This window comes from Labrus bergylta, chromosome 5 (assembly GCF_963930695.1).
Source record: "Labrus bergylta chromosome 5, fLabBer1.1, whole genome shotgun sequence".
Classification (NCBI taxonomy): domain Eukaryota; kingdom Metazoa; phylum Chordata; class Actinopteri; order Labriformes; family Labridae; genus Labrus; species Labrus bergylta.
In genome coordinates, this window is record NC_089199.1 from 25,830,384 (window position 1) to 25,952,279 (window position 121,896).

The 121,896-nt window shown below is 40.0% G+C and overlaps 1 protein-coding gene across 7 annotated transcripts; it reads left to right on the forward strand.

The window, feature by feature from the left end:
- Positions 1 to 57,393: 57,393 nt before the first annotated feature.
- On the forward strand, positions 57,394 to 117,105 carry chl1b (cell adhesion molecule L1-like b). 7 transcript variants are annotated; one of them, XM_065955312.1, is made up of 29 exons: positions 57,394 to 57,529; positions 91,282 to 91,471; positions 92,607 to 92,624; positions 93,477 to 93,585; positions 93,787 to 93,977; positions 94,564 to 94,686; positions 94,915 to 95,085; positions 95,290 to 95,316; positions 95,434 to 95,548; positions 95,721 to 95,905; positions 96,825 to 96,956; positions 97,502 to 97,642; positions 98,573 to 98,684; positions 98,939 to 99,105; positions 99,185 to 99,350; positions 99,469 to 99,593; positions 99,863 to 99,964; positions 100,296 to 100,493; positions 100,691 to 100,761; positions 101,500 to 101,722; positions 102,431 to 102,546; positions 102,802 to 103,006; positions 103,137 to 103,259; positions 107,375 to 107,554; positions 108,671 to 108,700; positions 109,557 to 109,628; positions 112,288 to 112,419; positions 113,287 to 113,359; positions 114,499 to 117,105. In XM_065955312.1, the coding sequence occupies exons 2-29, from the start codon at positions 91,372 to 91,374 to the stop codon at positions 114,701 to 114,703; spliced, it is 3,612 nt and encodes a 1,203-aa protein (XP_065811384.1). In that variant the 5' UTR covers positions 57,394 to 57,529; positions 91,282 to 91,371; the 3' UTR covers positions 114,704 to 117,105. The 7 variants fall into 7 exon arrangements, with proteins under 7 accessions (XP_065811384.1, XP_065811390.1, XP_065811388.1 ...); XM_065955318.1 differs by lacking the exon at positions 114,499 to 117,105 and adding an exon at positions 113,501 to 114,469; XM_065955313.1 differs by lacking the exon at positions 57,394 to 57,529 and adding an exon at positions 83,811 to 84,113.
- Positions 117,106 to 121,896: the final 4,791 nt, after the last annotated feature.

The following is a 121,896-nucleotide window of genomic DNA, read 5'->3' on the forward strand; positions in this document are numbered from 1 at the left end:
AGATGACTTCAGCCTGCTGCCAAAGTTATTAAGAGCTGATGCAGGCGACAATCTGTGGAAATGGGATCGACTCCAATCTCCCTGTTTAAAGTTATTGTGCCATTAGACCGACCTTTGCAACTACTATTTTAAGCTGGAAAAGTTACTGTATTGCTGTATAGCTTAATAAATAGTAGAATAACTAGTGGCTTTGTTTAGGACATTTTACAAGTACATTGCCAAACACTGGTTGGAATGTCACTCAGGGTCGAGTTGAGTCTTTCAGTTAGGAGGCAGCTCCTGCGGTCCACATGTCGAAGTGTCTACTACTTACAGCTAGCTGGATACAGCTCTTTTTTTGAAGCTACTGAAAATTGTAAATAATTATCAGTTCAAATGTATGCAATATATTGAATCATTTCACCACTTCACCTTGCACCTTGACAGTCCTTTACCTTTTGTACGCTACCACACTTATAAACAAACAGCCTCACTATTCCTATGCATGTCATTATTTATAAGGCATCACCTGTTGTTATGGTACAAGTATAAGATACAACTAGCATATTTAAAAGTTTAGTTTAACCAACCTTTCTTAATTTCTTTTGTGGAGAAGCGTGGTGAAATGATTTAGTCTGTTGAGTTTTATGTTATTTTTATTTCAGAGTTTAGATTTCCTTTATTGTTTTGTTTTGTCTCATTATTCCCTGGTTTTTTTTTTTTTTCTTTATTTAAATGTTTTCTAGTTTTGTCTTTAGTGTTCCCTGTTTTATTTTGTCATTTTTTATCCTTGTGTTTCTCTATGTCCTAGTGTGTATTGTTACTGTTACATTCTTGATTTCTCTGTATTTCTTTAGTGTAACCTGTTTTATTTTTATAGTTCTTGTCCCGTGTTTCTTGTCTCGTCTAACTTTCTCCCTTTGTCTGGTTTCCCTCCATTTTGATTTCCCTGATTATCTTCACCTGTGTCATTAGTCTCACCTGTGTCTTATTAACCCTTTCTATTTAGTCTCAGGGTGCATTTGGATTGCCCCTCCAATCCCCTTTTACTATCTACTTTACCTTAACCCCGGGGAACACGTCATGAGGCTAAGGAAAGATGTTAGGGGAATTCATAAGGGACGAAGGGAAAGGCAATCGCGTTGCTCTGACAGTCTGACTGCATTTCCACTAGGCAAAGTAATTATGCAACGGCAGAGGTTAATGACGTTGGTATGCTGAGGTGAAACTACAATTTTCCAAAAATGGACTAAAAGCCCATCTGAACTTTCCCCTGTGCCTTCTTACCGGTGAATTAGTCCTAATTACCACAAGGAAATGAAATAAACGGAATATAGGCTACCAGGCTACGAGTTACAAAACTGAAACAATCACCTCCCTGACCACTAATAAATCAACATTAATCCAAAATAAGTACAATTGTATGAAATGAATTGTTACATTTATGCAAGATATACATAATGTTTTAGGCATACAAATGTAAAACAGCAAAAAGCATTCTTAAGTGAATGAAATATGTTGAATAAAACATCATCTGGCTAAAAATGTCTCTTATCCCTTCATCGGTCGTCATTAGTTTTCATGAATGGTAGAACGAGTGAGTCGCTTTAAATATTGCGGCCGCAAGGAAGTGTTGGACGGCATGTCTCATCTCCTTTTGTAAAGGATGGTCCAGTGTACCCTATGCTAAAGGAGGTTATAAAGGAAACATTGACCCACCTTTCATAAGCTTTCAGAGAATTCAAACCGCTCTTATCGTGGCCGCCACTTTGATGCTTCCAGGTCATTTCACTCAGTTAGGAACAGTTGGTAGGAAGTAAAACATTTGAATGCACCCTAAGTGTTCCTTCCCTCCCTTACCTCCCAGGGACTTTATTTTTTTATTTTCTCATTAAAAGGGTGCAATAATTGATCAACATCACTTTGGTACAGCATCAGTTTAGTTGTCACAACATGTTCCAGAGGTTCATGAACAGGTCAGTGAAAGCTTTGATATTACTGGATCAGAGTTGAAAATGAGTATAGTTTAGCCTCGAGGAGAGAGAAAACACTTATTGTCTTTGCTGTACTGGATAAGCAATAATAATGTTGAACCAACCTTTCTGAAGGATTGTGGATTGAGATTGAGTTATTTCATTAATCTTGTGTCATAATGTTCAAATAAAAACAAAAAACGGTGGTGTCTGACAATGAATTGACAACAAGAGGTAAGGGAGGCATAAAGAGGGAGAAAAATGTGAATGAATTAGTCCATCCGGAAAACACAAGCCATTATCCACCTCAAATAGTTTCACAAAATGCTGTGGAAGACAGTGGAATTAGAGGCTATAATGTAAAGACTAAGGGCGCGGTCACACTGGCCATCTGTACCGTGCCCAAGCACGCTTCAAGCCTAAAGTCCAGTTCTTTTGACCAGTGTGACCGCTCCATATCGTGCTCAGGCACGGTACACTTCCTTGGCTTTGGCACACTTCAGAGAGGTGTGCTGCGGCACGGTACACTTCATGCACGAGCACAAGCACGCGGGTACACAACGCTGACAGCCTTCATTATGGAGAAATCCAGAGTTTCATGGCTGTATCTGATTAAAATTACACAATATAAGCCACAAAGTAGCTGTCATGTTCTCTGTGTTGTTCTGCGATGTGCAGCCGCAGATTCGGCCACGGACTGTGTGACCGCAGGCCGTGCTGGCCAGCGTGGGGAATGGCGCAGCGGGGGGCCAAACGTGCTTGAGTACGGCACGGTACAGATGGCCAGTGTGACCGTGCCCTAAAAGCAGAGTACAGTTAAAGATTTAAAATAACTCCTTTGAGGAGGTGGGGACATTGTAAGGAATAAATAAAACAGGCTTTGTGTTGGGAGGCTGTGACTCTAAACAAGAAGTTCTGGGGTTTTGATCCACAGGCTCCTGAATCACATGTCGAAGTGTCCTTGTGCAATACACTGAACCCCAAATTACTCCAACTGCTATGAATGGATACTGTTAAGCAGTTGGGCACTTATAGCAGCCTCTGCCATCAGTGTCTGTGTGTGAATGGGTGAATGTGACATGCAGTGTAAAAGGCACCTTAATAGTCAGAAGACAATAAAAGCTCTGTGCAAGTCCAATTACCATTTATACATTTCAGTCTGTTTTATAACCAGTTAAAAACTTCCCTCTGTACGTTTGAATGTTGTTGACTTGCATTTTGTTCATGATTTATTATTTATATAACTTGCTTTTCTCTGCTTTTGGGCTGTCTGTGAAAGCAATGAACTTGAAATGAATTGAACTGAAATGAATCACAGATCTTGTCATACATCCACAGTGTTTTCATATGTTAATGAATCAGTCTTTCACTAGCAGTGATAGGACATTTAAAATGATGGTTACATCACACAGTAACATAATAGTTTGAATTGGATGTTTATTTCAATGAATATTAAGGAAGAGCAAGGACTCCTTAGGGAGCAACATAAAAAGTTATATGAAGCTAAGAGCCTCTGAGTGATCACACATGGCCTTTTCTGCAGTTGTTGATGATGAACGAATATTCAGAGTTGAACTGTTAGTAATTTCCAAGAAAGAACCGATGGAGGCATTTATCCAAATTTGCCAGGAAGGAAGGATCATGAGGACATTAATTGATATGATTAACTCCAGCACCGAACACAATAAGCAGCTGTGTTTCCACATCTGAGTGAGACTGCGATCTTCTGGGGTTATGACTGTGCACAGCTGTTTTTCTTTACCTGTACAAATTTGAACGTTGTGCTGGGGCTATGAAGATGTTTCTGTTGTTCTGTCACATGGTCCTGCCAAGCTATGGCCTTTGTTCCTTGGCAGCATGCCACCCCACAAACCGCTGCCAGAGGAAGTGTGTCATGGCCCGCTCGGTTTGTAGACAGGGAACACAGGGAATAATCCATTCCATTTGATAGCTCTCTGGCATGAATTTGAGTGGCTGTCACGGCAACTTAAGAACAGATTTGCTGTCAAATCGGAAATATTATGTATATCACTACCCATCTATTAAGGCATGTTCAGCCCCAGGCCATACTCTGCTCTAGAAGCTGAGAATTGCTATTTATCCATGATCTCTGCTCAGTATGTGTACTTCAGCAAAAAAGTTTGAAAAAAAAAAAAAAACTTGCAAGAACTCAAAGCATCACTCTCCTGTTGAGGGAAACAGTGGGCTGCTTGTAACAAAGTGGAAATTAAATGTTCTTCCTTCTGATCAGTTGATGAAAAGAATCCTAATTAGTACGATTTTGGTGTCCAACTGAAGAAGCAGCAAAAAAGCCAAACGTAATATTAGGAATTTCACCTCAAAAATGTTCTTGTATCAAAGCTGACTGATTTAGGGCAAAGTCAGCCAAGACATTATTTCACAGCTGGGTGCAAAGGACCAATCTGGATAATAATTAACGATACCACAGGGTTTCCAGAGATGTGGAAATGTAAAAACAATGGCTTGCATGTTGGAGGATGCAGGGTGTGTGACAGGGTCAGAAATCTGGGTTAACAAATTAACAGTGCCAGTCTTACAACACCTACTGCTGGCTAAGCAGAGAATGTTTGCATTGTTTCCTTACTGCCCCTTTAACCTGTTCTATTCTCAGCCTGTAACACAGTGACAACATAATCGCTAACATAACAACTGTGATTTAAAGGCCAGTTTGACAATGCAAAAATAACTAACACCGAACTAAAGAATCGTTTTCTTGTATTCAAACTACTTAACAGTATTTGAAAAACATGTAAAGTTCTACCAAAATATTAACACATTTAGCTGGCTTTCACAGAGATCTGCAACTCTGTGGTTGGATGAGCACCTAGCTTTGATAGCATCCCACTCAGAGGCCTTTGAAGGTCCACTGGTATTAATTAAAACCAGAACGATCTTCTCAACACAGCTCTGGCACAACTTCAGAGCTTCTAAATTTGCTGCCAAACAACCCGGCTTCTTGTTGGTTTCCAAGGTTACATCATTTCAGAAAAATTAAGCCTCTCATGAGACCTTTGGTCTTTGAAAGAACTCCTACAAAGTCAAAGTGTTCTCATCGTTCACTTTCTTGTAGAACAGCTTGTTTTGTACTCTGTTGGCCGTGTTTTTCTGCCTTTACTGATAGTAATGTACAGGTAACTGATGGAAGTTGTGCTGAAAGAACATCATTGAATGATATCTAAAAGTGGTGATGATAGCCCTTAGAACCACCAAAATGGTTGTTTTTATAAAAAGTACAGCCACAAGGCATATGTAATATAATTCAACATGTGAAGCGCTATCAGCAAAAACACTCAACTTCACTATAAATGTATTGCTGAACACACACATGCTCTTCTGACAAATATGTGGTCGATCAATTAAAATGTGACAGAGCTGTAAATGAGCAGTTGTGAGACAATGAAATCAAATCACAGACAGTATCTCACTTCTATGAGCCTTCTGAATCAAGTTATATAGCGTTTGGAATTTTTTGAATGATTGTCATGAAATTGTCATTACACAGGGCGCCGGATAGCCTAGCGGTTATGTTCTGCGCCCCATGGAAAGAGGCTATGGTCCTCGTTGCAGTGGCCGTGGGTTTGAATCAGACGTCAGCTCTTTGTTGCATGTTCCCACCCTCCTCGACAACATTTCCTCTCTTCAGCTGTTCTACCTAATAAAGGCAAAAAAGAACTTGTTTTTCCAGCTGCTTTTTCCTTTCACACGTTTTCTCAAAATGTCCTGCTTTCACTGCCTGAGGCTGTCAATCAAGCAATCAGCAGTTCTCGTCATTACAACTTAAAATGCTACAATGTTATAATTTCATTTAGCAGACATCCATCCAAAAGCCCTGTAAAATACCTCTATTGTTAACCTTTTTCTGTCTGTTTGAATAGGCTATGATTCTTTCTATGTCTTTATCTTCACAGAGATTCACTGGTTTCTTAATTTCTTAAGCTCTGGCAGCGGTCATTTAGACAGCACCACCACCAGAGTCTCAAATTCATGAGCGTACTTATCTTGCTGCCACTCAGGGCAGATGCCCCATGATTGAAAAAGAGTTGAAGTGTCAAAGACGTACTAACGATACTTAATTATCACATTTTATCAGTTATAATAGATAATAGTCTTTACACCATTCACTTCTCTCTTCTCTTTAAAGTTTCCACGTGCACAACTAATTAAAGTCAGATTATATCCTGCTAATGAAAATCTAATCCACTACTTGAAATGCCTTTAACAAGGAAGATTGAGCCATGTTGCACAGTGTCTATGAAAAAGGACACTGTCCTCCAGGGAAGCACAATCACTCTGACTGGCCAATGCCCTGAAATGAAATGTGATTGTGTATGTGTGTTATAAGTTACAGAAGTGCAAAGCAAACCTTGTCACTATGAGCATTATGAATCAAACTATTCCGTTTATTTAATAAAACAGAGAGAAGGGCTTTTTAGATTAAATATATGAAAAATTTAAAATAAAACCAGTTCTATATTTTTTTAGGAGTGATTACTTACTTCTTAAGATCTACTTTAGTAATTATATTGTGTACTCCATACTCACATTTGACCACAAGGGAGTATGTCAAAAGAGAATGAATTAGCTGGAATAATATGTTTTTCTAATAAAAGGGGTCTCAAGGTTGGTGTACATGTGTTGTGAGGGGCAATTTCAGCGAACATCTGTGAATTCCTATCATACAGAACACTGAATTGATCTTTTAAATCTTAGTGTATTGTTCAGTGGCCCACACTATACTTTCAGATAACATAAGCGTCCATAGGTCAGGCATGACGAATCAATCAAAGTTGCTCTAATTGCTTTGTTTAGTTCCTGCGTAAAATGAAGGTGCTCCCAATTTCTACTAATCTTGCTTTCAATATGCATTTGACATCTATCTCAGTACAAAAAGTCTCAGAATTGAAACATTATATGAAACGGAGTGCTTATGCCTAGAGCATGCTGAGAGGGTGCTGGGTAGGTAGACCGGCATGGCTGGTGAGGTGGGAACACATGTGTCTTGGGTTGAGAATCCTGTCAGACTCAGAACTTCTGGCATTTCCTGCAAAGAATTCTGTTGCTGCATTGGCCACAAGCAAACCCTTCAAATCTCAGCCAAAGACAATCGCACCCATCCCATCCTTTAAATGCCAACATGGTAGCAGAGCACCATTAGTCCGAAGAGAGAAGGTGGCTACAACTTATCATCACTACACCATGAACACATTAAATGTACTGGTGCTACATTTTAAGACGAAGCTCTTAAACTCCCCCCGCAGAAGGTCATTTTCATCTGGCTGTCCAAGTCAACAAGAATTGTGTCTAAGGGAGCACCAGTAAAGTAGTTGAAGAGCTGCTTTTAGTTATAGAAAGAAAATCAACCTGATGTTACAGCGTTTCATTTGTAGGATAAGTGTTTTTTTTCTGTCTCTCTCAGAAACAGGAGGGCAATTTAAGCCTCAGTGGGGATTGTACTGTTCTTTACTGTGTGCTCTGCTTGGCTGCACTCATTAATAGAGGCATATCTTCATGTTGTGATAGCTGTTGCGGATGAGATGTTATTTTGCACATGAAAAAGAACCCAATTCTGACTTCTTTTTTTTTTTTAGTGCTAATTTTGGCTCATTTTTTGATGTCTTTGTCACAGTTGGTCAGCTTCTCTCACAGTGCCACTGTTAAAGAAGAACCTGAGTCTTTTGTATCCAGCTGGGCCCCGCACAGCACGAGCTGACCCATACTTTAAGTTCACCACAGGGATGATGAAAAAAAAAAACACATTTATGCTGTTATGGTCTTATTGCAATGCTTTGAAGGCAAAAACAAGTCCTATTTATTATGAATAACAGTAAACAATGTCACCGCTGCTGTTGTACTTGAAAGAGTTTTACAATTTTTTAAAGTCATTATTATTAGAAACCGCGAATAACTCACTAACCTGTACATTATGAAATGCTGGGTTATTTTATCAACCAAACATTTGATTGAGTAGGTTCGGTCATTTCTCTGAATTATATTTTCAGGTAATTTGGTTGTTTAAGGCTAACCCAGTTGCTGGGCAGTTGTTTGGGTCAGGCCTGGTTAATATCCCACATAGCCTGTACTTTTTCCAAATCCATGTTTTCACATGATTTAGGGATTACATATTTGTTACAGACTTTATTGAATTGTTTCTTTCATATTTAAGCATTGGATTTACATTCATTTTAAATATTTGTTGACTCAGTTAGCTGCTGAGGGTTACTAAGACACAAATAGGGATCAGGATTTAAGAATAAATTAAGCTTCCTTTAAAGATGTGTTACCGTGTAAAAAGCTATCCTTTAAATACCACAACAATCTGGTCTTAATTTACTAATATGAGCTTTTACAAACTAGTTATTTAAACTATATTGTGAATAAGGCTTCTATATGAATTGTAAGAGCCCTTTCTAGGAAAAGCAACATGATACAAATTACTTCAAGGTTGATATTTATGGGACTCTTGTTGTGTCCATTTACTTCAATTACTAGATTTTCAGTCAACATGACTGAGCGTCCAAAACCAGCTTGATTGGTAGATTAAGGTAGATGAAGGAAGATGTTGATAAAAATCATATTCCAGAACATTTACTCGTTCAGGGGAGCCATTTGTTTCTGTACAGCTGTTCATGCAGTGGCATACAGCAGCATCAGGTCAGGCACAGAGCTGTTTTTGTCTGTTGCAGTCCCCTCAGTAGCGACAGCACACTGGTTAAGCCGAGGCTGATTTCAGTCTCTGAGTATGAGTAGATAGGGAGGTGAGTCTCATATCTCCATCCTGACAGGCTCAACACACCCCCGCCTCTTGGGATTCCACACCAACCATCCGTGATAGCAAACTACTCACTTCTTCTCTCATGCACTCTGACACCCGCACACACACACACACACACACACACACACACACACTCCCATTCGGCCAGACTCGGCACTAGCCTTTTTATTTAAATGCAATAAATATTTAATTTGTGAACGCGTTGTGAAAGATCACACGAGCACGCACAAAGGACCCTCAGCTGAATATGCAACGTGCTGATAAATATTTCACTACTCCATTTCCCCAACCCCCAGTTGACTCACCAGGAACCTGGAGCTGATCCTGGCAAAAAAATTAAACAAGTTTTCCCTTTAATATTTATTCTTTAAAACAGATATTTCCTTGTGGATTTGTTGGCTTTAAGAGGTTACTGTCACTGGGAATGATCTAGTGTCCATTTAAAGACGTGCACTTTAATAACATAATTCATCTTCCTAGCGCTCTCTCTCATGTACGTTAACGCAGTAGCAAAGGAATCCTCCAACAGCGGAGAGTCAGGAGTGCCAGGACATTTCCCAGTGGCCCGAGGATCTATTGTAAATGGTCAATGTAAACAGCCAGAATTAGTGAATAGTCCTCTCTGAATGCTTGTATCATCGTACGAGTGAGATTCTCAGGATTTGTATTGTTTTGCTCAAGGAGTTGTCGTAGCGACCCGACCGCAGTCTGCAAAAAACATCATAGTGTCCCTCGCGACGCAGATATACCAACCATCTACCTACTGCTTCTCCACGGACTTTGACAACATTGTCAACAGGAGAAATGGACATTCACAAGAACAGGAAAGGTGGCGCAGAGAGAAAGAGAAAGAGAAAGGCCAATGACAAAGATTCAGTGAAATGAGACAAAATAAGTGACAGTTCTCCAGTAAGGGACCAAAGTTTTATTCCTGGGCCCTCCATGACCCAACTTTTAGAGACAGGACAGCAGACGGAGCCAGAACTCAAGGAGAGAGAGAGAGAGAGTGGGGAATGACACGAGGGAAAGGAGACACAAGCTGGACCTGGTGATGACGCTGCTGCTTTTTTGTTTCTGTTAGTAGTTTAACCCACCATAAACTTCGCCCCTACTTTCTGACACGCTAACAACACTCACATAGCCGTGGCACTACTCCTTGTAACTTGTTTATGCGTCCAACAGAGTTATGCATAAGATCAAGTGTTACTTTTATCATTTTCTTCATCTAAGATTGCTTCTGTTTATTCTTTAATTCATTATTAATCCATCCATAAAGACGACAATGAAACACAATCGACCTTTCATACGACAGAGATCATGATTTTATCTCGTCATAAAAAGGCACGTTTAAGTGGTAGGTGGACTTGAGCTTGTATAGCGCATGTCACACCTTCACATTCACAGAGGTTGCTCTGTAGTGAGACCAACAGAAGTAACTTAAACCATTCATACCCCGCCGCCGAGTCAGTGGGAGCCATTTGGGGTTAGGTGTCTTGCCCAAGGACACATCGGACATGTTTGCTGAAGGATCTGAGGATCGAACCGTCGACCTTCCGGTTGAGAGACAACTGAGCCTCAGCTGCCTACGATTAACATTTTAGGGATTTGAAAAAAAAAAGGAAATAAAAAAAAAACTGCAACATTTTACGAGTGCTCTCTTAACAGAACCAATGCGGGCCAGATCCGGATCATACATAAAAGAAAAAATACATTCATTCAATATTCATTCCATTGTGGTGAGAAGCCCTATGCCAGCCTGGTGTTGTGCTCCTCCTTGTATGAGCAAAATTCATCAATAAAGCAATTGTTTAAGCCCCCAGTAGATTCCTGCACGGGCTGTAAAATTTATGAGGAGTACTACAAACAGACAGTGGATGGATCGAAAAGGGTCCCAGAGGCGGCCGGAAGAGAGTCCTTAGCAATAACAACACAATCAATCACATCCAGTGCATGTCAAATCCAACCCCAGGCTCCCCAGCAGTGCATTCAAAACATATTCCCACGTTCACAGGATCACGGCTCTGTCATCATATCTTACTGTGGTAGTGGCTGGTTTTATTATGTGACAGGGTATGCGCAACCATGCAATCTTTGTATGCTAATCTATCTATCTTCAGTCTGCTTTCTGCAGGGCCCCTGATGAACAAGCTGTCACAGTTACATAATTACATTTTGTATGGAACCAGTTAATGGTGTTTATTATATTATTTATTTCACTGTTCAATCAGGGATTTTTTAAAACTCATTTGTTATGTAATCCTGCGTGTGCTGTGCCTGTACCTTTTCTCAAGGCCTTGGATTCAAATTGTTCATATTTCTCGACAATATTAAAAGAGCAGCCAGGAAACTCAAGGGCACGAAATAAAATGAGCATATATACTTTATTAGTAAAAACAGGGCTATGTTTTTTTTGTTTTATCTTTGATTGACAGTGCAATGCAACATAGTGAAAGTGTCTATATTTAAACATCAAGGTAGTGAGAAGAATACAGACAGGAGTGTCTCCTGTGAATTCTTCTTTCCATCCATCCATGATCTATACCACTTCTCCTGCTCAGTGTCTCAGGGTGCTGGAGCTGATCCAAGCTGTCATTGGACGAGAGGTAGGGTACAGCCTGGACTGGTCGTCAGTTAATCAAAGGGCTTCACTTGAAATCTCCCACTGTTCAACTTTTTGTGTGTTGTATGTGCAACCGTAGATCTGAGAAAAAAGCTAAAGGAGTGTCTCTAAATTTTTTTTTATCTCAGGTTGACATTCTATTTCCCATTATTATGCTTTGTATTATTGAGATCTACACAGTAAGACAAAAGACTGTCCATACCAGAAAAACTGTAGCTTTTACACTACACTTACGTTTAAGCCAATCTTTAGCCTATACAGACCATCACTGTTCGATGTTTTATGATCTGTTTAAATTAGGACACCTTAACTTTTAGTTTGCATCTTACATCCTCCTCACAACAACAACAAAAGTGATAAATGGAATCTTGTTTTAACAATTCATGGTCGCCCTTAACTGTTCATTGAGGTGCTTTCATTCTACTATTCTACACTTCTCCAATTAATTTAGTGGACGCTTTTGTCGAAAGCAACATACACAAGAGCAAGTACAACACAAGCAATGATGTGGAGAGGAGAAAACAATGTCAGTAAGTGCAAACTAACAGCTTTACGTCCGATTGGACACAGATGCTGACAGGAAGTGCAGAGGCAAAGCAGTTTAAAAAAAAAAATATATATCACAATATACAACAACATGGAAAGCTGCGCTTGGGAGTTCTGATTAGCTTTAAAACCATTCGAAATATCATCATTGTCCTCATCAATACCATCATAATTATCAACATCACTGAAACAGACGCCTTTCATTGGCAGAGCGTAGTGGGTGTGAGGGACCTGAGAGAGTGTAGGTAATGAGGAGTCGTTTTTGTCGCTGTTTTGTAAGCGAGCAGCAGGGTTGTAAATTTAATGCGAGCAGTAACTGGGAGCCAGTGGAGGGAGATGAACAGCGGAGTGACATGTGCTGTGATCCTGGGGAAACATCATTTTTGACCCTTAGATTAAGGGGAGTATACAGAACCTTAAAACTACACATCCTTGCAAGAACCTCCAGTATATAACCATATAAATATACCGCCTCTCCCCCCATATAGTGCATTTAGTTGCTGTCTTTTCAGAATCAATCTCTCCTCTCCTTCCCCTAAGAGAAAATAGCACATAAAACTTTGCCGGAGGTATTAAAATGTGAAACTCTTTTAGTTCCTCAGTCAGGTTTTCTTTTAAGTACGTAAATCTCTTTTTGGCAGCTGGAGGATAAAAGATGATGACTCCTCCATCCATCTGTGCTCTTTGCGAAGATGAACTGGCATAGCCTTGAAGTGAAATGTATAAGGGAGACATAACCGTACTCTTGTCTCCGCTTCCTCTTCCATGTAAAACTTATCCTGACAAAGGTCCCATGTGCTGAAACGCTCAGCCACATGCAGAGACTCAAGCATATCATGCATTAAGAAGATCTGGCATATAAAACTCTGATATTACAAAATCTTGGGGTCCAGTCAGCTTCGTCCAACAAGATCACTGGGGCTCTGTGTGTGATTTCTAACCATCAGAATGGAGAAATCCCATCCAGAACAAAAAATCCAGTAAGCTGTTTTCAGAACAAGGACCTTGATATTCTTTCTTCCTGTACAAGACTCAACAGTAATAGTAAACTGACTATTTTGTTAACAGCTTGTTGCACTGCCCTAAAGTGACGAAGCATGATAAAAGATGTTTCCTACAACAAGACATTCAATAAGGCTCTGCCAGTTTTAATGCCCTATGATGGTCTGTATTTCAATACAGCATTGGAGAAAACAATAGATTGTGAAGATTTAAGAATAGGAATCATGACATTTTTTAACCTTTTTATGTTAGAATTAAGATTGTTTTTAAATGTGCTGTTGATCTGTTGGTAGAGTTGGTCCTCTCTCAACCAGAAGATCAGGGGTTTGATCCCCAGCTCCTGCAGCAACATGTCCGAAGTGTCCTTGGGCAAAAGACCCCTCACTCAGAGTAGCTGATTCATCAGCAGCGTGTATGAATGGGATGAATTAATACTTATGGACACTTTATACAGCAGTTCTTGCCATCCGTGTGTGAATGGGTAGGTGTGACCTGTGATGGAAAAACGTTTGGAGTACTCAGAAGACTAGAAAACCATTTAACATCTAACAAAATGAAAAATATGTCCCAACCTTGGTGTGCTGTCAACTGGTCTGGAGATACACCAGATATGTTTTTTACTAATCAATACAGGAATCTAAGAACACTGCAATGTACAAATTGAAAATACCTCTGCATTCAAATATGTCTCAAACTGTGTCTAATCACATTCACTTGAACTTAAAATCCTTCTGTTAATAGGTGAATTTTTGGGATCTCCCTGTTCGCAGTGTTCATACTTGTAGTAACACATGCAGGGCAGATTTGCCTCTGGCATGCTCACAGCACCAGCCAAGAATTTGCTCATTATTCCTCCCATACAGCAAGTAGTGTGGCCCGAATTAGATCGGCAGACAACAATCTTTGCCCTCGGAGCTGGGGCAAGATTGCCTTCCGGTCAATGCACATGAATTTACAGTGAAAGCTAGAATAGAGAAACAGCTCTGCAATTTCATCTGGATGGCAGGAAAATAAGTATTGCCACTGTAAAAAATTGCATTTGCTGCAGAGCTGTCTTTCCTTTCAAAGCAAACATGTCTTGACTGAGGTAGAAGACAACACAGAATGATAGATCTACATAAGCATTTGTCATGAAACCAATGCCATGCCTACTTGCATATACGTGGCTTTGCCATTATTCATGGCTTTTTGTGAAAGATGTGCATGGTACTATTCCTCATATCTTTCACAAAGCCGACAAATCACAACTGACTCTGCTGACGTGAATTTTATTGCCAAGCACAGCCCCTGCAACGAAGAAACTCTCGACCTGACATGATTCCTGAAAAATTAAACACCTGTGATTCTTTTTCCTGGAGGCAGATCTCTCTTACTGAAATGGTCCTGATGGTTACATGCTGTTTTATGTTATCAAGGAAGATTTGTTTTAGCCTCTGAATATGTCTGCCTCAATAGGCATATTTGAATAAAAAGTACCTGACTGGAATTATTCTCAAGCACAAGGCAAAACTCTTTTGGCAGTGGGGATTTTTAAATATTACACCCACATAAAACTTCAAATAAACATTCAATAGCCTCCGCTTTCCTGATCGAATGTAGTTTTCTCACATCTCAGTGTTGCTAATGTTGTCAACTCTTTCATTGCAAGATGTTTTTTTCAGAAATAAATCACAGGGTACAATGGTGCTGTTAACATTTTGAAGTTGAACAAAAACATAGCCCACACAAAATGGTATTCACAGCACAGATTTTTAGTCTTCACCCCGGAAGTCATATGAACAGCTGGTTGAAGACCAGCTTTCCTCGTTGAATTTATACATTTTCTTGCTAGTTATGCTTTGGAAATAAATATATCATTTAATACACACAGAAAAAGTAGGAAGTTTGAGGAGTCCACGTTTTCTTTTTCTATCAGATCACACACTTCCCTTTGCAGTAGTTGATCATAGTTAGGCTGGTAGGTTGAATTCCCCTTCTTCTTTGCTAGTTAAAGTTTGCATTCATGTTTATTCTTCACCTTGGTATTGTAATGTGTCTAATTCCTGCCTCACAGGACATTAAGTCCACAGTACTGAAAAGGGAAGGATGCCAACTCTAATGCTCGAGTGTGTTGTTAGAGGTGAACAGAGAGGTCATTACTGCTACATGTCATGTATGCACCAATCAGGATGGTACCTCTGTCTTTATTTCCCCTTTCTCTCAGACAGTCAGGCTGTCTCTGTCACTCTTTGCCCTGCATTACAACACTGTAAGCGTAGTGTGGAGTCTGGCATTGCTCGAATCGACTGACCTTGAAAGGTGATACTCACATGTGAGTTCCTGGTGTGGATAAGTAGCGTTAGCTCTACCTAATCCTTTGAATTGTTCTGATTAACAGAATAAACAATTTGACTGATTTAAGGTACAACAAATATTCAACGTTAAATTGCATTTGGGTCATATTTTACATTGGTATGGCCTTAGTTGCTATACATATTCAATGTTTTTATGATTCAAGTTATTCAAAAGGACTGTGTTTGTTTTGGGAATTTAGAAGCCTGATTACCTCCTCTGCTGGAACTCCTACCTTTTGTCTATTTCAGGACTATTGTTTGAAGTTGGCCCCATGTGCAGAGCACCTGTCTGTCAACTTCTCCTGCACAGGGAACAAAACCTTTGTGCTCTGAATGGAAGCCATTCAGACATTGTCTCTCTTCTAACATGACTGGCACTGTTGATATGAGCATACACCCATCTTTTGCCATCCTTGCTGCTGAGCAGGCCGACACCTGGCCTCTTCTCTACTGTTTCAATCATCAGCAGCAGGAGAAAAAAGGAAAGCGATTGACCGACCAGCATCAAAATTGTCAAATGGACACAAATGACAAAAGTGCTTTTCTTCCATTAGGAGACAGTTGTAATTTAGCTTTATGCATTTTGAATGACATAGATAGTACTCCAAAACAATTTGTATGCCATAATGCTAACTCTTGTTTTAAAAACATATTGTTGCAACTAGTCAGCATATTTTCCTGTTTTAAATTTCATTTGGAATTACAAAAAAAGGCAATCTGCTGGAAAGCTTTTTGTTCCATTGCTTTCAAACCATTAATGGATTCCACCAAAAGCTCTCATGAAAAATGTATTGCCCATGGGGAACAACAACACTTTGAACTGCAAAAAAAAAAAAAAAAAGCTGAAAAGTAGCCAGTCTGTTAACTCAGTTTTAAAAAAAACATTTTTCATCTTAAAGAAGGCTGATAGAAAATGACACCTGAATTCAAGCTGTCACAGTTGTTGTTCCTCCCTGATCCAACAAAAGAGGCGTTCAGGGATTGATAACATGTTGCCCAACAGAATATATATTGGGGTTGTTGTTTCTTAGGGAAGGGAGAAATCCTTGATACATTTTAATCAATTCTTTTCTCTGAGTAATTATTTAGCTGAAATAAATAATGAGTGGTGGGAATTGGAGCTCTCTATTGCAATTAGTCATTTCATTTCTAAATATGATTTGGCTTAGTTGAAATGCCATGGCTGTGATTTCACAGTGTCTGTCTCCGAAGGTCAATCTTAAGGTCATTCTCCTTTATCCTCTCTTGCTTTCTCTTCTCTTCACTCAAGTATACATGCTTTTTTGAGAAAGGCACCATATTGCTTGAGATCGTAGACGTCTATCTGCTGCAGTGTTACACAAGCTAACACAGGAAAGCACTGTTATGGTTTAGAAGACCATGTATACTGAAATTCTCAAATGTTATAGAAAAGACATGACAGCTACAGAGAGCTGACTAGTAAAATAGTTATGATACATGTTGGGCGGGGGGAACTGAAATATTGGATTCCTAAAGTAATTGCAGGTTTTACAATCTCAATAAAAGCAGATTTTTGGTGGCAATTGAGGATGAAATAAGGCATTGCAGTGTTATCTGAATCATAGACAATGAAAAAGCTGAAAGTTTGAATTTTGTTTTCCAGAGATATTTCAGTAGATTTTTTTTGTTTGCAAACTTTATACATCCTGTCCTTGTGAATGTTCACTCTGGCATGTGTTACCTACGTTAACCTAAGCAATCCTGACAGGCATCCTTATAAGAAGCAAGCTAACAATGAACCCTTTAGAGTTTCAAGCAGTCCCCTGCCATGGAGCACCACCAGAGCAGCCTGGGGGAGTGCATGGTTTTCCAGTCTCAAATGGTTGCTCGGAGAAACAATTATCTGAATGCAACTTGAGGTGAGGGGGGAAAAAAAGCAATGCTCAATCTCTACAGAGGCCTGTAAAGAAATACCAAGAACAAACTCCCTATTATAGAGGCAAAGTACAACACAAGAACATCCGTACTGTTAGTGAGCATGACTAATAAACACTGTCGAAAATGAACGGTAATTTGTGGTACACAGCTAATGGCTGCTGGAGGCTGGCTGCAAAAGGACTAAAGGGAGGTCATTTGGAAAGGCTCCAAATCCATTCTCAAGGTACAATGTCTTATTTATGCTTTTATATATATATATATAAATAAAGAACAAGTTACAATATTTTAATTCATAACATGTCAATGCTGGTTGGTTGCTTAAAAGTTAATATTCCAACAAAGGACATTTAAGTGGCACTTCACACGTATTTGAACCTGAAGATCTGGGTCCATTCTCACAAATGAGTTCGAGTCCTCCTGAATGGCACTAAAATACCTTTTTAGCAACATTTGTTCATGTTGCAAAAATAGGACACAAGCAAGACCAACACTTTCCACTTTTTAAATGCTTTGTAAACTACATTGACTGAGTTTGCACCGGCTGATTGTTGACATTTTAGGTGGGAGCTTGGTGCTTGAACTTGATGTGTGAGCGATAGCTGCATGAAATTTGAGCAGGATGGAACAGGAGATAAGAGGCACCAAACCTTTAAAAACCACTGCTCTGCATTCCATCCAGTTGTTTTTTGCTTGTGCTCCACCCAGGCTTTGATCCCATTTGGTTTGCACCATGGCAGATGATTTATATACACTATGTACAAAAAATGTGGTTCTTAAGAGCCAGTGAATTATTTATATATATGAAGCCGGACGTAATTGGCTTAATGTCCTCTGCATCCTTACAGGATGTCAGAGGAAAAAAAGACATAACCTCATGAAAGATGATTATGACAGCTGATAAGACACTTCATATTCTTTTTTCCACTTCATATTCTTTATTGGCTGTTTGAAATGAGATCACCCTCAGGCATTCAGGTTCTGTAATGCTGACCTCAGCAGACACACTGCCAAGAAATCAATCGATAAATAACTGAGAAAAAAAATACAAAGAACACAGCAAATATTAAAATCTAGTTGGAGGGACAGTGCAGGGGGAATATCATTATATTAACAAAAGCCTACCCTATATGTACCATCTGGGACATTAGTGTGTTGGAGGTGCTGTGATTCTGCCTTGAGTCATCTAATCTCAATGCACCACTGAGCTGCAACCTGCTATTACTCCATCGTAGTCATAATCATTTTCAATTACGGTCTCATTTGGAGCCATATATTTGTTTACTTATGAACAAGTGATTACTAAGAAATCAATTGCAACAGTCCAGAGACTCCAAAAGTGTACGGCTTGAAAACAGTTTGATAACAGGCACGCGAGTACAAATAGCAATTACTAGGCTCACTGAATTGTGACAGACTTTAACAGGATTCAGGACAGAAAAGGACAGATCCAGCACTATTGTGATTTTGCAAGGCCGAGCGATTTCAACAAAAATAGCACAAAAGGGACAGACACCTTGTGAATAAAGAGTTTAAGATATTTGAACAGCTAAAAACGGTTTACAGAGTTTTTGTTACACCTTCAGTTTTCTTTTATCATAATACTGCTGCCGTCAGTCATGTTGATATATGTTAAAGGCAGCAATCAACCACTATAACCTTGTTCTATAATTATTAATTACTATTTGGTAATTAATTGACACCGACATTTTAATTATTTGGACCTCTCAAAGTTTATAGTCACATTCATCATGGCAGCCAGAGAGCGATCACTCTCCTGGCAGTGTTAATTGTTGCACAGTAATGAAGCTAACATGGTCTTGTGAGAATAGCAGGAGGTTTTGATTGATTAACAGTTAAAGGATCATTGATTTACTGCTCTCTTGGAGCTAAATAAGTCCTGTCATTCCATGTCAATTCCATTATTATAATAGAAAATTACAGCAAAAGGTATGACATTGTATGAATAGAGCAGCTCTAAACCATACTCTTTATCTACAAGACCCAAAATTCAGCCATCGGACAAACACTTGGTGAGAGGCAATGACATTTTGTTTTGATAGGCAAAAATCTCGAACAGAATCCTACTTTGGGTGGATATCTTTCTTGGCTGGTTCTGTTGAGCCCCACTGACACTGTCGTAAATAAATTGGATGTCCTGGGTCTAGCTTTTAACCCCTTAGTATTAGGAGGCTTAGAAGAAGCATTAATACTGTCATTGGGTTCACTGACAATAGAGTCATTGACTGTAAAAAAAAATCCCAAACAACATTGGATTCAGCGAATGCAGGTATAATTGATGTGGGAAAGGCGGAGATACCGAAAGTATCAAAACCCGTTTTCACATATCCACTCCTGAAAATATCTAGATAATTTAAGAAGTACTGCTACGGATATTGACCTGACCTGGCTGTTCACATATGCACCTCACAGCAGGAGACAATAACAATATCAGCAGAATCACAATATCAACTGAAGAGCGGAAAACAATATGCTGGCAAACAGAAAACATAATGCAGCCGTTAAATCATGTGCGCGGAGATCGTAGCGGCCGCATGCATCCACTCTATACACAATGCAGCAGTCACTGTATATCAACGTCACCACCCACTTCCATTGGCTCGAGGTGAATACTCTGGAGAATATCCTGCTGCATTCTCACATCAGCCCACTCTGACTTGTTGGGAAAAAATACCAGGGGTCTGGCAGGAGAAACTCCGGTTGAAGTCCAAGTGAAAAATGTGGCTGTTTGCATTCACACTTAGAGCTCCTCCTGGAAATATCAGGATTTGTCAGTCGTTTTCTGCAATTGTTAAAACCCTAAATGTAGTTAAATAAACAAAAAACATTGTCATATACATAATTCATATTTTTTTATGTTCACCCAAAGGGTCAAATGTGTGATGCTTGCCATGGCAATTAAAAAAAATATACCTTGTTGCAAAGGACTTTAGTTGAAACGGGAAAGGATTATTGATTGTGTTTTTTTTTACTTTTAGTGAAGGCATTTTTGATTAAAGCAAAATGATCCCCATATGGAGCATTATTACAGGTAAACTGTTATTAGTACTGCCAACACACTGTCCAAATGGAGAACATTGTGTAATTAAAACATATAAACGTTAGCGAGATGGGATGGGAGCCATTCTACTAGGATTTGGACATGAACAGATTTGTTATATATATATTCTGGCCTTGGATTCGGATGGGAGGGATTCTTAATTTTGTGGGAGTGGGATGGGGCGTGTCATCCTCTAACGTGGATAGGGAAAAAATAATTAACATCAAAAATGTCCTGAGGAGCAAAAGTGTGGCTCAGCGGTTTGCACTAATGCCTTCCAGCATAAAGACCCTGGGTTCAGCTGCCAGCCACACGCCCTTTGTGTGTGTGTGTGTGCGTGTGTGTGTGTGCGAATCCACTGAGTACATACTTGGAGAAACTCTCACATGATCCCTTAAAGGATTTTTTATCTAAAGGATAAGGCTCCTGATAGCTGCCTGTGATCTACAGCTAATTAGTGGTAGCTGATAGGAGCTCTGAAGGTGAGACAAAACAATGTCCGTGCAATCAAGCTGCTCTACTAGCTTGTGCCAAGACATGTTAATAAACCTGCTCAAAAGGCAATTGACAAGAGATTATACCACAGTAATTTAACTCACTGTGACTCATTGCCCTATGCTGCAAGTTGCAGTGTGTAATATTGGAAGCATCAAAGGACATGCCAATAACTGCATCCAATGCAATTATACCAGTGTCCAAGTAAATTCACTTTTCAGGGCTATAAATTGATATTTCAGTGCTTTTTTGCAAGTTATATTCAATTTCTATGCAAATGTGTTTGCAAGTTGGTTTGTTGACGATACGTCTGTCAGGGTAACCATTTTAATGCCTTCTCCTGTTCAGAACTATGGCAGTTAGATTGACACTACACAGTTTCAATCAATATGAAGAATCCATAGTTACTGTACAGCCCTTTGATACATCCACCTTCTTTGCAGCAGGAACAAAGAGCAAAGCAAAGGAAATGAACATTTAAACTGGTATGTGGCAGTATGCAATGCATCAAATTCTACATTGAGCCCAGAGGATTATAACTCTATGAAATGCTAGTGTGATGCCACAGCTCTGTTTTTCCTCATCAGGCAATTATGGTCACAAGGGCAAGAGCCTAATCTCCATCCACATCAATTTAGGCTTGCCTGAAATATTAACCTGTCAAAGTGTGTATACATAACTGTGAAGGGCCTTTCAGATAGGACGCGGTGCGCGCTGAGCTCGCCGTGGAGTTTGGCGCAGAGCAAAAGGGGGGAGTGCACACGAGCAAAAAGCAACAGCGCGCGTTGCTAGGTGACAGAAACGATACTCTGGATAATAGCTCGGGAAAGTAGCTTCTGCCAAAGCACTATGTAGGCCTATGGGTTTTCTGTTTCGGAGGGGGAGACGAGCAGCAAAGAAAAAGAGGGTTTGTGTTCATGTAATCATCAGAGCACGTCGGGATGTGGGATAGTTTAGGCTCGTTCAGGAGCACAGGACCCGCGCGCTGCACTCAACTCGGCGGCAAGGAGATACGCGCTTGTGCGGAGCAACCCAATACACAATGAATGGGCTTGACAGCGACGCGCACCCCCCGGCCACGTCCTATCTGAAGGGCCCTTTAAAGATAAAATACATTTCAGACACTACACACTACTGTTTGAAGTGACCAAAGGAAAAGTTAACGTCCATTGGGTTTTATCGTTGCTATCTTAACACAAGAGCTTGGTTTGTTAATTTGAGAATATAACTAATAGATTTGTGATTTTACAATGCTTCATCTCAAACTATGCATTAGCCCTCAAACAGGCCCTCTTGAGCTCAGATTTGCTCTCAATGCTTTCAGTCAGACATATTGTTGCAGCCCAGATTGTATGCAACCAGCTTCAGCCCTTCTTCTCACGTTCAGGACAACTTCGACTGCTCTTGGAAGGTATACTATTTGGCTCTGCCTGTAGGTTTTTGTGCAACAACACTGTTAAATCTAAAACCTGTAGCATGTCGTATATGTAGAGTTAACCAATGAAATGATTCCAGCAATGGTTGAGGTGGCAACCCCATCTGCTTTTTTTTAATAAATACACTCTTTGATCCCTCCCTTCATATTAAGGGAAGGTTTACAAGGCCAGACATTTATTAAGCTCCTTTCAGGCACAAGGGAACTCAAAGTGCTTGAAGGCATTTCATGTTTGCTATACCTGTGTATGTTACAATAATCTAGCCTACTAACGATAATTCAATCAGGAGAGACGTGTGAATAAAGACAATTACTTATCACAATAGATAGCATGTACATGTCCTGACAGAAGGTCTTTGGCGCTATCGGACTCTATGGGGTGGTTATGTTTGGAGAATATCATTTCTGGACGGCAACAGAAGAAATCCCATGGAGTCCAGATACTGGTGGTGGAAATGTGAGTGTTTGTTGGTCAGGGTATGAATTAGAAACTCACCCGATTTAGCCTTCCTGACTTACCTTAGAGCTTCATAAGCATGCACAAGCATTTCCTGTGTCGTGTCTAGATAGATAGCTCTTTGATTCTTGCAATGTAATTAGATGATTGAAGGCAGATTTTGTAAATATTTCAGTAAATAAAATCAGGTGTGCGGGACAATTCAAAACTTACTTCTGTGCATACCAGCATAACTCTGCCAAAATTGAACAAGGGTATAGGTATTAAGGATATAAAAAAAAAAAAACCTTACATGTCTTTCCAAGGTCCTTAATCTCAAATCTTTCTTAAAGGAGCAGTTTAAGATTAGTGACATCTGGTAGTTAGTTTTGCAGATTTTAGTACATAAATAACCTACAGTGGCTGCCAGACTTGTGAGAAAATCGAAGTTAGAGCCAGTGCTCTGTTTGTCCATTCTGGACTACTGTGAAACATGACAGTTTAACTTGGCGGACTCTATGGATGGAGTCATGCTGTTGTTGTCCATGCTGTCACACAGTATATTTCAAAGATTGTTTGGTGATGGCTGAATAAATGACCTCGTTTATCACAATCTCAAGTCATTGTGCTGCCGTCTGTGTGTTTTGATAACCTGCTGCTTACTTTCACATGACTCCTGGATCGAGCAGGTCCACATAACTACGTGTACACATTACAGCTCAGAGTATAGTTCTTTATGATAATCCAGAACATTACAGTATACCTTTGAATGTGTTATGGACGGAAATACATAACTAACTGAACATCCGTAACAGAATATGCATCAGCATGTGCTCAAAGGAAACATCTTCACACTTTGAGGTTACAGAGAACATTAGGAGCTGTAAGGATGTCGTCTTTCCTTTCACACAAAAACACAATAATCACACCTTTTATAAATCTCCCTGCAGCCTCTCAAGTCTTAAAAAATGTTGTGAAGTTACACTTCCGTTATTGCCACAAGCGCTGCAGTGAATGTGACATAAAACATATTCACACCCACATGCCCAGATGATTTGCTGCAGATCAGAATCTCAATGTGGACAGTGTTGTTTTGTTATGAACCTTTATTTATCTTTGGTTATGCTGTTCTCAAAGAGGAAGGTACCAAAGCAGGACACTTAAACGTATGTTCAGGTATTTGAAGAATATGGCCTTCAGGATGTTTTCTCTAGCTTTATACATTTCCCCTCCCCGTGAATAAACATCAAGAGTTTATGTATAATTTAAAAAGACTTGTAATTGTCACTACAATGCGAAGTAAACATTGCCCCTAAAATATGGTTTTAGATTTATTCAGGTATTCCTTTGAATAAGTGTTGGGGCAATGCTATAAGATCTGTCTTGTGATGAACCAATTGGAGCGTCAACACTAAATGGTAAATGGACTTGAGCATGTATAGCGCTTTTCTAGTCTTCTAACTACTCTGAGCACTTTCACACTGCATGTCACACCTTCACATTCACACACTGATGGTAGAGGATGCTCTGTAGTGAGACTATCAGAAGTAACTAATCCCATTCATACACATTCATACACCGTCGACGAAGCAGCGGGTGCAATTCGGGGTAAAGTGTCTTGCCCAAGGACACATTGGACGTGTTGATGCAGGAGTTGGGGATCGAACCCTCGGCTTTCTGGTTGAGATACAACGACCCTACCAACACAGCCGCCACTCGTAACCAGTAGGACTGAAATAAAGGTTAGTGTGAAAGTTTTCCCCATTATTGCTTTGTTCATAAAATTACACCAGTGATGTTTTCTGCGAATTGTTAATCAAGCCCAACCCAGGAATGAAATCGTGTGTTAGGGTTTTTGTGTTACTTGAGCAAAGACATGCATGATTCACTGAAAAAAAGGGGCGTACATTGGAAGAGGAGGCAAACACATACTGTACAGTATGCCACTCAATCACAAGACAAAACCTGACTTGTTTCAAAGGGACACAATTTGTATTATACCGTGTTGTTATATGAATATATAACATATGAGTGTGTACATGCCTTCACACTAAATATAAAGCTATTTTAGCAAAAGATAAAGCTACTTGAAATAATGCACCGGTTTGTAAAAAATGTCTTTTTTTGGGGGGTTCCAGAGGGAACAAAGTTTTAAACTGTCGTCCTGCAAGACAACTTCCATGGTGTTCAGCAAAGGCCACAGTGTGCATTTTGGGTGTGGCTGTGTAGCTCTTTCTGGAAACCATCTGTTTTTGTCCTGATGTGCGCCTCTGCTGGTCACTTGTTGTCTTTAGGAGTCCTCTTGGGACATGTATTTCAACTAAAATTACTATTCCAGAGTAGCTCATTTTATACTGCTCATCATTTTATAATGGTATGTAGCAGAAGTATATGGAATGCATCCCTCTTCTTATTAGTAAAAAAGGTGTTAAAAGTGCACCTTTTGCACCAGATTTTGTTGGTAAGAGTGGCTTCTTTCAACAGTAATGAAAACTATATTGAGAGCCTCTTTTTCAAGAATTTATTGTTACATCTTCTGATTAAGTATTATAAAAAGCATGTAAAACCAACGTTTGGTTTTCACCAGAAAGGAATTACCAAATCAAGGCAGGGAGCCACGACTTCCGTGCTCCGAGTAACAAACATAGTCTTTGCACATTTTCACCCAGTGAGTCATGATACCTTTTAATATGCACATGCTTACATTCATGAGGTCACCAATCTTATTTCCACTGGGCAAAAGAAAAAATCAAAAAAAAAAAAAATCCAAGAACTTTAATCTTCCAAAGACATTTTCTTCATGCTATCTGTATTTTCTAAAGAACTTTAATTTAGCATTAAATGAATCACTATCCTTTGTGCTCACTGCTGGAACAATGAAGACTTCACTCCTTTTGTTTTAAATAAATGTGAGGTTTTTATGCATTATGCAGCAGTGCTGTATCGCTACATCTGTTCAACATAACCCTGGACACTGAGACCCCCCCCCCCCCCCCTCCTTATTAATATTAAGTCTGTATTTTATTATGGATGAGGACCAGGTGTTCCCGATTAAATCTGGGGCCTAAGTTGACACAAAACACCCACACCCACACCCACACAGACACACAGCATGTCAGGTATGGTGTGAAGTCGCCCTTTACTAGCTGGCTACTGAGAGAGGCACGGGGTAGGACTCAAAGGAATTCATAACCGGAGCTCACGCTTTTTTTCTCACAGTGGAGGATTCATTTTTGCACATTAATTATTACTGTTGGCTAACTGCTTGCTTAAAGAGGCCAAGTTTAATTCCAATGTGACTGTAGAGCGATATTTGAAGACACGCTGTCAAATAAATCATGCCATCCGTACTGACACATGACAGTCGAGTAATTACTGTGTTTGATGCCATCAGAGTAAAAATCACTACCTCACTCTCTTATGTTCTGTATCTGAAGTCTCCTCCTCCTGCTTTATTGCTGTCAGGCACGAGTTGTCACACAAAGAGCGCCGTGCCATATTGTGCCGTGTCTGTCTTTCCATCTGGAGGAGTGCGTTTTGATTTCACTGGTGGGAACCGCGGTGACAGAAGCCAGATGATTTGGGAAGAGGCAAAGCCTAGCTGGTTTCTTCCTCTGGAAGCGGCTAACTGAAGTGAGGGGATGCAGCTCCAGTTCACATAGCCCTCCATCTGCCGTCCTGGAGGAATTCCTTAAGAGAGCTGTCCAAGGCGCAGTGCAAGCTAGGCACCCTGCCCTGCCCGTCCCGCTTGCCTCAGGGGCTCATCCAAGTCTATAGGCCTACACCTCCCTGGAACCGAGCCAGTTTTTCGCTTCACAGCTGAAATTAGTCCACCAATTCCTCATGGTAGCTTGCCAACTGTGTTAGTACTTATAAACACTCTCTCTTAAATCTGGTATCTGTTTTCAGAGTGACTCAGAGAGACAGCTGACAGTTTGAGTATTACAGGTGATTGAAGCAAGGGCGACGCCAGGCAGGGGCTAGGGGGCACTGTAGCTATTCCTAGGATAACCATAGTATCCCCCAAGGTTTATTTAGAATGTGTGACTACTAGGATTTGGCCAATGGGCGCAGCAGGCCAGAGCACAATTGTGTACCTCTGCAGCCTATTATGAATTTAATGCAATTTGGTGATTGAGTTGCAAATTCTGACTCCTTTTAGTTATCTCCATGCGATGCTCATTAATCTAATATTACATCTACGTTGTTAGTCCAGGTGCTGTTAACTGGCAGCATCAGTTTGTGATCTTTAAATCCGAGGCTGAAATGTGCACAAAGTAAACTTGTTTCTGTTGCTGTGTAACGACCGAATTGCCCTTCTGGGATTAATAAAGTATTTCTGATTCTGATTCATACTGAGGTGTGTTTACATAGGTAGACATGTGAGCATACATCTATATCTCATAGCCTTGTGTTTGCCACAGAAGGTTGTGGATTAGGTACCTATGTGGGCGCACGCATGTGTGTCACTGACTCACGGATGTTGCAGTAGAAATTAAACTGGTGATCGGCATGGGGAACTCTGAATCTGAAAAACCTGAGCAACCCCATAGCACTAGCAAAATATGAAGCAATATCCATAGACCTCCATAAGAGTGTTAAAAGGTATCATCATCAGTCGATACTGGTGGGCTATATCAAATTTAAGGCATTAGCATATTCAAGCTGGATAATGGATAACATCTAATCAGGGTGAGGTCTTAGTTGAAGGTCGGGGCTTCAGGACTGTGCATAATCACAACAGGCAGACTTTTCAGACGTCTTAGACTCCATCAGATGAACCCCAGTCGGTGGGCTGCAGCTGTTGCTCCTCTTGCTCCACTTAACCAGAGAAGCAGACTGCCAAGCATCATCAGTAACTCATCAAGGTTTTCTGGTAGCCTGATTAAAGCCCTGCCCAGACATCATGTACCCCCAGTTGCAGAGTTGAAGGTAATCACAGCTCCGAGGGAATGTGCCAGACGGAAAATCAGAGGAAATATCAAAAGAAGGGAGGAAAAAAAAAGGTTTGTTTTTAGTTTTATGGTTTTTACCAATGATGCAGCTGAAAAAAGCTGTTCAAAAATGATTTTGTTTGATAAACCAGCACATCCCAAATGAATCAACTTCTAATGTTGCTGTTGACATTTTTTGACACAAAACAAGAGGGTCCTTCCAGTCTCATCTCCTCAGCCCAGCTGTGCCTGATTTTTGCCCTTAATGTTGACTGCAGATACTGGTTCTCTGTTTATAAGTATCACTGGACAATGACGATGTAATGGATTACTCATCAGGATGTGGAAACAAGTTTTCCACTCCGTGAGCTCTCCTGCTGCGGATTCTTCGGTTGTGGGTTATTAGACTCAAAAGCATACATAATGACAAAATGTGGAGGCAAATGTACAAACTCGAACACATACAGGCATCCGTACTGCATCTATCTTACAACTGGAGGAAACACAGAAGGTGGTGGGATTTAACAGTGTTGTTTCCAACAGCATCAGAGGCTGTGATGTTCAGTTGTCAAACCTGCAGGGCCCAGTTCAATCCTTGAATACTGAAACTTTGCAGTACAGAGATGGAAGCTGTGTTTGTGGTTTCCCCAAACTTGGTTGTATCCTGGAGAGCCATTCAGTGCCATTTAAACACAAGGACATAAACATAACTGTAACCTTTGAAATCATCAAGAAACAGAGGAGCTCGTGACAATCAACTTCCCTTTCCTGTCCTCTTCAGCTGCAGGATTCTGTTTGAAGGCAGCTCATCGATGTCAGTATGGAGCAGGAACCTGGACACTTAATTTCCTGTTTCTCTGAGAGCAGTCTTGATGATGTGATGTTGGTCTAACATTTACAACAATTTCATCAACAAATGTTTTAAATGTATTTATCTAATGTTATGATTGAAATACAGTTACAATGAAATATCAGCCTATCAGGAAAAATAACATACAGTGTAAAGAATCAGAGTAACTCTGTTAAACCTTCAAAAACAAAGCCCTATGACTGTCTGACTACAGCTACGTCATATTATTTACATTAAAAAAAAAAAATTGATCTCCCAATAATTTCTGAAAGGACTGACCGAGACTGACTTTATTGGATTCTTTACATATTTATTTAAAAAAACTTGACTTTATTTTGAAAGGAATAATCAAAACATTGACCTGCTTTATAAAGGTGACCCTTAAGGAAAAACAAAATTAAGAAAGAAGTGTAAAATAGTAAGAGACAGAAAGTTTTGAATTTTCTTTGGAAATATTTGAAAGCAAAGTAAGCATTCAAACAATAACTAAGTCATCCAGTACCCTCAATCATTTTAATTGAGGTGTCAGGAGGAATGATAACTCAGTCTTCACAGTTATGTCCTCTGTGACAACCCTGCCACCGGGGGTGGGGGGGGGGGGGGGGGGGCTCTGTCTGGCTCTGCTGTGTGTGTGTGTGTGTGTGTGTGTGTGTGTGTGTGTGTGTGTGTGTGTGTGTTGCAGGGGGTGTGTCCTCACTGGAAGGTCATCAGCAGGAGCGGGTATTTAAACAGACCGTAAACATCTGTCAGTTTGTAAAAAAGTCGGTCTGTTTTGACCTGGGATTAAATAAGTTTGTTTGACATCAGGACTAACTATGAAATATTTCTATAAAATCAATATAACTGAGTGTAGGCTGATCACTCCCGACTTTATATTTGATTTTTTACTGATTCACCATCAAACAAAAGTCTGTTAGTATGAAGTGTTGAAATGAAAAGATCATAAACGACCCTTCATTATTTTTTCATGATCATCCTTACATCATTGTATTCGGCTTTCCCTATAATTAAGAATCTAGTATAACATTTTCAGTATTCCTAGGACATCATAAAGAATCTGTGTTTATAAAATACAGAGTTCATTATCGGATTATCAGTCAAAACAAATACAAATAATAAATACTTAATTCCATATTAAAGCTTTTTGCCAGTAAAAAGGTTCCTTGTGGTTTTAAGCAGATGGCAGGTTGTTCTTCATGTGCACGTGTTTGTTGTCAGGTAACATACAGATACTGCTTACTGTGTATTTTATTAGAAGTAATACTGAGCCTATTTGTGTGAATATAAACAGCTGTTAAAGCCGACTGACGGCTGACCGGTGATCAGCTGATGTCATCATCACAAGCGGAGGACGTTTTTCCTCGTTTCCTCTCTCCTGTGCTTCGTTTCCTTGCATCTCTCCATTTATCTCTGGTGGGCGGGACTAAGAGGCGAGTGAGGGATGCATAGGTGCAATTAAGTGAACTGAGACTTAGCCACCGACTCTCTGACTCCGATTCTGGTTCTCTGATCTGGTGGCTCTGTCTCTGGTTTTCTGGCTCTGAATATGGTACTGGGATTGCAACTCCCACGGCAGGCCTGACTACAGAACACAGTCTTTGTCCCCTTCTGTTTAGAATATAGATCTACACTTATCCATACATTCACTACATTACTGAAACTAATAACATATTATATTGAGTTGAGTTTTTATAATTTAATTTCCAGCTTGAGTCTGTCTCCTTTTTTGTGACACCTATAGAATATAAACACTCATGATGTGATTGATTAGCCTAATTCTTTCTTCAAATGGTGAAGGGTAAAGGTGTGGAGATTAAATTATGGTTAAACTACATTAAGGTACATCATTGCTCTTTTACATTTCATATTCCCCATTGCAAATAATGTTAACTGACATGAGAAAAAAGGAGAGTAAGGACTCCAGAATACATCTTAAAAAAAAATTATGCTTTCATATCTGACTCTTTCATGCCTGCCTGCTGTATTTAGCCAAGCAGCAAGTACGCAGCGGTATATTTAGAGTATTTTTCACTAAAAACAGCTTCCTGCTGCACCACTACAGATAAAAACAATATGAGAGATTGTGCCATAAATAAATAAAACAATAAATCCTTTGGGGTAGGACAGCTAAGCTAACAGAGGTAGCAGTGGATTTAGATGAGTCTAACATTGTTTTCACATGGTCATTTCATACAAAATATCAAATACATTTGATATCTTTTTTTTAATTTTTTGTCAAGTCTGTACCTGTAGTCACCCACGCCAGATAATGATGAACATACACATTCAATTCTCTAAGCACTTAGTTAATCTCAACACACTAATGTCCTCTTCTTTTCTTGAAGTTCTTGTTTGGGCCTTTCTGCCTTTAGTGGTAAAGAAAAGAGAAAAGAGACATGAAATGTTGAAAGCAAAGAGCCAGGGGGATGACATGTGGCAAATGGCCGAGGCCGGATTCCAACCCTGCGATGAGGACGATAGTCTCTGTACATGTTTTTTCATAGATGGCACTTTAAGCTTATAGACAGGATAAACGCTGCTTTTTATTTCATAGAGCAAATCTCTCCTGTGAAAATGGATCATTAGCTTGTATGGAACCGGCCAGTGTCTTTGTATTCATGCCTAATTTGTATCAAATAGAGCCGGCTCATAATAACACAGAGACCAAAGCACTGTATGGTCCTCCACAAAAAAACCAGACAGGTGTGTGGATGATACATTGCATGCTTGGAGGGAAAGGTCAACTAAGCTTTATTAAGATGTCATCCAGACTGTATCAGGATTGAGAGCTCTAGGGGCGCCCACTCTGGAAAGATTCAGGTGGGTGGTCGAGGGGTCATCAATAGAGCATAGAGGAGCTGGATGAAAAATTGCACAATAGACGCACCTCTCGTTAAAAGGGTGATCATGGTCAAAGCTGCAGTAAAGAGACTTCCAATTTGGTGCTAGTAATGAAATGTTCCGATAATGAGTGCTTTATATTACTATCCATTGAATGTGCGGCCTTTGATCTTTCTCCACATCGCTCATCTATGCAAACAAAAAGTCTGTTTTTTTCATACATATTCTATAACTGAAGAATATAAACCAACCGATGCATCGCTAGTCACTCTCAATCAAGGACATTCATCCTCTTAAGACATGAACTTGCGCTTCTGAAACTGCTCCACTGTGAAGGATGACAGCTGTTTTTATTCTCTGTGAAGCGGAGATAGCACAACACAAAACAGGTGGCGGAAAATGTGTCATCTGTAACAAGAAGCTGAGATACCGATCACATAGATAAAAATACAACAAAAGAGAACATTGTGGAATGGTGAAGCTGAATGAATTCAAATCATCGCTGAGCTTTCAGTCTTTTGCCCTACAACAAGTGCTTTTTGTTGCACTGTGGCTTTTACTTTCTTCTTTTAAAGAGAAAAGCACGTAACACAGACACCAAAAGAGCTTCTGCCAATAACAAAACATTATAATGAGAGATGTTAAACACTGGAATCATTTACCAATAAAAAGCCCAGTAATCACAATGTAGGTTCAATCGTAACTCTATGTTGTATACACAGGTTCAATCTTGATGTTTCCAGTTTTCCAGTCAGAGTTATACGCACTGTAACCTTTGTGTAACCTATGGGGAGAAAATGAAACTTCTTCTATTTGTACTGTAAATGTGTGTTGAGATGTGTTGAGACTTTTTTTTCCTGTTATCATTTATGAGCTGTTGACCTCTGGGGCTGCAGGTTGTGTTTTTTTTTTTTTTTTTGTCTGTACAAACGTTGAGTAAACTACCAACTTCACAGAATTTGTGTTTGTGCTTTGTGCCTCAAACACCAGATACAAACGTACCAGTACCTACACTGTCCTTATTTTCTACAGTATAATCTATATGAAATAATTGACAGGAACAACCTTTATTTGGTAAAATAAATTATAACAATTAGGGCTGTCAAACGATGGAATAGTCAACGCGAACTTCAAAATGTTATTTCAAAATAAAAGCGGGTTTGTATTCAAACAGGAAGTTAAGTACTCTCATCTTAAGACAGTGCAAACATTCTAACAAAAGCCTACACAATCTCCCTCATCAGGAGCATGATATCAATGAATGGATGCGACGTCACTCGTTGCACACTGTACAGTATGTATGTCCTGCACCAACACACTCTTCCTCTTTCTATTGATGGGGAAGTAAAGGACAAGGGCAACTTCCACCATCGAGTGACATGGAATAGTTACAGGTTCACTTTCATTTAGAAGACTGTGTTTACATACGTAAAAAAACATGAGTTTTTTTGTTTTCTTTTTTGTTTTTAAAGATTTGTTGTTGTTGTTTTTGGTATTTATTAGAGAAAGGACATCTGATAGAGTCAGAAATCGGAGAGAGGGAGCGGGGAATGACATGAGGGAAAGGAGCCACAGGTCAGATTTGAACTATAGGCCGACCGCTTTTGAGGACTTTAGCCTCTGTACATGGTGCGTGCACACTAACCACTAGGCTACCAGTACACAACAAAAACAGTTTTTAAATCCGAAACAATGGAATTTCAAACATGCAATAAAAAAGCAATTAATCGCGACCTCCTATTGAAACTCAGTTGTTAATCGTAATTTGAAAAATGTAATTGTTCTACAGCCAGATATTTATAAGATGTGATCGCAAATACAGATACACATGATTCAGGGTTTTTTTTTACACTATAGGTGTTTATATATTGTGGTACAATTCACTTTTACTTCTTTCACATTTAAAATATCTATAGCGACCCTCGCTTGGCAGAACACGTTTAAGACTTGTTCCATTTTTCATTTGTATTAACTAATCAATGTATTTATCCAAACCATGCAATATTCATTACAGTTATTTACTGTCTGTTAATTTCAGTGTATTAGCAGTTAGACTCTGTTTACCCTCATAAACAGCTCGTCTCTGCAAAGGTCCATTTTATAAATGCCATTTAGTGATGTGCTAGCTATTAATGGAAATATTGTGATGTGGTATTCAAGCTCTGTGAGGAAGGACTAAACCTCCATGGGGTTGGTTTTTTCGGCTCTTATAGGCATGTGATCTGACCTTATGGCTCAGGATTGATCCGCGGTAAAAGGGTTTTTATAGTGATCTCGAATTTGACTGAGTCAGGCAGTCTGGATCATATTTTCAAAATGACATTGCTGTGCTTCTCCACATTTATACATATTCTGTTGCTGCTTCATTTCATTATGTCAACATCCTATTGACTGAATGATATTTAAAGCTTGTGAGTGGCTCAGCCATCGACATACTGTATTCGAGATGGGAGTCAATCACAGCTATCAAAGGGATATCAGGTTTGTCTTCAATCTTTTTTCCTTCTCTTTGCACAAATGATGTTGTTAATCTCTCTGCCTCCCGATGTCTTCTCCTCTTTGGTTCTCATTTGATACTAAAAAACATGGAGTTAAATTTCGAAAGGCAAATTCATGTATATAATTAAATATTAATTCAAACCTACAAGAATGTATTTCAATTAATTTGTGGTAAACCTAAAGTTAGATTAAATATGTATGATGTTATAATAGGCCAGAAATAGACTGTAACACCAAAGTATATACATATACATATGGGATAATCATTCTGTGCATCACACTCGGGCAGGCCTTAGGAGTATTTTATAACCATGCTCCAGGAATGTAGCACAACAATAAATCAAAACATGTTGGACAGTAATTATTGCTCTGCTCTCTCAGGGGTTGAGGGGTTTCACTCGTGAACTTTCTCTCATTGGGTATTGGAGCAATAGCCCTTGTGTGTTTTGAAAGACAAGTAAGCAGAACGCCGAATGTCAGTTTAATTGGTGTGTTTGCAGCTCTGGTTGCATGCTCTTCACCAGCTGCAAATTAGTTCCATGGTGAAACTCAGGGACAAAGGGCTTGACACATTGATATGTGCACACAACCCTGAAGAACATTGAGTTCTGCTGTGAAAAGAAAGCTGTCTTGTGAGGCTGTTATGATACGACACCATTCACACTCCTGCGCTGCATGCTTTCTACATCATAGTGCAGCTGTGTTGCACATTGTGCATTCTCATTATGTATATACAATATGGAGATTGGTAGATAAGTAATATAAATGATGCTATAAAATGTTAGCAGTGCTGCAGCAACATGAAGGGCTGATGTTGCTCCAGTTCATCATACCCCTGGTACGATGAAGCCTGTGCAGCACAGCCTCATACCTCAGTCTCTTTCTTCAGAGTTGTGCAATGCTCTGATGTTGGTCGACTTTCCTTCTTCTGACTTTGACAGCCAAAGGTGGAAAACTTGGTTCAAATATTGATGTGCAGTCTCCAGGAGAGCCCCATCCTTGTCTATTTTCTTTGTGTTTCCTGCACTGGTGGAACACAGCGAGGTGCAAAAGGCCGCTGGACATGAAGAGACTCGAAACAAAGAGCACATATCTACTGGAAGTGTAAAATAAATCCTGTTTTGCTGGAGTTTTCTCAAATTCTTTCAACAATAAAACAGCCTTTCATTCTCAACATGAAGAGGAATTATATCTGGAGTTCATGTTAGTCACAAATCGAATCTGTTCACACACATCTTCTCCCATTTCCCTGCAAGCAATCAATACATGACATGTGTGTCTCTCTGTCTTTTAGGACTTTATCTCGCACACTGCTATACCAATCAGTTTTAAATCGATTACCTTTATAACTGACCTTTTTTTTTATAGGATGATCATATACTTATGAGTAACCATTTTATATCTTTTCAAGCTTCTATTGACAGCTCATGTTCAGCTCTCAACAAAGATGAGAGGGAAGTGAGATCGCTGACTACTTTGCTACTTCCGCCAACAATATCAGAAAAAAAATCCCCAAATATGTTGGTGTTAATTCAGCTGAACCTGTTGATGCAGCAGGAGCAAGGTCAGAATATAATGAGTTAAATCGTCACAATTCATGACACCTAGAGGCGGATAACAATAACTTATCTGTGTTTAAGTCATTCAGTTTATTGTTGCATTAGCAAAGCAGGAACTTTAACCAAGAACATTTGCAGCAAACAGGGTCTCTATCAAGCACCAGGGTCACTGATCAACTCCCACACTTTTTGATTTCAATGCGGCTTATGAAGAAAAAAGAAAGTATGTGTATGAGATTGGGTTGTTAAATTGAATTAAGGGCAGGGTCAACAGGCTCTGCTGCTGAAGTTGTCACTGTATTAGAGAGACAGACATGGACCCCAGTGTTTGGGTAGGAGTGCATTTCCTTTTTTCATGAGTGAATGTATTAATTATCTGGTGTTTTTTGTAAAAAGAAAAAAGGCAAATAATTATATAATATTAATTATGGAAACCTTTCAACGCATAAGTCCTTTCATTTGCATGCAAAATAGATCTTTCCAACCCTCAAAAACACTTAAAAAATATGAACCTGGCAACCAAACATACAGCCTCTGGAAAGGACACATCTAGACACATCAGACCACACAATGCTCGAGCAGTGTTGGCAGCCTTGTCACACATTTTTTTATAATATAGCTTAAGAGTAAACTTAATAAATAAAAGGTCATGATTGTCAAGTTTGAACAGAGTTTGACCTGTTGCTAGACTCTCTACTGGCTCAATAGTGCAAAGGAGAGGACACGTTATGAATTTGCAAATCTAGATGTCTGCTAACAGCCGGTGAACTTGCTATGGTGGTGTATTCATCACGGAGAGCATGCTCATCATGAAGAGTGTTGAACTTTCTATTAACCATTTTATCAATAGAAAGAAGGCTGAATAAAATGTTCAGACTTCACCCGTCTTGCAGAATTGCAGACTGGATGTTCAAACCCTTGAATCATCCTATCGACAAGCACCCTCAAGTGGACTTACATTTATAACATCTCGGGTCGGTGCACACTTCACTGGACCTTATGTGAATACCAATAAATCATTACAGTATGGATGTGACATTGCAGATTATGAGAGTGCTGTCTTAATATAGTTCTTACGAATGTGTGAGCATTTACTCAGTTGAAGCTTACTTAAAGGCTTTATATGCGATTTTTTTGATCCAGCAGATGTCGCCCTTGAGCACCAGCATGAAACCAAAACAACTCGCGGTGCATTGTTGTGTTAGCATGCTAATGCTAGTGATCTTTATTATGCTCGTATCTTCACACTGCATGTAAATTTACCTGAAATGAGCGTGATCTAGAAACACAGTTAATCAGTGAGTGCAGTATGTTATTCTTCTTTTCTCTAGTCCCTCAATTAAACAACTTTTATATACGAGGAGTCAGCCGGCCGTCCTGGCGATGTAAACAAATTGAAGATAGGACTCGGAAAACTCGGAAAACATCACAGACAGTGGGACTCGGGTGTTACACCCATTGTAGACAGTCATGACTCACAGAGTTATTTTCAGAGGATATACTTGATTTATAATATATTTAAGTGTGAAAAATCGCATGTGAAGCCTTTAAATCATGTAGGCGAGCACATCATTATACAGAAACTCTACATGCCTGAGTATGAACATGTAACAGCACCCTGTACACTGGTAGGGCTTTGTTGGCAAGTGGCAAGATGGGGGACATTTGAATTCATCCAAATCAGTCTACATGAAGCAAGTCAAGACATCCAGTTTGTTGTTTGTTTGTTTCCTTGGAAAGGCTGAGGAGAGCTTTGCAGTAGTTCCAGGCTGCCTCTGCATGTTACCTTGTTCTGATAATTGCACCATGCATTGCAATCACTTGGGCCCCAGATCCTATCGGCGTGTGACACAGGTTGTTTTTCAAGTTGCTTCTCGGAACAGTGCCGGGCTGTAAATAGTGAGATGTTTCTCTCTCCAGGGAGCACTGAAGCATTGTTGTATTCACTCTTGCAATCTGGGAGCATCACAACACTATTTTTCATGAATGCCCGGCTCTCTTTACTTTACATTACTTTTGTCCTTCAACAGGTTACTCACTGGCGATGTCTCTTCTCTGCGCTTTAATTGGTTTTGCTCGTATATGAGGTATTCATGACAGATTCCAACCCATTTTTATTGAAGTCTGGAATACATAAGCACCATAGTGCTGCTTTCACCTCTCCATCGGCTCCTCTGAATAAACCCTTGCTCTTATAGCAGCCATCGAGGGACATTATGTTATTGCTCTGGCAGTTTTATCTCAAATTTCCTGAGATGTGTGTCAACAGCAATTCAGAATCTTAACCCAGTTCTTTGACACTTGAGCGAGGGCAGTACATCCGCCAATATCTCCTTTGTCCAGACGTATTCACTGTCCTGTATGGATCGCCTCAATCTGTTTTGCAATAAGGATCTTAGCTGGAAATGATACTGCATTACAAACTTTAGATACATTTTGACATGAAAGACATCCTGCAAAGCAAAGACAGTAAGATAAGAAACAAAAAAATGCAAAAAAATTATATTGCTTCACTTCCAAATTGTTTTAATTCCAATGATTTTTTTTAGGACTAAATTAGAACAATATAAAAGACACGACTGTAGAGCAAGTTCTCCAAAGCTATCGTAAAGCTTCAGCCTGCAGTTTGTGGGGAGACAATTCACGATAAATCAGTGCCGTTGTACACGCAGACTTTGGTTCTGCTCAAGGCCTGACATGGTTGAGACACACCAGCAGGCTCTTGAGCCCTTCCAGTGTTTCAGTGGAGACACATTCCAGCGGACTGCACAGCAACTAGCCACCTCTGACTAACCCTATAATGAGGTTGGTGACTGTCAACATCTTTTCCCAGTGCTTCCCCAGCCAGCACAAGTGATTGCTCCCTACCCGCTGCCCTGCTCCCTCCAGGCCTGCCACACACTTTACACTGGTTGCACCAATTAATCAAATAGGGCCTTCTGCTGCTCTTTTTTACATTTCTTTTTTCAAAGACTGCAGCCCTTGAGAAGTGGTCTCGACAGTTGTAATAATTGGGAACTCTGCTGGCCTTGTTAGCAGGCTGAAGTAGGGTGGTGACTGTGCTCTAATGCTATAATTAAATATTTGCAGAAGCAGTGGTGTTTATGCAAGTGCAAGGTTGTAGACACATGTTGTTGCCAAGACAGTATTGTGCAGGCTGAGCTGTCTTTCACGACAGTCCTCATCCTGCAGCCTGAGGTCTGCCAGTTCTGCTTGTGTCAACTGTCAAGATCAACATATATTGAATTCTAAACATTTGTTCCACAGTGTGGAGAAGACAATTAAGATCCCTCTGCTCTCCGCTCTCTGCACAGGATAGATTGAATTAAAAACGCATCATATATCTAATAAGTGATGTTATTTACTGAAGCTGTTGAGGCTGTGCTTGACTGAAAATTGCTCACTTATAAGCATAACCAGCTGCCATGTTACTCTGATTTTTCATTGTAAGGATTCAGTTATTATATGTGCAAACCTCAACGACTGAATGTCCCAACTGAGCAATTATTGCAATTAGATTTTATAGTTAATGTGACTGCACAAATTCTAGTAAGGGCCTTTGGATAAACTCGAAAACAGCTCTTCATGCAAAATACCATTTGGGGTTAAGTGTCTTGCCCAAGGACACATCGGACATGTTGCTGCCGGAGCTGGGGATCGAACCCTCTACCTGCCGGTTGAGAGACGACGATTCTACGACTGAGCTCAACAATTAAATGCACTGATGAAAATGTGTTTTCACCAGTAAATATAAAGGGCATAAAGGAAATAGATATGCAAGTACATGACTGGTTTGTTTTTAACCAGTTTCTGACTTTTGTTTTAAAGGTTACATAGTTGTCACAAATCCAGATCTGTGCTGATCATTTTGTTCAAGGAATGTGTGCATCTAACAGACACAATCATTTCACTAGACTTACTTTGATGCGTTGGTACTCTGCAGTCTCCCTTTGTTTGTGTTTTGGTATTCATCATTTTATGCTGCTTTTTTCTGGAAACAATAATGTATTCACTTTACATACTTTACATACAACATCACATTACTCTTTGCATTTTCAAGTTTTTGCAGTGATCGTTGTAAATGTGTAACACTTCACTGTTTACTCTCCTGGGTTTGTTTGTGCCAGCATCACGTTTCAGTTCACAGCAAAGTGTAACATAAGGTAAAGCAGCCATTAATAGTTTCCTGATAGTGTTTTACGATGCCATCAATGACATTACTGGATTCTGTTTCCTTTAGTTTCATTTCCTCACATTATGAGATAAAGAAAAGACATTACTTAGCTGTACAATTCATGCCAGTTAGATAAATGAGCTAAGGTTTAAGAGTGGATGGGTTTGGGTTTTTTGTTTAATCTAAAATAAACCCCTGTGGGGTATTACTGCACACTACTGCAGTCTAGGGTCTTACTTGAACTTCCTTTAAAGGCACTCAGATTTTTGTCTAACAGGAAGGAGAGGTGAGGCTGTACTGCAGTTTATGAAAAATAAGGAACACATGCTCACCTCTTGGAACTGGGAGTCTGTCGAGTTTGCCTTCCTACCACCTTCCTTGACACTCCAGCTAAACTACCTTACAGAATATTTCATGTCCAATGGTTCACAAACCAAATATAGTAAAAGAGTAATGCATCTTCATTACCGATTGAGAAAACAATTATTATGAATAGTGAGAACACATAACAGTTTATTCAGGTTCAATCAAAATAAATGAAACACTGCTGTGATTTAACATATCTTTCTGCGACTGCTTAACTCAATAAGAGCCATAAGAGTTTAAAGTGTTATACTCCGTATGGTAAGATGCACAGCTTGTGTCTTTAATAACCTGTGTGCTCCAGTCAGATCAGTAGAAGTGTTCCATATCTGCAGATGTGTGAACTGCATGTTTAGCCTTTCCCCAGAGCAACCAATAACAAATTTGTGGGCTGGCAGCAGATGGTGTGGGGTGTGAGATTAGACTGGCACTGACACATGGAAGGGGGCTGTGCTGGTGTGAGGTTGCTGAGGGTGAAAGTGAAGTTCGGAGATGTTCTCGGTGGGTATTAGCATAAGGGTTGAGGAGGAGGAGATTTGCATATGTGTCTTTATGAGCAGCTCGGGCTCAGACTGTTTTTTTCTCTGGCACCGTGGGGGGAAAAATGTTAAATGCAACATTCTCTTAGAAGAATCCAAACCGTCAGCACAGTGCTGTGTGCTTCTTTATGCTCTATTTCTCCCTCTGGACTGAACTGTGTGCCAAAAGTTTATATATAACAGGATGAATTACTAAGTAATCACTGACCAGCCCTACTTTGCATACGGCTGCGCTGGGAAAAATAGACTTATTTATGTTATTGCCACCATAAAGTAGGAAGATACGGCTGTTACATTACTACCATTATTAACAACTTGAGCTCATACATTTCTTTGAGTTATGGGATGTGTTTTATACATTCGGGAGCGCATTGAAACAAGTGTATTTTTACTGTGGCAATTAAGGACAAGAACCTTGCCCAAGGGCATGAATATGAGTGGCTTTTTGGATTCATGTCTCAAGTGTTAAATCACTAGGCTATTGACCCTGTGTGGAAAAAAAACACCCTGCTGACAAGGAAGAAAAGGACTTGAATTATATATTCAAGAGAAAAGGTGGGCGAAAATGGGATACCCCTGTGGCAAGGGGATCTCAAAGTCAAGAGGAGCTTGAAAAGAATACTGAATTACAAACATTACATTTTTTGATGGTAAGAGATTATCCTACCCCTCTGTGGGCAAATGTTAAATTATGATGTTTGATCATTGCCAGGGATTTGAACAGATTGACACCAGGGGATATAAAATTGAACTGTGACGCTAAAAAAGTAGAAACACTGTGACTGCCTATGAAGTTTAATCTCATGGGTCTCAAGACTGCTGGTTTTCCAAGATGACTAAATGTACAAGTACAGCCACAAGAGGGCGCCTGAGACTACAAAAATGAATGCAAAATTTGTTTTTGTTTTTTTGGTGATAATATGTAATTTTTCATACAACCAACAGAGGGAAGCAGAACACAGCTTTTTGCCAGCCAACCTATGCTCAGATGAAAAGCCTGCAATTGAAATCTTGGATGGTTTAAGAGGATCTTAATGCATGAATCAATTTGTCATTACTGACTGACGAGTACAAATCTGTGATGATCTTTTATGGACCATTCACCTTCATAATTACATTCATCATGAAGGATTACGTTGCTGTTTGTGACAGTTACTGCTTAATATTAATCCCTAACACCTAGATTTTACCACTTGTGCAAAGCCAAACTGAAACAAAGTATAAGCAAAGTGCAGGTGCAAATTTACTGATGAAAGCCTGTGACATTTTAAGTAGCCAATCCACGTTGAAGTTAAAGAGTAGACGAGCACTTTAATGATTAAATTGAAGGAAGGGGCTTTTTTTTGTTGTAACTTTGAAATTAATTATGAAGAAAAAATGAAAAATATGTGCGTGTTCATGTGCATATCCTTTCTTCGAGTTGCCAAGAGGTTGTCATCGTCATGCTGCTGGGAACACCTGGGCCCATTGCTAAACCCAGGATATAAAAACCCAACTTCCTGTGCCAATCTATCTCTCTTTGCTTCAGCCAGACTGACGCGTGCACATTAGTTGCTTTGGATCTTTATGTTAGCGCACCCTTTAACACCTCACACCACATAATGCCTTCACACACACACACACACACACATATTCACCACTGATGATAAATGAAACACACGTCATAATTCTTATTATTGATCATTCATTCACCTAATTATTTAGTTTGATTACTTCTGACTCCTCCCGTCTTTTGCCATGAGCCATGACTTGACAAAGGTTTATGTGAGTTACCCATTACTATTATAGCTATTATAACTCAGCATGTAAGATAAGTGACAGGGTTAACTGCAGCAGCTCTATGTTTATGCAGGATTACTGTAGTTTTGCCATATTTTGATGATAATCCTTTGTTAACCAGCTGGTTGCAGTATACGGCCTTTTTGTACTAAATAAGGAGATGTTAGGATAGGATAGGATAATAATTTATTGATCCCCAGAGGGGAAATTCGGGCGTTGCAGCAGCACAGACAGGTCAGCTCAAAATACAAAATACTCATTAAACAGAATAGATTAGATAAGATAAATAAAAAATTAAAATAAAAAGTGTAGTTCGACACAAATAACTGACATTGTTGCAGTTGAAAAATAAGCAGGGGGCGTATGATTGAGTGAAAGGTGACAGAGGGGAATGAATAAAGTGTGTTCATTGTATGGTCTGTGTCTTCCCCTGATTTGCTTCCCTTACACATTTCAACTACAGGTACACAATGTTTTAAACCTGGGTTCAAACCAGCACATGTGTTCATTGTAGGTCGGCAGTGCTGACCACAAAACCACAAGTTCCCCATGAGACAATCATTAAAAGATTGCTTCAAACAAAAGGTTGGCCAACACCAAATGTTTCAACGTTTTCCTAAATGTCAGGCAGACAAGGGGACATAACCAAATGATTTGCTCCATCAGCTGTCCAAACTCAAAGATACTCTATTAACATTTGGATAAAAACTAATTAAAAAAGCAATGCCCCACTGAGCTGGACCTTCTAGTCTGAAGAAAAGCATGTTGGCTGGAAACGTCACTTATCAATAAATCCTTCAAACGGGAGCTTGTTGTTGTGCTGAACTTGTTTTCTTTACCTACTCATGCTTTTGGATCCAGCACCCACTGAGGGATGTGCTTGTCTCTTTTGATTCTCCACTGAGCTAAAACCATCATTTTGCTTAAAAAGATAAATCAAACTATAATTCAATTTTTGGATGGAAAAAAAGGCATTTGCCTTTCCGTGGTTCAAGTATTCACACTGACTCATTTTAATGATCTCAGTGCACGGGAATATAAAACATATGTCTTGTACATCCTGTATAAATTGCTCTTTGTCTAATTATGGCAAAGTGTTGCTGAGATTTGTAACTAAAGCATCATTTAGATGTTTTCTCTTGTTTAGATCTTATTAAAATTGATTTGAACTACTCTGTGTCACATATTACTCACTGTCAAACTTTGGTTAAAAAATACACACGACTCTATTATTCTCAGGAATGTAAGTGGGTGACATCATTGAAAGGCATTAAAAATGAGAACATAGATTTAGTCTTCTCAAAGAGGGTCTGGATTGTACTTGACTGACCTATAGAGGCATCAGTAGTAAATTGGGTTTGTTGCTCATAGACTGAACATACTTTTAAAATGACTTTTAATTGTTCATAATTAATTTTTAAAGAAAAAAAAAAAAGAGTCCATGCACTGAAAAACAAGGGTTCTAACTGCTGAGTTTGATTATAAATATTTATTATGTGTAGTGAAGTGGGAAAGAAGTAGACACAAAACAAGGTTAGGGGGTGGTATTCTTTACGGGGGTGGGGGAGTAAAGGCTCTGTGGAAGGGGGACTTCATCTGATCTTCATCTGATCTTCATCTGAACACAAAGAAGCGAGACAGAAACTTGATTACTGGGAAATGGAAGTCTCCTGTGTGACAGTGACAGTGTCGGAAGTGTGGGAGGGGAGGAGGGGGGGGGGGTGGGCTCAGAGATACCATCAAAGTCCTCCTTTATTTTGCTTGATGAGGAAGAGATGTCGCATACCCAGAGCTTCCCGAGGGCACGCTGATGTCATCTGCCTGTCAGACACAATGACACGACGTCTCGCTGCTGCCGGGAACCACTTGTAAATGAATGAATAAATGAATGGAAACCTGCTGGTGGATCCATCAGGTCTTACAAAACCGGCCAAGGCAGTAATGGACTGAGAACGCATTAGCATTTTCCCTGCATTCTTGAGACCCGATGTGCCATGATATAGCCTATCAGGTGCTGATGATAACGGCATTTAATGAATCCATATTGCTTCTCATTACTGTTGGGGAGATGCTGTTTTGGAATTCACACTGCAATATCGGAAGCTGCTCTTTGGTGCATCTGGGGGCTTGTGTTGCTCATTGCTTCTGCTCCACCCTTTATCCTCAGAGACACAATAGAGCTGCAAGACAGAGAAGCAAGCAACTTCTTCAGAGTATTTATAGAGGCTAATGCAAATCAGGACAGACTAAGAATGTGTGTGTGTGTGTGTGTGTGTGTGTGTGTGTGTGTGTGTTTTGAGGACTTTGTTATACAGACAGATTTATCAGCGGGGCCTTTTGTGACGATCCTTAGATTGCAGCACCGGCACAGCGAGTGGAGACAAACACATGGTCCATCCAGATTATACCTCATTTGAGGTGCACAATGGCCACATAGAACATTTAAATGGAGCCCCCAAGTCTTCCCAACTTAACGCTGTTGACAGGTCACAGGTGCAGAGATTGTTAAAGTGTCCCGCCTGCAGAAGCAAAAACAACAGGATGAGACAATCCTTTAATGCTCGTAAGAGTAATTCTCCCTGAGTGAATCCTCAGCTCACCCACTCTTCGCTGCTAGACAACGTTTAATGAGATGCAGCCAGATTGCTAATTGACTTCCAGGTTTTCCACATATGCCTATATCTCCATGGCAACTAAACCAGCCATTTCTTTTCATACACTCATAGGAAAGGGAGAAAGTTTTTTTTGTGTGTAAACCTCAATTCACTCGGTTTTCTGTTCTTCTCTTAAATACGACGATGATTACATTTCACTCTGTAATCATTCCAAACGATGAACTGCTAATGCAATTAGGGGAATAATGAGGTTTAATCAAAGCTATACATGATTACACAGATAATATCTGTTAGGAGCAGGAATATTAAAGACTTGATACAAGACAGCACTGTGAAAGGAAGTGTAAGGCCATTAAAAGAGAGACTGTAGTGGTGGTGGTGGGGGGTGGGGGGGAGTAAGAGGAGGAACAGAGCCTGTCGGTGTGTCTGGCTCCCCGCTGACACCAACATGGCCTTCCCTGTTCCCTGTCATCGTGACATCAACCAGTCCTGAATCACTGCGGCTGGCCTCCTGACAGAGCCTCTGTAAATCCCTGTCCCTTACTGACACGCTGACCCCCTCCATAGATCGGATCATGTGTCCACATCAGATGAGTAACAAGAACCAGGATGTCTTGTCCTCCTAGGGGGACACAGGAAATAATATTTGCAGAAACACGATGTAAAAAAAAAGCTTGAGGAGAAACTGCAGGCACCGGCACCTCCAAACAACTCTTGATTTGTTATTGATATTCTAAGGTAAACTTCCTCTGCTCATTTTAGACTTTGACATTAGTATAAACACGTATTTAAGAAAAAAAAAATGTTTTATGAAGCTTTTTGAGCCCTGGTGTTTGGAAGCCATGTAGGTTTAAAATACCATATTTACAGGAGACTTCAAAAATCTAAAAAAAAAAAAAAAAAAAAAGACTCATTGCACAAGTGCATTTCATTAACACACCTTTTTATGGTCGCGCACAGTGTTTCATATAAACAAAGCAGAAAGAAGACATTTAGAATTATCTGCCTAGTATTTCATGCAGCTCATCCCGGAAGAATTCAGAAAGAATTCAGGAGTTTCGTGTATATGTGAATATGGGCTGAAGCGGAAGGCGCCAATGTACAAGTGAAGTAATCATCATCAACAGTATTATTCAGTAACTTTGTGAAAGATGTGAAACCAGCCTGATTACCAAACAGCGTCAAAAACGACTCCTTACCTTAACTCTCTCATCCAGGTCTACACTCCCCCCCCCAAACCCCCCCCCTCGCCCCGCCCCGCCCACTACGCTCTGCCAATGAAAGGCAAACCAAACCAAACTCCATTCAATCACCTCTTTGCTTTTTTTCAAAAAACGACCAAGCTCTTTCATGACCACCGTACGCACTTAATGATGATGATGATGACGATGTTCAGGATGGTTTTGATGCTGATTAGAATTCTCAAGAACAGCTGTCGATGTTGTTATTGATGACGATGTATTTGCTTTGAATATTAAAAATAAGTTCTAACTCATTCTCAGCCTCTGTGCACTTCCTGTCAGCACCTGTGTGTCAGATGGGACGTACAGCTGTTTGACTTATGACATGGTTTCCTCCTCTCTAGATCCTTACTTGTGTCGTACTCTGATATTCATCGCTTTGGATAAAAGCGTCTGCTAAGTGAATTGTAGAATCGTCTGAAGCTGATGAATACATTTTGTACTCTCGAGATCTGGCAAATAGCGAATTACCTTCTCATCATCTCACAGAAAGCTGAGCAACTTGACTTCAGGTGACAAAAAGCAGGAATTAATATTTCAGAAATTGTCTGCCACAAATATTAGCTCACATAAGTACTTCCGAAAAGAAGAAAAAGCCCACTTTCTCTATTACAATTTACCAAAGTATTTATTCAGAAATAACATTATAACTTCATTCATATTTTCTGAATTCAGTGTTTGTTACGCCGTTGCCTCTCATTCCTTCTGAACAGACTAAATACTGAAAATAACTTGTGTTATTGTTTATCTCTAAACAGTAAAAATGAATTTGAAATATGACCATTCATTATTATTAGTGGATTATTAAAGCCCACACCCTTCTTCTAAAGCTATTGTAAAACAACAGAAGTGGCATTGAGCAGTGCAATCTTCAAGGGTCATTTAAGCCTAGGCCTATTCTATTTTGGATTTAATTATCTCAAGTCATGGAAAATGAAAGTGGGAGTGCAAATCAAAGTCATCACACATTTCTAATCTACTGGGGAGAACACACTACCAACACTAAATCTACGAAGGTATCCCACATTTCAAAATGATACATCATGACAGCCATATTTTATGGAGGACTTTGCGTATGAGCTAGGAGTAAGATTTAAGATGTAACTCGTGCCCGTAGAACTTTCCCAGCTTCAATGTTAGTCTTGTATAAAGTCCGTCCTATCTTAGTAATTAAGTTCAAACTAGGCTACGTTTAAACTTACATGTAGCTGGTGTAAACCAGTGCAGGTCTGTCAATATTCTGCTATGAGGAAAACAGTAACGGGTCATTCTAGAAGTTATATGATATAAAAAGAGTTAGGTTTAAATCTGCTCTTTTTGTAGAATGTGTTGAGATAACATTTGTTATGAATAAGGGCTTGACAAATACTGTGTACATATTAATAGTTTGATATGACAAATCTTTCAACAGTTTTGGGAATATTGGGGTGTAACAACACGGTCATGATAAAATTTAAAAAAAAAACAACTAATTTCCTCTCATTGCTAAAATAATTTTTGCCACAGGCCAAAAATCCAACCATAACTTGATGATGTTGGGAAGACCAAGATTGTTCCATGATGTCATGGGCAGAATCTTAACCAAATATCCTCCGTCCAATGTTAAGACAGCTGCCTGTGACTACAGATGGAGAAAGACATACTAAAGAATATTCAACGATCATGCTTTTTAAAGTATAGCTGATTCTTTTGGGGACATAATATTGTGCTTCATCTCATTTGACCATTACACCAATTAATAAAAGAAAAGTGCGAAGACAAGGAAGACCGAATGTGATGGATTATTTCTATTGATTTGTATTGTTTCTTTTTAATTAGCCCCAGGGTTTCAGACTTGATTAGATTGGGCTCTGGATCTAAACTTATTGATTTGTTGGTAGACTCTTTTAAAACCACTCTGCAGGTTATTATAACCCCCTCCTTCTTCCCTGTGGGCAGCATTTGCCCCATATACCAAACATGTACAGCCCCCCCTTTGATGGCTCCTGAAAACATTTAATTGAAACAGACAAGGCAACACCCCTGTTATCCCGTGGGCCCAATTCTATTACCTTCTTATGCTCGTCCCCTGAGAGCGGTGTGCAGCCGCAAACCAAGTGTAACATTGATGCATCATTCACACTTTCAAATCACAATAAGGAATTATGATGAAGCCTGCAAGGCCAGTCAGAGAATGAGAGAGATGTTTTACTATTGTAATAATGCCAGTGCATGACATCTTCCTTATCAAGAACACGACAATGTTGTTTATCCTCAGCCTCCGTTCACACAATAATGAACTAATATACAAACATTGCTGTGAGTAAATGTGAGCTTGTGTTCCTAGAGATCTGATATGTCCAAGCTTGTCGAACTATCTGTCCAAATAGAAGCGGAAAGGCAATTATTTGCATGATCACACAGTCATTGTGTTGCATCCAACCACACAGAAATTTAATTATCTAATGGTAAATTCTTTCACAGGAGATGAGCGCTGAATCTGGCACTTCAATTCTTGCCATAGGGCCTTATTTCTTTCACAGCGCAGCATGGTTTGTTGCATTTTCAAGTCTTGTGTATTAAGATAAGCTGCTTCCAGTGAGAAATTCAGGCTGTAAACTCTTAGCTCTCAGCATGTTAGTTAAATATTTTTTTTTATGTTTTTTTATACATCTGTGAAGTGCACAGCATCTCCTCTGCCTGATTTGTGTCAGATTTTTTAGCAGTAAAGGATACAACTTGTGGAGGTCACCATTAGAATATCTGCAACAGACAGCTACTCTCTGAAGGTAAAATCCACACATGCCAATATCTAATGATAACACTCTGTCTTCATCAAGTGGTTTCAGTGGTTATATTACTGTAGGAAGAGAGGGAAAGCTTATTCCCCATTTACTCTTTTGTGAAATGATTGATGGCTGTTTGGCACCAACCTTACATCTCATCTCAAATTTCACAGCTGCAATATTTGGATTGCCATGGAAACAGCTTTCATACTGTGAGAGCCCAACCCCTCCTGCCATCATCCAGACACCACGGTATCTCCCGGCCTTTATTAGGTGAAAAGATGCTCCTTGACGCTCTCATGACAAGTAAATGGTTCCACGAAGGCGTATGAAAAAAAGCACTACATGCACAGCAATGCAATGTCTCCGGGGATAGCGCCTCCACACAGAGCAATCTGCCACAGGAAAACGCCCTCTCCCAACCTGCTGCTGATATTAATTACGACTGGAAAGCCTCAACTGTGCCTCCAGCAGTTCCTGTGTGATGCGGGGAGGGGCTACGAGGCTGGCTCGACAGGAGACATTGGGAAGCTACAGACGTTGCTCGCACATTTTTAGAGTGGAAAGTGGGAGAGGCTTTTGGTTTATTCAGATCTTTGCTGCAGGTGAATGGTACAGGAAGCCTGTATGCAATGAATCACGGATGCTCTCTGTGATTCTGCATGTTCTCAGTCAGTCAAGACCAATTCTTCTGTGTCAACTCACACGACTTAGGCCCATTTCTGCAATAAAGCCTACAGCTATATGTGATCAGAACCTGTATTGATTGTAAACTGTTTCCTTGAGGGGTCTTTTTTATAGCAATATTGCTTATTCGTTCATCAATCACATGAATCTGTATTTAAAAATGTTAAGCATACTATATCATAATGAATTCATGACATGTGGTAATATGAGCTACAGTTAAACTGACATTTAAGTCAGGATATATATTTTCATTCCCTATATTGATCTGAAATCTAACAATATATGTAAAAATCAACATGTTTGTGCTATATCTCTGTGCAGGTGCAGGGGCTGCCCTGACAGGCATGTTCAGGCAAAATCATCATTGAAATAGAGAATGTAGCCAAGCTTTGTAATGTCAAGTTTCGTATTGTACTGGTACGTTGGTGCATTGCAGTTCCATTTGATTTTTAAAATTATGTTGGCATATCCTCATGAGTAGATTTGCAATCAGCTTCAGAACTTTGTGTTGACTTTACATTTACCCCTTCCTTTGAAAGGTAAGCTGAAGTTGCATAATGTGACCTGTATTATATTTTAAAAAAGCCACCCAACTAGCCTACTAGAGACCTGCCGGGTAGCAACACAAGTAATGAAATATGACCATCGCAGCGACACAAGATTCCCTACCCTTGCCCTCCATTGTGATAAAAAACACATGCTAGCTGTTTGTTTGGTTAAGTGTGAAATGACACTGCAAAAGCGATTTCTCACATTAGATCATCACCATCTCATCCCCTTAAACTAAACACAGCAACAAGGATAAAAGCATATAAACAAAATGGTCCAAATGGGAATGAATGTCCATGTAAAAGCCTTTGAGTTCCACTTTAGATAAATAAAACACTGTGCAGCATTGTGTCACCAAAGGCAAAGGCTTTTGGCAACACAATCCATCTTAATTTTTGATGAAAGCCTATAGGCTGACTGGTATAGAGCGGCAAACAGCACACAGCCTGCATATTTACTTCCAGCTCATTTATTCTCATTATGCAGCCCTGCAGACATCAATGAGGGGATTTCTGCCCCACAGTGATATTCCCTGCCCTGATACGGAGAGAGAGAGAAAGGAGAGAGAGAGAGAGAGAGAGAAAGAGAGAAAGATGGGGGATCGCATGAGTAAAAACAAGACGGAAGCAGGGCTGTGGGGGGTGGATTCATTCATGCTCTGCCCGTGAACTTTGACACCTTTGACAACGTAGGGTTTGTTTTCAGAGCCTAACGTTGACGGCACCAGCTCATTCTTCTCCCCTTGCTCAGTCTCCGTTGGAACTTTCACATTCACTGACACGTAATGAGGCCCAGCCCTGTCTAGCTGGGGAGATGCCATGATTTCATTTCTGGGGTCTAGGTCTCTGCAGTAATTAAGGTTTTTTTTTATGGCCAGCAGCATGTTGTCACCTGAAAAATGATGAAGTCTGTTCATCCATTATTTCTAAAGGACGGAACATATGGGGGAAAAACAGCTTTAAAGATGCATAATAAAAGTTTATGTATATTGTTGATTTTTTAATACATTGGTAAAAATGTATTTAATTTTTCTTTAGGATAAACGTTATTGCAAAAGAAAAGGTTGTAAAAAAAAAAAATGTGGATGCTGGCAGCAATAACAAAAGTGACGAAGCATTTACTTGGCTCCTTCACATTCTAAGCTGCACCATGCTACACCAGTTCGATGTAAAGCAGCAGCAGTTGACAATAAGCAGCTCCTGTATACCACCCCATTATAGTGTTCCTTAGAAAGAAAAACAAACTGTGACACTGATAACACTGACATCCAATTATGTTGGATTGTCTCCATGTCTTATGTCTTGCGCCATATGCCAAGGCAATTTAAATCCAATATTGTAGACCCGGCCACAACAACAAAACAAAACAAAAACTTTAAACACGTGGTACTTTTACAGAATCTTATCTTGCATTTAAACTTTGATTTCATTTGAATTTAAATCATTCAAACCTTGACCATGATTTTAACATTTCAACTATCAATTAAAATACCTGAATACCTGAAAAGATGAGATGTCACTATTTTCCAACCAATCAATGATCTCCTAGATAAATGATATAATGTAAAATTCCAGAATAAAATGTATGTTCATGTTGGCCTTCAGAAATGCCTTAAACAGGAGACTACATCACAGTGCATCAATTTACATATAATGAAGTTTTAACCTGGGCCTCTGCAGGGTCAGCTGAGAACAGGGCCATGAGCTACCGTCTCACACTTACCGCTAAAAGATAAGGCAGTTCCTGTTGTAAAAGAAAGGAAGCAGATGTTCCACCAAATTGAATTTGGAAAGAGCACTCACTGTAACACCGAGCACCTCACAGAGATATCATGTTACAATTACTGCTCAGTCAAGCCGTTGTGTAATCTATTCAGTGGGATTGTGATACCCTAAATCAGGTTATGTGGATTCAAGTCAATCTGTTCATTTCCCTTCTTTGGGTAACAGAGAGGACTTAGTCTTCCCTGGTGCCAGTTGGGTGAAGATGAATCCACAGTTTACAGAAGAGGAAGATGACCTATAGCTCAGACCGCCGTACTGTGTTATTGTATTACCTTCATCCCTGTTATGACCCCTACACTTCAGATTCCCTGCATGTTTAATGAAATTAGCCACAGGAGACTCAACATTTGTTCAGTTTTTGGGAGATTCTTTGCAATAAATTAATTTACCTGGACTGTGTATCCAACTCCAAACACATTAGACAGCAGATGAAACAGGTTATTTAGCGTGACATGAACCAGTTCTCAACCCGAGTTCCTCCAGACTGAGCTACTGCTGCCCCTTTATATCGGGGTTCCTCACAATTTAAGTCACACTTCCAATGCTTAGTGCCCACACAGGAAGTCAAATGACTAATTTGAAGTGAGGTGGAGAGTACGTCTTATGTCTTTAAGTTTTGGGTGTTGTGAATCCTGACTCTCATTCAGAAGAGTAGAGATTGTAACGAGTTAGTCTTGTGCTCATTTTGCTCAGTTCACATATTGACATTTGCATATTTTCTTCTGAAGTTGATATCAAGACATTGTAACTTAATACGAAATAAGATGTTTTAAAACTAATCCCAACAGTCTGCTTCCTACTGTGCTTTCAGAGATGTTTCCAGAAGAGCGGCATGTCCCCCTCCCCCAAGAGACGAGTGCATTTTAAATCCTTAGTACTTTTTCTGCGTCTTTTTCCACTGATGTGACACATAGGATCACCATTCTTCATTTTGCCTTTACACAAAAGCTCTGCTCTGTGCTTTACTAACAATACATCGTATAAAGTAATTTTGGCTGTGATATTAAGATGAAAAAATAATGTTAAACAGAACATAGGGCAGTGATACTGTTACTCTTCACACAGAGAATGCATTTGTTGGAATAGATGAATTCTATTTAACCTTCTTTAAAACCTAAAAGCCAAATAAATCAAACCACACAGCAGTTTCATGAAAAAAGAAGCTGGACAGGTTACAGGCATTATCTGAAACTACAACTTTTTGATTTATCTATCTACCTACCTCCAACCTCTCCCTATGTCCAGGCAAGGCATAGCATTATGGTTCCGCTATTTACACGTATGCATGAAGCTTACAGTCAACAGTCATGCGTGAGTAGGTAGAGTACAGCCATAGAACTTAAATATGAATGGAGAAAACCTGGGTGACGTCACCCATCTGTGACTGCAGGGGGCTCCGGAGGCTTATCAGCTCCAGCCACCATGCTGAAAATCTTGTCAACCCAACTTTCAGTAAACCTAATGACAAGCTGAGAGCAGCAGCTGAGATGGATTTAAAGCCTCTTCACATACCGTAATCACGCCCACCTGTCAATCAGGTCAGCACGCGCCCAACCACGTATTGTTTATAAAAATCAAAACGGACGTGTTATGAAAAAATACAAAAATACAACTCCTGTACAGTGTGTGCCATTAAGGACAATAATTAATCAGGCCAATATTGTTATTCGTACCTGGTTGAAAACATGTTCATCTCTGCTGTAAAAACTGGAATATTGGAATGTGGAATCCTGGAGCTATAGCCTCAATCGGACCCTTGACAAACTGCAGGATTTATAGGGTCTAGGGAGGCAAGACATGACATAAAAGGACATGACGGCCAAAGCAACCGAGTCCAGGGCTATAATGACAAATTTTTCCTTTATATGCAGTAGATGTTTGGAATAATTCGATGTGTTCACAGTATCAATGAAAGAAAGGAGAAGAACATCTTGAAAAGAAGATAATTAAAAAGTTACATAATGTACATGGAAATTACGGCATGCAGTCACAAGTGGTTTGCGCACAACCTGCTTGTGACTGCATGCCGTAATTTCCATGTACATTATGTACAACGAACATGCACAATGCTGTTTGCCTGATAGAAAAATCCTAAACCCCTCCGCCATGCCCACGGTGAATTTTCCTGTATTTTACCTGCTGCGTTCACGGATTGGCTCGACCCTACATCACAGGTATATTTAATTGGGGGCTGGCAGGAAAAATCCTTCATCAAGGTGCTTGAAGAGGTCAAAATGCTCCTCTTAAAGTCTGGGTGAAAACCTGAAGCTAACCCTGAACAGTTTAGAAAGTTTGAAGGGGTTTTGTGCACGTGTGAACTAAGCTCTAAACTGGAAGAGGAAGAGAATCTGAAACATGTGTGGAGAAGTTCAGAAGGACTGCCCCTGAAATCCTCCTGATCTGGTTGTTCACATGTGTAGCTCACAGCAGGAGTCTATCTGGTCGGACAGGAGGGGGGGCAGGAGGCAAGATATGACATAATAAAAGTGACCTGGGAGTGGTGGAGGAAGTGTCCACTATAATGCTATAAAGATAATATTTGCCTTTATATCGATGCTATGTGTGTTAGCTTGACAGAATCACAATATCAACAATAGAGCGGAGGAGATCAAACTGGAGAACAGAAAACAGAATGCAGCAGCTACATTACATGCATGGAGAACGTACTGATCGCACGCATACAGTCTTGTTAGTGCACCGATTGAAGGGAATAAACGTCGGCTACCCCTCCAGCTAGTTGGAGGTGAATTATCAAAATAACATTCTGCTGCGTTCTCACATCAGTTCTGGGAAAAATACTGGGGAGCTGGCAGAACACACATGAAGCTCACCCTGAAAACTTAAGGAGTTTTATGCGAGTGTGAAAGCACTAAGTAAAACAATATAGCTATATTCCCGTATTCTGAGATTATAATTTGAAATATGTTCATTCTGATTATAATCCAGAGGGTTTGTTGCACAGTTGCCTGGTAACAAATATGAATTCAAATGACTCTCTTAGTCAGAAATGATGGAAAGTGAGTGCCTCAACATGACTGGAAAAGGCTGAGAGGTCCTTCTAACGTCGTCATTTTCTAGATGGAAACCCACTCCATTTCTGTCTGAGGGTCTTAGGTTATTGGCTAAATTGATTTCAGCTGACCTTTACTGCCCACCGCTCTGATGGAGAGAGTTCTTAATGATCCTGTGCTGTCATAGGAGCGGAAATCACAGATCCCTGCAGAGACTATTAGTCTACAATACGCAGGTTGGTATTGTGATCAAAAGTGAAGAGTGTCGATATACTGCAGGTTGCCAGTTGCCAACAGGGTGAACTGCTGCAAATGAAAGGCAATCCAATACAAAAAGCCAAGAAGTTGATATGTGCAGCGCTTGAAAGGCTCCTCAGAAGGTTGTTGGGTAAACCTCTGCTTACTTTTTGAAGCTATAGTGTGATATTGTTTGATAGATCCAGCGGTGGAAAGTAAACACATTACTCATGTTTCTGTAATTGAGTAAGTTTTTTGAGAAGTTTTTAAAATCATTCATTTAACTTATGCTTAAGGATATTTTGAAAGAAGCATTGTGTAGTTTGTGATTTCAGGCCGCTGTCTCCAAGTACGACTTTACCTCTATACCAAATATCATAACATCAGTTTACTGATAGGTCGAAAGAGCATCCGAGAGTTAAGCTAATAGAGAATGTTGAAGTGCCCTAGATCACTAATCAAACTGTACTCTAAATGGTCCGTTTTATATGTGAACCTTTCCCCTCCCATTCCAATATTTTTTTTGAATGTTGGAAAACAAATCACAGTCCTACTATAAACTAAACCTAAACATCATCAATAATGTGAAAGAGACCAGCCAGTTCATCAGCTGAGCTTATTTTGGTGATAAATGTCAGCTTATGGATTTGACGTCTGATACGTTTAAAGGAACTTATTAATAAAACACAACAGGCTTGTTATTCACTTTGAGTTATTTCACTTGTGAATCTTAAAGATAATTAGGCGAGCCTTTTTTCTTGAGTATTTTTGATACTATTGACCTTTATTGTTGTAATAAATCGGTACTGCAAATTAAGTCTACCCTTTCAGGTGTTGTGTTCAGAAAGTTTATTTTCTACAATTAAGATTTATTGACTCCTTCATGATCAAGATTTAAGAGATCATTCAAGAATATCAAAGAACTCTTGTGTTTGGAAAAACACAGAAACACAGAAACTATTCTTTACTTCAAACATTAAACTTTTGTTGTTAAGTTGTCTTCTATTGACTGAAATGTATATCTGGGCTTGGAGGTTTAAAGTTTCAGTTTCACCCCTTAGTAGCATCATTTGCAAGGCAGCAAAATTGTAGTTTCACAGAAAACCTCCGTTAAATAATAAATGCCTTACAATGAGTGAAACCCATATAGCATCTTCAGTAATACCATCCTGATCTTGACTGGGACACTATAAGAGAATTAAGCCATCATTGATGTTAGCTCAAACAGTTAACCTTGGTGACAAACATAAGCATACATTTTAGGGTTAGGGGGCAGAGTTTTTTTTATTTTTTCAAATCAACTGATGAACCATAATCACGTCTTTGGGATGGTTGCATGTCGACGTCAGTATGCCTCAATGTAACTGAAGCATCACTTCTTCAAAAAGTCAACTTGAAGCTGTACTTTGCATTTTTTTAAAAGCTACTTTGAATTTCCCTCTGGATCAATAAAGTATCTATCTATCTATCTACAGCAAATGTTTTGATCAATATTGTTTCACAGTATATTATTCAACAATGTTGAAATCATTAACAACTAGCCTACTATTGAGCGCTAGACTTTTTCAGTGGATGAAGTTGGGCAAAGTGAAAAAGAGATGTTACTCCTCTGATATCACATCGCTTTCAGGTGCCCTTGAGGAAGGCGTTTCCATTTTCCAAAATCACTGTGGCTCAGTCTCTAACAGCAACATTACAGCTCCCAGTGCCCTAATGAGAGAACAGTGTGTAGAAGAGTATAGACACCATGGTGCTGTAGTCCACTTTATTGCCCACTCAACAATAAATAGAATTAGGCCTTGTAGAAATACAAAAATAAAAACAATTAAATGTTAACTTATAAACATGTAAAATAACTACACATTTAAATTTGGATATAACAGCATATAGACTAATCTAGGTGGCCTGCCTTAGAATAAAATGAACAGCAAGTGTGTAAAATTGGGGGGGGGGGGGGGGGGAATTGTAGGATAGCATCAAGCCTACAAAAAAATAAATGTTTTCTTTCCTTCATTCAGCAGCATCCTCCAGCCTCGGTGCTCCCCTGTCCTCCTCCGCCCCCCATTTAAACCTGCTCATTCTGGAGCTTGGGAATAATGTCGCTGTCACTGTTTTTTTTTTTTTTTTGGGGGGGGGGGGAGCTGGGGGAGCGCTTCAACCCGGTCACAACGTGGGGAAGTTGCTCACGGTATTTCTGCGTTGCCATGGGGGTTTTGTAAAAACCTATTGACTGCGATAGGGTCCCTTCTTTTCTTTGAGTCTCTCTCTCTTTGTGGAGGAGAGAAGAAGAAAAAAAAAAACCGCTATTACTTTTCTGACGGAGGCGGGGGTGCAGCGATAGTAGCATCCAAAGGCAGGGGAGGAGAGGAGAGGGGAGGGGAGGGGAGGGGAGGGGAGGTACTCCGGTTCAGACCAAGCTGCGAGGCGAGGCGACGCTACGTGAACGCTGAAACCTCCCTCTGCTCTGCTCCAGCGGTGGATGCAAAATTCAACTTTCCGAACGGCTGCCACGGACAATGAGTTGTTCCTGAAGGTGAGTTTTTCATTATTTACGTGTTTCTGAATGACACTGTTTGAGTGTTGCTGCACTTGTTACAAATTGAGCCAACACGGAGCTTTCAGTGGATAACGTTGGAGTGACACCTGAGAGGACCGAGCCGGTGCTCCTCTGCACGGCAGGTGGATGGAAGTGAAACCAGGACTGCTCTTTTGATTTTCTTCTTCTTATTATTATTTTTTTTGTGGAGTGGTGTAGTGTAACGAGACATAAAGTTGGACACAAACAGCAATGTGAATGTAGTGTGATGAACCAGATGAGGGCTAACCCTGTTTAACCTGGTTTATTATACCCTATGTAGAATACTTGAAAGCTTTCAGACCGTTTTGAGATGAACTCAGTGTTTCTGGGTTGTAGCCTTAGATGACCGAAATCGTTCTGAGCTAGACATCTAATTTGTCCTTATCTTTATGAGTGCCTGTGATGCCTGATTCTAATCTCTGACTGGAGATCACACTCTTAAATTTACCACTACACTGCCCATCACCCAGTGATAAAGTCAGCCTGTTTATCAATGACCTCCAGGCTGAATACTGAGCTGCAGCAGTGAATCATGACTTGTCATCTGATATGGTGATCAGCAGCCTGTTGGCAATACATTTGTGTTTGGTCTGTGATTTGACAGACACGGGAATGGTTTGGCAGGGAGAGTGAAACACAGATGTAGGCTGTTTGTAGAAACTGCATCTGTTGATTTATTGTTACAGCGTGATAACACAATGGTTATCATGTCATGTGTAACTAGAGACTGAGATACATGCACTGTTGTTTAAAGCGAGAGAATAAAACAAGGACAATGTTGATACATTTCACTTACATTTAAGAAGGAAAAAAAAAAGTTTTCAAAGATCAACTAGCCCACTTTTTCTCCTTTTATTCCTCAACACATGTAAGAATTCTCCTATCAAACGTGTTATCCTGTTGCTCAAGTGTGACGCAAGCAAGACAAGATGACAAGAATGACTTTCAAAGCATCAATCTGTGGTATTAAAATCACAGCAAAATGACGTCAACATTTAAAAAGTTGGTGTTGTCATTGTTAACTTATGGTGATGTGTAAGGAAGATTTTTTTTATGTGCCTGACACGTTGCAGCTTTAGAAGTGATATTTATCATGTAAGCACAGAGATTCCCTCAATATGAATATTTACAAGCTATGCAAATTGATCACACATTGTGTGCTGCAAAATTCAAACGCTGGCTTCCTTAGTGTTCTTGTTGCAGATTATGCCTTTGAGGGAATCCCAGGAAACAGAGAATTGGTTCATAGTTTATTGTAATTTTGATATTTATGTTAATTGTGACGCCTCTCTTGTGTTGCTCATGACAAAATTGGCATGTATTGTCTGAAATAGTAAAAGGTACCTTTTCCCAAAAATGGAGGGTGTTGCTAAATACACTCCAGCACTCTTAACCACGCCACAGGATGGACTAGAAGTGCCGGTCCTCCTTTTGATAAAGCAGCTTCTGTTAAATGTCAATCACAAAGACCTTCTGAAGGTCAGGCCGCTATTAGTGATTGAAATCATCTCGAGCTGCTCTTCAAGTCAAGCAGAGCCTTTTCATGCTGTCTCTTGCGAATCCCATCAGGTCAGACCATAAGCACATATGTTCAAAGCCAGAATGATCAGGAATCATGTAGTTGCCTGCATTTAATTTCTAGGCCAAAGACAAGAGCCTTTAATGGCACTTGTCATCACACGTGGTCCCCAGCCTCTCTGTATTCAGGGCAGTGGTGCTTTGTGTCCAGAAGTAGGTCGAATGCTTCTCACCAAACAATTTGAGCGAGAGCCAGTAATTGGACAAGCAAAGTGTCGACCATCTCCCAGCCGCTCCATGTCAGCAGCCGGCCCTCTCACCACTTAATATGCAGCTCTGACCTGACGCATTTCATGGACCTTTTTCATCCTTTTAATCATTTAGATTACAAAATGCAGCAAACAGAACATCTTTTGTAGCTGCCGATGGACTCATTCGTCATTTGTTAGTGGCTGGCATACTAAGCTGCCACCAAATATCTTCTGGTATGTCCACACAGATGAGTTGCAGCATCAGTGACTGATTAGTCGAAACAGTTCAAGGCCCAATAAAACAAATTAATAACTGACCTCACGGCGCTTTAAGTCCAAACAGCATTTCACCTTTGACCCCTAATTTGAAAATGAGAGTGGAAAAACCTGAGAGAGAGAGACCCTTAAAATCAGAATACTTAGCTGTTATAATCCACATTAACCCTTAAAATGCTGTGATAGACCAACCAGAAGGGTGAATTCCACACCGCTGCGTAATAATTAAGAATAACTATCTTCGTTCTAAAAAGTTGTATTCAACTGATTGGCTACCTTTTTAAGATCAACCAAGAGGTCTAACACTGTTCACCTTAAGACCCGGTGAAATATTGGAATCCTGCTTTAGGACTATAGTTGTCTAATATAAGAAAGGACTTGGCATTGGAAAGCTAGCAGTCTTTTTTCAGCTTATTTCTCATAAAAAAAGAGGACGTGATAATAATAATAATAATAATAATAAATTAGATTTATATAGCGCTTTTCTAAATACTCAAAGACGTTTAAACTTGTTGCTTAGACATGAGCTAACATTAAGAATGTTTTTTTTTTAAACTTCTTAATCTACACATCAGCTTTAAATTACAAAAGCACGGTCCGCTTGTTTAGTTTATTAGTTGAGTTCATTTGAATCAGTGAGAAGAGAAAAGATGCTTTGTACCAGATTTAGCTCACTAGCCATTTCCACCTGTTGTCCCTGGGCAGATGATGGCAACAGTCAAATACAGATCAACCAGTCATGTACACACATTTCATAAGAGAAAGTGTAACTGTTGTAAAGAGTCGCTATTCCTGGCTCAAACTGGTGTCAATGTTGAGCAGGACCAATGACACGCGTCTCAGGTTTAGAGCCAGAAATGAAGTGACATTAAGTGTTTACTGCTGATAGCCAACAACTACAGTAAAAGAGAACATTCAGCTTTTAAGGGCGCACTCACACTAGCAACCGTTGTCCCGTCCCGTGATACCTGCACACAGTGCTGATACAGATAGTCAATTTTAACACATTTGTAAAAAATGCAACTAAGGATATTATGACAACATCCATATGCTGTTAGTTTGGAGCACTCAGACAACAGTGCACAGGGTGTGAGGGTTAGGACGTAAAAAAAAGGAAGCCACTAGGTTTCATTGCTGTACTCGTCTGTATCTTCAGCTCTCTCTCTCTCTTTGTTGTTGATTTAAAGAGCTGCAGTTGTGTCCATTTGACTGAGGTCAGAGCTCAGCTCACACAGATCATATTCTTATAATGGAAAAGTGTACTTCAGTTGTATGCCTTTCTGCAGTTCTGAGGTGTAGGCGTGTTTGTTTGTGCTTCTGCACCAAACAGTCATGAAACACTCAGAAAATAATATATAATTATTCCTGTTTAATTCCTTTAATCCACGACTGTGGTGGTCTTACTCACGTCTTAGCCGTGGGGGGTCAAAATCTGAATATAGATCTTTTTTTTAATTTTTTTTTATCAGCTCCAGTCTAAGTAGACTCAACACATTTTGTTTTTACATCTTGGTAGTGGAAGGGTTTCAGATTATAGCTTTACAGGCAATTAAAGCAGGAAGTAAAATAGAGATGGAAAACAATTAAGTTTGTTTATTTTCTTCGCCTGAATAAAAGTACGGTTGCTTCTTTAATACAAGTTTATAGTTGATTGCAAAGCTACTGCACATACAGTACGCAACATAAGCATAGAGGCCACAAAGGGGAGGATCAAGCATGTTTTCAGGTTCATTCAGTATAAATCCCCCAATTTCCCAGAGGGCCATGGGGTCTTTGAGGTGTTGTGACTTTGTGTAAGAATCAGAAACTGTGTCCTGATCATTCTTGAGTTTCCTGATCATCAACATTTGGTGATGCCACTAAACGGCGGATCAGCAACAGTGTGGCTGAGGCCGCCGTCTGAGTAACACGTGGGCCAAATTAAGATACAACGATTAACATATGATGCATTATTTCTGCTAATTTCTGCTAATTTCTTTATTAAAACTGCTCTAAAATGGAAATCTAGGTCTTAGCTGTGCACAGTCTGTGCAGATGTATTTCTAATCTGTTCAGTTTTTAGGATCATCTGGAGTAACAGATGGCTAAATCACAAACAATGGCTTCCAATGACTTGAGTGATTTGCTGTATCTTGCTTGGTTTTTTGTTTTGTATTTCGCTGCTGCTGGTGATGGGAAAAGCTGAGCTCTAAAAACTCGTTCAGCTAAGCTGTATGTATGCTGATAATGAAGCAGTGTCCAAACACCAGGATTGGGCTTGAGTGGTTTGATGGTATATCCTTGAGAGACTGGTAGACATGACGCAAAGGTGTGGAGCCTAGTACAAATCCAAGGCCCTAATCGAGGTTCAGCTCAGGCACCAGCGCGCTACAAGCAATTACAGTGACGACTCATGCTCGTTGTGCTGCGGGCAGAGTCGAGAGTGCTGCAGCCCCGCCATACCTGAAACCCTCCTCTTTCATGTTTGACACTGATGACACACGGAAAGGCATATATTCCAGCATGTATTTTTCTGGAAATGTTTGGCTACATGAAAAATTCATCTCCTCGCCCTCGCTCTCAGACAGTGTGCATATTTTTTTTTTTTTTTGTACCAGAGATGTTTTGATACCTGTGACGAGTTCAGAGTACAGATTGAGGAGTGTTGAAAATGATTCACTCTCGCAGCCTCTGATGGGGGATGGAGGAGGGACGGACATGTAAAGATAATTTAAGAGGTGCTTATCATAAGAACCAATGTTTTATTATTTCTTATTTAACAGGCTACTGCATCATTTTGGCCTCTGGGCGAAACATGATCGATGACTTTCTGCGCCGCGCAGACAATTAATCAGTGAAGTTAAAACACTGAAGGACAAACCTGCAGTAAGGTCACTGTTATCTTGAGTGTTCAGTGCTTCGTTTCCTAGCAGGGTGCACGACAGGTCAGTTGTAAAAAACTGTGCTATGCAAATGCCTGAATTTATATTTTGGCTTTTCATTATCCATTCCCTGACGCACAAAGGCTGTTTCCCAACACTGGAATATGTTTTCTCAGATTTTCTTCCAGCTAAAGCCGTCTTTACGTCTGTTGTAGTTGCTGGTGTTGACATATTATTATTTCGGAAAAGCAACATCATTTACGCACATCTTCCACTTGTTGTGCTATTTTCCTTTCCTCCAGCCTTTTCATGATCGTGTTTTACATAAGAAACTTTCCATTCGCTGTCAGATTCAGTGTAAAGTCAGTGGTGTGTGTCGGTATTCTGCCTCTTATGGCTTCAGAATAGAATTTTTTATCTTAAATAAATCAATTTTACTGGGGCCGGGTTAAATCGATCAATTTAGAACATGAAAGCATTAACAATAAAAAAAAAAAAAGACCCTAAGAGGATATTTTATGATAAGAATTATAATACCACAGTGAATTGCTGCCAGCTTCAAACTCATTTTCCGATTGTTCTGCCCTGATTCTTGCATTCCCCCTCAGATTTATAACGCCACTGTTGAATCACGGGGTTCATATCTTCTTAAATCCAATGTTTGTGTTGGGAAAAAAAAAAAAAAAACTGAGAAAAGACAAGAAAAAGATTCTCAGAGGAACCACAAAAGTGACAGTTATGCCTCAAAGGGTAAGAAGTTATTGCCCTGAAGTCACTGGGATTCAGGGCTGATTTCCATTTCAATTGGGTCTCAATTTGGGATAAGTCATGCATACAGAGGTGAGACGAACAAAGAACATCGAAATAAAAGTGACAAATGTAGAGAATGGAACAGAGGAACGGTGGTATCATTGGCTTTGTGTCCCATGAAGGGTATTGTGTGAGGCTGCATGGATAACGTTACAAGGGGACCCCTGGGACATGAAGGTGAAGGGCATAGAGGATAAGGGGAGGACACAATGTGACGTGCAGGGGACATAGAGGACAAACTGGGACAGGAGGTACCCCTTCATATGTTGCTTTGATGTTTGTAATATTTCTCAGTTTATTAGATGAAATAGTACAACCTCAGTATTCTACATCCCAAATCACTCCTTTAGATAGTGAGGTGAGGTGGAGCCATGAAATGTTTTGAAATAGACACTAGGGTTCTAACATTTACTCATACTTTCTTGATACCATAAACGATAATCCTAAATGATAAAAGTTATGTAATATTCAACAGTTTTGAAAAGTAAAAAGCCCAGTAGGTTGATTATTAAAAACAGGAAAACTATGGGACCTACTTGTGTTGCTGTGTGGTATCCAAAGGGGAAGTGTGTAGCAAAACATGGTTGGCATACATGGAATTGTTCTCAAATTACCTCGGAAAAAAATCATTTTTAGGCAAGCATAGCCCATCAGTCATTGAACCCTCATACTTTCAATGGCAATTTCAAATATTGAAAATGTCTTGAATTACTTATTTGTTGTTTGAATGTGCAGTTATGTGTTCATAAAGTCACTTTTACCAACCTGATGATTGTTTAATATGAATTGCAGAGGTAATTTTGTGACCGGTCTATTTCTGAAGCTGTCTTACATCACTCATTGGGCACTGGCCTGTTCTTGGCATTGTGATTCACATTTACCACATTATTCTTTTTCTTTGTGTGATAAGGGATTTAAAATGGTTTCAGGGTCCTCTCCGTTGCAGTGCAAACCCTAACCAACTCGACATGTAACGCCAAGGGCCAGGAAGACTGTTTTATAGGAGTGTAATCTTTCAGCCTATGGCAGCAGCTACATTACTGTATGCTGACAATACATCAACAATTTTGGCCTTCAGGACAAAAGCCATGGTAGCTTTCACGGTCATTTTTAATTTAGCTGCGGATACAGCATTTCTGCAGGCTAGGGTAACTGCCAAATGGTGCGTGTAGACTTCCCTTAGCCTCGTCAGTGCACCACACAGAAGATCAGACCCAGTCTGTCCCACTGCCTGTTATTTTATCATCAGTCATATCATAACCTCTCTTTTGCTCTGCCTCAACACAAGCAACCTCTTCCATCCAGACTTTTTTTTTAAGTCTGTGGACTGCTACATAATTGAAACATAGTTTAATTGTTGCTTATTTTGCCACTCACAGCAATGCAAGTCTTAGCAGAAAAAGCAGTAATGAAATTAACAATGGCTCACATCGCTTCAGTTCCATTAGTGTCACAGTACACTAATGGCAGTGGCTTTATTCTGTGTTTTTCGGTCGAGAATGTCGAGAATGTTTTCATTAAAAATAATTGAACATTTAGTCATCGGAGTGTTTGCTGGACTTTCTCGCACATCGTTTTAGAAGGCAGGGGTCTAGAGAATTCTGCTCAAGACCCCTGCCTCAGCGAGCTCATAAGTGCCAGACTTGCAGGAAAAGCTGTGAGGACGACTAAATCGTATTCGCTTGATAGTCCATAGTATTGTAATCAATCATACAGATGGACAGCCTTCAGATTTATCCATCTTTGTTCAGAAATTCAGAAACTATCCGGGCAACTTGACCCCCTGCATTTAAGAGCGTGTTATAGTGTGGAGGAGTGAAATACAAAGTATTTAAATTTTGTGAATATCAATAAGTAGTGCTTCAATGCAGTTATAAAACAACGATTACAGTGTCTGTTTCCTTGGCAGAGTTGTTATTTTGTCAATAAAAATATGGTTTGAATAGTAAAAACCTTTGAAAATCAATGACACATAATTTAACAATTCCACACAAACCCCAAATTGCCTTTGCATGTTTTGAAAAAAAATACACCTGATTCAAAAAACGTGATGCTATGCTGTACAAACCTGTTCTTGATCATTGGAATGGGACAATGTGTCCCTTAAGTGTTGCATTCCGTCTCTCTGTCGGTGAATAATATGTGTCGCTGTGACAGGAGACAGTGAAGTGAGGGCAGCTGTACTCTTTGTCCAGAGGCTTCCCCCTGGGAACTAATTACACAGTGTTGGACTCTGCTGGGTCCTGTAACTGGACTACTGGGAGCCCCAATCCAGTGCAGCTCCACGTATGTTGATTTGGTGTAAACATGCTAGCCCCAGTCTCTGCTTTGCATAGTAAAGAGCCTGTTTACTGGCCCAGTGAGCCCTGAGTCAAGCACTGCACTATCCTCCAAATGGAAGATTAGAGAGCAGTATCAAGCATGATTAGAATCCAGAAACAAAGAGGATGTGCTGCTAAGTGGTCAATTTGCTAAGTGGGCTAACACATGAGCAAGTACAACCCTTTTTTCTCTGACTGCATTGATTGGTCCCAAATTGTCATTTAGGTTTGATCATAGCTGGGAAGTATGCAGACAACAAACGACCCCATTATTTAGTCCTCGTGGGAAAACAAGAATTTAAAGATTTCCATTCCCACTGCAGCCTTAGTCCTCTTCTAGCTATGAGGTAATTAAGCATTTGGCTGTTTTATGTCTTTTTTTTATTTTATTTTAACAGTTTTTGTATTGTCCTTAGGGTCACCTGTAAAAAGCCCCTCCCCCCTCCAGAGAGACCAAATGTTGAGGTAAAAGGATCTTGCCAAGCTGGTAAAAGTCCAAATGAATCCATCAGCTCGGGGGAGGTCTGCGCTTTTTTACAAGTGTGACCCGCAAACCAGCTCTGAACTGCAGACCTTCATGACCTCATAATTTTTTTATAGCTCACGTTTTTTGGGGTGAAAACCAAAGACTTTTGTGTTACTTGACTTTATGGACGCATATTTGAGTGCAAAGAGTCTCACCTTATAACATTTTCTGCAGTTTACAGTTCTAATGGGAGTTGGGAGGACCAAGGCAAGACCAGTATCAAGGTTTCATTCTCGTTTGGTAGAGCTATTATGATGTTGAGGCTAGATGGATATAGCTTGGTGCAAAATTCCACTTGGTGCATTTCAGACTCTTTCATACGGGAGGCCTGTGGTAGAGGCAACTACTGTTTATTTGTTTTACCTAGCCATTTGAAGGATCGATTTCCTGAGCACAACTCTTAATGTCAGGCTAATTATTGCTTTGCAGTGCTCAATATTAAATGCCAACCATGTCAGTAACCAATATAACTGGAATTATTTTCCTTTTAATACTTAAGAAAATAATAAAGAAGCTATTTACTGTTTTAGTCTAAAACCAAGTAGGTAGATCACAATGTTTTGTCTTTAACAAGTTATTTGTCTGTCTTGGTTCATTTAAACCAGTATTTTGCATTTGCATTGACATTCACAATGATAAATGATTTAGTTCAATCACTAAACTTACCAAAAGTTCTTCCTGTAAATATTTCGAGGCATTTCTTGAAATGCAGCTTTCGATGCTGTTTTTTTTCTTTCACAGAAATGAAAGTTCAAGGTCTTTCTAATGACTCTGATGCCAAATAAGATAGCACTGTCATCCTCTGTGAACTACATGTCTCTGAAGAACCAGTAAAAAAAGAATGAATTACAGTAGTTGTAAAAATGTTACACCGTAAAGAAGAATCTCTGAAATGGAGTGATGTAGGGAAACAACGGTCACATTGTTCTGTGGCAGAGGCAACGTGTGATAAACAGACAAATGGTGATTTGGTATGTTGGGGAACATGCAGCTGATATTTGTCTCAGATTTTTCTTGTTGAAAATAAGATGAAACATGCTTTTATATCTAACAAAGTACCCTGCAGCTCACTTTTAACTTCTGTTGGCTTTTTTTTTTTTATTTTTTTTTTACATGTAATCAATGTAGAATCCTCTTTTATAGGGATACACTTGAATTACAATTCTTACACTTTTATTATTATTTTATGCTTGTAAAATATCAAAAGCACAAGAATATTAGATCTTTTTTTTCTCTCATCAGAGAATATTAAATTGCATCTTTACTGCAGACCCCTTGAGTCTTAGAATCTGTATCGAGTGTGGTTTTGGACTCACTACATGCTGCAAGAGTTCAGGCACTGGTTAGGTTACAACAGGCTCCACATTGTTCTGAGCCAGAATCTTTAGCTCAGTTTCTAAAGTCTGCGTATGAACAAAGCCTGCAACATTTCAGTGTGAGAGTCTTTGCCAGTTGGAAACTGCTTAAAGGCACAAAGCAATGGCTTAGAGAAACAAAAACAGATCAATAGAGGTGATCCGAGAGAAATCCTACTTTGATATCCTGGGCTTTAGTTTGGAAATACTCCAATCTGTTTTGATGTGACATATAACACAGGCTTTTTTCTGTCTGGATGGATGCTGACTTCCCTATGGCTTTCTGCTGACCCTTCCGGTTTTATTGAGTGTGTCACAAGCCAGAGGCAATGTGTCATCTTCCTGGCAAAGAAGACAGCCGGGTGGTCTTAAACTTTAGCAGCACAACTGCAAGAGATAACATACTGTATAGTAGGTAGTTTGTTTTCTTTAACTTTGACATTTGCATTTAGATTGACTTCATGCAACTGTTGAGAGAGTGACAGAATTTTGTCGACAGCTTTATAATTATTTTGCATTTTCCGAAAGAATGATAACAGAAGCAGGGTTATTACTCGGTGAAATAGTCTTGTTTCACCGTGTGCAGTAGCCACACACCAGCCAAACAGCACTTGTGTCTCACAAACTCTCTCAAAACTGGGGATTTTATTCTGGTTCCTCATGCGTGATGGCTTTTCTCATGAATCAAAAGTAGGATAAAAAAATATCTTCAAATTGAAGAGAGAATGGGACTCAGAGAATTCAGAAAGGCGCTCAGTTTTTAAAGACTTTGATTATTTTTGAAACAAACAGGGCTCTGCTGCCACACAGTATGGGGCCCTTATGACACTTGATGTAGACTGGCTTGTAATGCAGGCTGACAAGTTTTCTAACACATTCTTATATATCCTTCCATGCTAAAATGGGCCTCCATTTTCCCTGTAGTTTTTCCCTGTATAGAAATGGTTACCTTTATTGACGGGAGCCCTGAGGAACTTCTGCAGATGGATCTCAACAGGTCTGAAAGAGAGAGAGAGGGAAACTGCTATGAAAACTGGAGGACAGTAGTGATCCTACGTTACCTGATGGTGCAGGATTAGACATTTTGAGCCCATGTCCAAGAAATCAGGGAGCTACAAGTGGGATTTGGTAAAAACAATACTTTCCCTGCTGTACTCATCACCAATGTTTTATGGACTGTCATGTTAATATTATCTCAATCTGGGGTTGGTAATATCAAAATTCAAAATAAAGCTATCAAAATGTATTTTTGTCTAGAACAGTAGTAGTAGTAGTATTTAAAAAAGTGGCTTGCTGATGGTAAAATCATGCACTGAGATATTTCTAACTATAGCGTACACGTATATCGTCAGTGATTTTTTTAGGTCAGTCTTTCTTAAAATGAGCTAAAATACATGGTACATATGGCCCTGTCTGCAGTGGTGTACTGCCAACACTACCTCAGGTTTCTTTATTAAGGGGACGAGCTGACCGGCATCTCCTGTGGATAATACACTTACTGTAGACAAATGTCTCATACAGCCCAACTTCAAAAATACCCAACTATCCCTTTAATGTCACGTGATGTCACTTCTGTAATTTATCCATCCAACAAATATAGTCAGAACAAGAGACTGCCAGCTCTGCAGGGGTCATGATAATTTATGGAACCACGGTGCGCATGGGATGACAGTTTGACACAGGATGCTCACCAAGATCACCCCAGAAAGCACGTTTAATTGACACCATTAGCCTTGAGGTGTGTCAGCTTCCTGACAGCTGATGGATTCACATGAGCTTTCCCTCCTCGATACACAACACATTAATACCTCCTGTTTTTAAAACCATTTTACACCTCAGTAATCCCTTTCTAACAGCATCCTTCCCCCAGCTGAGCCACAGTTTGCGTCCGTGTCATGCAGGGGTCATTATGCTTTTCAGAGTGCAAAGTGGGCAAAACATTGGCCAAGATCCCCTTAGGAAATTCTGTCCACAAGTCTTATTCCCCCCCGGGTGTGTCTTCCTTTTTAACTGGTGCTGTATAGGCCCCTTGGCCGTGCTGTGTGGTGTAACTCACCTGCTGTTGAGACATTTGGATCATATCCCTCTGCTGGGAGTGTTCCCTGGTTCCTTATTTGTGGCCAGACCTGTGTTACAGATGGCTTCACTTCCTCCTGTGGTTCACCAGTGGAGGAGGTGTGGGGAGTTTGAAGGTTACGGGCAGGTCTTCCTCTCTTGTTCCGTGTCGAATGTCATTACTAACACACAGAGGCCTCTTTAATACGTGAGCCCCTCTTTTTCTTTACCACCTGCAGTGTGGTGGGATTTCAGCCGGGGTCGAAAGTGTGCCGAAGCAGTGCTATTAACCCTGTGCATTGTGCCTTCCTTAAGAAGGCCAGTCCTTTAGCAGACACAATAGAACAGATTGTATTGCGTCCAGTGACAACACACACACTTGGGTGGCTTTTTAAAGAACCCTCCTGTAGATTTTGCAACAGTGGACGTCTTTTCTCTCAAGTTAGACAACACTCTGAAAAGCTGCTCCTCCTTTTCTTTTTTTTTTTTAGCCAACTTATTCAAGAAGTTAGTAGCACCCTTCCTCCTCTTTGAAACGCCAAAATACTGTAAAGACCTATTTGAACACAACAAAAACAATGGGTTCTGTCAAGCTTTTGTGGGAGTGTGTCTTGCTTCTACAGAGGCACAAAGTGAAGAAAGGGATTTTCAAACAATCACTGCAGGGGTGTTTTGAACCAACGCATTGGGGAGATGTTACCTACTGTAGGCACCTCATAGAGTTTCATACACACATTATTCAATTATTTTACTGTTGTCACTCACACAGTTTAAGCTCTCTGAATTCTGCTTAATCTCCATTGTGTCCCTGGGTTTCTATGAGGTGAGTTCAAATAATAATATATTCTGTATACTGGCTCGTGTTGGATCATCGTAGCACAAATGGTAGTACACCTGTGATTGCAGGAATAATTGAAATTCTTCCACTGTAGAGACTGTGAGGTGATTCATATTGTATGTAGCTGGAGGAGCATACTGTTGCTAGGAGCGTAAGCATTACTAGTAGAGTCACGTTAGACTGTCTCAGCCCTGTGAATTGTGAAATGGGGCCAATACTGGTCAGACAGCCATAAGCACTAGGTGGGGGGGGGGGGGGGGGGGGATTCCATTTTGATGCTCAGTCTAAAATGCCCAAAACTTGCACTGAAAGGAACCAGGGGAGGTTTTTTGTTTTTTTTTTGCTCAAGAAGTGGTTAAAAATTGTATGGAAATGATGCACTTTTTACCCCCCCCCCCCCCCCCCCAACAAACACTCAGACCCACATACACATCTGTGTGATTTCAACCTCCTGATGCTGTGTTCAAGAGGTTTGTCCAACTGTCTATTAAATGTACGCAGGCATATAGCTTTGCTTCTCATGGTCGTGTTCATGGTAGGGGGCTGCACGATTCTCGCTAAAATGTGAATCACGTTTTTTTTTTTCTTCCTGTAGTATTGAGATCACGATTCTCTCACGCGGTTCTTGTTTAGTCAACTTTTAAGCCAAGTGTTAAAGTGTCCGTCTCCGTCCTGCTTGTGCCACTGCCTACACGTTTTTTTGGTTGCCATGGTAACAGTGACTGACAGCGTAAATGAGGAAGAGAAATGAGTGCGGTGTGGTGCAATCCTAGGCTAGTTTACGGCCTGATCATTGAATGAAATGTGTGTTTGGCTTTATGCTGTGTGTGACTGATATAACACTTGGGATTGTTGTTGAGCAAAGAAGTAAACACCTGTATTGTTCTAAAAGCGTAGGGAAATATAAACAAGTTAATCGCCATCATTTAAAAATGAGATCGCATGTAGGTATGAATCGAGATCGTGTTTTTTTTTTATGGTTAATCATGCAGCCCTTATTCATGGCTTATCGTTTTTTTCCTTGTATAATAAGAGATAAAAGACCTAGGACCTAAAAGGCTGTGTAAAGCATGAAAGAAGGGGAAACTGGGGGAAAAAACCCACTTTGATCAATGCTGTATGTACTTCAGTTACATAAAAGGGGTGTTGTTCAGAGCCATTTGGTCCTCGTGTTGTGAATGTAGCCGAGCTACTATCTACATTAGAGCAGGTTGGGAAATCCCTCCTTGTCTGACCAGAGCCAGGAGCTCTGTGTCCCAGAATGCAGACCACAGCAAGTCCACAGCCATCATCATTAAGGCAGTACGGCTGTAGACACTAATGGCTGTCCCTGTTTTGCTGCCTCGGCACATTCAGAGAGCTCATCTGAGACCTGCGAGTGTGAACACATGAATTAATTTAAGAGAGATGAATTTGTGGTCTTGTTCCTGAAAGGATGTAGGCCTTACAAAACGTTTGTTGCCGAAGCTCTGTCACCGAAGCATTAGTTATTCCATCCTCTTTCAACAAGCCTTAAATCACAGAAGGTGGCTAATTGGAGAGTTTGTCTTTGTTTGTCTTCATTTAGAAGCAGGGAAAGACGCCGTTGTTTTCTCATTTCAATGTAGGGAAGCAGGAGTGGGGAGGGGAGACGCACAGCAATGGCAGTATACAACTGGGGGATGGGTGTGGTTAAATGGATGTGATTTTTGGTGTGCTGTCCCTGAAACACTTTTGCAATTCAAGATTTCAAATGCCTATATGAACATATTTGAACCAAAAATATTCCAACTTCAAAAGGTAAAATGATAAATCACTGCTATTTGGCAAGAGAGTGTTAAATGCAGTATTATAAAATCAATACAGGGCCATGACAAGGCACATTCATCAAGTTGTTTCTTCAGTCATGGTAAAAGCTTTACATGGCCATCTCTTTCCAATTACATGCAAAGACGGATATAGTATCCCCCCCTTGTAGAGGCAGTATAGATTTTTAGCCAGCCAAATGAACTCTTTACTGAAGAGCCAGCAGTCATTGAGTTTGCCCAGTTCCCGGTGTTTGGTACAGTATCCCCTCCTCCAAAGGTACAGTGCAAATGTAAATCAATAAGCTTTCAGAGAAATTTCCCATTGTAAATCTCAGTGCTTGCATTAAAATCCACTGTTTGTCATCGCTAGAATTAAAATGATGTGGTTCCCTACTATCCTTGCCACTGAACTGGCTGATCAATTAATGTCATGGCAGAAGATTTGTTCTTTCCTTAGATAATACTTTATTTTCTCTATGGCTGGGAAGGATTTATCAGGATTTTAACCCTGATAGTGCATGATTTATGATTAAACTTCTTACTCCAATGTGGTTCTGGCAGATAGAGGGGGGGGGATCATTGATGATGATTAGCCCAATAGCTGAGCTCTGTCCTCTACCTGATCAATACTCATTGCAGGAGATCAATCCTCCATACGAAGCAGCGGCTGTTATACCCAGTCAGGGTTCCTGGGAGAAACCATTTTGGTTGCACATGGGAGCTACCTCGATACAGGTAGCATGAGCTACATATGGCTGACCCACACTGGCGACGGGAGCTGCGCCAAGTTTTCTTTTCAACTAAACATTGCTTCTGTTGTAGCAATAAACAACATTCATTACAATTAGAGCTGTCATTAGAGGATCGATTTCAGCTTGCAGGATAGAGCAGAAGACTGTGATGGAGAGAAAGAGAGGCCATTACTGATATTAATGGCTAAAGTACGCAATTTACAGAACTAAGTGTATGGGATTGGAAAGGATGTTCCCTAAGAGAAGGAGAGAGCTGTGATTGCATGATGAAATCTAATGTTAGTTTGAATGTCAAAGGCTCTGAGGATTACACAAATAACTGTACTCTATAAATAACACTATTAATAAAAGAACAAGCTTTTTAAAATGTCTTTCTGTAGACTTGCAACTAATCTTTTACATTTTGGTAGTAAATAGCTATGACTTTTAACATCGGTATCTTCAACAATGGTATCCTCCAATTTGTCTGAAATCTCATTTGGATAGTTATGAAAATAACTGAATTTCACACCAACTTGATTATTTTTCACAAGCCGCTAAAGAAGCTACTTTTACTAAACTGAAGTTGCTGATTATCTGTGAAACATTTAACTGAATTATATTAGATTTTATTCCAACATGTACGCAATTATTAGTCGTGTCAGTCCCTGCAGATTGGCTAAAACACCCCTTTAAATTGAAGGCCTCACTGTAAATGTTTGGTGGGTCTGCTGCTTTATCACTGCTCTATTTTTGTGAAATTCAAATTATTTGCAATTCAACACAACCCACAATTCCATATTCATAGTCAAGCATTGGTGAAATAAACAGATTTAAATTTAAATCATAATACCATTTAGACGACCAATAACAGGTTATTTAACATTGAAATATTAAGACTTAAAGCACTTTATTGGGAATCACAACTTGAAAACTAAATTAAGCATACTGTCAAGATTGTTCAATTTCTCGTTAGAGATTTACGCTGTATCAAATGAACTTCATTATCCGCTTTGTTTTTCATTTCATATGAGCAGTGTGGCGTTTTGGCACAGCAGACAAATGGTGACAGTGAATCAAACTGAAGAGTAGAACGCTTGTTGCTAAGATGCAGTGTACTAGTCATTGTTGATCGTTAGGCAGGGGAATATGCATTATGGATGAAGTAGTCGTTCTAAATTTAACAGAAAACTGTTAAAGGCTTTGAGATGAAAGCTGGGATGTCAGACAGTGAAGCGCGTTGACTCAGACTGACCACAGATCCTGCTGTGGACACAGCATGAGGTAGACTCAGAGATCAGTCAGAGATTTTGTTAATGAAGCCAACAGCAAAGATTATTTTTGCTCAGTTCATCACCAGCTTACTAAAAGAAATCAACAAAGTGAAATCCAATTTGCACAGGTGTGTTGTAAAATCTGAGCTCTGTTTGTACAGCACATACATTTTCTTTTGCCCATGTGGTCAATATTTAGTCCTATGTCACAGCTAGAAAAGGTCATCAATAAAGCACACTCAGTTCCTATTGATTTGTTATATGTGTCACACAACAGTTTCAGGGCAAACAAGTTTTACACATGCAACACATTGCCTTACTTTTGGACTGTCAGCAACAACATAGTTTTTATTAAAACTGGTGAAAATGCTGAAAAGAATACTAAATGTAGCTATATCATATTTGATTCAATTTGTAAGTTGGATTTTATTTGCATGTCTGTATGAAATAAATGTGTGCAGAGAACCTAGATAAAATTCAAATGTTTTCTACGAACATCTATTGTCAAATGATCTCTATATGCTGTCCAACTTCAATATCCTAAACAGACTAATTCCTAAACCTCCCCTTAATAGAGTCTTTCAGTGAGGCACAGGAAGAGGAACAAATGGTCCTATTCAGTAGCGTCCAAAATGCTAATGCCTCCGGCTCTTAACACGTTTTTAAGGGTTCCCATGTCACGACATGGCATAGTCCTCCCTAATGCTGGCTGTGGCTGGAGTCTTCATAAAGAAGCCAACAACATTACAGAACATGACAAATATGACAACAAGACAGCTGGTATTCTGAGAAACAGGGCCCCCTGAATCTGTTTTTTCCCCCTTTGGAAGATGTACACCAGCGTGTTATGTCACGCTGAGCGTTGAGGTTGTTTTCCATTCACTGGAGTCACTCAAACTTTTGTTTGGAACCAAGCATGGAACATGACATTTAAAACATCTATAAAAAGATCCCCATTCTGTGGTTTTGTTCCAAAATCAGCACACACATCGGCGTAGTCATAGATCACATCATACTTTGTGGACTTTTTGAGAAAAAAAGTTCCCTGGAAGTGTTAGCCATTCTTGTGGGTAATATTGAGTATGTGGTCCGATATGCAAATGATGGTAACACAAGGACCTGTACTCTGTGCAAAAATAATACATGAAGTTCAGGCAGGGTTAAGTGATTGATTGGGAAAGTAATTACTCGTTATCTGTATTGGTGGTGAAAGGCAGTCATCTCCAGCCTCCATTGATAACATGTCAACTGCTCCAAAAGTATTTCTTGAGTGACATTCTGGGCAACCTGTGGAACACATTCAATTTTCTATTGACTGGTTTGATTGATCAGACAAGTACGTCCAAGTTTTCACTCATCCCTCAGATCCATTGTAAACAAGTCCCTTTTTAGTCCGAAGCGTACATCTGTTGGATTATTGAACTACTCAGAGGAGCAGATAGACAGCAACACCCCCAAAAACTGTTATTGATGTTTTGATAGAGTACATGATAAACGTTTTGTATATGGACTTTGCAGCTTGTCAAGCTGGCAACAATGCTACTTTTTAAAGAGTGAATGGCAGGGGTTTCCCAGCCCAGTGATGCATCATTTGACTATTTAAACTTTAACCTCAACCTTAAAGTCCCCAGGAAACGGAACTTTGTGATTATCTAACTGCTGTGTTGTGACCTTTATCCTACTGAAACAGGATAGAACCAATCACAAGACAGAAGGCGGGACATTCTTTGGGTTGAATTTGATTGAATTGTTATCTTACACATTTTAATTGGACCACAATTAGTAAATGCAGCAGGAGACATATTTTTTTACGTTTTACAGTGAATAAAAATACAGTTATTTTGATGCAAAAATAGATAAATATCTGCAAGATAATGACTGGGTTAACATTGAACACAGGGATGCTGGATTAAAACTGGTAACACTTATTTTTCATGGGGAAGAATATGCAATTTTTCACACTTAAATGTAGCAGAAATCAAGTATATCCTCTGAAAATAACTCTGTGAGTCATGACTGTCTACAATGAGAGTGACACCCGAGTCCCGCTGTCTGAGATGTTGTCCGAGCTGTATCTCGATCGTGTTTCCATGGACGGGACGGCCGTCTGGCAGGCTCATCCCCTTGCATATAAAAGTTGTTTAATTGAGGGACTAGAGAAAAGAAGAATAACATACTGTACTCACTGCTGATTTGAGTGTCACATAAGCGTTTTTAGATCACGGTCATTTCGTTTGAATACAGTGTGAACCATGCTGGTGCTCAAGGGCGACATCTACTGGATCAAAAAGTTGCATATTCTTCCGTTAATCATAAAAACCACAAAAGTCAAATGTTTTTCTAATTATTTCTTTCAAATTCTGTGTTTTTAACCATCACCAACATGCATTGACTCATGGTCCTCGGCCCACTTGCAATTGAAGAGACTCAAATGATAAATTATGAAAAACCTGCATTCCTATTGGATGGGGAGTAGAGTGAAAACTTACAAATTGATAGAAGCTGTATTGGGGAAAAGTATTTGGATCCTTTTATCAAAGTTTTCATCATAAAAAATATATCAAAAAATGTAATCTCTTCTTTTTTTATATATTAAAGAATAAGTAATTAACAAAAGTGTCCAGTTCATCCTATGTTCCCAGCACTGCTGTTCAAAACTCTTATGGGACTTTGCAGTGCGTGGTCATTGCTATATCCTCTTTGAGGACCCTTTGATATCATGGTCCAAAAGTTATTTTCTTTTATAATATTGAGTGTACAGCTCTTCATATTGTGTCTTGCTTGCCTTTGAATGGTCTGTCATGCAGCTACTCCTGAGTAATAAATCTTCAGTTACCACATAAAGCAAGGTCAAATGCGTGCCAGGCTTACTATCAGCCAACTTTATGCTGGGATGTGGTCCAAACCACAAAATAAATTCATATTGTGCCAGTGTTTAAAGTATGATTACAACACACCTTTAATTTCCAAGGCTGGAGTCTATAGATAAGAATAGACGTCCAACATAATGATTTTTATCGCCACTTCCACCTCTCACTCTGCCCTGCTGAATGTTCGATTTTATGATTAAGCAAATTAGATTTGATCCCATCACAGATGCTAGACTGCAGCATAGTAGCCAAGTGCTGGTGGTGAAACAGTATTTGAAACTATATTTTAGGAAACTCTCTCCACCTATTACTTCCTGAGAACTGAATAAAACCACTCTTTTTTTAATGTTTAGCCTTGACCCCTAAACCTGCTGAAGCTCAACCCCCTATCTGTACACTCTGTATTTAATAAAAACAAACTGCATGTGTTGTCAGATATAAGAGCAAACCTTACATTTTCATGTGATCTGACAGTACGTAGGAACAAAATGAATATGTAAGAATTGGAAGTTGCATCCAAAGTCACCATTCATGACTCATAATCTGAACTCAGTTTGTATTGATTGGCCTACAGAGGGATGCTATAATCGTCTCCTCCAGAGTTCACTGTGCTGTTGGTTATTGATCAGTGACATGCGACATAGTACGTCTGGCAAAGCTGATGTGCAAACAATATGTTGATTTCATTTATTTGAATAAGTCAAAACCCCAAATGACTTTGTCATAGGATTTTCTTTACTTTGGATCTTCATTCAAACACATTCAAGGGTTCATCTGTTAGTATTGTTTCCATTCTTTCCATAACATGCAGATTATTGTGAGCTGTCCTTGCTACAAAAGGACTTCATTGACTGTAAACCACAACTGACAGTGTCATTAGACACTACCACAACTATTGGGTTTAATGGACATTGAATCTAGATCTTTTCTTCTCCCAACAACCTTATGCTGCTGTAGTGGAACTGGATTTCAAAATAAAAGTTAGTTCTCCTCTCAGTGACTTTCACTACGATTAATACAGACCTCCACCCACACAGACAACACAAAGCTACATTGTGTCTTCAGGCAGAGCTTTTCATGTTAGCCTGACAAAAGCACCAACTCCAAAAGCCCCTTTCACTGGAGTTTTTTTTTAAATGCCCATGTGTCCTTTGAAGTTGTGAAAAGATAACTTTCTGGGTGTGCCCCGTGTTTCAGTTTGAAGCAGCCATTTGTTTAAAATGTTCCAGAATCTTTTCAAGTGGCAATAGCTCTTAGGAACAGGAAAAAGCCTAAAGCTCTTTATTTGTACAGAAGCCCACATCTGCTGTGATGATCGCATGTTGGGTAGATATTTCGGCACACCTACATTTCCGTTATTAAAAAAACGTAATTTGTTTATTACACTTTTGTTGCGCTTAAGCATAGGGGCATATAGTAGTAAATTAAAGATGTAATCCAACAACACACTGGAGGCTACCTGTTTTCCCCTGAGGTTGCCAGGTGCATCCATAAATTTCTCACAGTCTTTGCAATTTATGTGGCTGAACCTGCCGTTCACAAGGTTTAAGCTAATATAATGTTTTTCCTCTTCCTGGACAGGCCCCTGCAGACACATTAAATAATTTATATTGATTTCAACTTTTACAAGCCATTGCTAGACTGAGGCGTGATAATTCTTCGACGTTCCTGCAGCACACTGTATGAAGCATTAAAAATACAACTTATCACTGACAAGTCAAATCCATCAAGTGACGCCAGGAGGTGAATTGTGTTTAAATGCATGTTAGTGTGTTTCCTGGTGTAGTTTACAATCGTGCCTGTGGGCTACTACACCTGACATTGGCTAATTGGCTATCGAGAGAGGCTCTGAGATTAACAGGACTATGAGTTTCCCACCACTGCATGCTTCCCATGGTCAGATGTGAAGACAACTGGTAAATAAATGGATCATAATGTTGCCTTTGAAATGTTCCTGAAAGAACACATTTTAAGGTAAATGTTGGAAAACCACGTTACAAGATAAAGTAACATCTGGACACATTGTCAGCCCACACACACACACACACACACACACACACACACACACACACACACACACACTGAAGTAGACGCGCCATTGTTCTTTTTGTGCGCTTGCTGAATAGCCTACAGGATGGAGCTTGAAAGTTGCATGGCCAACCTATTGACGAGCACGTCTTTGTAAAAACACACACAGGGAAAAGGCCTTGTCCTCAACACCCCCCCTTCTCTCTCTCACACACACACACACACACACACACACACACACACACACATTTTTAATTTGCCTCAAATATTGGTCTGTCTCCTCATCTCTTGCTGTGCTTTCATGTGAGACGGATCCCTCCAACATTTTCCACTGCAGGATTAGCTGTGTAGCGCGACAGGCTTGCTCCGCCTCAGTGCTCTTAAAGGTCTGACCCCCAAATGAATGTGTGAAGAGGTGGCCCGCTGGACACTCCTTAAAAGGCTATTAGCTTCTTACTGCTTGATATGAAAAGGCGAAAAAAAAAAAAAAAAAAAAGGTTGTCTCTGGAAAATAATGAAACAAACTTGTTGGCATAATAATATTAAAGAGAACATGTTGCTCGTGTCTCGGCCCTGATAGAACCCTCTTCTCTGAAAGCTCCACGGCTGTTGATGGAGATTATCTTTTCATTTAGCTTCCTGCCTGCAGGACCTCACAGTCATATTAACACTGAGTACCCTCTCTGCAGAAATTCAGGCTTGAGTTTCATTTGTGTTAGCAGGTCTCTGCATGTGTGAGTATGTGTGCCCACAATGTGTTTGTGCCAATCTGTATGCTGATCCCTCCAATCATTTGGAACGCTGTGTGTCCATGGTGTATCGCATAGCGGAGCCAAGCCCGGTTACCATGCCTACACTTTTTACTTAGCGACACTGCATTTTATCTTAATGAATTCATTTTCAAGCTCATGTTTGTCCCTGTATTCTCTGTCAGCTGTGTACACACTCTAAATGGCTGCAGTGCTGAGGACTTTTCCATTGCTGAAAGTGACCTGGGGGGAATAGGTTATTGATTCTTGCGGTAAACATGATTAAACTGAGGTCTAAGTGGACACTTCATCAGAACTCGTCAACAGAGAGGAAGATAAAAAACAAAGGGAACCGCTTTGCTTTTGTTCAGGTCCATTATTTTCATTATTTTAACGAGTGAATAACCATGCTTGTGATTATGCTGAACAAGGATATCTGAATAGGTATTACCCTGCTGCTTAAACCATGAACACTTTCCAACCAAATCTCCCTACGGGTACAAATGAAGTAACCTGAACCTGAACCTGATTCGGAAAAAACAACAAACATCAACTTAAGAGTTGGGCTGTGTTTTAAGTCATAATTATCTTTTACTGTACTTTTGAAATCTTGTGACATTACAACATATTCAAAGATAATAACCAACACGAAATGTGTCAGCACCTTTATTGACATGCGCAACAAATGGACAAAGTTCTTCAATCGAGATTATTTTTCATAAGGAGTTGTGCAGCCTAGTGAGGTTACTGAGCATTCGCACTATTGTGGCTGATTGTGAAAGTGGTGTGCTGTGCTGCTTATACTCGCAGTCATTTGCAGCCAGGGACAGAACAGACGTTGTTGTGCACATTGTGTTCAGTAGGTGTGCTAATCAGGAGTAGAGATCCCCTGAACACTGCCATGATCACTGAGCGCGCCATCTGTGTAGCTCTGATGACCGGCACTTTTGGCTGAGAGTGCTGGATGACTGTCTGGTACAGTCTCTCTCCTCTGCTCTCCTGCAGTCAGCTCTGCCTTGACGCTGTTGATTCTTCTGTTTTGTTTGTCCTGAAAGATCTGGAACTTCCAAACCCTGGCTTGCAGACCTGTCTTAAGCGACACTTCAGCGCAATATTAAATACTTTCAGTACATCAGATTAAACACAAAACGTGTGCAGCCCCCCCCCCCCCCCACACACACTTTGCTGTTAATCTATTGTTTGATCTGTTTCTCTGTAGTATGCAGCGCTGAATAAATCAGCTGTCAGCGCAGATCTGGAAATAATTGAAGAGGCTGTTAAAGTGCCACAGATAATGGAGAAATGCACATGTGGGCTGGAATTCTGTCTGTTTTTCATTTGCAGTCACAGATCATAAACAGGACCAGTCACAGCTCTGGCAACATCACACAGGTTCTCGCTGAGTTCAAATAGAGTTTGTAATGAAATTCTCAAACTGTGTCTGTGAAAGAAATGTATTAGCAATCTTGGAAGAATGCTTCAGAAAAAAAAAAGCTCTCCACAATGCATCAACCCAGGACAACTTTTCATCAATGCCTAAGTGATCAGTATGAAGATAGAGGCACCTGTTACCATGGTAACTTATAAGAAAAAAAAAAACCATCCGGAGATATGCAGTGGTTTTCATATTGATTCAGAGCTCAGAAAACAGAGAAAATGGTATCAGCCAAAAGCAGGTTGACTGTGTCTATCAGCAAGTGCCAGGTTAGAGGCTTATTGACCGTTTTTTGACAGACTGAGTAACGGACGACTTTTTTTTTTGTTGTTGTGTAAAACGGGCCGTGTGCCCAAAGTTCAATTAAATACCCCACGCTGTGTGGAGCCAGCATATTTGCCAAAAGATGGAAGACGTGTAAATCAGTCATTTATGTCTACTCATCAATCTGTTTGTCCTTCAGGGATATTTATGGCTCTGCCTTAACTCATTTTTTAAATTCTCCTTTTCAGTATGAACATTTTTTTTTTAAATCTTGACAAGTTAAAGAAGATTTATGAGTGTGGAGTTGGCACCTGCTTTCAAAACATATCGAATGTTTTTTTTTTTTTTGTGCGGGGTTGAAGTGAGAAACTACCTGCAATTTAGTTTTCTCTGCTCTAACTGCTCCCAGTGTGGTGGTGGTGGTGGTGGTGGTGGTGGGAGGGTTACACAGCATTAGTTTTCAAGGGGCTTGGCATTGTTTGTGCAAAAGGGAGGGGCAGCAGGTCATTATTCTTGTTTCGCTTACATGATACGATCATGGAGCTACATCTTGCAACGGTCTGATAACATTTAGTCATTCTGCATTAGGAAGATAAGAGGTTTGTCATAAATACAATACATGAACATATTCTGTGATCACACTCTGGACTAGCTCAATTTAAATTACATATCCTAATGGATTTCACCCAAGTGTGTATGCTCCGAACACGATCAGAATGGGGAAATGTGACAAATGACACATCTGGTTCCTGTGAATCAAAGTGACAGCAGAATATAAGCAAGTTGATGCAAGTTGATGAGTTGCAGGATCTGCTTGCTCTTTCTCTCTGTGATCCTTTGATTGGTTTAAAGTGTGAATAAATGTTTGCCTTTTTTTTTTTTTTCCTCTGTAAGTCATGTCTAAATCAGTGATTCAACCGGACTGGAAGTGTGAATGAGTGGGAGTAGCTGGGATAAAGGGGAAGAGGCTTTCCCGGGGCAGTGCCCAGGACAATGTCAGGTTTGTCTGGCCTGAGTGCACGAACACTAAGCTGTTCGGAACTGGCAGCCCGCCCCGGTACCTACCCATCTCCCCGGACTTCCAGAGCTGTCCAGCCCCGGAGCACTAAGCATTTGTGCAAAGTTCATAAGGCTTCCCTCTGTTTGTGTGGCCCATAATGGCAGCTCCATCCTGTTGTAGCTCAAAGAGTGCTTATGGGCTCTAAGGGCCTTGAGCTGGCACTGCAGAGGCGTTTGAGTGTTCTCAGTTACTGACTTTGGCTGACTGCTCTCATCATGAAAAGATCAGTGTGCCCCCCCTACACCCCCCCCCCCAGTCCTGAAGCCTGAGACGCTCAGTCTTCAGTATCTGCATTTCCTTCATCTTTTTCTCCACTTGTAAAGTCGATCCGTTTACGTCATTCAGTTCAGTTTCTGAAATAGAGATCATAAAAGCTGCACTTTATGGGAAAAGTTTAAGTTCTTAAAGTATTATTTGTTGCTCATTTCATTTCTATTTTTCTAGGTGAAATAGATACATAAATTGACCATTGGAAGCTATTTCATGGCCAAATTTAGCTGTTAAGTACAAAAGGTACAAAAACCTTCCCTCCACTAGTTCCCAGCTGTCAGCAGTTGTGAGGCCCGAGTGATAATAACCTCATTTGTGCAAGTTCCCTCCAAGCAACCATGCTTTAGGTAGGCCGTTCACTGCCGTTACCATCCCGTCAGCATAATTCAAGCATGACACTCCTCCTCCCCCCCTTTCATTTTCTGCCTCTTTCCCTTTTTAAAACCCAAGTCTCAACCGAGGGTCCACACCATACATCATCCAGACTGGGGTGTGCTTCCTCCCTTCCCCCTCGTGTTGTGTAAGAGAGACTGCAGGTTTTAAAAAATATTTTTTTTTACGTTGGGCTGATGTAAGGCTCTTATCGATAGCCTCAGCACTCTCTGTGCTCTGACCTGTATCCTGATGAGTCAACTAGCTTTCACCCAACTCCATCCTTGTAGTCATTAAGTAAAGGTCCTGACCAACAGTGTTCAACAATAAATACAAATTCATATTAGAAAATTTGCAGAAATGTATCTTTTCACATAAACTGATATTGTCGGGGGGGAAAAGGAGCATGCTTGAAAGCTAAGGCAATGAAAGAGGTTCTGGCAGTAGAAGAAGAGGGGCAAATATTAACAGACTTCCACTCGGCAGGTGATCTGTGCTGCCGCCCTAGTTTGCTGTTCATATTTTTTTTTTTTACTCCAATTGATCACTGCAAATGAACACTCTTCATTGAGCCTTCAGCATTCCTCCACTCTCCTTTGTACACAGCCGGTGAATAGCCTCTAGATCGGGCTTTGTTGGAATGATTGTCAGTGGCTTAATGAGCGTCTTTGCCAAGCTAGAGGCTTTGGCAACATATGTGACTACAGTGCCTCTGTTCCTCGCCGTCTCAAGCCTGTGTACGCCACAACACAGAGCGTGCACAGATCTGTCCACTTTTCTGCTGATCTGACCAAACTCGGGCTTTCATTTCTCTCGTGGATTTTATTACCTGGAATGGAATAGTTCCTCCTCTCATGGGCACCAGAGCTGAGAATGAAGAACATTCTTGTAAGTATGCTTTAGTATCTAGGGCTGTGTATATAGAGCTGCTGCAGCAGATTTGGGTACAGAATCTTCAATCAGTCTCTCAATAAGCAGGAGACATTCAGAGGATTTTATACAAATCAGTGGCTCCAGATTCACAGTTTGAAATGAGTTGGACTGCCACAAACATTCTAGGTTGTTTTCTTGTATTTAAAAAAAATAATCTATATAATTAACTAGTGCAAAGAGGGAGCCTTTTAGGATCAAATTTCAATATTTTCTACAACATTACTCTTGTTTCTTTCTTTTGAATTTTACCCCAACAAAAAAATAGAGATCCTTTCAAATGTGTATCTATGACCACAGTATAGTATATGTTTTTGTTTTATTGTGATTAGTATTATCATAAGAAGTTTTAGTGGTGAACAACCAAAAAAAGTTTGTAACAATTGAAATGCTTGCTGTTTAAGATGACCGTGCTTTCTGGTGTGAATGTGAAAAACTTGCAATCTAGAATATTCAGAATGTGTTATTGGAGATTTATGATAATCAAACAGTAACATTTTTTAAGACATAACTTTAAAAAGCCTTAAACTTCATACAGCTGGAGCTGTATTGTTATTTACAACATAATCAACAGACAATGTGTGAAGGGTCTGTTAGGATCATTTCTGTAACATTCACTTACAAAATACAGACTGTATCTCTGTCATACAGTTCTGATTGTCGCTCGAGCACATTTTCATCAAACTGGAATACAACTGTGATAACTGTGACCGACAAGTGCATCACTAGGGCTGTACAAGATAAAGGAGCAAGCAAAGTATTTGTTTTCACAATACCCCCACATCATTACAGATATTAAAAATGTCCTTTTTATATCCCTTAAATTCCTGTAATCACAAGGACCAGTTACAGATACAGATACAGACCAGGGTAGATACAGACACTACCACACACTTCAACTGGACTTCAACTTGAACTTGCACTTAAAATGAAGTATTGCAAAAGTATGGAACTGTATCTTAAATAAATATTGATTCTCTATTGATTCTTTAAAATATGATGGTTTATAAAAAGTTAATCGTTCAGTTTTGAGATGTTGATCATCTGGAATGAATCTTAATATGTTATTGGTTTAGTCCTGGATGCAATCTTTGTCAAAGACATGTTGTGATATAATGTGGACATCAGTTATCAGCTTGTTTTTGAGGGAAAACACTCAGGAACAGATAAACCACCAGTGCTGCATCTTCCTTTCCCTCCCAGCTGTTGTTTGGTAACTTTGTTTAAATATATGAAACATATGAATGGGGAAGAAAGAATTAAAGAAACACCAGCTGTATAATGCAAAACAATAAAACACCAATAGCTGCAAAATGATCAGCTGCAGTTGAAGGAAGTGAAACCATTCCTGCCTACATGGAGAGATTTAATCCTGGATATTTTTCTAATAAAACATTTGTTTTTGCTTACTGTAGCTAATAGCCTGATAACAGATTGTACTTGTTTCAAACCAAACTCACTGACACTTGATTCTAAAGTAATCTTAGAACTGAGTATCACATCTCCTAAGATTAAGTGTTAAGCGTTGAGTCAATAGTGGATTCAATGATTTGCAGTGTTGAATGTTTTTCTGTCTTGCAGTAATTTACAATTCTTCCATCTTCTTCTGTCATCCAAGGCTATTACCATCACATTTGTCTCAGCACAACCTCAGCTTGACCCTGAGTGATGGAGAGGAACAGGAACTAGGCCATATATCCAACAGCTGTGTCAAACAACTTACCCAGGGTAACATTGTCCAGGTGCTGGGCTCGAGCGCAGGGCGGGGAATACTAATTTACAGTCAGAACGGAGAACCTCTCATTTCACAGGCTGAAATTATAATTTAGATTGCTTGTATATTGGACACCTGAAGGGATTAAAAGAAAAGATAAAGAAGCAAATGTATTTCTTTCAAAAAAAAAAAAAACTGTTTTTGCTACTACTCTGTGTCTTCTGTGCTGACATCAGACATTCCTGGTACATGGCAGAAATAAATTGCTTCAGGGTCTGATGGAAGTGAGGATTTGGGATATAAGAGCCATCGATCATGTCGAGCTGTGGCACACTTTTCGTCTGGGGAAATTGCCAGCATCAGTCAAACAAAGTGAACCAATGTGGAGAGGAGTAGATCTGACAAAATATTATTCCAGTCGCCGCAGTCCAACTTGTGAATTCATCTCTCTGCCAGCTACTCGGCGAGGATCACACACTAATGTGATTATTGTCCTGGGTGAGGGCCACTCCTGTGGGACTTCAAAGAGAACAGATCAGAGGGAATATGAAAAAAGCTGTAAGCTGGGATGCAGACAGGTGCAGTGCACTTTTGGAAACCTTTTCTTTCGCTTTAAACATATATGTGAGAAGGTTCAAAGTGAGGACTGACAGCTGCTGCTAGCTCGTTTTTAGCCAACATAACATACACTCTGCATTATTTATTCTCATGTCATGAAGTGACTCCTGTAAAGTGTTTTATTGCAGGACAGAATGATTCTTGATTGTATTTAATCCTTATGTCCTGAATTAAAGATGCCGTATATGGAAGAGGCTTTGCAGTAGACACAAAGACCGCAGTAAAAATAGTAAAGACAAAAACTATCTTTGACGTTAAGTTTGCCAAATTTATGAATTTCATTTGAACAGCATTCCGTTATGTCATGATCAGTGCATAATGTACATTAATCATCAGCTTTAAAAAAAGAACGATACAAAATGTGTCATGACTCCTCAGATTTCATTTATTCCCCCCAAAAAAAGTTCAAGTGACAAAAATGATAAGCACAACCCGGGGGCACAAGTGCGGTCTAAGTGAAGATGAAAATGTTACCTTAGAGTTTTCAATGCTGTCTGACGCAGAACTGAGCAAGAACTTCCTGTTTTACAAAGACAAATGTTGTCAGACACACAAAAGAACAGCGAATGAAAGGCTCCGACAAATGCATTGTTCTGACGAGATAAAAACCCCCTCCAGTGATAGAAAACATGTTTTCTAATGTCGCCTCTACCTTTTCCAAGTCGCCCGACCCCAGCAGGGACACGATGATCACCCTACAGCTCTGAATATTATTGCACGGCCTGCAGGGTCACTGCAGGTTATGTCTGCGGCTTCTCCCATGTGAGGAGAGGTCCTGGCGGGGTCACGAGGGTCGTCTTTTATTAGTTCACAGCACACAGTTCATCAGCTCAGCCGCTATATCTCTCTCTGACCGAGCCTCATTCCTTCACACCTGAGAGCCTCTCCTTATTCCTTCCCCCCCCCCTCAGCCCCCTCCACTCACTTTCCTCTCCTCTGCCCATCTCCAGTCTCCAGTCCCCTCATCCTGCTAAAGCTGCAGACCCCTGAAATATTGATGGTGTTATAATTAAACTGTCATGCTTTTTGAGCTGCTGTAAAAATCAAGCCAAGTCTCAATTAGACAAGCAAATTATCTTTTATCGCACCCTCTTGCTAATCTCATTAAGCATCTTGTTTCCTTTTATCTCATGCTATCAATTTTTCAATACTAAATTAATTGCGTGTAGTGGAATACGGATATACGCGAATCATTGCCAAAGTTGCCAAAAAAAAAAAAAAAAAAAAAAAAGTCGACATGAAATTTTGAAGAGGAACATCTTACAAAAAAAAAGACCAATTATACAAACTTTGTTTTGTCACTAAGATTGGGAGAGTTTGTTTATTTTGCCATCTACCCCCGTAAATTGGACCAAATAAAACAGAAGAACAAAGGCTGAATGAAAATAAAGTGGACTCATTACACACATCAGAAGCAAAGCGAGTGAATTGCAGCTTAGTGTTAATCAGCTCGTCCGCTGGTTTAATTGCTCTTGAATGATCAAATGGGAATCAGTGTGTAGGCATTATCAGGGGCTGTGAGAGGGGAGTGTGGAGCTGCTGTCTTCCCATCTCAGGTCTTTAGCATAGAGAATATTTTAATCCAGCCTGACAAGACGAGGATCTGCTTAATCCTATTACAGGCTTGCACATTAAACTACAGTAGGCCCACACTTCTCCGCCTGTTTTTTTTCTTTAAGTGAGAAGGGAGCAGATGGTGCCAGCTCGAGAACTGTCCTGAACTGCAATGGTTGTGCTTTGACCCCCTCCTCTTTACTGAACAACACGTCAAGAAGTGTGGAAAATGCTCCAGGAAGCAACTCGTTCCTTTTTCTTTTAATTGGTGAAATCATTCAATCTTTCATTTACTCTAAAAAAAACAAAAACCTTAACTTAATTATGCACTACTCAGGGGGGGAGGGGGGGGGGGGGGGGGCACAGGTTGTCTGGTGAGATGGCTTCCAGCCAAGCTAGCACTGCTGTCCTCATAGTAGATGCTATGTTGCCCATTTGTTGCCCCTTTCCTTCTCTTTTCAGGATTATGCCCCTGAGCTCTGCTCTCTTTTTAAAGAGGCCAAGACAGTTTTTTTTCAACAGCAGTTGAAAACAATGCTATTCAGTCGGTGCTCATTTAGCGTTTACTTCATGTGCAAACAAAAAACAACAACCCGACTGTGTTGCTTTTGCTGCTAAAGTTCTCCGAATTGTGATCACCCGTCAAGATTTTGACACCCAGTCCTCGTCATAGATATATATTTCTTTCACCATGTTGTCTCATGAATCCTGAAGGAAGTCTCGAGCACTGTTCTGTCCATTAGCAAAAACGTTTTGCGAAAAAAATACACACATGCGTTGTAATGCAACCTGACTTCTGTTTCTATTGTTGCACATTTGTTCTGGCGCTCTCTGGCATGTGGCAGCTCTGCAGTGATATTCTCTCTGTCGCTTTCCTCACCCTCACTTCCAATTGTGTAAATGGGAACAGTAAGGATACAATGCCTTTGTTATCAAATAAGTCGTCTAAAGAAAAAGTGAGGGGGGTTTTGATGACAATGAGAAAGTTAGAGAGTGCTCTCCATCCATTACAGAAAAGAGTATGTCAGTGCAGAACCAGATTGCCTGCACATAGAACTTCTGTCCCCCTCTGAGCCCTGGTTAAGTAAGGTGAGGGTTCATATTGGCCTTCCCACAGTGAGCAGCTTTTAACCTCCTGCCAGCTACATCAATCTCAGGATGGTGTGATTGCTGCTTAAAGGGGCGGGGATTAAGAACAGCCTGTGGTCCGTAAATCAGGCGAGCTTAAGAGGGCCCCTCTTGTGTTCGCCATATAGGCCCAATGGGCACCATACCTATGACTACAATGTAGACAACACCACTTGTGGCAGTAAAGTCCTGAGAGCGGACCTCCCTTTAAGCAGATGGCTGAGCTAGATCTCAATGAAAGTTTAACGAGGTAAAACAAAATAAATTAAATCCTGAGGCAAACGATCAGGGCACACTTTGAATAACATTTAATCCGTCCAAGGCAGTGAACAATGAGAATACATTTTCATGTGGGAATTGTAACCCCCCCCCCCCCCCCCCCCCCCTTCTTCTTCTTCCTCTGAACCAGTCCAACAAAGTCTCACCAACAAAGCCAATTAATACGAAGCCCTTAACTTTTGATTTTAATCTGCTTTGAGCAACATAAATCATCATGTCTGGGAAAGGCTCGAGGCATTTTTAATGTTTGACTTCTAACTCTCAGGCACAAATCTCCTGTCTGAAATAAAGTCAATAGGTCTCATAGTAATTTAGTGGGGTTGATGTATAGCTACCTCAAAATCTCAAACGATAATTGGCAATGCTTAAGGTTGGTGGGGGCGGGGTCACAAAGGCCAGTTTGAGTAACAGAGAGAGTTAATGTTTTATATTTAAGAGGCTTGGTTGGAAAGTTCAGAGTGCAGCGTCGTCTGAACACAGACAGCCACTGCATGAACGCATTTGACTCTTGTTCCTGGGTCAATCATTCCATCACACCAGCTGATCCAGAGTTGGACTTCAGTGAGTCCTGTTGGATTTGTGAAGCTGGAAGGGAGATAGAAATACAATTTTAAAAAGTGAAAAATCCAAAGTTGGCTTCAAACACTCTTCTGCTGACAGCTTTTAGCATTTAATAGTTGTTGTACAGGTCATGTCTGGGTTGCTGCTGCTTAGTAATACATGCCTCCCTTAGCAACAATTGAACGTCTAAACAACACGGATGCAGTCTTTGCAACTACTGGACTTAACCAGTGTGTAATTCCATGTTTTTTTTTAAACAATTCTGTTTTACACAAAGACCAGCAGTGCTCTCTGTGGACCAACAACCTGAGGATTTAACCCTTCTCTAAAATGCTATAATGTTTTTTGCTGTAATTTTCTCATTGTTATTATGTTGTGCTTTAGCTGTTGAGCTAATTACTCCAGCATGGCCTGCTGAGCTGGGTTACAGCCAACACGAGGAAGCTAATTAACTGACACCCCAGAGCATTTACAGAACACTGCTGCAGACACTATAATTCTGTTACATTGCGCTTTTCAGTCCCCCTTATCCCGCACTCTGAACCGATCATGTGCTCATTATAGTCCAGACTCTGGTCTGTTGGCTGGAAAATGATCCAGGGCTCTGTTCTCGGCAGCCTGTCAGTGTGTGAGTGCAGACAGCTTACTCTCTCTGACTGTTAACTATGTGTGCTGTTTATGCCGAACATCCCTCAGGCAGTGTTTCCTGCAATGTAAGATAAATCTGTTCCTGCTTTATTTTGTTAATCGTTTTAGTTATTGTTATCAGAAACATACAGGCGCAGATCAAAACATCATGATTCAATCCGCTGAATATTATCTGAAATTTGATTGGAATTGCTTGGATTTCGAGCGGGCCCTTACCCTCTCGCAGTAATGCTGAACATCTGCTGTACATTAATAAATCCACAGGCTCCGTCTTTGTTTATTTATTTTCTTGGTTGCAGATAGAACACACCCTTTCGACTACACACTTCCACAGACATCAAACTACAAAACTATTCGCGTCCCTGGGGAAGCAATAGGAAGCTTTAATGAGAATATTTCTTTGTCAAAGCGAAAAATGGAACTAGCAGAATCCCTGTTGATGCAAAGGAATATGCGCGGTGTGCCTGGTTATGCCTGGATGAGCAGAGAGCAGCCGGGGCTCCCAGTCACGGGGGATTTGTTGTGTTTGGGGTTTGCCTTTCTGTCTGTCTGTCTGTCTGTCTGTCTGTCTGTCTGTGCGTGGGTGGATTCATGGGGCCTTCTCCGTCTGTGCTTCCTTCACAGGTACCGCATCTTTAGTGCGCCAGAGAAATGAACTGAGACTGGGGAGGGACCACTCGTTTCCTGAGGAATTCCAAGATTTACTGTGAAACCATGAGGTTGCAGAGTAGCCTAGGATGTGTCCCTGTCCTGTGCTTGATCACCTGTCTTTGTGCCTTCTACAAGACTGCAGCCATTGACATTCCACTGGAAGGTGAGTGGAGACTTGGTCCACATTTTGTTCCAATGACAGCTGGGGTTAACGTGAATGGACTTCCAAATCAAAAGGCAAAAACCTATTCTCTGAACTGCTTTGACACACTGCCAGTGGTTTCATGTCGTCACGTAAAATGAATGATCAAAAACAATGGGACAGCAAGTCTCAACCATGTATGTTTCTTTAAAACTAGAGGAGAAATGTATAATATGTAAGCGTCTAGGGAGTTTGAACCTCCACTTATGTGTTGAAAAGTGTGCCACCACACCGTCATGGTTGTATAGAAACTGGATTTCATGATTTAAGTTAAAAGTGCGCTAGTTTAATTGTTTTTATAACTAACGAGACGTAAAATAAGATAATTAAATGTTTAAAAGGTTTCATTAATGTGAAAAAATGGGTCAATGATAATGTTTTCACTATATTTTACTTCTTTATTAAAATAGGTTGTGATTAATGATGAATTGTGCTCTATTTACATTGCTGTTTGAAGCTTTGAATTAGAATTAGACTAAACAGACACTCAACTTTGATGAAACATCATTAGAAGCTACTTCAGGGCGGTCATTAATGAAGCAAAAATAACAGAGTTACACGAAACCTTAATGTATAGAGTCTTTGAATTGTTAATGCTCACCTACAAGGACCTTGTACTCGGTTAAACTTGAAGTGCCTTTTTATCTGACAGATAGGGTTGAATAATTTAGAAGTGAATAAATCTCACAAGGGGAGAACTGTTACAATCATCAAGCATTCTGTGAATGGAATAAATTTACAGCTATTATCTTGTTTGTATCTGAATTGTTGTTTCTTTTGTCTTGGATCTGCGTGTATCCCAGTTTCCTTGGAAACTCATATCAAACCTCTAAATTATTCAGAAAAAAAGAAAAAATCTCTAAAGGGCTTGATAAAAAAAACAAAAAAACACTTCAAAGTGGTTTTGTTAAAAGGCAGAAACATGTTGGTCTCCAGATGTCAGAATATCCTTATAATTCCGTTTTCTGTTTTGCATATCTCATGTGTGTTTAAAAGGGTTTACTTTAAGAATGCTTGCGACATGAAGGAATTATTCCCTAACAGCTGACTTTTTTTTTGTTTTGTTTACTTTCCCTCGCTTCCGTGGATTTTGTAGTTTTAGGTCATGTAAACAGTAAGTTCCCTGTGACACACTGTAGCTGGTATTAGTGACATCCTCAGTTCTTTCCTGTTAATCTCTTGGCTCACTGTTGAGCAAAGCAGCAGCTTTACTACAGCCATATGTGTTGGCTCTGAGCCTCATGTGTCATCACTTACCAACGCATGATCATGACATTTCCCATTGTCCTTTACATTTGGTCACTCAGTCCCATTAATACTCAGCCTGTTGTGTATGTTTCCATGTGCAGCACATTCCACAACTCTGTTATCATTTATCATTTTTATCATCAAGTTATACAAAGTCGAATAAGAGAGTTGTATGCCAAAAATGAAAATGTACTGTAGTAAGTGATCATTTAAATCAAATCATCAAATGTCTAAGTTATCAAAATGAAACTTATTGAAAACATTTATGACAAATAATGTTTTGGGATAGAACTCTCCATACCATCCTAACATCATGGGTCAGTGGTTCTGAATCTGAGTTAACTCTTGAATTATTCCTAGATTGTTATTTAGTAGTCATACGATTATATTGGGGGTTTAAAAGAAAAAAAAACATATTTTAGCCATAATTTTGGCTTTTTTTCTTATGAGATACTGGACCCTTTTACAAATGCAGGCTACTTTAAACAAAAATCAAACAATACTGGAAATAAAAGTCTGTGTTGTGTTGTAATGCTCACAGGTTTGTTCTTTCAGCCATGTAAAGGGTCACAGTAGACATAGCCGTGCTTGGTCACTGGCCAAACAGGTTGTGAACCACTGACTCGGCATCCCGTTGAGCATTAGATACTTTTGAATGATGAGGCCTTTGTTGATTCTCACATTCTCATGCCTGTTTGTGTGTTTGTTTGTTGCCCAGTTGAGCAGCTGCCCACCATCACAGCCCAGTCGCCGAGCTCTCTCATCGCCTTCCCTTTTGACGAGAGCTTCCCCATGACGTGTGAAGCCAAAGGGAATCCCGAGCCAGAGTGAGTACTGAGCCTCGCATTTCCTCAGATGGAAGGATGAGAGGACTGTTAGCAGCCAGACAGACGCCAGTAACAAACAACTGCTACGTTCACATCAACACGTTGCAATTGGGTGTACTTGTGTGGACCTTTGGTTTAAAGGAGCATGCTGTAGCCTTAGCTGAAAGATTTCACATTTCACCACTGGCTTCCTTTATGTAGATTCAAATGGACGAAGAATGGCCAGGAATTCGACCCCTCGCTAGACCCCCGGCTGATGAAAGAGGAGAGTTCTGGGACCTTTGTGATACCCAATAATGGAAACCTTACAGAGTACCAGGGAACCTATCGCTGTTACGCCTCAAACAAACTGGGGACGGCCATATCGAAGGAGATTGAGTTCATTGTGCCCCGTGAGTATCATACGTCTGTGAGTTTGTGTATGTGTGTGTGTGTGGTGCTCTGTTACAGTCCTTTCAGACTGATTCAGGACCAGCAGTCCTGTATAATGACTGCACCTCTCCATTGTGAGCTATTCATTGTATTGGACGTGGCAGAAAGTCACTGAGGCTCCTAAGCACCCCCGCCCTTACAGCATTTCATCCGTACCTCTGTATTGAAGAAAGCATCGACTGCATCTGGCCTCTCCATCATTTCATTTGCTTTATTTTTCATTTTGCTCTCAAGCACAAGTACATCAATTCCCAAAGAAAATACTGACTTTATTTGGCAAGGTTTCAACCACTCAGCTCCAATGGCAACAACACAAATAGTTGTAATGTGTGTTTTTTGTTTCTACAGGGCTTGAACTGAAAAAAATAAAATAAAATCAACAGAATCTACTGAATGATCCAGAGCTCAGTCAACACCAACTTGCCACCCATTAATTTCAAGAATAATAATACTGCCATCTTCTGGAGTGGAGGAGAACTGAAGAATATTCATTCATGTATTATATCCGGTTTCATTTCATCACTGTGCGTTCTGTCCTTCTTCTAGATGTTCCAAAGTTTCCTAAAGAGACCCTCGATCCTGTAGAGGTGGAGGAAGGCCAGCCCTTTACTTTAAAATGTGACCCACCTAAAGGGATACCTCCCCTGCAGATCTACTGGATGACTATCAGTAAGTGAAACCAATATTTGAAAAGTGCAATTTTCAAAAACACAGATTTGGGATTTCTTTCAGTTATCAATCTGTTCTTCATATGCTATATATTGCATTTAGGTCCATGTAGCAAATGTTTCATTTAAATTAAAATAGAGGTTTAGTCTGAACTGTCTTGGTTCAGGAAAAATGTTGATAAAAAAACAGATTGAAATCTGGATGAACTCAGTGTCTTTCTGTGCTCAGGTCTTCAGCATATCGAGCAGGACGAGAGGGTGTCGATGGGCTTAAACGGGGACCTTTACTTCTCTCACGCGGTGGAGAAGGACAGCAGAAAAGACTACTGCTGCTTCGCCGCATTCCCAAGAATAAGAACAATCGTTCAGAAGAACGCCATGTCTGTCATCGTTAAGACAAGTAGGTTTTCACTATATTTGTAATGTCTCTTGATACTCATGTTCATATTTACACGTCAAAAGCCGCCCAGCCGTCATGGTGTCCTCTTTAAGTGCGTCCCCTTGATTTGATGTTGTGATTATGATCTTAAACGTTTGTCATTTTGATTTCACGCCGTCCTCATGTTTCATGCATTTTGTTTTGTCTGATCCACCTCCATTTCAGATAAAAGTGTCATTAGTCCTGAAACTGGTAAGTGTGAATCCTTTAGAGTGAAACACCATTGTGCTGTGCCTCATCCTTAAATAGCTGTGTGCATAAGGCTACAACTGTGATCAAACTGTCTATTCCTCTGCTGTTCCTCCTTAGCTAATGCCATCCCTCAGAGGAGACCTTCTCTTATGTTGCCCTCTGGTGGTGGTAGATCAGAGGTACAGCTCGTCAAAGGCGAGGACTTGAAACTGGAGTGCATTGCTGAGGGAGTGTGAGTAATGCTGCCTATTTATCGTCTTGAGTTTCTGACACATTTTGACACTTTTTTGTCCTAAAGCAAACCATGACAAAAATGTTTTAATGATGTTTATGTAAACAGATTTGCCTTTGAATTTAATGAGTTAACTGCAAATAATAATGTAATATTTAACTCTTTGTTCCAGTCCGACTCCACAGGTTGAGTGGGTGAAGATGGGTTCAAAGCAACTCCCCATCAAAGCAAAACTGGAGAATCATGGGAAATTGCTTACTGTCCAACGCGTTGAACTGGAAGACAGCGGGAAGTACATGTGCAAGGCAAAGAACACACATGGGGAAGCTGTTCATTACTTCACAGTGACAGTGGAGGGTAATTTCAGCATGTTTTGAATTAACTGGGATGTCATTAATGTCTTACAATCATTTTTATAGTTGTCATTTGTAACAGACTGATCCGTTACGGTTTCTTTTTCTGTTAAACGCCTTTATGCTTTTAAGCATAGACTATACAGACAGCAGGATAAGTCACAGCAGTGTTCTTTGAGTCTTAATTTGAAACAGTACAAAGTTTACTTTCAAAAAAATGATACTCCATTGCAGGTGAAAGGAATACTTTGAGACATGCAGTATCTTCATATAGGCTAATGAATACAACAGTGTGAAAAATAATGAAAGAAATAAAACAGTAACAATTTTCACTCAATAAAAAGCACAATCTGACAGATAGTTTTTTTTATTTTATTGTTACTAATATTGAAACAGTAAAACAGCTTTTCATTTAAAGCTGCTGGAGTCGGGGGGGGGGGTTGGTTTGAGCTGTCAACAGCATGAACTAGTTTCTGTAGGACAGAAGTTCCTAACCTTCAAGGTAACTTGATATAAACCTAAAGGTTCACAAAATGAACTTCATTTTTCAAAGTCAAAGTATTTAATACATATTTTGCATTCATGACAGAAGCCAACTGTCATGAATGTGTTCAATCAGGATTAGCTTTAATGGCGGGGCAGTTAAAATAGCTTGTAAAGTAATGGATTTTTTAACCCCTTTGAATCCGACCAGGCTTTTAAAGAACACATTTAATAGGGTAAGAGGGTAAATGTCACTCCTCTACAGGGATTTTGGTGAGACATTAACCAGCAGAAATGCCTGCATGCAGCCTGTACAGGAGCCTTCTATTGAATAATGTTTGTAATTACTGTCATTGTTTCAATTCTCTTTAAATCTTTAATGTATTCAGTTTATAGACACTTATCAGTTTGATAAAATAATGACGACCGTGTCTTTCCAGGGCCTCCGGAGTGGGTGTCTGAGCCTGAGAGTCAGCTCCGAATGATTGGCTCAGATGTGCTCATCAAGTGCTCGGCCAGTGGGACTCCTCTGCCGACTGTAATATGGAGGGTGAACGGTGTACCTCTCCAGGGTCAGTGTTAGAACAGCCTTTCATGATACTCTCTCCCTGCTATACTTTTAAAGCCTAGTCCAGATCACTGAGCTATTTTGAGTAAACACAAAGTCTTGGTTTTATTGCGTTCCTTCTATAATATGACATGAAGGGTTTTAAACATGGATGGAGAGGCAGTCGTTTTCAGTTCTCAGCGGATTGTGAAGCTGCTGTAAAATGCACCGAGCTCCTGAGCTGTCAACCAACTCTGATTATCTTTGAGTTGAATTCCATCTTGTGGGGCACCGATGGGGTATCTAATAAAGAGGAAACGGACCATGTCTTATGGTTACACTCAGGGAAAATTGTGAAGGTGCATACAGCATACTTGTACCGTACAGCTATATGGTAGACGCCCAGATGTTGAAAGCACATCATACATAAGTAGCAGTGGATTCTTTCTCGTTTTGAACACTTTTATACAAACATGCATAGCAGCTGAAGATTAGATATAAAGAATCTAAATTCAGTGTTTGCACCACAAACAGAACATTTCCATTAATTGTGTCTCTGCTCTGTTACAGATGTTCCTGCTGCCAACAGGAAGGTGTTAGACGACACCATAGTTTTACATAACGCCAAAGCGTCTGACAGTGCAGTCTATCAGTGTGAGGTGTCCAATAGACATGGAACCCTTCTGTCAAATGCAAACATCATGATTATGAGTGAGTAGTACAGCTTTTACTTTACACTTTTTTCCAGTTCTACTTTGTTGTTCTCTCAAATCCATAATAACAAAATGTCACAACAATCAAAAGGTTTGTAATAAAAAAAGATGTTTTAGTCTGCCAAGTGAGTCATTTGATGACTGCTAATTGATGTGTCAAGCTTGAGAGCTATCGCTGATGTCTGCATATGCCCACAAAGCGAAGGGGAGCCCAGGGAAGCAGGGCTCTCTGCAAGCTGTATTCCTTTATTCAGACAAGCACATCTGCCTGTGGAGCAACCAGCCCTGTTCCCTGGTATTTATATGCTAACACATTCCTCCTAAATTCCATACTGATTTCAGGGCCACAAGACGAACATGTGCTGCTTTACAAGTGCCGATAAAAATGAAAAGGACGGGATGTTGCTTTCCATTGCTCTGCACAAAAGTGGGTAGATTGATCTCAGTGACACAGGAGTTAATAAAGCTGGATGAGCTCTGAATGCTAAGTCCCAACTGGTCGTGTTGACAATTAGGAGAGACAGACCATTTTTAATGAGAAGCTTTGGTTAACTCCGATAAGGTACAGGCACACAAATAACTCCATTGTTTTCTTCTTTGATTTCATTTTCACGTTGACACATTTGTGACAACCTGACAGCTGAATCCTGTTTTAACAAAAAAAAAAAACAAGGAGCCTACAGTTAATGCCCAGAGAAGCCAGCAGTGTTGTTTGCTTCTTGAAGCCACGATTATCTCTTTTGTTGTATTCCTGTTTAAATGGTTCCATAAATGTTAAATTGCAATCTTTCTCAATTTTTGTTTCAACTTCCAACCATCACTGAGCGCACACTACGGCTACATGGTTATATCTGTATAAGGGAGTTTTTTTTTTTTTCTTCTTACAAATGTTGATTCATGATTATGTTCTGTTGCACGGCCTTTACAGATGTGCGCCCAGTGATTTTGACTAAGGAGGGGGAGGATTACTCTGCTGTGGAGGGGAAGGGAGCGATGATGCACTGCAAGGTCTTCAGCTCTCCTCCCTCTTCTATCACTTGGTAAGGGTGCAGGTTGTGTTAGTCTCCCAGACACCAGCAGAGAGCAGTAGACTTCAACTGGTCTATGCATACAGGACAGCTCTATCAAATGTACTTCTTTATGGATGTTCTGCAGTTTCTTTATTACACAATCAAAGTAACCCAAGCACTAAAAAACGTTTTACCACTGTCTTTATAAACTATTTAAATTGCTCTATTCTTCATATTTAAATTGGCCTGAGTGAACAACGTGGTTTTTTTTTAATGTTTTGCAGGAGTAAAGATGAGTCCTCTGAGTCATTGGAGGGACCAAGGTTTGCTGTTCATGACAATGGGTCCCTGGAGATCCTCAGTGTGGAGAAAGAAGACAATGGGCAATACACATGTGTCGCCAAAAACACAGAGGGGTTGTCGGCCGTAGAAGCCATGCTTTATGTGAAAGGTAAACAGTTGGTTGTAAAAGTTTTTTTCAATGGCTCCCAGTCCTTGAAATATAACTAATATGCTTGTGCCTCTGGAAGATCCCACAAGAATAGTCGTGCCCCCAGTGGACCTGCAGATCTTAATAGGAACCACGGCCCAGCTCTCATGCCTGGCAGAGTACGACAAGTCCTTCAGCAACGACTTTGAGCTCCTGTGGGAAAAAGATGATATGGAGATAGCCCTCAACTACACCGAGAGCTCAAGGTAGGATACTGAGTTGAACAAAAAAAAAAAAAGCATTTCAGAATGAATCCCAGCTGGAAAATCGTTTTACTTTTCAATTGAATAAATCAATAATGTGTCTCCTTCTTTCTGTTAACAGATACTTTGTGGAGGATGGTATTCTCCAGATTATCAATGTAAGCCACATGGACAAGGGCGTGTACACATGTGTGGCAAGAACTCCTGTGGACCAGCAGACAGCCTCAGCGCTCCTCACTGTTCTAGGTAAGACAATATATGAACAGTGTGTGCACAACTGAATGCACGACACCTCCGTAACAGTCAATATGTCAGAGAGCAGAAAGCCAAACGTGGGCATGCAAGTCTGTCAGTAGTTGCAGCCAGTGCAGCGTGTTCCACATCCTTTGGCATTGGTGATTTGACTGTAACTCTACATCTGTTCTCTTGACCTTTTTTTTTTTTTTTTTTTTTTGCCGCGCAGCTTTTTTGTGTCAATGATTTCGCACAGCAACATTGTTGTGATGGTTTTTCAGATGTCCCCGATGCACCTGAGTACTTGGTACTATCTGAACACAAGAGCAAAAGTGTGAAACTGAAATGGATCCCTGGAGACGATCACAACAGCTCAACAACAGGTAAGTGGAGCATCTGTGTGAGCAGCTGTCAGAACATACAGTGCCGCACGTAATGAATCAGGGTTTTCTTGCAGTGAGAATTATTTGTATGACATACATATTCTTTGGCTTCACTGTGCAAGTACATAGATCTGTTTGATACCACCTTGTACAATCTAAATCTATTATTGATTCTTCCAAGCATGAATTATGATTAGTCTCCCTCTCGGTTTACAAGCCAAAAGCAGGGTTTAAGGAGTGTTCTGCACAGCTGGTGGTTAGATAAGCAATCCTTTGGCAAGAGCAATAACAGTGAGGGGCCGCTCTTGATTGTCTTTCTGCCTGTCAACAGAATTTATTATCGAGTACGAAGAAAGCCAGTGGGAGCCAGGTAACTGGAAGGAGCTGCTCCGAGTACCTGGGAACCACAACTCGGCCATCCTCAAACTTCACGGCCATGTCGACTACCGCTTCCGTGTGTCTGGTGTTAATGCTGTGGGGAGGGGTCTTCCAAGCAAGCTCACAGAGAGATACAAAACCCCCGCAGCAGGTCCGAAGATCTTCCTCTGTCATTGTTTGTTGTAGTCTTTTTTTTTTTGACACGGTCCTCCAGGCTACTTGAGCTTCTAACAGTGCTACTGTGTAAACTACAAAGCACCTGCGCAAAAATCTGCCCTCTTGTATGCCTCTTCCACGATTTCCTCCTCTAACAACACCCACAAAATCTATACTCTTTCTTTTCTGCAGCTCCTGACAAGAACCCTGAAAATATCAAAATCGAAGGTCATTTACCACATGAAATGGATATCAACTGGGAGGTAAGAAATTGAATTTGGACCTTTATTATCCCCTCAAAGCAATTCTGCAATGTCGGCTACCTTTACCTTTTGTGAATTATTACAATAGGCAGATGTGGAAGCTCTCAAAGAGTCCAGAGATGACGTTTTTATGAATCTTTCATAGGCAATTACAATTTGGGAATTAAAGAAAAAGGCCATTCATTTCATACGCTGGCTCAGATCTTAAGATTTCATTTTCTGGGATCACTGTGAGTCCCATTGAACTGCTATTTTCCTTTGATTAGAAAGAGAAAGGGGAGCTAAAGAAGGACATTTTTCTTTCAACACATACAGTAATACATTCTGCTTCATTGTAGAAAGATAAATCTCTCCTTCACTTATTAACCGGTCGCCCTGTCATGGCAGCAGAGGTCCTTGAATGCTGGATTCATGAGCTTTCCAAGTGCTAATGATTAGCCTTTGTGAATAATGGCGTCTTGTTCGACTTCCCATGGTCTCACTTCTTTGAGAAGACGTATCTTTTCATCTGTGATGTTTTAGCAAGCTCTATCTCAAAGAAAAGCCGTGCTGCTAGACCAAGTCAATTGTTCCATTGTTTTATTAGACGGTGGAATAAAACACTGCCAGTGAACAACCACAGTTCACTGGGTTTGCTTTTCATTTTTATCCCATAGAGTCAGCGACAAGTGTCTTATGTAACTTTGAGTGTCTCGATGAAACTATTCAAACCCTTGTGGTTTTCTTTCCATTATACAGCCCTTGTTACCCATTGAGCACAATGGTCCTGGTCTGGAGTATAAAGTGAGTTACAGGAGACAGGATGTGGAGGAGGACTGGAAGGAACACATGGGGAAGAGACACTCTTTTGTGGTGAAGAACACTCCAACCTTTGTGCCTTATGAGATCAAGATCCAAGCAAGGAACCACCAGGGCTGGGGCCCTGAACCCAAGATAGTGACTGGCTACTCAGGAGAGGACTGTGAGTAGTGATCTTTTTTTTTTTTTTTTTTACCTCATGTTGTCATATTTAAAATGTACTTGTTCATCATTTTGTATTTACTAGCGACAGACCAAACAAACTAAGTGAAGAACCCGGCTGAGAATTACCAGCAGGAGATTTGTAGGTATCAAAAACTCAACTCACCTCACTCTGCCAATTGGCTCAGACTGAGTGAAAAGGTGCCTGTGCAGCTTTAGGATATATGTGATTCTGTTTTTTAAGAACAATATTATTTCAATAAAATTTAACTTTGACTGAGTTTTACCACTTTGCACTTAATGCATTGAAAGAGCAGCAAAGCTTTCCAAGAAAAAGCAGTCTGTGAATTAGTTCATTTTATTTCCTGTGTTTAGCTTTCTTCTGGACTTGCCCTCAGGAACTCTCCTCAGGTCATGACTCTTCCCCTAATTGTGTCCTCACTCAAATGTGCTGTCATCAAAGGCAATATTTCCCCTTAGCTTAATTCTCAGTTAGCTGGTGTAACTGTAAGTAGAACCCATTTTTTTAAAATCCCTAGTAGGTGTTCCTGTGAAGAGGTGATCAATAAATGTTGGTAGTTAGCTAGTATGTTACATATCCTGTCTCTTGTTCATTTCTCTTCAGATTTCTCTTTAATAACTAATAACCGGAGTTGTTTTCAGGATATCTTAAACTGAGTTCTCTTCATTCCAATGTTTGCATTTGCAGTTCCATCTGCGGCACCTGAAGATGTAGCTGTGGAGGTGATGAACAGCTCTGTGGTCAAGGTTAGCTGGACGCGTGTACACAAGGACAAGTTGCATGGACATCTGGGCGGCTACAGGGTAATACTTCAAAAAAAGACCTTTGTTTTTAGATGCAGCTTTAAAGGATTGGCCCTGACCTTGCTCTCAACATTTGCCCCCCTTAACTCCGCCATGTCTCCTTTACTTGGCCAGCTCATTGTTTCCCTGCGCAGACTTGCAAACACAATTGCTCATCCAGCGTCGTCTGACACATATGCATAAGTGTGATGCGCAATGTAAGCTGTTTTGTCACTGCGTCTCATGGTGTCTCTTCGTCTCTCTTCCCTGGTGAAGGTAAACTGGTGGCGTTTGCGCAGTCTGGTGGACTCAAAGAAAAGCCATGGAGAAAAACAAACACTGACAGTCCCCGGGGACCGCAACCATGCTGCGGTACCGGGACTGATGCCCTTCTCTGAGTACAGCCTCATCGTCATGACCTTCAATGGGCGGGGTAACGGCCCGGGCAGCCATCCCGTCAACTTCAAAACCCCAGAGGGAGGTAAGATTGTGGAAAAACAGCATGGAGTGTATTGATTCACAACAACTGAAAAGAAAATCTAATAATAGAAGAGGAAAGAGGGTTGAAGAAGTGGACAATTGACTGTGTATTACCTTCTTGTCTCCAACAGTCCCTGAGAAAAATCCTGTTTTCAGGGTGACGGATGTACAAAAGCACAGTGTCTCTCTGGACTGGGCGCCGCCAGTGGAGCCTAATGGAATTCTCACCGGGTACCTCCTTGAGTATCAGCTCAGTATGTATCCCTCAAGATTAACGTAACAGACTCAGATAAAATGGTGATGACTCTGTGTTTCCCTTTCCTTTATTTTTTTTTATTCCTAGTCTTTACTTCCCACAGTTCCTTTTTTTTTGATCCTCGGTACAATAATTGGGATATAAAAATCCCAAAGTTACAGTTTAGTTACAGCAAGACGACTTAGTCCTATTAACTTCCTCTTGAGTCTACTCTGTACTGAGATGGTCACCCTCTCCTTGGATTAAGTTTCAAATGTATTTTTATCTTCACAAGCCGGTTTCACTGGAGCCATTTGACATGTGCATCTTTAATTTATAAATTAATAAATACATTTCTTTGGTTGATTGTCTGTTGTTATGCATATATGTTATCTTTTAAATCTGAAGAAGCGTTATTGTGCTGATGCCTGCAGGAAATTCTCAAAAAAAAAGCTGAATTAGAGTTTTTAATTATTTTTTTATTTTGCATTGTATTGTATTGATACAGACAAGTACGTACAGCAAATGAGTTTATTGGTAGAAGACCAGAGGAGGATCTTTGGCCTGCTTGTGTTTGTCTGACCCATGATCCTCAGAAAGGATAAGAGAATCATTCTGCTGGGCTAATAGGGCTGAGGTCAGAGTGTGTGTATAGGAAACATGTCAGGGTTATGTCTGCTTGCCTATGTGTCACGATCATGGCTTGGCCAGTGCTGACCAAGGCCAATGTGTCACAGTCTGTTAAGGTTCAGTTTTACTGACCCCATCCTGTCTCCAATATAGCTCACAGTGCCATTACTGAACACATCCCACGTATGCAACCACTTTCCTGTCCTTAAACAAAAGTCACAACAAAGCTCATGACTAACTTCTAACAACATCTTAGTGCTGCATTTCCCACTGAATTGAGTTTGAGTTGGCAGCCGCACAAGAAAGCCAAGTGTCACAAAGTATTTCAAGAGAGGACATTTTCATTGTGCCAAAGTAATAAAGCTGATGGACTCTTAAAGTGTGCCTTTTTTTAAAAAAGTCTTTAAGAAGGAAGTCATGTGTGAAATGTGGTGCATAATGTAGCCAGCTGTCAGTGTATCATCAATGACACGAGTGAAATCTGAAGCTGCACAGCAGCTGTTGAAGGTCTACGCTGATATGCAAAGTAGCCTTTAATAGTGCCACACCTCGCAGGCTTTACAGGAAGGCCTATTGTCACATTGTTTTACACACTGGACATGCAGGAATACCAGGATGTTTACTAAGCTGCATTGATGCTTTTCTTTTTCACATTTTCTATGTGAAACATGGATCACATTGTATGAAGTTGTTACCTAACATATCTGTGAGTGAATTAGTATTCTGGACTGTTTATAGATATGGAGGAATACCTATGATAGATTTCAATATGTTAAAGGTATTTCCCTCTGTAGTGATGATACGATGCTGAGTCCTTTGTTTGTTGAGAAAACTAGTGAAACATATGTCACATATGTAGTTTATGTGTGGCTGTAAAGCTGTTCATATATACACTGCAAATGCTTTTAAATATCTCACTGTTTGAGGGATTTCTATCACCATTTTAGAGAAATTACATTTGGAGTAGAGTAATGAGCAGTGTTGGGCAAGTTACTTTAAAAAAGTAATTAGTTACAGTTACTAGTTACTTCTCCCAAAAAGTAACTAAAGTAGTTACTGAGTAACAAATTATAAAAGTAACTAGTTACTTTGGAAAGTAACTATTGTGTTACTTTCAAGTAAATTTTTAAATGCTCAAACGTGTCAAAGAATTTGGACCCCACCTCCACCCCTCTTTAACAGAACTTAAAATACATGTGCATGTTCAATTATTTATGATAAATCTGAATATTATAATGAAATGGACACTTAATACAATCAATAATTAACAGAAACAGTGTACACAAATCTAAACTATTTTAATGTTGCTGTGGGACAAAGTGAGACTAGCCTCTAATCAAATGTCATGTATTATTGTAGATATTATAATTACTATGTTTATATAGTGGATCCGTAAAAATGACATAATAGATGTTTTGTCTGCTGTGGTAGACAAATATTCAAATTTCTCAAATGTCTGTTTGAGCTCGACATTCATTTGAGCATGTTGGGCGTCTATATAGTTCGCGAACATCTTTCTACATGGCAGGCCGACCCCTGCTCTGACCGGTATTTTGGCAACTAGTGCTCTGAATGACTCCGACTCAACCATCGATAATGGCAGCATATCCTCCACAACATACCTGGCTACCAGTTTGTTTAGCTCGGCCTGAGACAAAACGTGAGGTGGTGGTGGGGCCGTGAAATCAAGCTTCGGTTGCTTAGGTTTTGTGGCACTGTCTCCTTCTCCTTCGGGGGTCTTCTTGGCCACTAATTTCGTGGAAGCATGTAGCATTGAAAGATGTTTCAATAAGTTTGAATTGCTCGACACCGACGTGGAGAGGCTTTTGACTCCAGGGCATAATGTGCATTTCACGATTTCACTCGTTCCTTTAATTTCTTGGAAGGAAAAGTAATGGCTATACTTCCACTTAAAGAAGGCTACTGTTGGATGATTTGGGCCATTCCTGTTTCTCGTTGACTCACTTGTGTAGTTGTGTGTCTGACTATGCATGCTTTCGAATTTGTGTAAACAACACCCGCCCAACTCTACCTCTGATTGGCTCACCATGAAATTTTTACTCTACCTCAGCCAATCGTCATCATTTATGCGGTTGTCTCGTGTCCGCACTCACCAAAGAGGAAGAACAGTAAGAAATATCTTTGCCGCTCGGCTTAGAGATCTAGTTGGTCTGATGAAAAACAGCTTCAGTCATAGTAACGCACCACATTTTTTGGCAGTAACTGTAACGGCGTTATAATGATGGGAAGAGTAATCAATTAGATTACTCGTTACTGAAAAAAGTAACGCCGTTATTCCCATCACTGGTAATGAGCAGCTCTATGAAGTCTGCTCTTGAAATGTCTACACAAGTGACAGTTAAAAGACCTTTGCTTTCATCATTCTCTTTTTCTTCTCATTAGAGTCAGAATCATACTTTCAGGTTAGTCTGGGGTTCAAGTGTTGGCAGGCCTCAGCCTCTTTCACAAAACATAATGCCAACTATATTTCGCTCACCAAGGCTGTAGAAGATTTTGAAATATTGGTGTCTGAAATAAATGGAACAGCCAAAGTCTACAGGCTTCAGCCAGTTTTCCGGTTTAAAGCTTCTGAATAAGTGTGAATGTATCCTTCCAAAGTGTAGAAACATGACGCGAGTGGTCTTTTGTATTTTGCAGCTTTGACACCCTTGCATCATTTTTCCAAAAATGATCCCTTTTGTCCCAAAAGACAAAACAAAACTAAAAGAATATTGCAGTGAGTGATAACCATGTGTTGTGTCCGGGGACAAAGAAAAAAAAAAAACAGACAAATACATTCTTGTCATTGTTTCTGTTTTCTCCTACCGGAGTGAGTAGCACCTTTTTCACAGCAAAGGTCACCTGAGCGCCTGCTGTGTTTGTTTTTGTTCCAAAGAACTATAAATGCCACCTCCCTACCTACTGTGCTGCTTTACGTGGTGAAAAATAAGTTCACCATGTAGACTGAGGTGAATTTTCATTTTGAATTTGATGGACACAATCTGTTTGTCTGTTAATGCAAATAGCATTGCAAATTACTATTTGACTCTTTGTCAGGTGGCAAATGACAAAGAGTGTGGGCTATAGGTTGGGGCGGCTGTCGGCTAAAGTCAGTCACCTCTGAACTGGAAGGTCGAGGGTTCGATCCCCAGCTCCTGCAGCTACAGGATTTGTCTTAATAAGATTCCTTTATAATGATGGACACTTTACACAGCAGCCTCTGCCATCAGTGTGTGAATGTGTAGGTGTGACCTGCGGTGTAAAAGTGCTTTGAATTGTCAGTAGACTAGAAAAGTGCTTTACAAGGGTAAGTCAATTTAGTTACCATAAGTTAAATGTGAGTTTTTGGTAAGGAACAAGCACAACTTAATCACGGGTTTATTAGCAGCCTTTCTGCATGATATTTTTTCATACATATCTTATACGTATACACATATCAGTAAAATAAATCGCTGTTGACTGTTATATTAAGCCTTTGTTTCCTTTTTGATTTTTGAAATCTAGTCAATGAAACAGAGGAAGTGGGGCCACTGCAGACGGTAGACATCAGCAAACCGGACACCACCAAGTGGACTCTGCGCGACCTGGAGTCTGTGAGCAAGTACAAGTTTTACCTCCGCTCATGCACCACGGTGGGCTGCGGGCCTGTCGTCAGCGAGGAGGGCACTACCACGCTAGAGACGAGTGAGTAGAGAAACTGGATGTGCTGCATGTGAGCGCTGCGAGAACACCAGACGAGCAATGAGGTGCAGAATTGGCAGGCAAAATTCAGGCTTAGTCAAAATCGTTGACAGAGTCGTTTTACTGTAACGAAATGGATTTGAACTCGTGGACTATGATATATGCCTGGGCAGCCAAGCTTTTCATATCTCCATGTAAGTAATTTTTGTGGATAAACAATTTCATATGGATGTAGTCGAGGTTTTCATTTGTCACTGTCATGAGAGAGCAAGTGCTTATTGATTGGACAGAGAGCCTGAGCCATGAAACAATCACCTAAGAAAGAAAATTGCTTTGAGCAGAAGGGAAACTGGAGCTTTTGCAACTGAATGGTGTAATCATGAAAGAGTTGATGGGTAAGTAATCCTAATGAGCTTGCCTATAGTATGTTATCTTTTCTTTCAATTATACATTCTTCGCTGATGACTACGTGTCATACATCAGCTCACACTCGGCTTCAGACTTCAGGCGATGGTACGAATGATTAGAGGGAAATGAAACAGGAAACCATCCCTGGGACAGCTGAGTGTCAATAAAATAGACTGCAGCAACAGATACTATCAGCATAAATACATCCATGTTGCTTTTTCATACAAATGCACCTCCAATATATATAAAGCATGTCATTCAAGTTCCATCATGAAAAACAAAACAAAAGCACAACAGGTGTTGAACATGCGAGCGATTACTTTGTGTTTATTGGAAGAATTCTAACAATCACAGAAACTTAATTGGCACTTAGGGAGCATTTATGTGTTAGTTGAGCCATCATAATAATTACAGGGAGGTTTTTTTTTCATCCAATTACAATTCTGTGGAGAAATTACACGTGTGTTGGAGTGGGACTGATAAAATTGAACATTGAGGTTATTTAGTTGCAACTCTTCCCCTATGTGTGCATGTGTGAGTATTTATGTTAAGAGTCCTTTGCTGGCTGCTGCTTTCTGTTAAAACCTCACTTCAATGCACTGCTCTGAGCCTTACCTTGGATACCGTGTGGATTGTCAATGTGTATGTACTGTACATGTCTGCTTAGCAATGCTTTGCTTTTTTCTTTCTTTCTTTCTTTTTCCCCCCCAGCTTCCACTTTGGCTTCCACTGTTGGCCTCAGTATGTAGATCTGTCTGTGTGCACACTGTGGAACATCATACCAACACATAATACGTTCTCAAATTGCCCTGAAAACAGTTGATTCATTTAGTAAAAATGAACTGTGTGTTGGTATGACTTGTTTTACAGCGATGTTTATTTGTTTAGGTAGTGGATGGATGCATGCTTTTAGATTTAGAAATGTGGACAGATGTGGAATGCTAGAGGCCTGAATAAAGCATCAGGTTTTGAGACTGAAAGAGTTGGACAATTTTTATTTTGCCAGCGCAGAATTAAGCAGCTCCAAACACGCAGCTTCTCTCCGTAGGTAATTGACCTTGTCTGCTGTTTGCCCTTGCCATCAGTAGAGAGCACTCTGATGCCTCCTTTTATTAGAAAAAATGTCAACTTCTTCTTGAATAAAGTTAGTTGCTTCCTGTAGATAATGATTAATGTAATTATAAATTCATATTAATCTTGGCTCATTTGCGACTGTAAACCAATCTCTACATGTGTCTTAGCACCTTTAGCTTGAGAGCTAATTGACTAACTCAAGCAGAGGAAATAAATCATGCTAACGAGCCAAACACAGGAAGAACTTCATGCCACACATTAGCTCTTCTTCCTGTTAATGATGTGTCAATAAAAGAAAAACTTTTAAAAGAGAAGATCAAGTCACATATAAAATCACAATACTTCACCATGTGTATAATGTTTTTTTTTTTCTTCTAATTTAACACGATGTTTCATTGTAGACATGTAGACCTCCTAATTACTAACTTTAGAGATTAGCTAGAAATAGCGTGCTAACATTAGATTGCAGCACCCCCGGAGCACCATCCCAGATGATAATCAAAAGGTCTGTCTTTCTTTTCAGGCAAGTCAGCTTCCCCCTCACCTCCAAGCACTCCAAAGTCCCCAGTGACCAAATCCACTCGTTCCACCATAGGTAGAGCTGCAGCACATTCTGACACAACCTGCATCAAACCACAGAGACATCCAAACACCAAAATCAATCTGGAATTTATGAAACCAAATAAGTGTGTTTGTTTGGCCAAGGAGGTGAAGTTATGATCCCTGTACTTACTTTTTTTTTTTTCTGTTGGCTGCAAGTCAGTTGATAACGAAAACACAAAATACCCCCAGTAAAAAGGATGTTGTTTCCAGGGGAAACAAGGGCAGCAAAGCAAAGTAAACTGCTCTGTTTTATTGTCTGTTATGAGTCAGGTGTATACTGATTAAAAAACTGGTTTTAATTTCTCTGCTTCACCACAGGGAAATCTTGGTTACTAGATCTATATTCTGAGCGGTGTAGCTGTAGAGTGCAGTCACTTGAAGGGGACAAATATGTCTAATTGTCAATGATTGATTTGTTGGGCCCCGGTCCTCCCTGTACACGCCTGTGTATTGACCCAACAGTCACCTGACATTTCCATGTAATCTTCAGCTGGGTAAACAGCAACATCGCTCTGGGACAAGTGGGCAGAATCTGAGCTGTGAGAAAATAGTGTGCAGGAACATCCTCCTGGGCAATGCCTGGTAGGTGTGAGCTCACACTGGGAGGGTGATATTTACCGGACACTGAGATAAGTGGATAAGTGAAAGCTGCTGAGAGCTCCTATATCAGAATATTTTCCCAGCCTCTACTTATAAAGAAGCCTCCTGACTTTGAAGGGGCGTATACCAGGGCATCAGCTCCCTGCTGGGTGAGCAGCTGCTTCCTGCAGCATTTAATAGCAAGTCGAGGAGCACTGTGACAAACACAGCAGCCAGCCCTGGGATATTTTTAGTTTAGGGGCCTGTGTCAGTCAAAGTCATTGTGCAGTTCCAATGACTGGAATTACCATAGATGCAGACTAATCCATCAACATTAGTCAGAGAGTGTCATTTGCAGTGGTTGGGATGGGCAGGGCAGAACAGACGCAGGTGTCCTTGTGTGCTGAATTATCACCTGGGTAAATAATGCTCCTGAGTTGGAGGCACAGCTGAAGATTTGCATGTTTGCCACGGGGAAATGATGTGAATCTGGCTTTGTTGACTAGCTCAGACAGCTGCTATCAAAGCGTTCTTTTCCTATACTAATAATGCGCATCATCTACTACATTTTAGATTATTTTCCAGCTCAGTTGGGAAGGTAACATTGTCCTCTTACCGGAGATGAATCATGATATTTGCTCCTGCTTCCAAAGACAGTGACAATGATGAAAAATCAATTTTATCAAAGTATTAATAATTGTATACATCAACCCCACCAGTGTTTTCACTGCTTCATTATTTTCTGACATTTAATTGACTAAATGATCAATGAAAAATACAAATATATTGATTTTAATATAACCTGATGAACTGAAAATATAATAATATATATTTTTCCGTCTTTTTAAGGTACAAACTATAAATTCAATTTAATTAAACATGGTACTCCATTTCTCAATATTGGCTGTGGCCTTATGTAAACAGACCATTTCTACACAGTTGTTGACCAGTATAGGTGTTTGTATGGAAAAGGTTAAATATTCAATCATAAAATATTCAATATTTATCGAATGGTTTGAAAATAGACTTCATTTATTGTAGATGTCTTTAGCACTAGGGATGCACCCTATGTCCCTCTTTTGTCAGGTGAAATTGCTAACTCCTAAGGATAGCTGTTAGGAAACACAGGAGCATACTACTCTTTGCGTAAGGTGAAGAGCAACATCCTTCTTTGTATGATGACAACACTCCTTACACTTCCGCGATGGCTTTGATCTGCTTGTCCTGTACTAACCCTTGTGTGCCATGTTACGCCTTTTTCCTCATCTTGTCTCATTTCGTCCTCAGCCCCTGTCTTATTGAATGTTAGCTCAGCTGTAAAGTGACAGCTTTGCAAATTTCAGCTGGATATCTGGAGGAGAGCACACTGTGTTTTATATTGCATATATGAAAAAGAGTAATCTCGTAAAAGTGTCTTTGTCGTAGAGGGATTTTAATAACAATAAGTTGATGATGAAATTAGATTATTGATTTATATCTCCTATAGATTCAGAGGTTCTTTATTCTCATGATTACTAACCCATCCTAATCATTCAGCCCTGCACAGGCGAGGGTGTCTGGAACATATCAGATGCTTTACACACCTCTAAGACTTTCCATATCATTGAAGGGCTCCAACCTGGTTCTGAGTTTACTGTGCGACTGATTCAGCTGGGTTCATCATTCTAGTATATTTGAGATCTTATCACAACTGGGTCTACATGTGAGGGGGGTAACCAAAAAGAAAAAAAAAAAAGGCAAATCTAATTGGCCTCTCTTTGAACAGAAGGCAGGTGCACCCTGAATGTCCTTGAGCAGTGACTCATGCAGCAGCGTGTGGTCTTCCGCGATGTCATTGTTCAAGCCACGCAGACTCGCTGAGAGGAATTACATTTGTACAGCGTTCCTTTACTTGATTAATTAGACAAGCAGGATTAGCTGTTTAATATTAATTTTGGACCGTATCCATCAGCGGCGTGCCTTGGCACCTTGTGACTTTGCATCCGATAGGCTCTGTCGATGTAAACATTCAGTCTGGTGTCCTGATGAAAAGGCCAAGGCATGTCAAAGTCACCTGATTTTGTTCTCTTCAGGTCTGGCCAGCATACACGGAGGAATCTCCACCCAGGGCTGGTTCATTGGCCTGATGTGTGCCATTGCTTTCCTCACACTCATTGTTTTGATCGCCTGCTTTGTGAACAGAAATAAAGGAGGAAAATACTCTGGTAGGTGCCTTTTACAAACATATACTAATACTTTTTGAATGATAATTACAAATCTGAGAATTATGTTTTTACATTGGCTTGTTTGTTGCTCTGACATAAATGATCAGCCTAAAAATAAACAAACATATAAGAAATAAATACACTTTTTCTACGCCCTAGACTTATTTAAATGCATCAATAAATAAATAAAATCCTCATGTAGAAACAAAATTGTCATTCTACTGAATGTCCAGCATTTCAATTTAGCCTTATTTAGACATCCTGCTTTTTCCAGCAGCAATCTAAACAAAGTGCAAACCACAGTGAGACAAAATGCAAATGCTGCACATGGGGTGGCTGAGTGAACATGATGACATAAGCTCTGCGGTATTTCAATGTTATTCCTCTTGTTAGGGGCATGAGAGTCCTTCTCGTCTTTATTATTCAAAGTTAATGGCTATCAGGTTGTCGTCTGGGTGATCAGTTCACTTGTCAGCAGAAAAAAAAAAACAGCAAGATGCCGATTTGTCCCTTGGTTACTCATTAAATTCCAATTACAACCTGTCACTCAAATATTTGCCGGAGCAACATGATTTTTTTTCTTTCTTAAACATCCCATATAGAACTACACATTGATGTACATCCTACATAAATAATCAAACAGATGTGTTACAATGTATTTGAACTTGCTTGAAAACCTATATTTGACACGTTTCAGTCGTTCTAAAGCTTTCACTGACCTTCCATTAAAGAAGAAGTGCACAGAGTCAGGGTCTTAGCCCTGAATGTGTTCAAACAACAAAAACAGTCAGGGTCCAAAGTGAACTTCATCGGCAGCTGTCAGTTGTGGAAATAATCACTGATATCTTCTTTTCATTTTGTGAGCAGTAAAAGAAAAAGAAGACCTTCACCCAGATGTGGAGTCCCAGGGCATGAATGATGACACATTTTGTGAATACAGGTAAGCATAACACTAGGAGCACTATATCACCACCTCGCTGAAACTGACTTACAACAGTGATGAGTTTCTCTTCTGCTGGCAGTAAATTCCATCCTCTTCTCTCAGTAATTCTCTCTGCATTTCTCCTCTCACTGAAAAAAGCCAACCCAGCTCGCATGAGGTTCACGTGGAGCCTTACAATCCTTCTGTTCAAGACATTTGATGGACTGAGTAACTGAAAAGTATGTGGTAAACAACGCTAGCTGTTTACACATCGGTGTTGTTGGAGTGGTAGCATCACTTTATAGAGATTGTTGTCATAGAGGCAGTTTCGTGTTTGGTGGTTGACATTACATCATAAAGGTAGCTGCAGTGCAGTTCAGTTCAGATATTTGTTTTCTGTTGGAAGGAGTTCAACACAGACGAGCCAGGACACAGCAGGAGGCTAAAACCAATCAGTGCTAATCACCAGGCCAGTCAGATCTGGACATTTTTTATGAACCCTTTATTTGCCCAATTAATAAATGTCAAATGCAATGTTTTCTCAGTGTGGCTATGCATCAGAAGGATTGACACAGCACAGGAAATGCTTATGCTAGCTATACTGCTAGCTACTTTCAAATAATGATAAATTAGACAACAAGTTGTTCGGTTGTAACAGTACATCGCAAGCAAAGTTAAGCCAGTATTGATATTATTTCTTGAGGTGACCTGAATGAAAAGAAAAAAAAAAAAACCACTTCTCATGTTCTTCTGATAAACATTAAACAACCTCTAGCAGCCAGTTAGCTTAGCGTAGCAGAGAACACTGAAAACAGGAGGAAACAATGACCCACTAAACTTCCGTAAGTTAGAATGTGATGACCCCCCCACCCCCCCACCCCCCTCACACCACCACCACCATCAGTGTTTAGTTGTGTGTCACTTGCTTGAAAGGCATGTTGAGAAAAAGTGCTTTGGGTAGTTGATTGACTATAAATGCACAATGCAAGCGCAGACTATTTACCATTTGGTCTGCCATTGGTAAATGCTGTTCACAGAGACTCGTTGTAGAGGCAGTGATAGCTTGAGCCCGCACCCCCCCCCCCCTCCAAATAAGCCATAGAGTGAAGCCATGGGTGAAATGAGGTGATTTTAAACCCACTGTGGCTCTCTTGCAGTGACAACGACGAGAAGCCACTGAAGGGCAGCCAACACTCGCTGAGCAGGGAGATCAAAGCAGGGGACAGCGGGGACAGCCTCGTGGACTACGGCGACGAGGATGTTCAGTTCAACGAGGACGGCTCCTTTATCGGCGAGTATGCGGGGCGAAAGGAGAAGAGAGCATCCACTGAAATCAAAGCCACCATTCAGACCCCGGCATGAGGAGTGGAACAACCATCCATCGCTGCCGCCCCCCCCCCCCTCCCCGACACCGTTTTTCATTAAACCTGCTGGGAGGAACAAATAAAAAAGGAAAAATGACAATATCCATACCAAGCACAGGGTTTTCGTGTCAAATGTAATGCGTCATTGTCAACTGCATACTGCCACCCATATTTTATATAGCTCTGTGTTGTCAAGTTGCAACAGAATGACCATTACTAAATACTGTGTATATATAGTGTATATTGTATGTCAAGGTGTCTTTTTTTAATAATTATTATTACAAGTTTGGAGGGCTTGGATTTCCTTTTTTTAATGTCCATGACTTCAGCTGCAGTACACTTTGTACAAATGTTTCTCTGTCAATGCACATCATTAATCGCAGCTTTCCCTCTGATGTTATCTTGTAGCAGACCACCAGTGTTGGGTTACTCAGGAAGTGCAATAGGTCGCTTTTGACTTATTCCTCCATCAGAAAGGAAAACGATCACCTATTCATCACCTTTTATTTAATACTACTATAAAATGGCCAACCTAGTTTTAAAAAAAAAAAATCCCATTTTGGCAAAGCAGCAACAGTCAAACTTGGATTAAACTGTAATATTATTAAGTTTTTAAAATGTTAATCCCTCACACGACTCCTTACTGGGGAGATGAATAATATTACACCCAGTAATGTGTTACTGCCCAACACTTGGAAGCACAGATAAGGTGGGATATCAAGTTGATATTTTTCATTTGAAGGATATATTACTGACCTTTTATATTTGAAAAAAAATGTATTAAAGATGATGTCAGATGTGTAAAAGTTGCTTATTAACTTATTTTTCCCGGTTGTTTTATACCTGACTCAATAACAAGGATATTGACATATCGTTACATATCATGAATAGTGATGCTTGAGTCATGAAGTCTCTGTAATGTAAAAAGAAAAATATAATTTAGTTATTTTGTCTTGTTTAGCAAATAGATCTAGTGGGAAGTATGAATTAAAAAACAAACTATTTCATGCTTTTTACGGCCCACCACACATCACTGCTAAAGCCAACCTGGGAGAGAGCTCAAAAATTGTAATCCATTATCCCATTTTGATTAGACGTTTTGAAAAGGATTTATTCATAACTCTTTTTAAGAATTTGTATAAAACCACACGTGCTTTAACAGTTGGGTCCAAATCAAAGAAACTCAGAACAGTTGCCAGTAGCCCGCAGTTCAAACAAAGTTCTCTGATAACAAACAAGTGAACAGAATAGTTTGACATTTTGGTAAACATGTAATATAACTTTTTTGTAAAGGCACAACAACATAATTAGGAACGACGCATGGAAATGCCCAAACACTAAAGTGGAATTTTCTAACAGAATCCTTGCCACACAGCATCTCTAAAAGTCAATGTTCATCATCTCAGAGTATTAAGTCTTCATTTAAGCACAAATTCATGGCAAATAAAATGCCAGTTAGAAAATGGGTAGCTGTGTTTTAAGAATTCGTTTTTTTCTACGGAAACAAACAAAGAAGGAATACTTTGTTCATATATGTGCCACAGAGATCTTCTCAGTAACTCCGAACAGATTATAACTAGCCGTCTCCGCTACTGTCGGCTTATCTTTAGGGCAACAACATGAGAGTGGTATTAACCTTGAAAACATGGACACATTTCCCATAACACCAAACTATTCCCCATAAATCATCTTCTTTGTATCGTAAAGAGGCCTGTATGGTAAATGCCAAAGTCTTCAAAAAGTTCAACTCCCTGCCCCAAGTTTATAACTTGTCATCTCAAAAACCAAGGTGACATCAGTATGCCTTCAGTACTTTGCAAAGGTTCAACAGAATCACAGACTATTCTACAACTGTTTGATCTGCAGTCAACAAACTGATTTTCATATTTAGGTTGGTTGAACTCCCTGTTAAGAAGAAAGTGGATTAAACTTGTATTTTTTTTCTTTTTGCAATCAGATCAATGTAATGTGGTTGCATGATATTTGACATCTTTTTTTTACTATGCTGAGATACAATATACTGTAGTCACTGTTTCATCAGTCTTAGCCTTACTTTGTGAGTTTCGATATACTGGCGTTCAACACACAGTCGCTATGTTGTGCAGCATTAATTTTAGGGTCATATTCACAACAGCAATGTTTTGTACAAGTTCAGCCATTGCATGTTAAGAATGTTAATTGATGTTTTTCAATGTTATTAAATTGCTTTACTTTCGTACATCCTGCCTGTTTGGTCCCAGCCATCACAAGTAGAAGATCATTGATTGTATGTTCTTTATACCTACAGCACCTTGAATTGATGCCTTTACCTCCAGTCAGCAGTTACATTATGACTCGAGGGGAAAGCAGTACCTGGTGAAACATCCTCATTCCCTCTGAATAAAAAAGATGTTCGACAAATTGTTCACGTTTGTAGTATGACTTCAACAAATGCCGCGGCAGGGTCAAGTCTCTGTCTGAGTCGAGCGTTTTTGTTTGATTACCTCGCCTTCAGGAGAAAATCATGTGAAATCAGAGGAGTGAGCTCAGACAGGTACTGGATCACTGGAGCGAGGGCTGTAATCATGTCTGATGGTTGATGGTAGGGAGTGAGAAGTGTCACAGTGAGGGTTCTCACATATTCTCCAGATACTCACTCATCACTCAGCCTGGTTTCCCTATAGCTGCAGCGGTTACAGGCTGAAGATCTAACATATACCTTTGATAATGGACCGTCAGGTATCTATAAGAATATTCCTCCCTCTCTTTGCAACAGTGTGAACTGCTCAATGTGTCTCTACACATGCAATCAGGGAACGGGGGAAGCTTCTTAAGGAGCTTAATTCTGCAGAATATGGTAACTGCTTTTACAGAGATACAGAAATACATAGCAGAGAGGACAAAGGTTTTTTGGAAAAGAAACATGACTAAAATAAGATAATTTTTTTTATGATCTTACCAGTATTTGAAATACAGCAAAATGAATATCCTTAAAAATAAGTCTGATTAGAAAGAGTTGTACTCAGTACACAAAGGTCCCATTTTTCTCTTATTTTGTAGTAGATAAAAGTTCCATGAAATCTATAACGGATGTTTTGTGAAGTTGGAATTCACTCTGTTTGGTGTGGTTTACATTTTAGAAAGCTCAGGTTGTGTCCATCAGTGTATTGCTTTACACTGTTAAAGAGCCCATATTCTGCCCTTTTTGGGGTGCGCATATTTAATCTATGTACCTACTTTTGTACGTTCACAATAGCTAAAGTCTGAAAAAAGTGTCTGTTTTCAAGTACTGCTCCTCCTTGCTCCCTCTACACTCTGAGTCCGTCAGCTGCACTCTGTTGAGCCCACACTGTTAGACCCCACGTGGGCCAAGTCTGCTTTGATTGGTCTGCCGATCCGCTCTGTCGTTATTGGTCAGTTGCTCAGTACACGTCTCGGAAATTTCAACATGAGCTGCAGGGTTTGCCACAACGAGCCAATGGACTTAGATCAGTGATCTCACACTGACAATGACGTCGGACTGACAATTTTTTATCGAGGGGGGGCTAGAACCGAGCGTTACATGCGGCTAATGCTGCAGCTAACAGGAGGAGGTAGGAGAAGCTGCGTTTCCGCGGACTTTGAATTTTTGCACATAGATGTTCCTAAACATGCACAGGACACTTGGAAAACACACTAAAGAGCATATAAAACCAGAAAAAGCATAATATAGGACCTTTAATGTTCATCAGTTGTCAGGGAAGAAAACATCACATCACCTTTTCTGCAACGCTAAAGTGAGAGTGAGTTGTTGCTCCAGAATGTTCAAGTGTTCCTTTTACCCCAAGTGTTCTTGTTGTCATTACAATGTTCAACATCAGGAGGTTCCATCAATGGCTCAGGTTTTAATCGGCAGCGAAACACTGCCTTCCTTTTCAGTTGTTTCCTTTCCAGAAGATATCCTGTGGCGCCAATATTGTTGCATAAAGGTTTGCAAATTAATAAAATAGATCCACAAATAAGTCCACAGATCCATAAATGCATTAATAGATCACAAAGGAGTACTCAGATCCATTTATGTGTACACATCTGCAAATATGAGGAGCAACATGCAAATGTGTACATAATTATTAATGGCTGAAATGTCTAAGGGCCTTAGTCTGATGGTCTAAAGTTCATTGTCTAAAACGCAAGGTACAAAAGTACAAAGTGATTTTGTCTAATTTTGGCACATCTGAATACGTTTAGCTAACAATCTGTTTGTGGATTAAGCTGCTTGACTAAATATAAGACGTAACATTTAGCTTTGTGATATAGGGTGTTTCGGGTTGTAAGCTCTGTTTGTAAGCGCTCATTCCCTTTAAGAGCCGATGTGCCTCCAGGCTGCTGTGTTGTTATTTACACGACAGGTTTCTCACTTGGTTTCTTAAATAGGCCGGCTCATTTAACTTCTCACTGAGACACTGTGGAAGGAGGGACACTCACAATTCACGCCTCAGCGTTATACAATTATTACTTTTAGACCAGACTGCGAGAGAACATATCGCAAACAAAGAAGAGAAACGGAAGCTAAGGCTACATTTTTTTTAACTTCATTTTTTATTTAGATAATTCTGGTTTTGAGGGTAATCATTGCATATCATTCATCTGATTTTTTTCGACACGGGTGTATTGAAACAAAACAGCTGTGTGATGTTCAAAACATGACGAAAACATATGTGTGTTTGTTGTCCTTAATGATCATCGCACAGCACTAGCTAATTGTCTCTGTACAATGTTGATCATTGTCCTGAAGATGAATATCTGTCATCTGCTCATCTGTTAATATTAATCAAGCAACAGCTTACAACGTTTGCAACAACATAAGAGAGAGGTTTAAACTACTTGACTGGAATCCATTAAAAAGCATTTACTCTTGATGAGGTGTTTATGTGGAGTATTTTTCTTCTGTTAAGGCTTTTTGAATCCATCATAATCGGACACATTTGGCTTCATGTCATCATAGCTTATATCTTCCTCAGGGCTGACTCTGTCTTTTTCTCGGTTTGACAGCTTCTCCACCCTGGATGAGGCCTTATCATAGGCATATGATGGGGGAAAATTGTCCTCCCACTCCTTTCTAAAAATAAGACATGCCTTTCATTTGTTTAAAAATTCAATATGGATTGAAAATGATGGAAAATAATACCATGTTGAGGAACATTCATATATTAGAGGGTCCATATTCTGGAAGTTAGAACCAACTAATGATCAAGATGAAGGTTTTTGTAGATAAAAGATATGATGGTTTGAACTCTGATTCCCCCTAAAAAAATTAAAGTTTAATTTTTTTAACTACTTACTGCTTACAGAGAAATCGTAGGTAACTCTATGTATAAAATTACACACAATGTTCATGAGGTTCAGTGTTTCAGCTTCCTTAACATCTTGTGTTCTGTCATGAATTACAGGCTATACGAAATGTCCAAAGTAAACAAACAGTGCCTTTCATTACTGAAGTAAAAAACTGAGAGCAATGTCACGTCATGTCAGGCAGGATGAACTTGATTTTCCTCACCAATGCAGGGTTTACGTTTTAGAGATTCAGAGAGACATAAGAAACCATATTCTCAGAAATCTTCTGAAATATAAATGTATGACACAATTAAGCTTGATAAGGTTATAAACACACAAACCCTGGAGATGCCGTGTTCGTATACAAAAGTAGTTACAAAAAATATAATACGAATTTCACAGTTACCTTTTTTTTTTATTGAGTGAAATTTAAAGGAAGAATATGCGATTTTCACATTTAAATATAGCAGAAATCAAGTACATCCTCTGAAACTAACTGTGAGTCATGACTGTCTACAATGAGTGAGACAACCGAGTCCCGCTGTCTGTGATGTTTTCAGAGTTGTATCTAGATCGTGTTTACATGGACGGAGCGGCCGTCTCATCACCTCGTGTATAAAAGTTGTTTAATGGAGGGACTAGAGAAAAGAAGAATAACATACTGTACTCACTGCTTATTTTATTTAATGTCACATAAGCGTTTTTAGATCACGGTCATGTCGTGTAAATTTACATGCAGTGTGAGGATACGAGCAAAATAAAGATCGCTAGCATTAGCATGCTAACACAACAATGCAGCGTGAGTTGTTTTGGTTTCATGCTGGTGCTCGAGGGCGACATCTGCTGGATCAAAAAATTAAATATTCTTCCTTTAAGATAAAATATAATTCGACTTCTCAACAAAGTACATCTAGTGAAATCTAATTATCTTTAAAATAAATAAAATCACATTCACACAGAGCAATTTGGGGTTCATATCAGGAGAATCCAGCGTGCTGACTGGATGAGCCTTACCGCTAATCTTCTGATTAGTGGAGGACCCTTTCCCTCTTCTAGTCATTTAAATTCATGCTTCAGTTGTAGCTTTATTTTCTTCAGCTGTAAGCTCTTTTTCTGTCTTATTTGTTAAAAAGATGATTATCTGTGTAATAATACTGCACAGTGGCTGTGAAATAATGAGGCTCTGCTGGTCATACTTCGCCTGCCCTCTCTAATAAATGAATATTCCTCAACACGGTCATATTTTTTTGCAACCTCAATAGCACCACCGTTAATATGTACAGCGAGTGCATACACATGGATCTAAACGCAGCATGGGCACTTGCTTTATACAAAACAGCGGTGTTATTGGGTTTGCATGTGTCATGTATTTTTCTGCCTAGGTTTGTACTTTGTACTTTGTACTTCATGTCAGAAGAATTGGAAATAAGACTTTAAACATTGCATGTAAATTACTTCAGTGAGACGATATGAATGCCAAACATTTCCGCTTAACATTTCATTTGTCTTCATTTGTTTTTCTTAAAATAAAAAACTACTATAAACGTGTCCGTACAGCAGCAAAGACTTGTATTTTTCTTGTATGATGCTGCTTAAATATTCAGTGTGTCAGATTGGGAAACCTTTTGGCTGAGTCATTGTTGGAAATAGACTTCTCTTTTGTTTAGTGTATACTCACCTGAAGAAAATAATTCTTGTGTATGTTACCTTTTATGGAGTATTTTATATGTAGAGGCAGCTCAGATCTGTCCAGAGAAAAAAAAAAATCGGTTTCTCAGTTTGTGACTGCTGACCTTGTTTGTACAAGCTTATGTACCGGGAGAACGCTGGCTAGGATGACTGAAAGGAGTGTCAGAATCAAACCAACTCACACATAGTGCCATTGTGTTGTGTGCTGTG

Coding starts and splice junctions, on each gene's coding strand:
- chl1b (XM_065955312.1), top strand. CDS start 91,372: ATGAGGTTGCAGAGTAGCCTAGGATGTGTCCCTGTCCTGTGCTTGATC. Junction 95,549..95,720: donor GAGTGCATTGCTGAGGGAGT/GTGAGTAATGCT, acceptor TCTTTGTTCCAG/TCCGACTCCACAGGTTGAGT. Junction 102,547..102,801: donor GACATCTGGGCGGCTACAGG/GTAATACTTCAA, acceptor TCCCTGGTGAAG/GTAAACTGGTGGCGTTTGCG.